Consider the following 144,179-nt stretch of genomic DNA (forward strand, 5'->3'; position numbering starts at 1 on the left):
AATGCCAAATCTAAGATGCAAATGTAATATATAGAAAAAGGGATGACTTATTTAATTGCACACTGTTATTCTACAATAATATGATAGCAAATCCCAACCACTAAAGCCAGGAAAACTATTTCAGAGTTCTCAGGCATCTTTTCTTTTAATCATCCCTTTCTGAATGTTCATAATATGATCCCTCTCATTCCCCCCATCAACCAAATTTTATAGCGTGCTTCGAATTTTCCTTCTTTTCATAATTCCTCTACTTCTCCCTGAAAATCCTCTTAGCCCAATATTTGTTATCAAATATTGTTTGCAGAAGCACTAAAATTTAATGAATAAAGGCTTAGCCTTGGGAACCTGATAGATTTCATTTGAATTCATAGATATAGGCCTTTGGGATTTTTGTTCAGGTGAGTGGGTGGAAAATGTGATACACTGGTTAGAAAGATGAGAAAAATGGTGTTTATCTTCCAGGGCTATTTTGGCTTAATTAGATAATTCACATTATACTAAGCTCCTGGCATATTCTAAGCTTTAAATAAATATTTTCTTATTTCTTTATTCCTTACCTATCTTTTGGAAAGTTTTTGCACTTTATTTACTTAAATATTTCTACCATGCTTTCCCTGCTTTCTCTGTATGTTTTTTTACTCATTTTCTAAAATTTCAAAAAATATAGCAGAGTGCTCATAGTATTAATGGGTACATTACCAGCTCTGCTGAGAAGAAATCCCAATACCCTATAGTTAAATGGAGTATGCAGAATAGAATTTGCAAATGTCAGGAACTCAGCATCAACACCAATGAGATGGTGGAATGTGGCATGGTGAAAATAACCCAGAAAAGGGAAATATGAGACTAGAGTTCTTGGTCAGACATTAACTAGCTTTGCTCTTATTCACCTTATTTTCCCTGTGTACTACCAGATTGAAATAGATGATACAAATTTCCTTTCTGCTTCAACATTCTATGACTATCGATTAGTTCTTAATCTTCATAAGATATAAAATATCTTAGAAAAATTTAGTCTCAGATTCACCCAAATTTGCATTCCACCTCCTAACAGGCTTTAGTTCCCAGAATATTTTAAAATTACTTAGCACATCAATACAAAAAAAATTTATTGCTAAGTGCACTGCATTAGAAAACAAATCCCAGACCTAGTCCCGGCTGCTCATATGTAATTAAGTCATGCCTTGTATCAGGACAGAGTTAGTAACACAAGTGTAGTTACATACATCTAGATGGGAGAACTAGCACTGTAGGTAGAGCAGAGGCAGGTATTGGAAGGAACTAACTCTTACTTAAACCCTATTCTCCTCCAGTCTCTTTTTGTATATGCATTACTTTATTGAACCCTCACAAGCGTACTTGAAAGGCATTATTATTCCTGCTTTATGAAGGTGAAAGTGAGGTTAAATAGAAATAGTATGTGGGATTCAATTTTAGACATCCTGGATTGTAAAGCCCATTTGCCTCTTATTGGACAACACGGCATGATCCCTTAGTAGGAGATTTGTTCTCAGAGAAGGAGAGGACTGAGTCCCTAGGATAGATGACAATGGAATATAAATAAAGACTAGCTCTATCAAGGTGGAAAGTAGAGCTAAAGGGGAGGAAAACATGTACGAAATACAAGCTTTCTATCAGTCAATGTCAAACACATGTCACGAAAGGGAAGATATGTTCTTTTCTTTCCCTCACATTTGGGATTAAGCAAGCACCAAAGAGAATATGGGAATTGGAGCTGGCAACAGCCTCACGCTGCAGACTGGCTGATTCGGAATATTCTAAGAGGGAAGGTGACCACAACTGTTTCCAAAGAATGTCATCAGCAAATAAAAACCCTGCAGGTAGCTAGATGAACATGGAGGTGGGATTCTATTAGTGACCAAATAACAAGAATTCCTGCAGAGAGCCTCCAACGAGAGACTCCCAACATTTACCTTTCGTCTCAGATTCCTTTTTTTCCTGAGCACTTCGGAAAAAAAATGTTTAAATTAAGTTTGTTGCAGCTGCTCTGTCAGGAACTTACCAAGCGCTACAGCCATTGGAGCAATTAAAAAAAATTGCACAGAAGGTAATTAAAAGCCTTACTGGTTCTTGCAATTAGACTGACATTTTAAATGCCTCTGGATGTTTTATTGTGCCAATAACCCATTTCCCTCGTCTCCAAGAGAAATACAACTGACATCAGTAATTTGCCCAAATACTCTACAGGTAACATGTGCCAAATACAAACCTGCACTAAATTAGGGCCAGAAATCTCCTCTGTGCAGTCGGTAGGATACAGCTTAATGGGAAAACTGCTATTTGCACATTTCTTCTGTATGTTTGTGTTTTCAGTGTTCACTGTCCTGTTGGCTTGGCTCTGCGGCCACAGCCTAACAATGACTGCTGGCTGGAGTACTCCCCATCCATGGACAGGGCAATCATTTCCAATTTACGTGGTTATACAAGGACAAAGCTCATGGCTTTGGAGGACAGGGCTTATTTTGTCATCATTATTGAATGATGATGATTTATTGGAGAATGCAGATCTTTTAATAGACTATTTATGCCAAAAAAATTCTGTCCCTCTTTATTCCTAACCCTTGATTTAAGATTAGAACACCCATTTATAATTTGGGAAATAATCTACTAAAAATCTTATCACGTGATAGAATTTAGGAAGCTGTCCTGTTTTAGGGACTGCTATTTAATGGCATGTCCTAATCCGCAGCTTGGTTTCTCTTCATTTTGTTGCTTGGGGACCAGCCCCCAGGGGAGCTTTGGGTTCCCTACTGTACCAGGACAAGCATGCAAGCAAGCCAATCTTTCCTCAGGAATTCAAAAACAAAAAACTAACAGCAGCAACAACAAAGAGAGGAAGAGAGAGACAGCGAGCATTGAAGGTGGGCTAAAATGTTTCTCCATAATGGAATATTTTGAGAAAATAAGAGTTAATGTTATTTTTGAACATCAAAATCAGGTGAAAAAAAAAAAACACCTGTAGTCTGTCCCAGCTTTTTCTCAGGAGTAATTGAAGACTAATGGTAAACTAATCTATAAGCACTTCTCTTTAAACTTTCTAAAGGAAACAACGTTTTAATTTGTTGTCTTAATTTCTCTCTGTGTAATTGATCTTTTCTGGTGTGCAGAGTGATCTACAACCACTGGAAGTGGTTCCCAGCATTCTTGCTCTCCTACTCGAGCAGTCCTTTATACAGGTAAGTGGCCATGCTACCCAGCTATTCCCAATTCTTTCCAAAGCCCTTGGTGTATCTGTGTGAATGAGACACACAGCATCTTACATCCTCAATCCTTTGGGGCTCACAGCGCGTGTGACAGCAAAACTGAAGATAGTTTAATATCAAATAAAGATTTGAACAAAGAGAAAGTAGATTTCTTAGCAGAGCCAGCTTGATTAAATAGCATCAGACTTAAACAAACAAGATGCTCAGATTTTATGACCACCATGAAGTGCGAAATAAAAGATGCTTGAAACCTATCAAGTAAGGAATTTAGATTATACAATGCAAGGATGTCACTACAGATAGAAAGATGCAAGGATATCACTACAGATAGAAAGATGCAATAAGCAACAGATACAAATTCCTTTAATGTTATCAGGTGGAATTACTACACAAAGAATGCAACAACGTGGTAGACACAGCAGCGTTTAGGGGTGAGCTAGTCTGGCCCCTGAGTCTTTACTGCAATGACAACAAAAGTTGGAGCGAGGAGTCTTTGGGTCCATGGAGTGGCTCCCTTTGCCACATATATGAGTTTTTGTTCAGATATTTTAATATATTTTCACAGCTATCATGCAGACTGGTCACTCACCTACCTGCCCCCCAGATGCAAATAAGCAGTGACACCTAAGGACATCCTTAAAGCTCTGGTGAGTCAAAGTGAATTCTTCTTGGCCCACTCAAGCTTCTGCAGACACAAACACTGGTCTATTCCTACGAACACAATGCAAGTGCTTTAAAAGTACAAGTTCTTTATGCAGAAATGAGTCATGAAGGCAGGTCATAAAATCAACTCCTTTAGACATTTTTCAGAAGAGACAATTTCAGTGGACCCCAAGATGATAAAGGAGAGATAAACACAAAATCTTTTCTCCCTAAATGTAGTGGAAAAAAATAGAAGTGGATTTAACTCAGTGAAATAACCTTTGAGATAAGTATGTGATTATTATTTTATGATAAAAATGATGGATTTAAATGAATTTTTATTTTTCACTTGTTAGTTTAGTGTTATAAAAACATGTAAGTCATTTAGCTAAATAGTAAGAAAAACAAAATGATTTCTCAAGATACTGAGATGACCCACTATTAACATAACACCTGGTTATGCAGGTCAACATGAGGAATCGTGGTATTTTCACCTTGTCATCTACGGTTTAAACGAGTTCATTAGATTCTCTTTGTGGGGTGTGAAAACATGTTTTCATGCAGAATATGTTTTAAGTGAAAAAAGTAAACTTCACAAATAACAATTTATGCCAAAATTTGTGAAAGATTTTTGGATTGTATTATGCACATGGGATATTTAAGTCATGATTTGTTAATAACAAATCCCTTCACATTCACTAAGATAAAAATCTCTCAATATTCTATTTTCAAGTGTTTAATTTGAGACATACAAATTCCCAACGTATGCAAACCTTTTAGGAAATCAACAATTGAATTCAAACAAAAATTATCATTTTAAAATAATGGTGATAAGTTTAATAATTAGTAACCATTATATGCAGAAAGTGTAAAAAGTGCTAGAAGTAGAAAGAGATATAATTAAACCACGCCCAGAAGGTATTTAAGTTTATGCTCTTCTGACACTAAAATATCTATACTCCTAAAGAAGATTTGAAACTTTCAAATGTATTAATCTATCCTAGAAAAGCAATTAGAAATTAAGAAAAAGAGTTATATGTACAAATATTTGGAATACTCCCTTCTGTTATGATCCAATCATAGAGTCATACTGAACTATTTGCCCAAAAAAGATGGGAATGGTAAAATACCCTACAGTTAATTATAAAATTAAATGTGATGTATTCATCAGACATTATGCATTTTGAAAATTTCTTAATAATATGAGAACTGTTTTCTTAATGTAATATTAAGTGAGAAATGCAAACTACAAATTTTTACTAATATGATTTCAAATGTTAATCATCAACATGTATGTTCAAATATTACTGATAGTTTATCTCCAGAAAGTGGAATTATGAGTGATTTTTTAAAATCTTCTGCTTTTTACATATATCAACTCCTCTACCAAAGCTATCCTTATTTCTCTAATAAAGAATGTTATTGGGATATTTTCAGGTATATGTACCTTAGGAGTTGTGTTCCTGTTAGTAGCCGCCAACTTGGCCATTTCTAAAATCCCTTTATATTATACCCTTGATTTATTGTGCACAGGCTTCCAGGGCCGATTTTGAATGCACACCGCTTCTTTGCCCTCCACACCCATAAGACAGCTAAATTCGTGGCTTAGCTACACCTTTGCCCCTGCCTTATTTCATGTTTTAATTGTTTTTTCCTTTATGGAAAAAAACCCCATCTTACCATGTTCAGATGCTTCCTCCACTCAGTGTTCTTAGTGATCTGTCTAGAACACACGACTACCTAAAAGCTCCATGCTTTCTCATCACTGGGTGGGACTCCTAAGCACGTCATAAAGCCCTTTGAACCCTGTCTCCGTCTGGCCAGCCTGAGCTCCTGCCCTTCCTCCTCCATATCCTTGCACTTCACAGTAAAGCCATTCTGTGCTGTTTGTAATTTCTTCTCACTGTAGCTTTATATTGCTCTATCCCTTTGCAAGTTCTGTTCCCTTTGCTTAATGCCCTTCTTATCTCCATTTTCCACATTTTCATTTGTCAGCCTCATCAGATTCTGTGCTTGTCATCAGCCTTGTGTGAAGCCTTTGTCGGTTATCCTTAAGAGAGAATTAAGTATGTTTTTTCCTGTAATAATTCTCAGTCTTTATATTAGCTTATCACTGCATATATCAAAATATATCTCATTCATTTACATGACTTTTATCTCTATCAAGATATAAGCTCCCAAGATGCAATGAACATGTCTATCCACCATTGTGTTCCTAGTTTATAAATTCACTGTAAGCTCTGATGTTCAGCATGGAGTTATTATGATTTTTTAGGTCTTAAAAATAATTTCAGCAAAATTGACATAGACGTATTCTGTGCCACTTGGTTAAAATGTGAACCCTGAAGTGTAACTATTTTTTCTATTTTCAAAAGGTTATTTTTTATAGATTTTTCCCACTGAGTCAGTTATTTGACTAGAGATGTTAATTTAAAATTTGCAGGTTCATTTAGTTAATTCCATGAAGAAAAAATCAGAGAACTGGTTGATTTCAATAAATGACTCAGTTCATTCCACATATTTATACTTACAGATTTCTATGGGCCAACCAAATCTACCTTGCAAGCCCAGTCATGGAGATCTCAGCTCTTTTACTTCTGCTTTCTTTATTTTCCTATGACTACGATGAAAACTTCCAGTCGTAATGCTACCCACACTCAAGAAGTAGCATACACCAAGTCCAAGTTTAAACAGTTTTATCCTAAAATCTCAGTTTACGTTCTACCACTCATTAGGACCACTCTTTGATCCTTAATCTCTGCCAGGACTGAGAGAACTTCCAGTCCTTCCTGTCTTACTTGACTTCCTGAACTCAATTTTTTGCCTGTTTTTTTCTTTTTCTTTATTGAGGTGGACACTCCTGGTTATCTGGGGTCTGGTCCTTGACCTGTTTGCTAACACCCTCTGTCTGCACCTGACTGCTTGTTAAACAGAGGGATACAGAATGGTGTGGGGCAGGAGTAGAAAACTGGTCTCACCTCTGATGTGTTCACTGATATATGGGTAGTGAATTTTCACAATATTCTTAGAATGATTCTGAAACCACATGTGGTGGCAAGGAGATCCATGAAGATTAGTAATGTCTGAAATGGACACAGGGAGAAAGAAGATTGGAAGTAGCCGTCAGTTACAATGATACCAGAGACAGACAGGTATGTGTCTGTGTTTAAAACTAGGACAAGTATGACCTAAGGCAAGTTACTTAACTCTGTGAGACATAGTTTCATCATCAATAAGATGAGAATAAAAACGCCAATTGACATGCTTGTATTAACATTACGTTAGATACAGTATCTAAAGTATTTTTCATAGAATACGTACTAAGTGTCTAATAAGTGGAGGGAAGATAAAGATGATGGCAGACTCTCTTCACAATTAGATGGTAATTTTGCTCTCTTCCTGGGATTGTCTGCTCAGTCACATTAAAGGAAAATATCTGTGGAGTTTCAAGTTTTTGACCAAAGAAAAGGTGATCATTTGCCTATCTAGGTAACAGCCCTCACTGGATATCTCTCCAGGCAGGCATGGCTGTTTTGGGTCTCACAAACATTTCCCAGAATGTCAGCACCAGTTTCTGTTTTGAACTTCTCATTCTTCCCAGTTCTCTTGCACTTGGATGTTTGCTCTGTTCTTACTGCTCTTTGCAAATGCCTCCTTGTATTGACACTGACTTGCTTTGAGGTGTGGATTTCTCTCCAGGAAGTTGCTTCTCAGATTACTGACTCTGTTTTCATGCACTGGTGCCAAGAAATTTTCCTTTCTATGATTGCTCTAAAATATTGTTCCCTATACTCCAGCCTAAGTTTCAGGAGGTGACTAGACAATGGTGACCCAGATCTTAAATTCAAAAGAGCAAAAAACCTAATTTCCCAGCTCAAAGTATCATCTCTCACTAGTCGTAGACATGTCCTCAGAAGATAAGATTTCAACTTGTTCATATGAAGTAGCGTTAGAGTCAAGATGATATACAGGTGAACCAGAGGTTACTTTGTAATAGAGAGAGGGACAAGATATTTCCTTGAGCTTGATTCATGGCTGAGATCTTTTTCCTAGTATCTGCCCCTTGTGTTAAGGGAGTATCACCTGGGTGTTTTTAGCTTCCTTCCCTTTCTCACCCTTGTCATTCAGAAATGAAAGCCCTGAGGGCCTGTCATGACAACAGACGTTTCATTCCTTTACATTTTAAAATTAACATAGCAGTTGAGTCATATAGCCTCTGAGCACCTTGGAAAAGAAACATGAGTTTGGTACACGTGAAAACAATATAAGTAAGTTTTTAAAATAAAAAGTAAACATATTTCTTTAGTACTGTAAGAACATAATGGTTACCACCCCAGACAGACTGCCTTAGAACAGAAGGAGATAGTGTTTGCGGGGTGGGGGAGGGGATGGTTGCTCTCTATAGTATTATATCAATAAAATCAAAGGGAATAGTAATAGTTTGGTAGAAAGAGCAATTGAACTGAGTGTCCAGACCTGGATTATAGGTATAATCTACTTAACTCTAAGATGTATTTTATTTAGCTATTATCATGTTTCCTAAAATATAGACTACTGATGTGGACCCTGGCTCATGGGGTCTGCCACATTGTGGATGAGGCACGAGAAATTCACATGGACTACTAAGTCCTGTGGAGGAAAATAAACAGCATGGCTTTTCTCTCAAAGGGAGAGAAAACCTAGGCCCTTGCCCTGACTGGCCTGTATTGTGTTTGTCCACACATTACAAAATGGTCCTCATTTACTATGCACAGGTTGGCTTTAAGTGGTTACCTTTTATAGAAAACAAAGGAGCTGATGCTGTTAATCACAGCACAGAAGGATATTTGCAAATGAAAACAGAAAAGTGGTTGGACCGGTTATACTCCGTAGTGGGGAGTTTTAGCATGAACTTTAGGAAGTTACAGTAAGCACTTGCTATCTCACTTTAGGGCGAGGGAGTTTTAGCAAAAGCAAGTCTCAAAGCAGCCTAGGTACAAAGCAGGCCTGATCCCCCACTGGAGAACCTATATGTGGGTGTGGGTCCTGCGCATCTCTGAGTGGGAGCTGGGCCCACACCACACAGAATGGTCTCCTACGTGTCAGGATGGGTGGGGTAGGACAAAATGTCAGCAGGACTACAGTCAAAATGGCAGATGGACTATAATCTGGAAAAGATGGCTGATGTTAAATCAGAGAGCCGAAAGGGCGGGCTTTGCCAAAACGGAGTAGCAACCTGAGTCCGAGGAAAAAACCACCAATGATGTATTGCTACTTTGTTCAGAGGGGACCAATCCCCAGCTCCCAAGGGGATCCAATGAAAATAAAACCCCCGCCCTTTTCCCTATTCTCGCAGGGACTTCCCTGACCCCACCCTACAGACCGGGGGACCTAGCCAGGGCGCACAAACCCCAATAAAGGTTTATAATACCTAACTTTGTGGCTGATTGGCATTTCTTCCTCAGCAGAGCCTAGAAAACCTTTCACTACAGACTAGCCTTTTTGAAATTTCCTAAGAGAAATAAAGGGCCCTGTAGATACTGGTGTTTGGGTAGTGATGTTACCGAACAAGAGGTCCGAGGGAGGGGCAATACAATATTTGGCCCACCTAGGGATGCCAAAAACTGCTATACAACAGGGGCCCCTCCCAAGGACAGAATACTAATATCTACTGGGCCCTTCTGTCCGCCGCCAATTGGAAAGACATCTCTCAATGCCAGAGATTTGTGAAAAGGAAACAAAATGTTTATTTAATGCTATTCAGGCCTAACGCTTCCACTAAAATATCAAAGTCCTTTAGGGTATACACCTACACCCACACAGCTCTCCCTTCTCCCACTGTCCCAACTCCGGGTACCGTAAATCAGGAAAAGAGCACACGTCTGTGTTGTAGGCCGCTGGCACCGTCAGCGGTGTCACCGTGCAGGCAGGATCTCGAGTTAATCCAAATTACTGTGGTACCCTCTCATGGTCCACTGTCAAGAGTTCTTTGTACCCAGTTCCAATCAAAGTCTCTCCTCCTTCCAGGCCACGCGGCCAAAGGGGGCACCCCAAAGCCGCGTGGGCCTCTTCTACCAAAGCTGCAGGGGTTCGCACTCCACCAAAAGCATGTGGCTTTCTTCTTCACCTGGCTGCAGGGATCTCCATTCTGGCAAAGCTGCGTGGTTTCCCCTTTCACCTGGGCAGTTATACTCTCATGTCCTGGAGCCCGTCTTTTCACACAGGCCTTCTTCCTCAGGGGCACAGGCCCTAGTTCCCTTTTGGGTTTCAGCCACTCCCTTCTCCCTGGCTCAAAACTTGGCCACAGCTATTTAACATATCTATTGAAACCAGTTAAAGGTTATAGATATGTTAAATAATCATTCCAGAGGTTAGCTGCAGAACTGTTGCTATGCAAAACAGTTCTCAATGGCCCTGCTCCATTCGTGCCTTGGGGGGGCAGGGTGAGGGCATCTTATATGTCTCTCCAATATTCCTATACACTTTGAATTCTGGACACCATTCCAAATTTTTTTGGGGGCCCCCCCACTGCACCCTGTATCAGTGAGACATACTATAGCTCCTAACTTGACGAGTCATGATTTCTAATTAACATATTAAATGTAGTGATATGGGAAACTTTGAAAAACCTCTGTTTAACCTTTATTTGCCCAGACCCCAGGCGCCCTAGAGAGAATGATGGGGCCGTCTGGGAGGGCGGGTGGCCGGATAGTGAGGACTGAAAATGAAGGGAGAGGTCCCAGGAGACCTTTGCTCACCCAAGACCCCAGGCGCCATAGGAGAACAATAAGGCCATCTAGGAAGAGCAGATAAAGCAGATAGCCGGATAGTCACTAGGACTAGGGCTAGCACCCCCCGCAGATAGAACCAATTTTCACATTTAGCCTTTGAACTCTGCTTCTGCCCCGAAGATAGAACTAATTACCGCATTCTGCTTCTGTATCCTGCTTTGCCACGTAGATAGGAAGACCCCCTAATCTATATATTCCCCAAGAATCTTTTGTTCGGGGCTCAGAATTTGGAGACTGACTCCTCTGGGCCCGTGCATGTAAAAGGAATAAACCTCGTACTCCAGAATCCCTCGGTGTCTGGTTGCTTCGTTTTCCCGTAACAGTACAGAGAAAACCTATAATAAAGAGATTTGACTGACTTATCCAATTCAGTTTTGTTTCTAAAACTTTTTTGCCAGTATGATACTTTACTTTAGTAGCTATTTATTGGTTGACTGCCAGGGCTTTATTATTTAAGGTCTATTTTCCAAACGTTTCTATCATTTTTAATTGTTCCCTATAATTATAAATATATTCAGCACTTTTAAAAGATTTTATTTATTTATTTTTAGACAGAGGGGAGGGAAGGGTGAATGAGAGAGAGAGAGACATCAGTGTGTGGTTGCCTCTCACACTTCCTCATCTGAGGACCTGGCCTGCAACCCAGGCATAAGCCTTGGCTGGGAATTGAACTGGTGACCTTTTGGTTTGTAGGCCAGCACTTGATCCACTGAGCCACACCAGCCAGGGATATTCATCACTTTTTGAAAAGCAATTTAAACTTAGATGAATTTCATTAGTTTACTATTTTATGAAGTATTACTATTTTCATGTCACCTAAATTTACCTCTTTGCAAGCTATTCTGTTTCTAGTCCAGGATTTCATAAACAGTTGTTTATTCTTAATACTTTTTTTGCTTAGATAACAAATTCTTCACCGAGTTTATGCTTGTAATTATCATTGACCTTCTCACAGCTACCATTTATTAATCACTCACTCTGTATGAGAGAATGTGCTAAGTGTTTTGTGTGCATTTTACACTTAATACAACCATTGTGGCAAAGTGAAAAACCTCAGGCACTAAAAGGTTCTGTAATTTGCTCAAAACCCAGTAGGTAGTAAGTGGCAGATCTGAGACTATACTCAAGTGTACCACTAGCTAGATTCAAGGCCTAGAATCCATTAACTATCCCATTGTCCACAAATTCAACTTAATGATCATAATGTGTCTTCACATGGACCCAAAGAAGCCAACAGTTCCCATGATAGAAAAGGTAAGGTACCTTTAGAAAAAACAAAGTAAAAAACTTTTTGCCAACAGTTCAAAAGACCTCCTCACCCCACAACACGCTGAAAGTGAATTTTTTTTGCACACCTGTATCTGGACCATTGAATCTCCTTTGGTTTCACTCCTAAGCCCTTGTCTAGCACACCCAGTCCATCCTGATTTGGCACTGAGATCTAATTTTGTGTTCTGGAATCTTCCTTTCCAGTCGCAGTTCTGGTGATTTGATGATCTGATTTATTTGGTCTGTCTTTGATGTTTGATTTCCTTTCTTCATATGTGGGTCCTCCAGTTTTATCACTGATTTATGAGCCTGTCTCCATGGTTTTCCTTTTGCGCTCAGGCCAAGCTTTCTCACCTGTCACAGCCACTCCCCCTCCTCAGCATGAGGGGACTGCCCAGCCCTGGCAGATCCTTGCTGCCACCCCCAGCCCACAGAGCTGGACAGGCCTAGCTCTGTGTGTTTCAACTGGATGAACCTTGGACATAAGAAGAGTATCCAAATCCCCTTGCTTATGTTATAGTCACTTCTTCCAATGTTCTTCAGCTGCATGATGGTTTTATTGAGTGGTGGAAACTCAAACTACATGCAACATTACACTAAAAACATGAATTTATTTTTCTTCTCACATGCTCCTTGATGACATCCCACAGCTTTGGTTACTACTTGGGTTTACTGTAACAAATCCAGCTAATTGTTTTTTTCAGTTTCATCTCTCTCTCTCTCACTTTTTAATCCTCACCCAAGTATATGTTCATTGACTTTTGAAAGAAAGAGAGAGAGAAGGAGAAACATTGATGTGAGAGAGAAATATCAACTGGTTGCCTCCTGTAGGCACCCTGTCTGGGGAACCGAATCCACAACCTTTGGTGTCTGGAACAATGCTCCAAACAACTAAGCCACCTGCTCAGGGCAAATTTAGCTAATTTCATCAGGGAAAACATTCTCTAATAAGTTTTCCAAATGTTTGTTTACCACAACATAAATCAAGATAAAAAATAACTATTCCTTCTTCTTTTGAGCAGTTGGACTAGTAATTAAACTACCTGGGCCCCAGTTTTTCCTCACCCAGCTGTATATTTAGAGGGAGGCCCCTCCAGTTGTTTCCATGGGGTGTTGAGTTTCATGATCTGCAGCAGTGTCTGGGGAGGCCAGCAGAGCAGAGGAGAGGTAAAGATGGTAAAGTAAACTCAGGCTAAAATGCTGCTTTAATCTGTTAGATTTCAGAATAGTGTTTTATTAAGATAGTAAAGAAAAGATTGAAAAAATATCTATAAGCAGACCAAACAAAGCTCTGTATCCCCTGCCTTTCTCCTCTTATGGAAAATTGCCCTCTCCTCTTCCTGGTCTTTAAGATGTACCTTAAATGTCACCTACTTGGAAAAGCCCTTCCTTGGTTCTCCCAGGCTCCATCCTCGGTGCTCCCAGAGCTCTTTATTATTGTTCCTGAAATAGCACCTGTTACATAAGCTCCCTGGCTCTGTCTCCCTGCAAAAGTCCAACAACCATGCTCTCCTTATGTTGGTATCCCCAGTGCCCAGGACTGTGCTGGATCCATAGCAGGTGCTCAGCAAGTATTTGCATGAAAAATGTATGACTCATCCAATAAAAAGTTGAGATTATTTTTCCTAAATCTAACACACTGCCTTACACTTTCTGAAAACAAAACTCAGTTACTATTTGTCAGCTTTCTTCCTGTCTTAGTCAGCTATAAGAAAATACCATATACTGGGTGGCTTCAACAAAAAAAACATTTATTTTTCACAGTTCTGGGAGCTGGGAGGTTCAAGATCAAGAATTTTGCTAAGTATTTCTCCATGGAGACTCTCTTTCTGGCTTGAAGATGGCTGCCTTCTTGCTGTGCTCCTGCACAGGAGAGGGATTAAGAGACTGAAGTTATTATTCTGGTGTATAGTATAAATTAGTAGTTTAGTTTCATTTTTTTTATTGCAGGCACCAGTCCAGTTCTCCCAACACCATTTATTGAAGAGGCTATTTTTATTTCATTGTATGCTCGTTCCCCCTTTGCTAAATATTAATTGACCATAGAGACATGGATTTATTTCTGGGCTCTCTATTCTTTTCCACTGATCTATGTGTGTGTTCTTATGCCAATACCAAACTGTTTTGATTACAGTGGCTTTGTAGTATTGTAGTTTGATATCAGGCATTGTGATCCCTCCTACTTTGTTCTTCTTTCTCAAGATTGCTGAGCCTATACAGGGTCTTTTTTGGTTCCATATAAATTTTGAGGTATTTGTTCTAGATCTGTGAAATATGCCATTAGTATTTTAGTAGGAATTGTGTTGAATCTCTAGATCACTTTGGGTAGTATAGACATTTTGATGATATTAATTCTTCTGACCCACGAACATGGTATGTACTTCCATTTATTGGTATCTTCCTTAATTTCTTTCTTCAGTGTTCTAAGTTGTCTGAGTACAGGTCTTTTACCTCCTTGGTTAAATTTATTTCTAGGTACTTTATTTTTCTTGTTGCTATAGAAAATGGGATTTTTATCTTAGTTTCTCTTTCTGATATTTCCTTTTTGGTGTACTAAAATGCCATCAATTTCTAAATATTGACTTTGTAACCTGCTATTTTGCCAAATTAATTTATTAGGCAGAGCAGTTTTTTGGTGGATACTGTAGGGTTTTTATGTACACTATTATTCATCTGCAAATAATGACAGTTTTACTTTCTCTTTTCCAGTTTTGATGACTTTTATCTCTCTGTCTTATGTGATCACTGTAGCTAGAACTTCCAGTACTATGGTGAATAAAAGTAGTGAAAGCAGACATCCTTGTCTTGTTCCTGATCTTAAGGGGAAAGATTTTAATTTTTGCCTGTTGAGTATAGTGTCGGCTGTAGGTTTCTCATATATGGCATTTAGTATGTTGAGGTATGCTCCCTCTATTCCCACTCTGCTGAGTATGTTTATCATAAATGGGTGCTAGATTGTATCAAGTGCTTTTTCAGAATCAATTGATATGATTTTGTGATTTTTGTCTTTCATTTTGTTAATGTGGTATATTACATTTATTGATTTGTGAATATTACAAGATCCTTCTATCCTTGGAATGAACCACACTTGATGATAGTGTATGATTTTTTAATGAATTATTAAATCTGGATTGCCAATATTTTTGAGGATTTTAACATCTATGTTCGTTATAGATACTGGCTGGTAGTTTTCTTTTTTTGTTGTTGTGTTTTTACCTAGTTTTGGAATCAGTATGATACTGGCCTTGTAAAAAGAGTTTGGGATTCTTTCCTCTTCTTAAAATGTTTGGAATAGTATGAGAAGGGTAGAAGTTAGTTCTTCTTTAAATGTGTGGTAAAATTCACCTGTGAAGCTTTCTGGTCCAGGTCTTTTGTGTGTCAGGAGTTTTTTGATTACTGCTTCAATTTCACTAGTTGTTATCAGTCTGTTCAGAATTTCTGCTTCTTCTTGATTCAGTTTTGGAAGATTGTATATTTCTAGAAATTTGTCCATTTCCCCTAGATTATCTAATTTCTTGGCATATAGTTGTTCATAGTAATTTCTCACAATCCTTTGTATTTCTGGGGTATCAGTCATAACTTCCCATATACCAGAATAAACTCAAAATGGATAAAATACCTAAATATAAGTCATGACACTATAAACTCCTAGAGGAAAATATGGACAATAAAATTTCAGTAATATACAAATGAAAAGATGTTGAACATCACTAGCCATCAGAGATGCAAATTAAAACCACAATGAGATATCACCTCACACCTCTCAGAATGGTCATCATTAATAAATCTACAAACAGGAAGTGCTGGTGAGGATGTAGAGAAGAGGGAACCCTAGTGCACTGTTGGTGGGAATGTAAACTGGGGCAGCCACTGTGGAAAACAGTATGGAATTTCATTTAAAAAATGTGTTATTGCCCTCTGACCCAGCAATTTCACTACTGGGGTATGCCCTAAGAATCCCAAATCACTAATTCAAAAGACCTATGCACCCCTATATTCATAGCAGTGCTATTTACAATAGCCAAGTGCTGGAAACAGCCTAAGTGCCCATCAGTAGATGAGTGGATCAAAAAACTGTAGTACATTTACACAATGGGTTACTCCACAGCAGAAAGAAAGAAGGAACTCCTACCTTTTGCAACAGCATGGATGGAACTGGAGAATATTATGCTAAGGAAACACAGCAACATAGCATAACGTTTGGCTATGTTTCCAAGCCTATGTTTGGCTTGGAAACATAGAACAGACTGAAAGTGACCAGAGGGGAGGGGGAAGGGAAATAATGGTGGAAAGAAGGCAAAAGGACTAGTTAGAGAGCATTCATGAATGACCTGTGGACATGGATAAAAGTGTGGGAGTTGACTGTGGGAGGTGGGGGGTTGGATGGGTGAAGGAGGGCAAAGGGGGAAAATTGAGACAACTGTAACAGTTTTAAAATTTTAAATAACAAGAGATTGAGAGAGAGAGAGAGAGGGAGAGAGAAACATGTTCTGGTCTCTGGTCTCTGTTCCTCTTCTTATAAGGGAGATATTCCCATCATAAAACCCCTCCCTCATTATGACCTCATTTAAATCTAATTACCTCCAAATAGCACTGTTTCCAAGTATCATCCATCACATTAGCAATCAGGTCTTCAACATATAAATTAAGGGAGTGGGGGGAGACACCAACATTCATTTCATAACATTACAATTATTTGCATGTGGTCTTCCAACAAATAAAGTTTAGATTATTTTCCCCAAATCTAACACAATTCCTTACATTTCTGAAACTGAAGCTCAATTACTATTTTTTGGCTTACTGGAACAGTCTCTCAAGATGTCCCTGCAATTTATTCATGTCACCCTGGCATTTCACTATCAGAAAGAGCTGGTGTCATCAGCAAATTTGGAGATGTCACTGTGCACTCCATCTTCCAGATCACAACTAAAAATGTTCTCTAAGACCAATCCTTAGAGGATTTCTAAGTTTACATTTCCTCTATCTGGATGCATTTATTCTTTTTTTTAAAATCTTATTTGTTTTTATTCATTGTTTCATGGGTAGAATCTCAGTTTGTAGAAATATATGATGCCTTTTTTTTCTTCAAATCTTATTTACTTTTGAAAAATAACTGATGGACCTACCTGGTCAAAAGCTTTTTGAAGGGCAAGTAATTTGGCATTTTTTGGTACAAAATGTGAAGCATAGTGAAGGAATTTAGAATTTTATTCTTTGTATTCACCTAGATGCCTTTGTATAAAGTCAAAAACAAGGGTTACTTTGGGAGGTAATGAAGTAATGAATAATCTGAAGTTTACATGCTCTTCCTGAAGGTGTTATCTGACTATATGATCACATGCCAAACTAGCTGTTCTTCATGGTGCATATGTGCTCAAAATGAAAATGTAAATTTTTTATAGCTCTGTGGATAGTTTCTAATAGCTACTTTAACCTCTCGGTTTACTTATAATTTTTACATTACAATCTTGGCAACCTAAGATATCAGCTTGAATTCTAAATTATATTTTTCATCTATCCCTCTACACATACTTAAAGCACATGACAGTCTGACCTTCAGCCATTATATTGGTTTCTATTAAGAACAGAAATTAACCCGTTTCACATCCATCCCCCCAGAATTTATACCTGTAACCTGATTGTTAAAGTAGCTGCACAGAGCCATTTTATTATTCAAGTGATCTACGCCTAGTGCATATTGACAAATGTCAAACTACAGAATGATTTTGACAACACCCCTCATCTGGAACTAGATGGACTGTAGTTTCTTGCTTAAGATTTTTTATTTTTTTAATTATCATTATACTCTGAGTAAAGGCTCCAAACTTTTTAAAAGATTATAATTCCCAAACTGCATTGATAGTCTCTGGAGTAGCTTTCTTTTTTTCATTTAGCTTTTATTTCAGGTATTTATTCTAGTGTTCATTATTGTTGATTTCCCTGGGTGAATCCAAATTTAATTCCCATAAACTCAATTTAAATTGACCTTTTCCCCTTTCTCTATAACAACTTCATTGTTTATTTGGGGGAGCATATATAATACTGCATGCTACCTATTTCTCTTCTCGTGTTTTCACAATTTCCATTAAGACAAGCTATATCTAAATTTTTAATGTGCTTTTCAAGGAGACAACTTGATAACTTCAAGAGGAAACACTTCAAATAATATTCAGGAATATCAATTCAAATTCTTTTTCCACTGTTGATTCAATTATTTCAATAGTGTCATGTTTTGAGAGTCTAAGTCTGTCTCTGCACAATTTCTACTTCCTTATTAATATTAGCACACTATATAGATCAAACTGGGTCTCTATTACAGAAATCTCTCTGGGAGAAATTTTTAGAGGTTTCTATCTCTAGTGCACTTATTCCATTAGTCAATATAAAATACTTGAGAAAAAACAAAATGTTATAAACACCTTAGAGTTTTTTAATAGAATTGGTTATGTATGTATATTTATTTCAGACTAATAATAATTCAAAAAATGTTTTATTTTATAATACAAAATTAGAGATAATGCATAACCACCTTTATAATAGTCACAAGCCCCAAGCATTTCCAAAATGAATCCATAAGGGTTATCTGGATTTCTTATTAGAGTTCCTCATATGTCAAAATGGGAAATGTGTAATTTATAAATTGCAAGATCCCCTAAATCAAATGTTTGAGCCTTACTAAAACATTATAGTCCTTAGTCTACCAATAACAATACAGAAACTTGGATAAGTCCTTCAAACTTTCTGCCCTCAATTTCTTTATCTAGAACAGTAATCTTTATGTATTGGGGTACCTAAAAACTTTCCAAGTCGTATGAATGTGTATGGTTTTAAGCAAAGCAATATCTGATCCTCAACTTCCAAACCAATGTCTCTTCCTAAGGTTGATGGGCCTGACAAGGTGTCTGTTGTCAAGGCATCACACAGACTGTCTCTCTTCTTATGTAGCCCTTTTCCAACTTGAAAGAAAAATCAGAGATTTCACCAATCCCCAATCTTGGTATTCTCGCTTTTCCCTGAAAGTAGAAAAGTTCTGAAGGCAGCAAAGCTTTCTCTACAGCAGCATAAATCCAGAGGAGTCTTTCCATTTCCTTCCCGTTTTAAATATTGCATTAGGAGACAATATAACATTAGAAAGATGCACTCATGTTGGTATATTTTGAATTCATATGTAGAGGAGTGCTCCGGCCCGCAGAGCAATCAACTGGGGCTCGACCACCTACCTAGAACAAATGAGATGGGGGGACAAGAGGCGAGAAGAATGGCAGCAAGACAAAAGATTCTGATCAAGCTGCAAACTTTATTTTTCCGAACTGAGTTTATATATAGGGGGGGAGGGAGAGGAAGGAGATTAGGTTGCTTGCTATTGGCTAGCTTGAGACAAAGAAGGGCCCGCTTATTGATTACTTGGGTGCAACCGGTACTCGTGGACACCTCATGTGCCTGTAGCTGATTGGCTTGGGGAGCCCGTGCACACCTCATGTGCCTGTAGCTGACTGGCTCGTGGAGCGCACAGGTTACTGTAATCAATGCAATGTTTTTAGCTAGAAGCCAGGTGTAAGGTTCCCAACAGAGGAGGAGAGGGAAATAATTTTAGTAATGGTGACACTTTTAACAACCTTGTCTATTCCTTTACCTAATACTGTCAAATACTACATCACACTTGAAAATGGATCTCAGAAACAAAGCCCAGGAAGCTCAGGTGAAAAGGTATGAGGGGCAGCAGCACCTTGCTTCATCCAAGCAAGACTCCATGACTCATCTATCTATCTATCTATCTATCTATCTATCTATCTATCTATCATCTATCTATTTTGTCTATCATCTTTCTATCTATCATCTATTATCAATCATCTATCTGTATCTATCTTTCTATCATCTATCTATCTGTCATCTACCTTCAGAATTAAAATATTAAAGATTTGCACATAGCAGAATAAAAACACCAGTTGCTGTGAGATAAAAAATAAGCCTTTACATTTTAAGCATTCTTAATTATGAGAACAGCACAGTGAATATTTCCCACATGCATCAGTCTGTGACTTCATTTGATATCATTTCAAAGAGAAGAGGCGAAAAGTTTGTTTGCCTATACTAGATTAACAATAAAAGGACCATATATCAAAGTAAATGATTGATATTTTTTAGGACAAAGACTTGGAAAAGAAATATTCCAGTTTTCCCCAAACAATAATTGGATATTACAAATCCATGTTTTTTATTTTAACTTGGAATGAGTGTTCCTGCTTTTTCTCACTCATCATTCATTTTTCTTGCTGATGTATTTATCCCAACCCTGCAACTGATTGGTTTATATTAAATTAGTGGGATCATATTGTGGATCCCATGCTAAATAATGCATTTAACAATTATTAATACATCATTTATAAGCTTGTACTTACTAGTGGCCAAATACTATTCTTTTGGTTTGTAATTTCCTCAAGGTAAATTATGCTTCTTAAAGCCGAATATTTTCTTCTGTATAGATGAAAAACAAATGTTCTCAAAACACAATTTGGAACATTATATTTTTAACTTTAAGTGTTTAATTTTATTAAACACTTTTAATTAAGATTGCTCAGTTGTGAGAAATTGTTTTAATTTTATCAAATACATAAATTATAAATTAACATTATTCAAGCATAAATACAATCTCATTTAATTTTAATATTTCTGTGGGTCCACCTTTCTGTCAATCTTTTATGCTTTTTTAAGGCACTAAACATATAAGTATGAAAACTAAAATTCAACACAAAACATAAGTCTTCACTGCCAATGGGAAAAAATCCTAAAATGAACAATATTCAATTTTCTATACCTATTTATATAAACAAGTTTGATAATAACCTAAAATAAAATGATTCATCACCTATAAAAAAAGTAAAAATAAAATTAATACTGAACTCTATTCATCTCTAGCAATAAGTAACATCTGTTGATAAATACATTAACTAATTGAAAGAATCCTACACATTACATACAAATGTCCTAAAAGAATTTATATTAAATAACTATTAATAAAATTATAATATAATTGTTATTTTTATCAGTGCTATATCTATTACAGTTGCTAGGTTGAGTCAAGCCAGAATTTTAAACATCGAAATCTAAAAGACCCAGGAATTTTTTCTAAATGGTAATGATTCTAAATTCTTTTAATTTCAGAGAATGATAACAGGCTAACCAATAAATAACTTTTAAGCATAAACTACACTGAATTATAATAAAATTATGTGAAGAAGTGGATTAAAAATACAAGTTCAAAGACAAAGGGAACAATGTAACATGTATGTTATAGAAAAATTTATCTGTTTCAATGGATGATTTAGGTAACAAGTCACTATCATATCTGAGCACATTTAAAATGACTCTTAAAGTAAATCTTTGTTTTTAAATTTCATCTTACTCAATAGACCAAAAATCACATTATTTAAACTCAAGAGGGAAAATTTTAAGTACCTCAAACACGGGCAAAAATTTTTAGGGGGTAGAAAATGTGCACACTATGCATAACAGTGTGACATGGTTTCTTCATATGGCTTCAGCTGTAGGAGGCCATTCTGCGTGGGTGTGGGCGTGGGCCCAGCTCCCACTCGAAGATGCACAGGACCCATACCCATGGATAGGTTCTCCAGTGGGAAATCAGGCCTGCAATGTGCCTAGGCTGCTTTCAGTCTTGCTTTTTGCTAAAAACTCCCTCACCTGGGTTTGTAGCAAACATTTACTGCAAAGTAACTTTCTAAAAACCATGCTAAACCTTCCAAGGACCAGTGTAACCAGTTCAACCACTCTTGCCTTTTCATTTGCAAATATTCCTCTTTGGTGATATAATTACCAGCATCCTCTCCTTTGTTTTCTGTAAAAGGTAACCACCTAAAGGGAACCTGTGCAAAGTAAATGAGGACCATTATGTAATGAGCTGAGAAATGCAATAAAGGCAGTCCCGGCAAGGGCCATGGCTTTTGCTCTCCTTGAGAGAAAAGCCATGCTGTCCCTTTTCCTCCACAGGACTCTGTAGTAAGTGTGAATGTCTCCTTGCATCCATAATGACACGAACACTGTGGGCCGGTGTCTGCATCATGTGGCATTAGCATAATGTATTAAGTATAGGATGTCATCTTAGATATGACTATGATATTGCATATTGTTTTAATTTTTAAAGTTTTACCTGGTTATGTCATACTTTATATAATACTAAGCGACGCCAGCTGCAGAGGTAATCAATTAAATAATTGTGAGTGGCAATGATCAAAACTTGACACAAATCTCACATGTGAGCAGGTTTTATGCTAGGTCTTACTAGAACCAAATAGCCTTCATTTCCAAAAACATTTCAATCACAATATTTTTTCTGAGGGATGTTTGGGATTAAAATTATTCCTCATTTCCCCCCACTAAATTAGCTATAAAGTATATGTACCTGGAACTTGGGTTCACGTATTAAAAATTAAGGTACTGGGCTGCATAAAAATTTGAAGTTCCTTCTAGACTTAATGTCCTATAATTAAAGAAACGTAAAATTTAATTTAAAATAAAATGAGAACAAGAGACAGATGAGAGAAAAGCTTTATTTTGAATTGAAATGCAGTTTCTCCAAGTTCTAGCAAATCCAATTCTATGAAAATGTATTTCTTGTGCATCAAAAAATATGCCATGTGACAGTTGGAAACATATCAGGCACCAAATAGTTCCTAGACATAAGTGGTATGTTATGAAACTTTTAAAAGCCATTAGATTTGTATTTGTATCCATTGTTTCATTTTACAAATTGAACTTTAATTTTTACTCTTTATCAATATAGTCAGCAATATGTTCATTCAATTCCATTTTATTGGATTATTATTGACTGACTATAATTCTACCATTAACAATCTTTCAAAAATTATAAGATCTCAATCACTGCCATGTTACACTGTCATCAGTTTTCATTTCAATGTTAAAATAGCAATAAAATCAACATGATAGCTCCTTTAAGATATGTGTGACTAGTATTGGGTTTCATTCTTGTTCTTCAACAAACTGTAAAACAAAATGGTACAGCTATATCCCTGCAAACATGTATTCTTCTTTAGTCATTCTGCAGTTCTCAATCTAGTCAATGTCAGAGTATTTAATATAACCCATTTTTCATAGAGAATAGTAGTCCCATTTACAGTACTGAGATTGATAGCATACCATGCTATCAATTCCAAAAGCTCTGATGTGGGCCATGGACCTCTACCAAAAGATTCCTTTCTGGGCTATCAATCTCACTGCTCCCCACGGTCTCTGAGCCCTAAATCAGACGGCTTGATATCTCTCCAGTTTTGTATTCCTGCATCAGCAGTCTGCCTAAGCACAACCATCACTCACTAGCACTGTTAACTGCACTTGCTACAAACCCTGAGCCACTTTCCTTGCCCTAAGGCCGAGAGCAAGATTCCTGCTGCATTACATCACTTACGAATTTTTTGACAACAAGAAATTATTTAGAATCCCGAGTTGTGAATAACTAAAAATTTAATGGGATTATCATTATTTTAAATTTATTTTGGTAATGGGACTCTTGAAAATAATGAGTAGCCAAATACCTGTTTTTGAAGCAAGCAAAAAACAAAGTTAAAAAAAGACTCATTGATAAATATGTATTTTTTTTTCTAGCTAGAAGTAGAGGTATTTCAGACTAGAACTTCTAAGTGTTTTATTCAAGAAAACTTGGAAGGACAACTTACTCATTCTTTTCACTTGTGTTTACTCGAAGTCAGTGAAGTCCCGCTGAGGGTCTGTTATAGGTGAAGCACCATCAAAGGCAGAGTGGCTGAACCAGTAAAAAGAGCTTTTCCTGCTGAGTTGCTTGAAAGTATATTTAATCCCATCTATTTTTCTTTCTTCACAAATCAGTTTTTGCCTCAGTTCAACTGATTGTCATTTTTGCTCATGTTTTATTGGCCAAAGCAAGACATGGCCATGCCTCACTGCAAAGTGTAATCCATCCATGTACACAGAAGAAGGGAACTGGAACACAAAGATAATCACACAGGTAATAGTAAAAACAATGTATAACAAATATAAAGTATATTTGGCATATACAAATTGTCCAATAAACAGAAACTTTTCATTACAGTTAGTTATTTTCAGTCAGTTGACTTTAGTATTTGAAATCAACCTAATTGTTAGTCTTTGAAAAAACTATATTTTTATAATAATTGGGCTCTATTATTAGAGATGCAGTGGGCATATCTATGACTGAAGGAAGGAAATAAATATTCCTGACACACTAATCAGTGCTTTTTATCAGTAAAAGTGATTATCAAAGTCTCTTCATTTCATGCCTGGACTGACTATATTTCAACAAGCTGAGAAGCATCAGACTCCTATTTTACTGGTCTAGTTGTTCAAGGTACTTAGTTATAACTCATATCATTGTCAGATGCACATACATGAAACTTATACCATATTACTTCGACCCTAAAAAAGTCAAGACTTTTGCATTTTATGGTAGAAGGTTAATCTGAAGAGCCATAGAACAAGCTAATTCCTGTGCCAAGGAATCATTCTTGTGTTTACCCCAATGACTAATACGTGTGTATTGGTTCTAGTTAGATTTCACATGTCCTTATTTTATGGACACTAATTATCCTCGGAAAAAAAGGGGGGGAAGAAAGCTGTGGTGGGGGGTCTTCAGCCCACTCGCAGGGGAAGAAAGTTAAAGAACCTCCAGCATTTGAAAACTACCCAAGTGGCCAAATTTTTAAAAGGAAAAAGTTATTCTCTACTCTATCTGCTCTCTTTCAAATAAAAGGATAACACTCTGTCTTTCTAATCTTTTTCTCTTTCCCATTCATTTGTTTGGGATTCTAGTCATTCATGATTTTTTTCTATATCTGAAAACTAGGTATTTAATCCATATCAACATACTAATTTTCTCTAGTTATTATACATTTGCCTTTACAGGGCTATTGTGGAAACTATTCCTTATTACAGGGCATGCTACGTGCTGTATGTACTCAATTGCAGTTAGGAAATCAAGTTTCTGCTTTAGCTGTGTCACCAAAATGGTTAAAACTTGACAGGTCATAACATCTGAGCCTCAATTTTCTATGCTAAAAAAAAAAATTAAGTGAGTAGGTCCCATGCTATTGTCATAACTGTACACATATTTTATTCTCTCTGTCAAATGCTCACTAACCACTCCCCAATCCCACATAGTCACTGCTAATTTATATTATTTTAAATCTCATACCATGTGTTACTTCCTATAAAAAGCACTGTACTCTCAACCCAGAAAATATATGCCATGTTCTGGGCCTCAAAGAAAAAATACCTATATGGTTCCATCATTGTAGTTAAAACACCATTAGTCCTTGTTCTATATGCATATATTTTATATCACTCTACCCCACTATAATATATATATTTCTGGAGAGACAAGTCAATGTCTCATTCATCTTTTCTTTTAATTACATTTTATTGATTATGCTATTATAGTTGTCCTGACTTTTCCCTTTTGCCCCGCTCCACCCAGCATGCCCTACTTCCTTAGGCAATCCCCATATCATTGTTCATGTCCACGGGTCATGCATATAAGTTCTTTGGCTACTGCATTTTCTGTACTGTATTTTGCATCCCCATGGCTATTCTGTAACTACATATTTGTACTTCTTAATTCCCTCACCTCTTCACCCATTCTCGAACACACCCCTCTCAATTGGCAAATATATAAATGCTCTCTGTATCCATAATTCTGTCTCTGTTTTTTTTTGCTTAGTTTACCTTTTAGATTCAGTTGTTGATAGATATGTATCTGTTGCCATTTTATTGTTCATAGTTTTAATCTTTTTTTTAAATTAAGTCTCTTTAACATTTCATATAAAAATGGTTTGGTGAGGATGAACTTCAGGGGTTTTTTATTGTTGTTCTTTTTGTTTTATTTTCATCTGGGAAGCTCTTTATCTGCTGTTCAATTATAAACGACAATTTCTGAGGTAGAGCAATCATGGCTGTATGTCCCTGCTTTTCATGACTTTGAATACTTCTTTCCAGCCCCTTCTAGCCTGCAAAGTTTCTTTTGAGAAATCAGCTGACTGTCTTATGGGAACTCCCCTGTATGTAACTAACTTCTTTTATCTTGTGATTTTAAGAGTCTCTCTTTATCTTTAGCATTTGACATTTTAATTATGATGTGTCTTGGAGTGGGCCTCTTTGCATTCATCTCATTTAGGACTCTGTGCTTCCTGGACTTGCCTACCTATTTCCTTCACCAAATTAAGAAAGTTTTCTTCCACTATTTTTTTTCAGATAGATTTCCAATTTCTTGCTCTTTCTCTTCTCCTTCTGGCACCTCTATGATAAGAATGTTGGACTTTTTGAAGTTGTCCCATAGGCTGCTTATACTATCCTAATATATTCTTTGGATTCTTGTTACTTGTTGCTGTACTAATTGCTTGTTTTTTTGTTCCTTGTGTTCCAAATCATTTATTTGATTCTTGGCTTCATCCACTGTACTGTTGTGCCACAGTAAATAGTTTTTTATTCCTATTAGTGTATCCTTCATTTGTGACTTGACCTTTTTTATGCTGCTGAGGTCCTCACTAAGTTCCTTGAGCATTTTTATAACCAGTGTTTTAAAGTCTGCATCTGATAGATTGGTTATCTCCCTTTTGTTTAGATCTTTTTCTGGAGTTTTGAGCTGTTCTTTCATTTGGGCCATGTTTCTTTGCCTCCTCATTTTGGCAGACTCCCTATATTTGTTTCTATGTATTAGGTAGAGCTGCTTTGACTTCCTGTCTTGGTAATATGGCCTAGCATAGTAAGTTCAATGGCACACCCTCCTACATCACCCAAGCTGGGTACTGAGGTGCACCCTTCAAGTAGGCTACACTAACTTCTTTTCATTGAGTACACCCCCTTTTTTTAATTGAGCCTTGATTAGTGTTGGCAGATCAGTGGGAGGGATTTACCCAGGACAGTCAGCTTCAAGGAATGGCTGTGACCAGAAACCACCAAACTCTGCCCTCTGTGACAGATCAGCTGTGCAGGCGGGCAGGATGGTAATGCTCTGATGTGGCCTGTAGCTGTCCATGGGGTGTACTGGACCTGTAGATTCCCAGGTGGTTCAGGCCAAGGTCAGCCCCCACCTCTGTTCTTCGTGGAGCAGCCCTGCCTGTGCTATAAAGTAGTCTGAGATGGCTGCTACTTGTGCTGGGCTTGGAAATTCTCAGCTGTGAATCTAGGCTGGCTGCTGCTAGTGCTGGGCCTGGGGTTCACTGAAGCCAGCTGTTGCTTGTTTGATAGGGTTTAGGAAGTTGTGAAACATGAGTCAAGACCAGCCATTCATATGGAAAAGCAGTTTCAGTAGGTCCATAAATTGGATTGGATGGGACAAGGTCTCTGAGAAACTCCAAAGTGAGTTGAACATTGTTAGCTAGGTAGATGGAGCCTCAGATATCACACCAGCTTGCCAGCCTGTTGGTGGGGGAGGGGTTCAAAAAGGAACAATGGCCCCTGTTCACCTTGATGCCAGACACTTCAGTTTCTCCCTCTACTCGACTGGTGCCTTTCAAACTTCTACCCTGGTGCTAGAGCTCAGAGGGAGTGACCGAGTAGGTGAGTCCATGTGTGGGTTATTTAAGAGGAACTGCTTGGGACTCTAGGAGTTTTTTCCACCAACCCAATCTCTATTGTTTTTTGTAGCCAGAAGTTGTGGAGACTTATCTTCCTGGCACTGGAACCTTACGCTGGGGGGCCTTGTGTAGAACTGGGATTCCTAGCTCCTGAGATAGCCCTCTAAAATTTTTATTCACCACACACAGTGCAACCAGCCTGTTTTGTATCTATGTTCTCCCTACCAGTCTGTATGAATGTGGTTACTTTAATTCCATAGTTGTCAGACTTGCATTCAACTCAATTTCATAGTTGTCAGATTTCCATTCAACTTGATTTTCTGATGGTTGTTCTATATTTTAGTTGTAATTTTAAGGTAGTTGTGCGAAGAGGTGAGCCATGTCTGACTATGCTGCCATTTTGACCGGAAGTCTTCATTCATCTTTGAAGTGCTATGAATTAATTAGTCACAAAATAAGTATACATGTGATGAATGGATAGGTGGATGAGTGGATGGATGGATGGATGGATGGATGGATGGATAAATGAATGAATAAGAAGTAAAGTAGATGATTTTCCCAAATTCCTTCTAACTAAAACTTTATATTACTCTAAATATATACATGGGGGATGGAGATATTTGGAGAATTGGCAGATTTTCAAATTACTACTGCTATGAAATTACTTTCACTTTTTCAGCCTCTGTGCCCTAAGTTCTCACAGTGGCCTTTCTCTTCACTTTCCTGGTTGTTGTAAGATTAATTGGAGTGTTTGTAGAATGTATGTCTTCTCTCTTATCCATGCTCCCCAGCATTTGAGCAAGCAAAGTCTGCTAATCTGACCACCAGAGAGGGAATTTCTGCTCATTAGCTAAGCAGGCTAATGATACACAACTAGTACTTATCTGTTGATAGGTAAGACTGTTGGTAGGTAGAATGAATGTTGAGAGGTGGAACTGATGGAGAGCATTGATCCACTGGACATGGGGAAATTTCATTAAGACTCTTAACTATTTTACTATTTTCTTATTGATAGACATGAAGGAAAAAAATGTAGGAGGCACATAGTGATGAACCCCTGCCCAAGAATGAATTTGTCCTTGTTCCCTCTTTAAAAAACTAATTTATTATTACCAAAATAAATGTACAGTTTGCCTTATCCCTCATGCTAGTTTATCTGCCTTTTAACTCATTTCAATGTTCTACCTTTCTTCATGGCAAAAATCTAGTATTCTCCCCATCCACCATAGACCACTCCTGTATCAAGACACCTCCCTTTTCTGAATGAAGCATTATATATTTTTCCATTTTATACTTAACCTTGAGCTGCTTTGTGATGACATGTAATTTTTCCATATTTAAATTTTTAATTCTTGTGTTTTTATTGAAGTTTGCATGTGTTTATGCCTAACCTCTTCAACTGTAGTGCTTTTGGAGAGAAGCAACTGTATCTAATACCTATTTGAATAACCCTAGCAAGACACTCACAAATAATGACCACAGATTAATTACTTCAGCCACTAGAGCAAGAAAATCCATCTTGTTTTCTCAATGATCTAAGTTTATAAAGTGTGTATATTATATTAGTAGCGTATATTACACTCTTTCAAAAAATCTCACATTTATAAGCTAATTTTATTCCCATAACCTTTCTTTGAGTTAATATACAGAGAGAAGCTCAATTTTAAATGAAGAATTTATATCTTAACAATTAAGATTCTAGTTGTAGAAGAGGATCAAGGTTAGACTAGTAGTTCTCCCAACCACAAGCATTCCATTGTTTTTTTCAGCAAAACACATGAAATTCAGGTTCTCAATATGTAGCTCCTTGTACACACTTCTGTCACATAAAAATACACAAGTACATAAAAGAGTTCTATACATTTAATTATAAAAGTCAGAAATTTTTCTCCAAAGAAAGAAATAAGTGCTAATTCTGAGAGCCATCTCCTATCTGTCCATCCAGGTTCTACAAAGACTATGAAACTGCATAGTGTACTCACTTTTTTTCTCAGAAGCACCAGGGACCAGAGTTTATAGCCTACTATTTGGCTCTGGAATATATAGAACAGATTAGAAAACACAAATTCCACGCTGGCTGGTGTAGGGTGTAGCTCAGTGGATTGAGCACAGGCCTGTGAACCAAAGGATCACAGTTCAATTCCCAGTCAGAGCACATGCCTGGGTTGCAGGCCAGTTCCCATCAGGGGACAAATGAGAAGCAACCATACATTGATATTTCTCTCCCTCTCTCCTTCCTTTCCCCTCTAAAGATAAATAAAATTAAAAAATAAAAATAACAAAGAAAAAACCTTGAGACTTTGATTTAAAAAAAAAGAAAACACCAATTTCTTGTCATTTCTGCCTATGAAAAATTAAGACAAAAAACCAATCCAAACCCCAAACACTGTTGTTTTTTTTTAATAGAGTACAGGCCTCTTAACTGCCTGACCCACATAGACCAGATTTATTTACTAAAAACATGTATTTGCCTATCAGAAATGCAGCCATTCTTTTATTCCAATAGAAATCATTACTCAGGCAAAGTACATTGATTCTATTTTAATTGTCCATTGGCTCTGACTATAAAGCAAACTATGTCAGCCTTACAATTGAATCTTTACCATGGGCAGAAATGGGGATAAGAACCTCTAAAATGCAGTTCATTTGGGTCATCACTTAAGACCTCATATTCTGTCCAATACTCAGAGCAAATTACATTATGGTTATGAAGCTATTAATCACATCATATCTTCTGCATATCCAAAGAAAAATATAATTTCTCTTTATCTCTATATTCCTTACTCAATGACGTTGCTCAATTTTCTTCATATTGAAGAAAAATTACAAGAAAAAGTTAATCGATGAACCCAAAATCTTAACATGTGCAATAATAATAAAAGTAGAGAGGAGTAAATGACATAAAATAAAGCCATATTTCAGTTTATGGGCTATTGAGGAAAATAAAGCCTGACTTAAAAAGCTGTTATTGTGTATAAAGTATTGAAAAAACCACAAAAATAAAGGGAATATTTTTTAAAATATCTTTATCACATCTATGATATTTATATAACATTTATTATGGCAAGGCATTTCTTAAAAATGTAGTATGAGTTGAAATTCTAAAATTTTGCCAAACGGCTTATGGAAAGTTAATGTAAAATTAGTAGAGTCAACGATCTGTTTTTAGAAGAATTTTCACTTAGATAGAGGTTTTGTTTACATTGATTGTTAAGATCCATATTTTTTATTTTTATATATTTATAATTTTTTCAATTTCCTGTCAAGTAAATGAATCAAAATTTAGCTTGGCCCTGGCTGGTGTAGCTCAGTGGATTGAGCACGGGCCTGCGGCCCATACAATTGTGGTTCGATTCCCAGTCAGGGCACATGCCTGGGTTGCAGGCCAGTTCCCAGCAAGGGACTCACAAGAAGCAACCATACATTGATATTTCTCTCCTTCCCTTCCTCTCTAAAGATAAATAAATAAAATCTTAAAAAAAATTTAGCTTGGAAAGATGAAATTTACAAAGTCTTTTTGTGTCTGTATATCTAGTGAGAAACAAAGTACTTCAAATATTCTTAAGTAATTCTTGTATATTAGCTATCATCTTTTATTAGATGTTTAACTTCATTAAAAAATTTAAGTTTACTTTAATCTTACTCTACACTCTCTTTTGCTCATGGCCTATGTGTGCATGGAGCTGCTGTATCCCAGTAAACAAACCCATATCACAGCCTGTTACTATGAATAAATACTGTATTTATGATGAAGAAAGCCTGGGTTTTGGTTTCTCTACCATGTAAAATCTTCTATTGGAGCAAATAGGTCAACTCTGATTCCACATTTGTGCAATAGAAACAATAATAGTTTCCCTTCTTATCCCAGGAATTGTGCTACTCAAGTGAAATTGTAAAACAGGCCATATAAATGTTAGAAATTATATTTTATGAAATGTAAAATCCATTAATCTACTTACCACTTAAAAATGCTTTTATAAAATCCTATAATAAACATATTAACAAAAATAGTCCTTATCTATGAAAGAAATAAGCGTCCCAAGAAATGTCGCCTTTGTCTGGACACAGACTATGCTACAGTGTCCTTCCCCAACCCAGACACCCTTCAGGTAAGTTCACTGTAATTTTTCTATGTATTTCCCTTTTCTGCAGGGATCATTTTAGTCTTCAGAGTTCAAGTGTAAGCTTCTGGGGTTGATGACTATAACTGGTTTCACCCACATTATCTGCTGGAGTTGACATACACTAGAAGCATATTCATCAATCTCAGGACAGTGATTTAAAAGGTTAAAGGAAACTTCTGGCCAAGATGGAGACATAGGTTGACACACTGTGCCTTCTTGCACAACCAAAATTTAGGACAACAAAGATTTAGGAAAAAAACACAACCAGAACAGACAGAAAATTGAACTGTATGGAAGTCTGAAAACCATTCAATCAGACCTGTAAGAGGGGTGGAGATGGTGGCCTGTAGAGAGGGGTCATGGCAGAAAAAGGCCATGACTGCCAGACCCAAGAGCGCAGATGGCACAGGGCTGACCTTGGTCACACATTCACATGCAGATAAACTAGGAAAAAATGGGCAGTGAGACAGACTGCACAACCCAGGGCTCCAGCGCTGGGGAAATAAAGCCTAAAATCACCAATTGAAAAGGTGCCAGGAGAGATTCCTAGCCTCACAGGAGAATTTGTTGGAGAGACCCAGAGGGTCCTAGAACATACACAAGATCACCCACCTGGGAACCAGCATCAGAAGGGCCCAATTTGCTTGTAGGAGGTGGCTGAGGGGACTGAAACCCAAGAGACAGAGGAACAAGCACCATTGTTCCCTCTCTGACCCTGCCTCCACATACAGTGTCACAACCCAGTGACATGGGTTGCCCCGCCCTGGTGAATGCCTAAAGCTCCGCCACTCACACATAACAGGTGAAACCTGACCAAAAAATTATGGCTCAAACAGAACAAATCAAAGCCCCAGAGCCGATAATTTTAAGTGACTGATAGCCAACCTATCAGATGCACAGTTCAAAAACACTGGTGATCAGTTTGCTCAGAGAACTGGTTGATTTTAGTTGCAAATTAGATGAACAAATAAAGGCTACACTAAGTGAAATGAAGGACAACGCACAGGGAACCAATAACGATGGAAAGGAAACTGGAACTCAAATCAATGAAGTGGGCCAGAAGGAGGAAAGAAACAACCAAACAGAAAAGAATAAAGAAATAAGAATTCAAAAAAATGAGGAGAGGCTTAGGAACCTTCTGGACAACTTTAAATGTTCCAACATCTAAATTATAGGGGTGCCAGAAGGAGAAGAGGAATAGCAACAAGTGGAAAAGTTATCTGAACAAATAATAAAGGAGAACCCCCCCCCCCAATCTGGCAAAGGAAATAGACTTCTAGAAAGTCCAGGAAGCTCAGAGAGTCCCAAAAAAGGTGGACTCAAAGAGGAACACACCAAGGCACATCATAATTATATTACCCAATATTAAAATGAAGGAGATAATTCTACAAGCAGCAAGAGATAAGGGGACAGTCACCTACAAAGGAGTTCCCATCAGACTTCCAGTTGATTTCTCAAAAGAGACCTTACAGGCAAGAAGGGGCTGGAAAGAAGTATTCCAAGTCATGAAAGGCAAGGACCTACATGCAAGATTGCTCTATCCAGGAAAGCTTTAATTTAGAATGGAAGGGCAGATAAAGTGCTTCTCAGATAAGGTCAAGTTCAAGGAGTTCATCATCACCAAGCCCTTTTATATGAAATGTTAAAGGGACTTATCTAAGAAAAAGAAGATAAAAAATATGAACAGTGAAAGGACAGCAAACTCACAGTCATTAACAACCACACCTGAAACAAAAGCAAACTAAGCAGACTCCTAAAACAGGAGTGGAGCCACAGAAATGGAGGTCACATGGAGGGTTAGCAGCAGGGGAGTGGGAGGAGGAGAGGAGGGGAGAAGGTACAGAGAATAAGTAGCATAGATGGTGGGGAGAAAATAGACAGGGGGAGGGCAAGAGTAGTGTGGGAAATATAGAGGCTAAAGAACTTATGACACAGGGACACAAACTAAAGGAGGAGAATGTGGGAGGGAGGGGTGTGCAGCATGGAGGGGAATGAAGCAGGGGAGAGGGGACAACTGTAATGGCATAATCAATAAAATACATTATTTTTAAAAAGGGTTAAAGGACGAGGATGGATAGAGGTGAATTATCAAGGGTAAAGATAAGATAGAGGTGAGCTACAATTTTGACATATGTTCACTGGAATTGAATGCCAAGATAAATGTTTAAGCTAATGGTTAGCTGCAGAAGGCAGAGAGGCAGGTGCAGAGTGGGGAAAGGAGGATACCACAGAAGCTAAATGAAAAATAGATAAGCACACAAAATAACAAAAGAAAAAAGTGAAAACAGAAAAAAGGAAGAAGGAAAGATCACTGAAAAACAAGAATAATAGTGAAAGAAGTTACTATCTGAGTAACTGAGTTTTCCTGGTGTTTTTAGACTATCCCTACTCATGTTCATTCCAAAGGTGATTTCTTTTATTAGACTTGACTGTTCTTTGTGTTTTAACAGCTATAGTGCAATTGATTACCTTTCCCTGCATCAAAAAGCAATTCCTATCACCACAAACACACACATGAAATTAATTATACTCCTTTGGCTGGCCATCTGCATGGCTTTTGGATGCCGCTCCACAGCTGGCAGGCCCGTTTCTCACTCTTAAAAAGGCTTTAGGGAAGTCATACAACTGGTGTGCCATGGGATTGTAGTATGGACACCTGTGGTGAGTTTCATTTTATCTCTGCTTCTCCAGCATTTTATGACTTCCAGTGTGATTATGAGTACTTCTTTCTGATCATATAATCACTAAAGGTTAATACGGACGAGGGAAAAAAGGTATATTTCCAATGTTCTGTGTCAATGTCATATTTTTTTAATATTAACACAAGTAAGATTTCCCTTCTCCCATAGTTGGCTAAAAGGAGAAAGAAAAAATTCAGCATAATTTTTTATGCAGGTTAAAAGAATTATGCCCAGGGTTTCTGAATTGGGCTTTAAGACTGAAAAAGAGAGCTTAGGGAATGAAGAACATTCAGAGGGAAGGAATGAACGAATTTGCAGATGAAGGAATTTCAGCTCTGGAATAAGAAATGTCAAAGGGAATGTGGAAAAAGAGCAGAGATAAGTGGGTGCTTTGGCCACACCCTTGAGAGAGGGTCTGCTCTTGAGGAAAAGAGTGAGTGATAGCTCATTAAAGGGACAATTCAAGAGCTATTGTTTCTGCCAATGGAAGCTTAGTCACTATGCACAGCAGTCTTGGTTTCATGCAGATGCACCAGCTATCTTTCCTGCTACAGTGTGGAGCAGAGCTTTCCTTGTTAACATCCAGAAAGCTACTTATACAAGTAGTGATCATCAGTTGTTACAATCAGCACCCAAGGCTCCTAAGGTTACATTGGACTTCTTATAGATTACCTTCCCCCAACACTCACAAATACATCTACATAAACTCTAGACAGTGTATTATCATAGATAATACACAGCGTATTATCAGAGCAATGAACACAAGAAAAGAAGAGAGGGGACTGAGGATCTTTAATTGGTTTTGGGGAGAAAAATGTCTTACATCTGAATTTGGGGACAGGTGATGAATAGAACCAAAGGACACTACAAACCGTGGATTAAGATTTTCTACCCCAACATATGTATTTAACACTTCCATTTCAGGTAAATGGAAGATAAAAGGAACGTGAAGAACATAGAAATTAATATTTTTTTCAATGTATATGATGATATTTGCACACTCATTCATACACTTCACCACTTGAGGCCACACACTTACACACACTCACATGTACACCCCCTGGCTCAGGCACTCATTCCTTGCATTCTGTGTAATTTTTAGATGCACTGACAGCCTAGCTCTCTATTCAACACCATAGGGTCAAACTAATGCCTGGAAGAAAGCAGACATGGATGCTCATTAACAAATAATTAATTAATTCAATTAGTATTTATTGAGTCCAAAATATTAAAGACCCTGTACTGTCTTTGGGAGGCTGACACATTGGGTTAGATGCAATTGTTATTTTTAAGAAACTTAAAATCCAGTAAAAGTGTAAAGTATAGCACTGTAACTGACATAGTGGTTAATTTACATACAGAAATGTGTAAATGAGACTTATAAATTTATGAACATGTAACAAGATGAATTAAAAACGTACAAAAACTGTGACAAGGAAAATTATTTTAAAAATAGTTTCCTGCAGCCATATGGGGAAAGAAGGTACCATTTATGTACTCCTTTATCTTGATCACTGAAGAAGAAATAAACAGCTTTTAAATTCAAGTCCATTTAAGGAGGCATAAGGATGAGGTAGAGCTATTAGCTTTGAGAAAGAGAATCAAAAGACATGAGGAGGACTTCTGGTCAAGATGGCAGCACAGGTAAATAAGGCTCATCTCTTTGCACAACCACATCAGAATCACAACTAAAACATAGAAAAATCACTACTCAGAAACATCAGAAATTGAGTTGAAGGGAAGTCTGACAACTATGGAATTAAAGAAACCACATCCATTCATACAGGCAGGAGTGGAGACATGAAACAGGCCGATCCCACACTCATGTGTGATGGGTAAAATTCAGGTGGGGTATCAGGAACAGTGAATCTCAGTCACATACAAGACCTCTCAGACCAGGATTCCAGTGCCAGGAAGATAAGTCCTCATAATTTCTGGCTGCAAAAACCAGCAGGAATCAAATCAGTGGAAGAAAGTTTTGGAGTCCCAAGCAGTTCCCCTTAAAGAACCCACTCATGGACTTACGCAGACTCACTCCCTCTGAGCTCCAGCACTGGGAGAGCAGTTGAAGGGTGCCAATGGCATGCAGGATGGAATTGAAGTGTCTGGCTTCAAGGTGGGAGCTGGGGGACAGTTTTCTCCTAGACAGAAAGGATGGTAGAGGGCACTGTTCCTTCTCTGAGCCCTCCCCCAGTATTGCCACATAGCCAAAATGTGAGTGCCATATCTGAGACTTCATCAACCTGGCTAACACCATTTGCCCTCCCCTGGAGACCCCCTGAAGTTCCAACCCACCCAGGTTACAGGGTTGCATGCAAACTGTTAATGCTGACTTTTCCATATGAACCACTGGTCTTTGCTTCACAACTTCCTAAATCCTCTCAAACAAGCAATAGGCAGCCTCAGTGAGCTCCCAATCCCTGTACCTTTCACTAAGTGGTCCCAACCCAGCACAAGTAGCAGTCATCTCAGGTTGCTTTATAGCTCAGGCAGGGTGGCCCCAGGCAGAACAAAGTTGAGGACTGAAATTGCCCTGAACCACTCAGGAAAACCCAGAGCCTTTATACCCAGTGGACAACTACAGACCACTTTGGAGCACCACGACCTTGCCCGTGCACAGCTGATCCTTCAATGAGGATAGAAGTTGGTGGTTAGTGGTCACAGCCTGTCCTTGAATCTGGCTGGCTTGGGTAAATCCCTCCCATTTATCTGCCAATAGCAACCAAGGCTCAATTAAAAGAGGGAGGTGTATTCAGCCCACACAAAGGACATACCTGGAGTATCCAGCTTAGGTGACAGGGGAGGCTATGCTACAGAACCCTACAGGACACCTACTACATTAAGCCACACTACCAAGATGGGAAGTCATAGAAGTTGTACCTAATACATAGAAACAAACACAGGGAGGCTTCCAAAATGAGGAGACAAAGAAACATGACCAAAATGAAAGAATAGATCAAAACTCCAGAAAAAGAACTGTTAAACAAAAGAAAGACAAGCAATCTATTAGTTGCAGACTTAAAACACTGGTTACAAGGATGCTTAAGGAATTTAGGGAGGACCTCAACAGCATAAAAAAGATTCAGACAAAAACAAAGAATGCACTAGTTGAAATAAAGAACAATTTGTAGGGATGCACCAGTAGAGTAGATGAAGCCAAGAATCAAATCAATGATTTGGAACACAAGGAAGCAAGAAACAGCCAGGCTGAACAAGAAGACAAAAGATCCAAAAAATGAGGATAGTATAAACACCCTCTGGGACAACTTCAAGAGGTCCAACATTCTTATCATAGAGGTGCCAGAAGGAGAAGAGAAAGAACAAGAAATTGGAAATCTATCTGAAAAAATAGTGACAGAAACTTTAATTTGGTGAAGGAAATAGACAGGCAAGTCCAGGAAGCACAGAGTCCTAAATGAAATGAATGCAAAGAGGCCCACTCCAAGACACATCATAATTAAAAAGTCAAATGCTAAAGATAAAAAGAGACTCTTAAAAATCACAAGATAAAAGAAGTTAGTTACATACAGGGGAGTTCCCATAAGACAGTCAGCTGATTTCTCAAAAGAAACTTTGCAGGCTAGAAGAGGCTGGAAAGAAGTATTCAAAGTCATGAAAAGCAGGGGCCAACAGCCAAGATTGCTCTACCAAGAAAAGATATAATTTAGAATGAAAGGGTAGATAAAGTGCTTCCCAGACAAGAAAAACTTAAGCAGTGCATCCTTACTAAACCATTATTATATGAAACACTAGAGGGACTTTTTAAGAAAAAATGATCAAAACTATGAATAATGTCTATTGACAATTGAATCTAAAAATATCTATTGACAATTGAATCTAAAAAAAATAAGCAAACAGGAAGAACATAGACAAAATTATGAATACAGAAAGTGTTTTGATGACTGCCAAGTGGGGGTGATGAGAGGAAGAAAGGGTGAAGAGATGAGAAGATTAAGAAGTACAAATACATAGTACAGAATAGTCATGAGGATATGAAGTACATTATAAGAATTGGAGTAGCCAAAGAACTTACATTTATGACCTGTGGACATGAAAAACAGTTTGGGGACTGCCTGAGGAAGTGGTGGGTGCTGGGTGGAGGGGATAAAAGAGAAAAGTTAAGACAATTGTAATAATACAGTCAACAAAATATAATTTAAAAATATAAATAAATAAAAAAAGCATGAAGGGGAGTGGTTATGTTACAGAACAACAGGTCTGTGGGGGCAACATTTGGCCCACCTAGGGATGCCAAAAACTGCTACGAAACAGGGGTCCCTCCCAAGGACAGAATACTAATATCTACTGGGCTCTTCTGTCTGCTGCCAATTGGAAAGACATCTCTCAATGCCAGAGATTTGTGCAAAGGAAACAAAATGTTTATTTAATGCTATTCAGGCCTAACGCCTGCACTAAAATATCAAAGTCCTTTAGGGTATACACCTACACCTGTTATAAGAAAACGAAGCAACCAGACACTGAGGGATTCTGGAGTACGAGATTTATTTAACGTGCACGGGCCCAGAGGAGTCATTTCCAAATTCTGAGCCCCGAACAAAAGATTCTTGGGGAATATATAGATTAGGGGTCTTCCTATCTACGTGGCAAAGCAGGATACAGAAGCAGAATGCGGTAATTAGTTCTATCTTCAGGGCAGAAGCAGAGTTCAAAGGCTAAATGTGAAAATTGGTTCTATCTGCGGGGGTGCTAGCCCTAGTCCTACTGACGATCCAGCTGCTTTACCTGCTCTTCCTAGACGGCCTTATTGTTCTCCTATGGCGCCTGGGGTCTTGGATGAGCAAAGGTCTCCTGGGACCTCTCCCTTCATCTCCAGTCCTCACTATCCGGCCACCCGCCCTCCCAGACAGCCCCATCATTCTCTCTAGGGCGCCTGGGGTCTGGGCAAATAAAGGTTAAACAGAGGTTTTTCAAAGTTTCCCATATCACACCCACACAGCGCTCCCTTCTCCCACTGTCCCAACTCCGGGTACCGTAAATCAGGAAAAGAGCACACGTCTGTGTTTCAGGCTGCTGGCACGGTCAGTTGTGTCAGGCAGGATCTCTAGTTAACCCAAAATACTGTGGTACCTCTCATGGTCCACTGGCAAGAGTTCTTTGTACCCAGTTCCAGTCAAAGTTTCTCCTGCTTTCCAGGCCATGCAGCCAAAGGGGGCACCCCAAAGCCGTGTGAGTTTCTTCTACCAAAGCTTCAGGGGTCAGCACTATGACCAAAAGTGTGTGGCTTTCTTCTTCACCTGGCTGCAGAGGTCTGCACTCTGGCAAAGTTATGTGGTTTTCCCCTTCACTCTGCTGAAACTGCGTGGTTTCCCCTTCTACCTGGCTGCAGGGGTCTGCGCTCTGGCCAAAACTGCATGGTTCTCCCTCCCCTTCACCTTGGCAAGAGGAGGTCTTAAGTCTGCTGAAACCGCATGCTTCTCTCTTTCACCTGGCCAAGAGGGGACCCTTACTTTGCTGAAACTGCGTGGCTCCCTCTTCACCCTGCTGAAACTAAGTAGCTGCATCTGGGTTTAAATCTCCATACCCATCCTCCTTTGTGGCCCCATTTCTGACTCCTCCTACAATCAGTTATACCTGCCAGGACTCTCGGCAGAGTACCTTCCCAGCTTTACTGGGCTGCCATCCTTAGTCTGGGAAGATATGGCCCCATGGCGTGGAGCCTATCAACTCCAAGCTCTCAGGAATGCGCTGTAACCTGGGGACCTGCCTCTAGTTACATCCTGGGTAGAAGCCATTCCCTTCTCCCTGGCTCAAAACTTGGCCAGTTATTTAACATATCTATGAAACCAGTTAAAGGTTATAGATATGTTAAATAATCATTCCAGAGGTTAGCTGCAAAACTGTTGCTATGCAAAACAGGTCTCAATGGCCCTCCTCCATTTATTCCTTCCCCCTGGGGGGGGGCGGTGAGTGAAGACATCTTAATATTTCCTGGACATCCTGAGCTCTGGACCCCATCCCAAATTCTTTTCTGGGGCCCCCCTCTTGGCTGCACCTTGTTACAGTTATGTACTAAAGGTTCCCTAAGACTAAAAAAAAGTCTGTTTTAGAATAGTTTCTGCACCTGAAGGAACCCCTAGGGTGATTTTTTTAACATGATGCTATCAGGGAGTAGAGGAGCTTTAATACAAGGGGCTAACATTTCTGCAAGTGAGTATGTGGTCAGAGGACTGGAACCTCCTCCAGGGCATGGCTGGATCTGCCCGAAGCAGCACACACAGTAGATGATGGAGGATCTTACATTAATGCCAGCAATGGGTAGATGAGAGAACAGTAGGAGGATGCCTCTATTGTGAATGAACAGCCTGGCCACTTCCTGACTTTGTAGTGCTACAAAATGCCTCAAATTCTCCATGTGTGGTGGCTTTCCTGACTTAAGGAGTACCTTGCTAATCCAGATGTGCTACAAAAGAGATTCCTCCTTTGGTCTCTAGGTAGACGGCATGAAATTCCCATCTATCCCATATTCACCTAAATTTGAACTTCCCACCAAAAATAGTTGGGGACTTAGAGGAGACTTATATTACGTAGAGAAAATTTTTAATATGATAGATTATATTATTACTATTAAATTTACAAGAGCTACCAAAAAATAAGTGATAAGGCATGTGTAGTAAAAGCCATAAAAATAATTCAAAATGTTAGGATGACTCAGAATTGACAACAAAACTACAAAGTAAAAAATACTTTACATTCTCCACACAGTAAATATTTAATAACGGTTAAACAAAGTCAATGACATGGGATAATTCTACAAAAACTAACAATTATTATTTGCTATCTTACCTAAATGTAGTTCAAGGTGTCTTCTGTGTGACAAGGAAAGTTCACAACAGCAGCAAAAGCACCTCCCAATAACAAGTCCCCAAGCTACAATTTAGCAACAGTTTAGCACCTCCATTAGCAAGCACATTCACCTCATTAAAATCAGAAAGCTAACTTGTCTATAAATTGTTTCATAATAATCAACTATTGGTAGAATAACTGGGTAGACAGTATTATACAATGTTTGAAATACTAGCAATTAATTGTAAACTAACCACTTTTTCTAAAATGTCATGAATTGTACTATATACTAATGCTCCTTAAATTGAACTGACAAGTTTCTTTTCTCTTTTTAACTTGTATGTTTTTTTCAAATGCATTGAAGAGTTAGCTATCTCTGCAAATGCAGACTGAAACCATATAGAAACCAAACTTTGTCAATTAAGCAGAGATCTCCAAGCAGATTTAGATTTATAGGAGGATAACCTTTTATGTATCGGCAGAGCCCTAAAGGGCCATTTCCTCCTATAATGTTAAACCAGGGAGGAGCCTTTATGCAAATAGCCCAGAAACTGATGTAAGAAATCTCTTCTATAGCATTTCTGATAGGGGAAGGAATTCCTTAACTCAGAAAATGACCTGCTTTATTGTTGAGCATGCATTATATGATGTTTAAAGCTCTTTTTAAATTAAATTAAAAACTAGGCCAGGTTTCTATAATTTTCACTCATTCATCCTAGCTTTGTCTTTCAAACAAAATTATGTCTCCTCTATCCTAGGGCATTATGAATATCTGAGGACTGCTCATACCTTTCATTAATCCTCCAACCTCCACCTCCTTTAGCCACTTGCTCTCAGCCACTCACTCCCAGAAAGCCATGGTCTGTAGGTTCCCTTCACCCTTGGAAAGTGATGCTTCCAAGTGATGCTTATGGGTAAAATTAATAATTTTATATGTTTTTATGTTCATTAAAGGAAAAACCAAGGTTATGAAATCATTTTGGCTATATCCAAATTAAGCTTCTGACTTATTTGACTGTACCAGTGAAAGTCTCCTCTTTTCAGGTGAAAGGAACATTTACTTACCCGGAAGACTATCTAGACCTTCATTAAATTCATTCAACAGGTATTAGTTGAGTGGTGGGTGTTGACTGTGACCTGGGCATTTTGCTGGCTTCTGTGACTATGAACAAGGACAGTTTCAATCCCAGACCTTAGAGGAAGGACGCATTGGTTGAGGGGTCATGCACAGTTCTACCAAGAGAGGTGTTTTGAAGAAAATCCACAAAACCCATGAGGACAAAGCAGGCACATCTAGTCCAACCTGGAGGCTCCAGGAAGGTATCTTATTCAGTTCAGGCTGCTATAACAAAATGACATAGATACTAGAAGGCCTAACAACAGATATCTATTTCTCAAGTTCGGAAGACTGAGAAATCCAAGATCAATGAGCCTACAGATTTGGCTCTTTGTGAGGCCCCTCTTCTTTGCTTGCAAACAATGGCTTTCTGGTTGTGTTCATACATGGCCAACATAGGAAGCTCATTTAGATGTGGAATTTAAAGACAACATCTCACGAGGTTATAAGAGGAGTAAATGGTAATGGGGAAAAGTACAGTAATTTTTTAAGAGCTGACACTAAATCTTTAAAGAAGGTAGGACTCTTTCTGGAGGAGGACTGAGATCATTGTGCAATATGGTGGTTACATATGTGAAAAATAATATGAAACATCTCAGTAATAAAAAAATTGCAAGATCAAAGCTCCAGAAAATATATAGCTAAGCAACGAGGAGATAGCCAACCTATCAGATGCAGAGTTCAAAACACTAGTAATCAGGATGCTCACAGAAATGGTTGAGTATGGTCGCGAAATAAAGGAAAAAGTGAAGGCTATGAAATGTGAAATAAAAGAAAACGTACAGATAATCAACAGTGATGGGAAGGAAACCAGGACTAAAATCAAAGGTTTTGACCAGAAGGAAGAAATAAACATTCAACCAGAACAGAATGAAGAAACAAGAACTCAAAAAAAAAAAAAATGGGGAGAGGCTGAGGTACCTCCAGGATAACTTTAAACATCCCAAAATCTGAATCATAGGGGTGCCAGAAGGAGAAAAGGAAGAGCAAGAAATTGAAAACTTATTTGAAAAAATAATGAAGGAGAATTTTTTTAATCTGGCAAAGGAAATAGACTTCCAGGAAGTCCAGGAAGCTCAGAGGGTTCCAAAGAAGTTGTACCCAAGGAGGAACACACCAAGGCACATCATAATCATATTTACCCAAGATTAAAGAAAAGGAGAGAATATTAAAAGCAGCAAGAGAAAAGGAGACAGTTACCTTCAGAGGAATTTCCATAAGACTATCAGCTGATTTTTCAAAAGAAACCTTGCAGGTAAGAAGGGGATAGAAAAAAGTATTCCAAGTCATGAAAGGCAAGGACCTACATCCAAGATTACTCTAGCCATCAAAGGTATCATTTAGAATGGAAGGGCAGATAAAATGGTTCCCAGATAATACCAAATTAAAGGAATTCATCATCACCACACTCTTATTATATGAAATGTTAAAGGGACTTATCTAAGAGAAAGAAGATAAAAACTATGAACAGTAAAATGACAATAAAGTCACAACTATCAAACAACAACAACCAAACCTAAAGAAAAACAAACAAGAACAAACTAAGCAAACATCTAGAACAGGAACAGAATCACTGAAATGGGGATCATATGAAGAGTTATCAGTGGGGAAGAGAATGGGGAGGGTGGGGGAAAAGGTACAGGGTGTAAGTAGCATAAATGGTAGATATAAAATAGACAGGGGTGGTTAAGAATAGTATAAGAAAATTGGAAGCCAAAAAACTTATATGTATGATTCATGGACATGAACTAAGGTGGGGGAATGATGGTAGGAAGATGGGTACAGGGCAGAGGGGAATAAAGTGGAAAAAAATTGTACAACTGTGATAGCATAATTGATAAAATATATTAATAATAAAAAATAAATTCTCAATAATAATGTTTATATTAATGTCATATTTAAATCATTTTTTAAATTTTATTTATTTATTTTTAGAGAGGGGGAAGGGAAGGAGAAAGAGAGGGAGAGAAACAACAATGTGTGGTTGCTTCTCATGTGCCTCCTACTGGGAACCTGGCCTGCAACCTAGGCTTGTGCCCTGACTGGGAATTGAACCAGCAACTCTTTGCTTCACAGTCCAGTGCTCAATCCACTGAGCTACACCAGCCAGGGTCTTAAATCATGTTTTTGATAAATTAGGTTAAATGAAATGAATTATTAAAATTTAAAAAAACCCTCATAGATACAGAGAACTGACTTGTAGTTACTGAAAGTGACAGAGGGGGTGGGAAAAATGGGTGAAGGTGATCAAAATGTGTGAACTTCCATTTATAAAATAAATAAGTCATGGGATGTAATGTACACCATGGTGACATTGTTAACAGTATGTATTGTATACTTCAAAGTTGCTAAGAAAGTAGATCTTAAAATTTCTCATCACACAAAAAATTTGTGACTATGTGTGGTGATGAATGTTAACCAGACTTATATGTGGTGATCATTTCACAATGTATACAAATATCCATGATTATGTTGTATACCTTAAACTAATATGATATTACATGTTAATTATATCTCGATTTTTTTAAAGAAAAAGTATGAAGAGGAGAAGGCATGTGGTTGATTCACATTTCAGCCTTCCAGGAAAGCCTCTTCTGTTAGAGACACTAATCCCAATAGAGCGACCTCATCAAAATATAATTAGCTCCCAAAGGCCCCACCTTTTACTACCACCACATTGAGAGGTAGGATTTCATCATATGAATTGGGGGAGCACATAAATAAATATTCAGTCCATTACTTAAGGTTTCCTCAAGGAAGTTACATTGAGGTTGTAACAAAAAATAAGTGGAAATGGACCAGGTGAAGATACGGGAGATAGAATTGTGGCCCAAAGGCAACCATGACTTGAGGCTCTGAAGCAAAAGGAAGCAAGGCATCAATAAGATGCTCCCTTGAGCCCACTGTGGCTGGGACACTACAATCGGGAGCTGGGGAGGATGGCGCAAGATGAATCTGAAAAGCTTGACCTAGACCAACCATGAAGGACCTTTTGGGTTTTGTTAGACATTTTCTTCCTTACCCTAAGAATAATAATAAGTCTTTAATGACTTTTATCACAGAAGTCTTAGTGTTAAAAAGCGTACTCTGGAAGCAGTAAGAGGAATAAACCAGGGTGGGGTGTCCAAAGGTCATAAGAGTAATGCAGGTGAACCCTGGTAACAGGTGTGTGAGAGTGGTGTCTGCAGGGCTGGAGGAAGTCAATAGACTTGAGAAACATTAAGGGGTATGACTGAAGGACCTTAATTAAGCAGTAGAATACAGGGGCTGAGGGTGAGCAACATGTCAAGGGTAATCTCCTAGCTTCTACCTTGTGCAACTGATAGGATGGGGGAGCACTTGAGTGTGACTGGAACACACAGGGAGAACCAAGAGCAAGAAGGAAGAAAAGGAGTTTCACTCTGGACATGCTAAGTTAAAATATCATCAAAAGGTGCTAGTGCACAGGCCTCAGCCCAAGAGTGTTGAACAACAGGCAGTAATCAGAACAAAAACTTTACTTCTACTATCCCTTATAGATGGTACCACCTAGGGATCGTACAGTGTGTGTGCTTGAGGCAAACAACCACCACCACCTCTCAGACAAATACACCATTACTAGTTAGGCTAGGAAATAGCTAAGCTACGATGATATTTGGAATATTTACATATCTCTTGGTCTCATGCAGAGCTACTCCCCACAATATTTTTCGTTGATAATGGAAGTCCCTTCAAATAGCCACAGTACACTGAAGGTAGTTCTCTGAACAACTAGTTTAAGATTACCTACCCTCAGCAAGATTTCCTTTTTGACATTTCACCTTCATTTGAAAATTTTCTTGGGGATTGCCTTCTAAAAGGTAAATCCAGTTCATTCCTTTGCTGTCTCAGATTAGAAACTAAAAACAATAGAGCTGAAATAGATTTTAAAGATCATCCTCTCTATAAATGAAGAAACTGAGGCTTGAAACAAAGACATATCTAGACACCTCTCTTATTTTAGGCATTTCTTTTCTTTTTTGAATGATTTTAAAGTGAGAACAAAACACATTGATAGCATATTATCTTCATTTCAGCCACTGGAAAGAACAATTTGGAGACTGAAGCAGCAAACATCGTGTTCTTGGCCTCTCGTTTTCTGACAGTTCTGTCTGGAAGTTAGTAATAAAATTTCATTCAAGACATTGTGTTCAATCGTCACTGGAAGTGTCAGGCTGGTTACATGATGGATTTCCCAAATTAGTGAGTGGGAGAAAGTTGCTAATCCTTTTATAGAATGTCTATTTATTTTCAAATTATAGAGAAATTCAAAAGGTGTCTGGCTCAACCCCCAACTCAATTGATTATCTTAGAACACAACTCTCAAGAAGCTTTTTATTCAGATTATGAGTATAAGGCTTAGTAAGGGCTTTGTTATCATTGCCATCCTAACCAGTGGTAAAGAATGAAATATTACTAATAAAAATGACCTAGCAGCTCGGTTTTTCTTATTTTTTAGGGGTTTAAATGAAAATCAATGTGACTTTTTAAAGTAAACCCTGGGTGGAGTTGAAAATGCTGAGTGTGCATGAATTATATTATACATAAGATCCACAGCCTCAGGTGCATAGTTAGTAAATCAAATACCACGAATAAAAATTCACTTCAGTAGCTTCTTTGAGGTGACTTGGGCTGTTGCTCCATGCAACACAATGTTAACATAGCAGGTAGGAAGAACACTGCTTTCATGGGTAGATTTTGGTATGTGTAGGTGTTGGAAGTGATCCGGTGATAATGCTATTTAGAAAAGCTAAAGTAATGATGATTAAGAGCACTTCTAAGCCATTTAACAATTTGGCTATATACTTTCGCTGAATGCCAACTATGTGCAAATTCCCACTTTTGGACTCACAAATGAAGAAGATTGGATTCTCTCTCCATCATGAATCATAATCATCCGGATGATTACCACACCTAATTACAATACCACAAAACAAACTAGGAGCAGTGGGAGAGGTCATAAGCTCAATTCAAATTGACCCGTTTTATTTTCTTTCTAATTCCCAGAGAAGATGTCTGTGACAGACATTTTTAGTGTCCCCCAAATTTATTTGTCTGAGAGCTTACATGGCAATTGTATAAAAAAAATAGTGGCTTAAAGTTATTTATCAAGAAATTTAAAAACCAAGAGGTTATCTAGTCCAAACTGGTCTTGTCAAAGATAGGAAAACCAGGGCTGAGAGAATTTAATATCATAGGATAATTAATTATGTTATGAATCTTATATATGTATACATATATTTGTGCATACTTATTATATATATATTATATGAATACATTGTGTAATGTATATAAAATATGTATAACATATGTCATATATTTATATATGATTTTATGTGAATATATAGATAAATAGATAAATGTTGATGTAGATACAGAGATATAATTGTTACAGCTTATTTTCAGAACCTTTGGTCAAGTGCGTTGCATTAGAACCGACTACATTTGGATCCAAGGCATCATTTACCAAAAAAGCTGCTTAATCTAGTTTTATATCTCTTCTTCCTTGGACACCATAAATAAAATGAATTCTATTAAGAAGTCTGGGAAGAATGAGCAACAGACAAAAGAACTTCTATGGTCCTCAAAAAGCAGCCTCACCTCGGAAGTAATATTGATTATCAAATCATCGCTTGCACTGGAACACACATCAAAATAATTAGCTGAAGGGAATCAGCTTTCAATAATGCAGGAACAGCTGATGGATTTCATCTTCCATCTCGCTTGAAATACACTCCAAAGAAATAGCGACAAAGGGAAATTTAATTTGTAACCGAAGAGGCAAGGGATTAGTTGGGCCTCAGCTCTGAGACTTGCTGAAACTTAAATATGAGTATTTTATAGCACAGATTTATTAAACTCCACCATCACTGTGGACTATCACTTTGCCAAAATCAAACCCCATTCTGATACTTCCCCAGGGGCTGCAGGAGTGATAAGAAAAAAAGCTTTGGCTCCGCCACTATAAAAACTGTAGGCATGTTTCCTGTTTTGTTTGTATAGTAAGCTGTCCCAGTGGAGACATGGTGCTGTGAGAAGAGGCAGAGAATGATCGAATCAATTTCTTAGACTGGGACATGGAGACCACTTTCAGAGGTTCCACAAGATGAGAACAAAACACTGACTTGTCCTCATGAAAAGCCACAAGTTGATGGGTCCCAGTGAGGCCTGTACAACTCAGGCCAGAGCAAGAAATGTAAAGAGAATAAATCATTCTTAGAAAGTTAAAAAAAATTACGCCTTAGATTCAATAGAATTTTTTCTTAGAGACTCAAAGCATTTTACTTCTCTCGTTTTACCATCACTGAATTTTTCTGAGGTAAAGACAGATGAGATATGCCTTTATTTTATTGGTCAGACAAGAAAAGCCAAAAGTAATGATTTATGATTGCTGAGAAATGAACACTATCAAGGTATTGAGAGTGGTCCATAAGAACTCTGAGCTCAGCCTCTCACTTCTCATCTCCCCACTCTCGCCTTTGCATAGACGGTGCCCTCTGTTCAGGAGGCAGCTGTTTGAGTTTTCTCCTGTCATCTTCTCTCCGCACGTGCCCCAAACATCTGAACCAAATTTCACTACATGTACTGGCCAATTGGCTTTAGTTAATCAAGTGATTATGCCTGTCATAATAATGCATGTGGTAGAATTTTCTGGTAAATAATACATGGCACATGTCAAAAGTCATTTTGTGCCAAATCTACCTCACTCATCCCCATCTTGATTCATTGCTCTTGAAGTTGCATAAATTGTGCTCTATGCATATCTATTAAAAGGATCACTTTAACCTTGCAAAGCTGTAATGCTTTAACGCTTCTTGCGCTTTTTGTTAACATTCTTTTCATTTAAGATTCTCCTCTTTTGAATTCAACGGAAGAAAACAAGTTGTTTACTTTGATGCTTGCGCTTATGTGTTGCACTATTTCTTCTACCATAGAATCTGAAAGATTTGGTTAAAGCCTCTTTTTACTGCTTTCGCTTTAGAATTTAGTTTTGAAAAGACTCAAATTAAGCAAAAGATATTATTAAATACTTTAATTACCCATGAGACAAAACTAAAATGGGTAAATTTATGTGTCATATATATTCGGATGTGTCTACCCACAAATTTTGATACAGCTGACAATAAAATAAATTTCCTTGGTGAATCTTTAAATATGTCTATCTATGGGAATTTGATTTCTTATTTATTTGAGGCAGTTCTTCATCTAACCACTTGCCTAGGCCTCTTTTTAAATTTTACACCTAATAGACTGTATGAAATAAGCTTCATTACCATCACTGTCTTTAAAATAAATAGCCTGTTTGTCTAGTTCTTTGGGTACCAAAATCTCCATCGTACTTCTCAGCTGGATGAGAAGTCCAGCTGAGGAGTCCATCCATTCCAGAAAATAATGGTTGTGGCAGTGGTGAACATTCTTTGAACATTTCCAATGTACCACTATTCTTAGGGTTTTACATATATAAATTTATTTAATTCTGATGGCAACTCTATAACAGACTGTTATCGGCCCCATTTTACATTAAATAAATGCTGGCACCCGAAAAGAAGGAAGGAAGGAAGGAAGGAAGGAAGGAAGGAAGGAAGGAAGGAAGGAAGGAAGGGAGGGAGGGAGGGAGGGAGGGAGGGAGGGAGGGAGGGAGGAGGAAGAAAAAAGAGAATAAAAGAAAAGAACAGAACAGAATGGGAAAGAAAAGAAAACAAAAGAAAGAAGCATAACTGACAGGTAAGCAGATCCTGACACTTAATTCTCAACTCTGTTGCATTAATTTATCACTTCTCTGACTGTAACAATATCAGATATGAGACACAAGTAACTTAGGTTTTCAGAAATAACACAGAAGAATCCATTGTAAACATATAACTCACTCTAAACTTATATACAGTTTGTCCCACAGGTATTCTAAGCATGAGTGTATACATAAAGGTACAAACACTGACAGTCATGATGTTCTGTTCTTTGAAGCAGTTCCCAGCCTTAGGTGCAGCCTGGGTCCACCTTATCCACTGTACCCTTTGATCACCTGGCCCTTCCATACATTCCACCTGTTTTCTTCCATAATTTTGCCATCTTGCCTGGCTGCCATTCTCATTCCATTTCCATATTTGCATGTCTTATATATGCTTCTGACTCTCCTCACTTTACTGACATTTTCAGCCCTAAGCCTCTGTACCTATCATCGCTTCTCAATTCTGCATGTCTATGGAGATCTGAACCGTCTCTGTAGCTCTGAGGAAGAGGCTCCAATAGCCTTACTCTGGCAGAATTGCTGGACTCTCGTGCCTGCTCCAAGTTTCCTGCTACAGAATGTGTCCTTGTACTAGGCTAAAGTAGGTAGCTTGTGTTCTGCTCATAACTTGTGCATACTTCTGTAATTTCTCTGGGAAAGTCATGTTTGCCTTTCACCAGATTGTAAAATAGCTCAATAGAGGAGCCATGTTTTCTTCTAGTCATCCTTGCTTACACAGAGCCTGCCACATTGCTGGTGAATAATGAAAGCCTTTCTGAACTGAAATAGAATTTACCACTTTGTTCTGCAAGGTGAGTGGAGGAGAAGATGGTTTGAGGAAGAGGAGGACCCAGAAATAAGACCCAGGAGTAAACCAAGCAAACAGGTTTAAATGCAAAACAGAAAGGTCGAAAAGATAGGAATGGAGGAAGTTTATGACTAGAGAAGATTAAAGAATAGTTAAAAATACTGTAATAACAAGTGCCGGACAAACTAAGTGTTAAGGAAGCTGTAAAACTGTATTCAAGGATGTTTTGATGTTGACAACAATGTGTAATTAATCAACCATCATTTCCTAAGTACTGAGTATGCTTATAGCATTGTATGCTATCCACAGAAAAATTATAGATGTGTTCAGAAAAAAATAATTTTCTGCTAGGAGATTAAAACCCTCTTTGGGAAATCAAGTGAATGTATAAAATATTAGAAAATTATAAAAAGCAATATTCCATGAATAATTAATTATGTAATGTGGATCGACTTCTTCATTCATTCATTCAATGACATCTAAAAAACCCTATGTGTATTTTCTTGTGTTAGGTATTCATTTAGAAAAAGAGATTTGCTGAACTTGGTGCTGGTAGAAAGCATTTATACTTTGTTAGTGTTAACATTGGTCGAGCCTGTTCATGAGGAGCCATAATACCTACAACTGCCAAGAGAGCCAGAAGTAAAGCCCAGATGGATTTTGTTGGGTACACACTACAGAATACACCTCAGTTATCATGAGCATCCTCAGAGTTAGAAATTGCAGAAAATTTTGTTCTTTACATCATATTCCTCAATAATGTTATTGATCATGAGTGTGTATAATCCTGCACACACTGACAGTTCAGCCTTAAAATATTATCTTAAGTCAGTCAACTGTCTTAGGAACCCCTGAATTCAAACTGCTGTATATAGGATGTTTGCTATCAGAATACTATGATATCTGGATCATCAATCTCAATTTGAGAGTTACCCAGTCCATTTCTGAACTGATTTTCCCTGATGTTTCGTTCGGGAAAACTATATATAAATTGTTGTGCTGTACTGAATCTAAATGTATGATATAATCCAACTCCAGGGCTGTGTTAAAATTACTGTGGAATGTCAATATGATGAAACACTGGTTGTAGGAAATAAATTTTTAAAGTTCTACATTTCTAAACCAGGAGGAGCCACTTTTACTGCTCTGTGTATTCCTCCAGATGACAATCTGTGGGATTCTACAAATGAAATGACAAACAACTCCACTTTGGAATTCTATATATTGAATCGTGATTTACAGGACGGTCCAACAGTCCATCTCTTTAAAGAGAAGGAAGTAAACCTAGCCTTGTGGTTTACTGCCAAACACTTCTCCACACACCCCCCCCACAGTAACATAATTGCTATTTGGAGGAAATCAAAGGAGTGAAGCAAAGGAGTGAATTAAATGGGGTCTAGACATTTAAGTTCCCACTGGCCCTTTCACCAAAAGTAGGTTAGCTTCTTTTGAAGTCCACTCTCACCTCCTCACCCTGTCCGCAAGTAGATTTCATGTGAATTTTTCCAATTCTCCTCTCTTAACCCATGACCAAGAAGTCAGACAAAAGAAATTTCTTGATCCTTTGAGCAGAACATTGTAAAGCCAATAATTTTTGCAGATTGTTTAACTATTCATTAAAGTTTGCTCAATAAAATAATTATAAAAATTGTCAAGATTCATAATTCATCCCACAACAATTTTTAAAATATCTCAATTTAATTCAACCTGGGAGCTTTGTTAAAATCCAAGGTCAGCTAACAAAATGTAAAAGAAAGAGTAAAGCATAATCAAGGTAAACAAAATAAAACGATTCACCAAAAATGTTTGAGCTTTGTAGACAACTCTAAAACTGCATACAAAGTTTCTGCTCTTTCACACATCTCTAAGCTCTGTATCAAATAGGAAAATGACAACAAAAGAAACTTGCATTGCAAATTTAGGCACAGAGAGAACTCAAATTTCCTTTATCCTATTATTTTTGTTTCTTTTTAAGGTATAACATATGCAATAAATACAGAGATCTAAAGTGTATAAATTATAAGTTTTCATTTTTATATTTTGACAATTTCTACAGGCACCTAACTACTACCCAAATCAAGACATAGAACATTTCCATTGCTCTGGAAAGTTCCATTATGCCCTTGCCATTTAACTTGCCCCAGCCATCGTGTGCATGTATATACACGGTATGTATGCTAAATATAAGCCTTTTGTCAGATGGATTGCAATTACTTTCTCCCAAATTGTGGTTTATCTATTTAATTTTTAATGGTGCTTTTCAAAAAATGGTTTAATTTTAATAATGTCCAAATTTTGGACAGGGTTTTTTGGTTTCATGTTCATTTCCTACATTCTCTTTCCATTGTTATATAGTATTTTTATACATACTTCAGTGATCCACAACTTAATTTTGTGTGTTGCTTGAGATAAAAGTTGAGATTTCTCTTTTTTCCATATAACTACCAAATTATTCAAGAGCCACTCCTTTTAATCCTCACCTGAGGATATGTTTGTTTGTTTCTTAATTGATTTGAGAAAGAGAGAGAAATACTGATGTGAGAGAGAAATATCCATCTGTTGCCTCCTGTAGGCAGCCTGACTGGGGACTGAACCTGAAACCTAGGTATCTGCCCTCATTGGAATCAAACCTGCAACTTTTTATTGTACAAGAGGCCACTCCAACCAACTGGCAAACCGTCTAGAGCAAAAACCATTTCTTGAAAAGACTTCCCTTTGCCCACTGAATATCTTGTGCATATGTCAAAAATCAATCGATAATACCTGTGTTGGTATATTGATATGGGAAGCTTTGGAAAACCTTTTGTTCACCCAAAACCCCAGGCACCCTGGGAGAGTGATAAGGCCGTCTGGGAAAAGCAAACAGCAGGACAGTCACAAGGACTATCCTGGGGTTGCAGGCCAGTTCCCAGCAGGGGACGCATGAAAGGCAACCATACATTGATGTTTCTCTTCCTCTCTCCTTCCCTTCCCCTCTAAAGATAAATAAATAAAATCTTTAAAAAAAAATGTGTTATGTAAATAACCATGCCATCTTTAAATAATGATGATTTAAATATTTTCTCTTCAATTTTTATTTCATTTTGTTTTTGTTTTATTTGTTTTTATTTTTGCCTTATGAAACTGGGTTGGATTTCAGCACAATAATAAAAGTAGCATTCCCTAAAGGTAATTTTAACTTTTCTCATTAAAGCCACGACTGTTTTGATAACTAAATCTCAAAGGACTGGGACTAGCACCCCCGCTGATAGAACTAATTTTCACATTTAGCCTTTGTACTCTGCTTCTGCCCAGTAGATAGAACTAATTACTGCATTCAGCTCTGTATCTCACTTTGCTACGTAGACAGGAAGACCCCTAGGCTATATAACCCCCAAGAATCCTTTGTTCGGGGCTCAGAATTTTGAGACTGACTCCTATGGGCCTGTGCACGTTAATAATAAACCTTGTACTCCAGAATCCCTCAGTGTCTGGTTGCTTCATTTTCCTATAATAATATCTCCAGCCTCTGGTCAGATCTGTTTTTTGTGGGCACTTATGACCATACCACATTATTTTAGGTTTGTAATAAGTTGTAAAATCAGAGGTTGTAAGGTCCGTTTTTCAAGTTTGTTTTGTGTATTCTAGGTCCTTTGTATTTCCATACAAATTTCAGAAACAGTTTGTGCATTTCTATGAATAGCCTCATGAGTTTTGACTAGGACCACACTGACTATATGGTTTAATTTGCAAGGAATGGACGCCTTAAAAATAGTGACTTTTCCGATCTGTATTAAGTGGGCATATTTATCTAGTTCTTTACATTGTCCTCAATAACATTTTGTAGTTTTCTGTGTAAAGACCTAGCATATCACTCATTAGATTTTTCCCTTGGCCTCCAATATATTATGATGCTAATAAAAATGTTTCTAAGTTTTATTTTCAATTCTAAATTGTTAGTTTATATTCTGTGTTTTCTTTATATCATGTGAACTTGCAAAATATACTTACTAGGTTTAGTATATTTTTGTAAATTTCTTAAGCTGTGTTATGTAGCCCTGGCTGGTGTAGCTCAGTGGATTGAGCGCGGGCCTGCGAACCAGACAATCGCAGTTCGATTCCCAGTCAGGGCACATACTGGGGTTGCAGGCCAGTTCCCAGCAGGGGACGCATGAAAGGCAACCACACATTGATGTTTCTCTTCCTCTCTCCTTCTTTTCCCCTCTAAAGATAAATAAATAAAATCTTTTAAAAAAATGTGTTATGTAAATAACCATGCCATCTTTAAATAATGATGATTTAAATATTTTCTCTTCAATTTTTATTTCATTTTGTTTTTGTTTTTATTTTTGCCTTATGAAACTGGGTTGGATTTCAGCACAATAATAAAAGTAGCATTCCCTAAAGGTAATTTTAACTTTTCTCATTAAAGCCACGACTGTTTTGATAACTAAATCTCAAACTTCTTGAGCAATTCATGATGCTATCAGCAATATACACTAGTGCCTGTTTCCTTAAATATCTTTAAAACTAGATGGTACCATTTCCTAAAACTTTTATCAGTCTGGTGAATGAGAAATGGTATCTATCATGCTTTAAAGTAACATGAATATGGGACAAAATAGGATTTCAAAACAATTTTATTAATATATTATTCACATGAAAAATTTAATACCTTTTCTCTTTATTACCACTACTCAGAAATAGAAAATGGAAAGCTCATAACAATTACTAGTCTTTTAAGTGCTTGGAAATACATTTAATGAGAGGACATAGAGCCTATATGAGAAAAATTATTAAATATAAACACATAATATGATAATATTATTAAATAAAATGCAATCCCACTGTGAATCTTAATACTTTTGGGGTTTGTGGGGGAGGGGAACAAGATTAAATCATTTCAAAATTTAGAAGATGGACTTCCACCAAGATGGAGGCGTAGGTGGAAGCACTGCACCTTCTCGCACAACTAAGTTTAAAAACAACAAAGTTTTAGCAATAAAAACGCAGCCAAACCACAGAAAATTGAACTGCATGGAAGTCTGACAACAATGAACCCTTCAGCCAAACTGGTAAGAGGGGCAGAGCCAGCAGCAGAGCGGGGTAGGGCGGGAAAGATCCACCGGACTGACCGGGGCGTGCGACCCAGGTGCGCCAGCAGCCGTGGGCAGATCCCAGGTGTGGAGAAGCAGGCAGACCCACTGAGGGCACAAGGCGGTGGACCCACTGAGGGCTGATCGCAGTCACACATTCTTGCGCAGATAAACCGGTGAAAGAGCGAGCAGTGAGACAGACCCTGCAGGCTCCAGCGGCAGGAAGCGGCAGAGGAAAGTGGCAGAGGGAACTGCCATTGTCCCTCTCTGACCCCGCCCCCACATACAGCATCACGAACCAGCAACCTGGGTGGTCCCGCTCTGGTGAACAACTAAGGCTCTGCTCCTCATATGTAACAGGCACGAACAGATCAAAACATGGCTCAAGAACAACTCAGAGCCCCAGAGCCAATAAATCTAAGCAATGAAGAAATAGCCAAACTTTCAGATGCACAGTTCAAAACACTGGTGATCAGGATGCTCACAGAACTGGTTGATTTTAGTCACAAATTAGAGGAACATATGAAGGCTAAACTAATTGAAATGAAGGGACATACACAAGAAACCAATAGTAATGGAAAGAAAACGGGGACTCAAATCAAAGGAGTGGACCAGAAGAAGGAAAAAAATGACCAAACAGAAAAGGATGAAGAAACAAAAATTCAAAAAACAAATGAGGAGAGGCCTAGGAACCTCCAGGACATCTTTAAACATTCCAAAATCCAAATTATAGGTGTACCAGAAGGGGAAGAGGAACAGCTACAAGTGGAAAGCTTATTTGAACAAATAATAAAGGAGAACTTCCCCAATCTGGCAAAGACAATAGAATTCCAGGAAATCCAGGAAGCTCAGAGAGTACCAAAGAAGTTGGACCCAAGAAGAAACATACCAAGGCACATCATCATTACATTGCCAAGATTAAAATGAAGGAGAGAATCCTAGAAGCAGCAAGAGATAAGGGGACAGTCAGCTACAGAGGAGTTCCCATCAGACTATCAGCGGATTTCTCAAAAGAGACCTTACAGGCAAGAAGGGGCTGGGAAGAAGTATTTCAAGTCATGAAATCCAAAGGCCTACATCCAAGATTGCTCTATCCAGCAAAGCTTTAATTTAGAATGGAAGGGCAGATAAAGTGCTTCTCAGATAAGATCAAATTCAAGGAGTTCATCATCACCAAGCCCTTATTATATGAAATGTTAAAGGAACTTACCTAAGAAAATGAAGATAAAAGTGATGAAAAGTGAAAGGACAGCAAACTCACAGTCATTAACAACCACACCTAAAATAAAAGCAAACTAAGAGGACAGCTAGATCAGGAGCAGAACCATAGAAATGAAGATCACATGGAGGGTTAACAACAGGGGAATGGGAGGAGGAGAAGGGGGGAGAAGGTACAGAAAATAAGTAGCATAGATGGTAGGTAGAAAATAGATGGGGGGAGGGCAAGAATAGTATGGGAAATATAGAATCTAAAGAACTTGAGACACATGGTCATAAACTAAAGGGGGGGAATGGTGGGGGAGGGGTGTGCAGGGTGGAGGGGAATGAAGGGGGAAATAGAACAACTGTAATGGCATAATTAATAAAATATATTTAAAAAATTTAGAAGATGGAATAAAGCAGAGAATAATCAAAACAATGAAAGAAGAATATTTAGGGGGAGTGTGCTTCTAGCTCTGAAAATTTACTGTGAAGCCTCAATTACAGCACTGGAACAGACACACAGGTTAGAAGAACGAATGTAAGCCAGAATTACATGGAATAATCAAAGTTAATATTTTAGGGTTATAAACGGGATTTTTAAAAAAGTAGTGCTGGAATACATGGTTATTTATCTGGAAGAACACAAAATTAGTTTACCTTCTACTTTACACAAAGATGATTTTGATGCAATTAGTAATATAAACATATATTACCAATAGTATGAGGCTACGTAAGTTGATGTTTATATGAGTTTCTACAGGAGAATTTTTTAATCAAAGTGAGAATTTCAGAAGCCATAAAAAATAAATACCTTATCTGTAATATATTTTCAATTTATAAATATTTAATGCTAAGGAATAAATTATATAAATTTTATTCTAAGTGTTAATACATTTATATATACAAACTATTAATAATAAAAGACAAGGAATAAAATTGAGAAGACACATGACTGAATGAGTTATTAGAGCAAACATAAAAAGATCTCATACAAAGATAATGGGAAAATCGTTGCTAGTGAAATGTGTAAAAGATTTAAGTAGGTAATTCACTGAAACAGAAATCCAAAGGGTGTGCGTATTTGCGTAATTCTTTTATTTAAGGAAAGTCACTATTCCAATTGTAAAAGTGATGATCATTTCGCAGAATGCAGACAAATAAGCAAACTTCTAAATAAGGAAAAGAAAAATTCCCAATTTCACTACCTTGAAATAACCCTTACATATCCTGCTTGAACAAAATTACACAAGTAGTAGAATTATTTGATAGACTGATAAAAGTACTTTTACATAAAATGACTCAAAATATATAAGCTTTTTTTAGTTGAAGTACTGAAATTCTCTTTGCTTGAATTTAATTGAAAAAAATACACTGAAATAAAGTTGAAACCATTGTTGTCTTTAGAAACCACTCTTGCACTAAAGAAAATATTTCCTTCAAGATTATAAGGTTGGGAAATTTTTTTGAAAAATAATAAAAGTCTGGAGTCATTTTTTAAAAAATAATGTTTCCATTATAAAGACTATTTTTACTTTCTGAAATAAGAAATGACTGGCAATCTCTTTTTTTATGTTTTCTCCCTTTCCCAAATTTAATTATTTTTATTCACACTGCCAAAATTCAAATTACTGAAATCCTATCCTATAACCATAATTGTCTAAATTTGTTCTATGTTGAAGTCAGTGCTCACCATCAATTCTTTAATCATGGCTCTTTATTTCTGATCTTTCTGTTTTTATCTTCTAGTTTTCAAATGATCTTTCTTTAGAAGAGTTTTCGGGTACAACATTTTATGTATTCTTCCATGTTTAAATATGTTTGCCTATTTTAAAATGCATATGGTATTTCTTTTTTCCTCCAGAACTTTGAGATATTGTTTTGAATTTTGATGTATTGTTCTATTATTTTCTAGCATTAAATCTGCTGAGCACAAGACTTGTGTTAGCCTGAATTTCTTACATTGCATCAAGGGTTTGTGTAGCTGCACAAGAACATTGTTTTCTTTATCACTTGATGCTAAATAACTGTCAGAACACAACTGGACATGAAGTATCTTTCACGTTTTCCTGAACTTAGTGTGCTCTCTCAATTTTTAAAAATCAGATCTTCCTTCGTTTAATGACAAATTTCTTTCTTTAAAATTTTGGGGGGTGGAGGGATAAAGCAAAAACAAGAAGACTCATGGACACAGACAACAGCGAGGTGATGCTGGGGAAGGGGGTACAAGAAGACTAAGTGGTAATGGAAAAATACAATGAAAAATAAAGTAAAAAAATAAAAAATAAAATTCGGAAACTAATTCTTTTTCTGTTTTATTTCTAAACTTTTCTTTTTCAGGGACACTGTTGGCTGAGTTTTTTCTGTCCATGGCTTTCCTCTATTGGTTTTGGAATATCTTTCTTTTCCTTCTCTCTTCATTTTTTTCTCTGTATTTGATCTGATTATTTCTAATTTTCTCATCATTATTTTCAGCGTTATCGCTATCTATTTTGTACCTTGCTATTTTTAATTTATTATTTCTGTATCAATGTTTGTTCTTTCTGATTGCAATCTCCCTAAAAAAATCTAATGTTTGTTCATTTAATATGGGTCCATAGCCATACTAAGGTGATCTATAGATTACAGTTCATGTTGGAAATCTTCTATTCCTTTGAACATTTTTTTCTAGTCTAGGTTTTTCTTTCTTTCATGCTGAGTCCATTCTTCCCTCTCATTTTTCTCCTGAAGCATTTTGCATATTTGATATACCTTTCCACCACCTGTCTTTGGAGTCGGGTTGTTTTCCTAGAGTAGTTAACTTTGATCACAGCAGGTTAAACAGACTTTCCTGACATTCTTTTGTTCAAATATGTTTGTTATAGGAGTCCCTGGAAAAAACTAATTTTATTATTCTCTTACTTTATACTAAAAAACTTCAGAAAATACAATTTATCTCAGCACACAGAATTGTTAATTCCCCATAGATAAAACCCAACTTGTTCATCAAAAACAAGCAAATCTATAGTTTGAGTAGTAGAGGAAAAATCATATGGGTTTTGAATCTGGGTCTAGGATTAAATTCTTTTGATGCCATGTGATCTAGGATATGTTAACTAACCTCTTTTAGACTCGGTCTTCTAAACCATGAAATGGGAGTATGAGAACCACTTCAAAATTTTTTTCACAGACTAAGTGCAACGAAGTGCCCTAGAACATAATAAACATGAACTCCCACTCCCTTCTCTTGGCAAACCACCATTAGTTCTTTGATTAAATCAACTGACATTTATTGAGGTTAGTGCTCTATACCAGGGACTGAAACTGGAAAAGACCATGGCATTCATGTTGACTGTCACATACCGAACCCAATAAACAGAGACAGGGATTGGATCTTTACAGGTCTTTATTCAGATGACTAGCAATTTGAAAAGATGGTGGGTTCATACCCTAAGGGACTGTCTTTCATTTTCTTTCAAGCCACCCTTTTTATAACAGGGAATATACAATATGAGGTGAGGCATTTTGAAACTCAGGGAAATTGGATAAAAGAAAACTGCAGCATTCTCACCCAAGCAGTTCCCAGTGGCAGGTGGCCATCTGTCCCTGCCTGGAACACAATGGCACAGATGCCTCCACTTGTTCCCCCCAGGTGGTAATCTCTAGCAGTGCCCCAGGAGGTAGGCTGTCTCTCCCAGGAGCCAGGATGGGCCTTATCTGAGGTTTCTGAAACAAAAGTTTTAACATATGTTAAAAGTTACTTACTAGACTTATAACTATTTACCTTAAACTAAAATTTCCCAACCCTTTGAGTCCCCTGTCAGAACTGCTTGACATTGAGGGTGTAGTAATGCACACAGAGGGATAGCCCTGCCTTGTTGGGGCTTGTAGTCTAGGAGGAAAGAATGACAGTTAATGAGTAATTAAGGAAGAAGATCGAGATAAAGAAAACATGAATATGTTATGAAATAAATACAGAAAACTTCAACTAGGATGCAAAGGTCTTCTTTAAAAAATATTTTATCCGAAGAGGAAGCATCACAAACCAAATAGGATCAACCATTTAATAAGTTTTATATTGTTTATCAAATTTATTTTGAATATCTTATTTTCCAACTGCCAAAACTATAAAAAAATATTGCCTTTGGTTTCCTCATACAACATATCAAAGCTGTCTCCACATTACCAAAATATAGGAACTGTTTACTCATTTTTCCTCCTCTATTCTTCTTTTTTTCTAGACATATACACTTTTTAAGAGCTACAATATACTAATACTCTATAAATGCTAAGTCATATGCCAGGCATTTTAAGTTGATTGTTTTGATCTTAACAGCAAGTCTATGTGATGAGAATTGCCTCTATTTTATGAGTATACTGAAGCTCAGAAAGTTCAATATCTTGCTATTAGTCAGCTGTCATAATGTCATCTCCCTGGTAAGGAGACCATCGTACAAGCTGGTCCCTATTTCTCAAACATAAAACTTTGCTTGCTGGTTGTGGGAATGTCCAGTAGTTGGTACCATAAAGACTGGTATAACCTTTTTAAAAAGATTTTATTTATTTATTTTTAGAGAGAAGGGAAGAGAGGGAGATGGAGAGGGAGAGAAACATCAATGTGTGATTGCCTCTCATGCGTCCCCTACTGGAGACTTGGCCCGCAACCCAGGCATGTGCCCTGCCTGGGAATTGAACCAGTGACCCTTTGGTTGTCAGGCCTGCACTCAATCCACTGAGCTACACCAGCTAGGGCAAGACTGGTGTAGTATTAAGCTTCAGACAGATTTTCCAATAGGGCAATTAATTAATCTCTGGAAGCCAACCTTTCTGTCTTTTCTTCCAAACCAAGTGGGAACATTTTTCTAGGTCAAGATTAGTGTTTAACAAGGTTTTATAACTTTATTTAATTATGAGTGCTATAAAGTTACAAATCCTCATGCACATTGGACAACTAATAAATATTTGCCAACTGACTGATAAAGAGACAAGAAATGTGTACTTACCACCACAGCACTAAATTTATATATGCCATTCTATCTATATGTTACAAAAACAGAATTTGCTTATTGTCTATGTGGTAGTTGAAATAACTAACATTGTTAGCTTTTTCTTTTTTTACATTAGAGTTTTTACAGGAACAATTATCCTTGAATGTATAAAAAGTTCTTTTTCAGCATTAAAGGTTTATTTGGTGTTTTAATTGGTATGACACTTGGATAGTTGGCTGCATTATATATATGCAGACTTTGTTGATGTTTTCTCTAAACAGGTTTTTGGATTTGGCCTTTAGAGTTGACCCTAATAAAAAATAGTTCAGTTGCAATCAATTAAGATGTGATGATTTCAGATAATTCATTCTCTTTCCTTATAGGATAACTGGTTATTTAAACAGGGGCTGGTGATAAAAATGTGTTCAAGAGAATAAATTAATAGCAATAGATTTTTCTTAATAAGTGGAAGTCAATATTAGTCATCCCTGATTTTCACTAAATCTCATCAACAAGAATAAGTGAAGTTTTATGGTAAAATCAGTTAACAGATACTTATTTTTTAATAACCCCCCCCAAAACTCACTGACATACCTTATTAAGTTGTCACATTGGCCCATAACCATTGCTATGTTTTTCTTCATCATACAAATGATTAATTAATACAAGGTCTCTAACACACACAGTGATGTCAGACTTGGCAACCCTTTCACAGCCTCTCATTGTTCGCAGAATCCTTTTCAGTTTTGTTTTGTTTTGTTTTTTTTAAATAGGACTTAACAGGGCTCTTTGTGCCTAGATGTAATTGAAAGTGCTCAAACTATAAAGCCCCATAGATACGGGTTTTTAAATTTCAATTCATCTTCATCAGTTGTGTGGTCTTAAGCAAATTCCATAGCAGAATAGATTCTGAACATTCCTGTTTTTATGATAGGAATACTAGCACCTATTTCATAGAACTATTTTTGAGGACTCAGGAAATTATAAAAAGAATACATAATAAATCTGAAAAAAAAGTTAGTTTTTTCTTCTTTTTTTCTTTCTTCCCCTCATCAATACAACATTAAATGAGAATATTAATATTTGTTTCTGCTTTCTAAATATTGTGACATGATTATGGCTAGGATTTGACCAAAACTATGTTTACATTCTGAAGAGGGCCAGGTACTATCAAATGCAATATTGACCTTTCAGAGAAAGTTTAAAGAAATGGGGGTCTTAGAGAGATGCAGCAAGACTGACAACTGATACAAATATCTTTTATTAATTTTTAAGCCTTTAAAGCACAAAGCTCATTTCTAATGCATTCTTTAAAATTATCCTCATATTACACTATTGTCCATTGGCATGCAAAAACATTCCTCCATCTCACCCTTAGTTTCTTGGATCATCTAAAAATAAAATTTTTGAAACATCAAAGAAAAAAAAGATAGTCAAAGACTCATTTTCTTCTTATTTCATGTAAAAGAGAATTATCAAGTATCATTCAATGCTACTCCCTGCTCAGGAGTGTAGGGATACATAAGAGACCTCATAGAGCTTACATTCTGGTTGGGGAAGACAAAGTAAATATGTAAATATTAGTATATGATAACTTAAGAAATGACAAGGGATACAAAAGAAGCAAAGCAAGATAAGGAAGACTGGAAGTGTAGGGGCAAGCAGGATGTATAATTTTAAATAGGGCTGTGAAGGTAGGTGTCAATGAGCAAAGACTTGAAGGGCTTGAGGAGAGAGTGATGGAGATTTTTGGAAGCCTGGCTGATTGCCCCCGAAGGAACAGCTGTTACAGGACTAAGAGCTGCCCATACTTTGGGGGGCCTATAAAAATACTTTAGTTTTTGAGAGTCAAAAGAAAAAAATAAACTCAAAACAGAAGAAAATTTTTAAATAATTAATGAAGACTAGATTATATTTGTCTTTATATCAAAACAATGATAAAATATGCATTTAATCTACATTAAACATATTAATTTTATATGTGTATAACACATATGTATGTTTTATATATATATATATATTCATACATACATACTTGTTTTTCATGGAGTGAAGAGCCAACAGGGCAAAGTGTCTAAAGCCCAAGAAAGGCATAATTCAAGCCCTGTTTGGGAAGAAGGCTTTGAGTCAGCTGCTCCATCATCAGAATGGAATGCATTAACGATTTACAATAGGCTGTATCCACTAGAAAACAATGTGGGGAAAAACTTGTAGGGCTTTTGGAGATTTACCAAACCAAAAGTGCTTGGTCATTTAAATCCTGATACTGCACCTTAAATCCTGAGATACCTAATTAGACCACAATAGATGAGCTGTAGGAGTTAAAAATAGAAATACCCCATTTTCCTCATAGTCTGTCCATTTATTATTTCTTATAAATTTTCCCAATATCTCTGATTACAGTATGCTAATGAAAAACCCTCTATGTACTTTATACAGTTAGGAGAGGCAGAATTTAAAAAAACACACAAATACTCAACATAACAATAAAAGTATTGATGTTAATTTTCATTGGGCAAATCAAAGAATGGCAATGAAAAGTTAAATTTAACTTTGTCATCTTAAGAAATGTCCAAACCTGTAAGAATTTTGTGAGTTCATTTGAGCCAAACTGACAACAATTTCCAAGAAGCAAAACTTCAGCGGATGGAGAAAATGCTCTGGAAAATGGCAGTTTTGCACCATATTTTATACATCACAATGAAAAGAGAGGCTGCAAAGGTTTACATGAAATCCATTGGTGACAGATTAGAGAGGTGGAAGGAAGCAAAGGGCAGGGGCTCTGGGATTAGATAAAAAGTAAAATGATAGACAGACACATCCTCTTTTTTACGTAAGTGGGTATGGGATAATTAACAGTCAATAATTAACATGATAAAAATAACAATGAGGGAATTTGTGGTCTCCCCTCTGGTGCAGTGATTGTGCTTTGAGGGGTCTGGAAAAAAGGAAATCACTTTGCTATTTCAAAGGCATGTTATCAGGTATATTATCCTAGATGCAAAAAGACAGACAGGTAAAGATTGATCTTTGTTAGGAAAAAATATTGCCCTAACATGTGACTACCCACCAGGAACTGCTTTTAGTTACTAAGTTTTAATTTCAGACCATTCTGAGTGGTTACTTTAGGTCTCTGCGTGGGCAAGGCTGCCACACAGGCCTCCCCTGAGCTTGTCAGGTTTAATCGTGGCCCCTTTTCATCCATAACTTATTCAGAACACCTCCAAGGAACAAGTAAAAGTGTATTGAAGTCTCATGGAGAAAAGGTAAAACCTAAGACTAGAAATTAAAACACTTACATGGCAAACGTAATCTGATGAAAGATAAGGAACCAGGTCAACACAAAATATTACCAACTAAATTCAAAAACTGATGGGAGTTTTTAAAAGTTGGAACTATGTGCTATTTTATGTAAATTTGGGGGAGATTTTAAAATTCCATTCTGGTTCAATCATTTTTATTTTCATTTTCACATCAGAAAGTTCCCATATTTGTAGAGTATCGCTTAATAATTGCATTGAACTTTTTACATTATGTAAACAGCTTTACATAATGTACTTAATAAATCTATGGGTGAGGCTTGAGGTGTTGCTGAAAGTGGTGATTCTGGAGGTGCTGGTGTGTGTGAGAGAGACAGAAAGAAAGAGAGAGAAAGGCTGACTGATTGATTCGGAGGATGGGAAAGAAGAGGGCAACAGGTGGGTCCTGAAATTACAACCATAAAGAACAGAAATGAGCATGTTTCTTTGCATGTAATTTCTGATATGGGTTTTTATTTTTTGCTCGTTTATCTCCTTATTACTCTGTCATCCACTAATCGCCCCCTTGGTTCCCAGATTCTATTCTATCATAAATTTGCATGTATATAGGTATTATAGTGCCATAACAGAAAGGTTATAACTCTTTGATCACTTAACTCAGGCAACAATAGAAATGGGATAAGTGAGGGTGTAGAGAAAATGCAGGAGTTGTGAAAAATAACACACATTCTATAGAACTGTTTTTGAAGATTCCTGAAATTACACATCTATAAGTACATAATTATATATCTAACTGGAGATGGATTAAGTTAATGATTGCTCGACATGTTTTTCTTCTTTCACCCTCATTCCAAAGTAAGAAAAACTTTCAATTAAAGGAATAAGTCAAATACACAGATTTAGTCGTGGCTAAGCATAGCTAAATGGAACATGAAGAAACTATGCAAAGTTATTTCTTTTCGGTATCACCACCTGTTTCTCCTGTACGTGGTCCAAACCTCTCTTAGGCTTTTATCATATCATAGCAATTGTGATATCATCTCCATTGTGATTATGAGTACTTTCACTTCCCCTTTTAACTGTATGTCTATTTTATTTACCTTTGTAGGTTGTTTGCTTCTAAACTACACCTGGAAAAGTAAATATTTGACTAATTTAATTAAATTTCAAGGAAATAATTTATACCATCTATATGCTATCATTCAGAGCATAAGAAATTCCATGGTTATAAGGTGCAGCACGCATAATTTTAAGTGATGACTTAGAGATACGAAGCATTTAATAAATTTCTCAAACAATTTACAATTTACCAGTTCTTGAGAGATACTGTATTGTTAATAGATTTTTCACACTCAGAAGATCAGAAGAGAAAGGTAGGTGAAGAGACTGGAAGGAGAAAAAAGAAGTACAGGACTAAAATCCTGAATATTATTGGCATATGGATTCACACCTCTTCACTGAACTCAAAGGACACTCCATTCTCCTGGAGAGTTATTTGTAACTCTGAGTGGTCAGATAATTGCCTGTTAAATAGTGAATGAAAATTGTCAGGGGGTGACTGAAAATGCAAGTCACTTACATTTCTCAGGAGAGCTGGCAATCTAGTTCCACAGCTCAAAGTAGTTTAAAAGAAAGTGGGTTGAAGGGTCATTGTAGAGAGATGCAACTGATGAAGGTTGATTGGAATTTCTTGTCATATTAGCCAGTTAATGATGTATTTAAATTATCCTGCAGGCTCTTTCATTATACCTTAGTGTTCAGAATTTAACTCTTTTTAGCTTGAAAGTCCTAGAGGGATGTTTCCAATTCAAAGATGAGTATTTCAAATATAGAAGGGAGGGTGCTACTTAGGCCTAAATACAAGATGAAAACAATGATATATTGACAATAAACTGAGGAATTCAGCGAGGAAGCTCTTTCTTACAGAAAACTGCTTTACATCCTTGGAGAAAAGCATAGGATTTGGATGGAGGGGGTAAGAGGGTCTTTTTTTTTAAGAGGGTCTTTTTTTATGCTGTATTTTGAAGGGACTTTAGAGAAAATATGAATTATCTTATAATGAACATGTTAAATCCCTGGCCAGGTAGCTCAGTTGAGTAGAGCTTCATGCAGATGTTACAGAACAGACGCACAGGGGCCCGGACTCCGGAGGATGGTATACCAATACCATTCAGGCCAGCTACTGGGCTTGGTTGTCCACCACCAACTGGAAAGACATCTCTCAATACCAGAGATTTGTGAAAAGGAAAAGAAATGTTTATTTAATGCTGTACAGACTTAAAGTAGTAACGTAATGTCTTCATTAAAATATCAAAGTCCTTTAGGATATCCACCTACACACACGGTGCTCCCTTCTCCCCCTGCCCTAATTCAGGGTACCATATCTCAGGAAAAGAGCACACATCCATGTTTCCAGTTGCTGGCACCATCAGCTATGTTGCCATCCAGGCAGGATCTCCAATTAATCCAAAGTCCTGTGGCACCTTCTCACAGTCCACTGGCAAGAGTTCTTTGTACCCATTTTTCCAGGCAAAGTCTCTACTGCTTCCCAGGCTATGTGGCCAAAGAGAGCACCTCAAAGCCAAAGGGGCCTCTTCTACCAAAGCTGCAGGGGTCCCCACTCTGGCAAAGCCGCGTGGTTTTTCACTCTGTGGCTGCCGTGTCTGGGTTTAAATCTCCGCGCCAATCTTCCTCTGTATCCCCATTTCCAACTCCTCCCACAATCAGTTACACCTGCCAGCATTCCTGTATTATTATTCCAAGTTTACTGGGCCGCCATTGTGAGTCTGGCCAGGTACGGCCCCATGTCCTGAAGCCAATCTTCTCCAAGATCCCATGCAGGTGCTGTAACTTGGGGTACCTGCCTCCAGTTACACCTTGGGGGGAAGTTACTTCCATCCCCCTGGCTCCAAGCCTGGCCACAGCTATTTAACATATCCAAGTAACCCACCAAAGGCTATAGATATGTTAAATGACCATGCCATGGATTAGCTGCAAGGCTGTGGCTGTACAAAACAGCCCTGCATGTTCCTGCTCCATGTGTCCCTTCCCCCAACTCACACCTGTTGGGGAAGGGATGAGGACATATTATATGTCTGTCCAATATTTCCTAGACACCTTGAGTTCTGGACTCCATTCCAAATTCCTTTTTGGCCCCCTCCTTGGCTGCACCCTGTATCACAGATACATCAACATTGCAGGCTTGATACCTGGTCAGGGCACATACGTGAATGAATTAATGAATGCATAAATAAGTGAAAAAACAAATTTATGTTCCTCTCTCTTCCTAAAATCAATAAATAAAACAATACTGTATTTTTAAAGGGTTTGTTGATATTTGTTGTTGCTTAGTAATTTTGGGCTTAGACTGTATCCCGTAAAATGTATGGGATACATTCTCCAAAAATTAATTTAGAGATTGTCTTCAGTATTAGCAATAATATTCAGATAAATATTTTTTAAAATTTATTTATCTTTAGAAGGGAAGGGAAGGGAAAGAGAGAAGGAGAGAAACATCAATGTATGGTTGCTTCTGGTGCATCCCTTGCTGGGAACTGGCCCCTGCTGGGAACTGGCCTGCAACCCAGGCATGTGCCCTGATGGGGAATCAGATAAATATTTTCGTTTAACACTTCACAGATCTTCCACCATTTCACATTTTTATTAATATAAGCAGTTATTTAATATTAGAGAACATGTTAAAAATTCATTTAGAAATCATGTTTTAGAGCAACTGTTAAATAACCTCTGCTACTGCCCTCAACCAGTTTTTAACTATTTATTTGTTATAGCAACTTATTGTAACCTCAGGACAAGCATAAACCAGTCCTCTCCTGTTTCTAACAAGTCCTGGAAACAAAGTTTGTGAGTTACACTTATGAACTTGCCATTGCTCCCTTGTCCCACCAAACCAAAGGACCAGGACATGACCAGAACCTGAGGGCAGGAACTCTTTCAGAAAGGAAGGTTGTTCAGGAGATCTGTTGTTGAAACCCCTTAAATTTTGCCGCCCAGGATTGGGAGATAGATTTGAGCCGTGTCTCCTTGCTCAGTTGATCTCACAGTAAAAGCTTTTTTCTTTCCTCAAAAGCCAGTGCTATAGTATTGGCACCTATGTGTGTCAGTCAGTGAGCTCTGGCTTGGTAACAATATTTGTAATTTAAAAACCACATCCTGGCAGACTGTGTCCTAATTCAGGACCAGCTACTCGGCTAGAAATGAGCCCCAATAAGTAATAGAGCTAAGAAATTGTGTTTGTAACTGTCAGCTTTTCCAAGGTGCTGATTACACGGTTCTTCGCAGGTTTTATATTCTTTTACTTAGAGATATCCCTTCATTCCTTCAGATAAATTTGAAGAGGTAGGAGCATCTGTGCATGTGGAAGTGGCAGCAGCATTAGCATCACCTGGGAACTAGTTCGAAATGTTCCAGACCTGCTGAACCAAGAGCCTCGGGGGTGGGCCACAACCACCTGCTATTGACAAGCTGTTCAGGTGATTCTGATGTTCACTCGATTTTGACAACGAATGATTATTTCCATAAGTATGGCATTTCTTTACTCATCTTCTTTTTCTTCCTCTTTTACTAAGTATTTCAAAACCTGCAGCTCTGCATAAAACTATTCTCAAATTGACTGGTTTTTTTTTCAGCTTTGACCCCTAAGTGCTCTGTTTTACAACCTGGAGGGACATTTTCTCAAATCACCTATACCCCTAACTGGGGAGCAGAACATTTTTGCAAAATATAGGTATAGCTATACAGGTTTTATTGCCCTTCACTTTATTGTGCTTCACAGATGTGTTTCTTACAAAAATTTGAAGGCAAGACACTCCACCAGCAAAAAAAAATATGTGACTCTCTCTATTGTGGTGGTGTGGAACAGAACCTGTAGTATCTCTCAGGTATGCATGTATAGAAATAAAAGATTTCAAATATGTTTAATTAACAATACATATCTCATTTTCTATATTGGAAAATTAAAGTGGAAAGGCATCAAAAAAGAAGATACTAAATATAGGAACCAAAATATTTACTCTAGATTTAAAAAATTAAAATGATTTGATTGATCTCTCTAAATCTACAGATAGTAAATAAACTCAACTTAAATATAAATTTCAAAAGCATATTCAAGTAAGGTTTTTTATAAATAAGTTTTTACTACTACTTCTTATAAAGTCAGTTTGTAATCATTACAAATTTGTAAGGATTGGCTTGAGGGAATTACTATATTTAATTTTCTAGTAGCACACGACAAGCAAACACTCCTAAAAATATCTCTTGGGAGGAAGGAATGTTTCCTCTTTAAGAGTACGTTGGAAAGTTAGCACCTGCTGAGTGGAAAAATAAATTACTGAACTTTTTGTTTTTCTCTGAGTAGAAAGAGCCTAAAGTAGCTTTCACCTTCTTCTTCCTTCAACTTATTGCTTGGAAAGGAAAACAGAAACACCCAAAAAAGTGCAAAATTTGGAGAATTATTTCAGCAATGGATTCTGAAAGAACAGGTAGAGATAAGATTTCTCACCTGAGTTCTCAGGCTTTCGTGCAAATCAGAATCCAACATTGTGTAACATCAAAATTTTGACTCCAGGTCCCACCTCCGATCAGAGTTTTGAATTCAGACCTGACACATGGCCCAGTAATTTGCATTTTTAATAAGTATGCTGAGATGATTCTGATAAGTTGGTAAAAATCTACACTTTGAAAAAAAGTGGCCATTATCTGATGTCTTCACAGCTCACAGGATGAAGAAGCTGTGAGTAAAATTACTAGATGATGGATTTAAAATGCTTAAGCCAGGATTTTCAAAAAAATATTTTCTTTGGAACACTAATTCTGGAATGTCCTGGGATTGGTGCTTTAAAAACAAAGAATTCCATGGTCAAATATATTAAGAAAATAGTGCATTCTGAAACTTCTCTTTGGAAATTTGATTCACAAAATCCATTAGCACATTGAAGGCCCCCAAAAAGTTCCTCTTTTAAAAACAAGGTTTAGATTATATTTCATAGTTAAACTTATTTGCAAGGGAGTTTATTTTCTTTATAAATTTAGTAACATTTTCCCAGAAGTGTTTTGCAATAACACTTATTTGGAACAGCCTGGGTCAAATTCTATTCTGGGTCAAATTCTATTCTGGTGCAAATAGAAAAGAAAAAAAAAAATATATATATATATATATATATATATATATATAATATGGTGTTGAGAAGTATCAAAGATAATCAAAACCAGTTAAAGTGGTAAGAACAGGTTTTAATCAGTAATACACTTTTGCAATGCAGAAAAAGAGTCCAGCATGAACTAAACTCAACTTTGTACAGAAGTGACTGGGCATTTTAAAGGAAGGATGATGGAATAGTGGGACGGGGGTGTGGGGATGAGTGGGCCTCAGTAGTGCCAGGGAACTGAAAAATTACAAAAACAGGAAGGAAGTTGGTTATGTGAAACCCACCTGGGGTTTGCTGACTGGTGTTAGGTTCCTACCAAGAGCCGGTGAAGGGCAAGGCCCTATCTTCAAGCACTGACTGGAACAGACAGTAAATCACTTAGTTGCCTTGAGTTTTCTGAGTAAGCATTTGAAAGGGAGCTAGGTTCATTCTGGGAAAGCAGCCATGCATTGTTAGAAACCGTTAGTGTTTGTTTGAGTCTTTATAGGCCAAGGTTGAAGCCTAGTGGGAAAGAGGGCAAAGGGGACCCGCTGGAGTTTGACCAAGGAAGAAATCTTTGTCAGAAGTGGGACAAAACAGAAAAATTTGGGGCTCAAACCCAAATTAGGAAGTTTCTCTAATCTCCCCATCGAAAAGGAAGGAGTGCAGTTTCTCCCAGGCACTTCTGTCATCTTGGAGCACCACAAAATGCAAAACTCCTCTCCTGAGGAGAAAGCAAAGCTACAGAGTCAAGAAACCATAACAGAAGCTATTTATAGATTAGAACAGTAACAGTTATAACTAGTACTTTGAGCAAACACAATTTATAGAGTATAGTCAAATAGAGTCAACCTTTATTGTTGATTCTCATGTTCCCTTGACAATTTGTGCAGTTGGTAAGATTTATCCCCAGCAACTAGAAAACGTCTGTGCATTTCCTGATCACTCCTTAATAGTAGAAGTATTTGGATGTGTCTCAGTTGGGTAATCTAAAACGCCCTGCCCAATTCATTAATGAGTATAATGATAAATGTATCTTTATATTACTATATATTTTATAATGCCATGTTACATATAAAATATAAATTTGTAATAATTAATACTTTAATCTCTATTCCAAAGGAAGGCTTCATAAGACTTTCACCTCCCCATCTGTGTCCCCTTGTCAATGGGAATGGTTGCATGAACACTTCTTTCTTTCTCAGTGACTTCACTCCTCAGCTGCTGCTGCAGACCCTTTCAAGGCTGAAGCACATGAAGGGAGGGAGGGAGAGAGAACTATATGTTACATTCACTCTTGTTGATCCAGGTAGATGCTTAAAAATGCCTCTTTGTCTGTGGATGTTTTCCTTAATTTCTTGGAGGCAACTGTGTGACCCCTTCCTGTCTGGGGCTTGCAGGCACTTGGCAATACTTTCTCTCACTTTCATATTTTTCTCACTATGACATTCACAAAAGTTAAAATATTCACTAAAGATCCTCTGATTGCAATTTATATTTTAAATTGTTCTTTGTAGCATATAGAAACACATTTAATTTTTCTATGTAGACCTCATATCTGTGACATTACATAACTTATTCATAATTTATGATTTCTAATCGTTTTTGTAGATTCATTAGAATTGATATGATAATGTTATATGGAAATAAAGATAGTTTTACCTCTTTCTTTCCAGTCTGGATGCCTTTTTTTTTTCCTTCCTGTGTTGCCCTATCTAAAGTCTCCAGTACAGTGTTGAATAGAAGTGGCAAGGGTAGACATCTTGCCTTATTTCTGATATTAGGGGAAAGTCTTCAGTATTTCACCATAGCATTTCTTGTTAGCTGTAGATGTTTATGAAGTTAATAGCTGCCATCTGGAGATCCCCATAATTCTAAAGTCCAAGACTGAATTCTAAGGTTTCTTTTGGCTCCAGTAGTAGGTGATTCTTCCCACCTGAGAGTAGCCATCATGATAATGAATATCCAGTCAGAAAGCTGTTATTTACACTAACTCGAATCTGGCACTGGGGTTTGCACTGTGAGAATAAAATATTAGACTGATTCCTTTCAGAGAGCGAGAGAGTCAGAGGCAGAAATCATTTTGGATTGTAATTATGTTCTGTTTCCAATGGCACAAGAGGCAGAAGCTCAACTGTTTGTAAAATTACACTACAACTTCTCTCCATTTCTTGAAATCATAGGTAGCAAAGGCCTTTGACTGTAATAACTTCAAATCGCAGAATACTTAACCTAGCTGAATATGTAATTGCTTTTGAATGTATCTGAGATTTGCATGCTTAATTATTCTTTTGGCAACAAGGCTATAAAAATGCTTGAGCATGTAATACTACAGAATGATTGCTGTTGGAAAGTGTATTTCACCAAAGTTAGTTATGCTTCATATCACCCCTGGGAGGCAGCTCCAAATTAAACTTTATTGGGGGTGAAGGAGAGGTGAGGAGAACATACACATGCATACACACATATACCAGTGATCTAAAACCAAGGATCTAAATACTAGGCAACTATGAGATGACTTCTACTGGGCCAACAAATACTGAACTCAGAGCCAGACAGCTGTAAAGAATCAGGTCTTAGAAGACCTCTGAAAAAGTCCGTACATGTGTGAGTGCTAGAGCACACACAGAGATGTTTATAGCAGGACTCATCTCAGAGAGAAAATAGGAAGGGGACAGGGTAACAAACATTAAAGTTCAGACAGAAACTATTGACCCCTAAATTTCCAAATGTATCCACGTAGTCAAAGCCCTTAACTAAGGTAAAAATATATTAAAGTGGAAATGTTAAGCAAGACAAAGGGTATATGTCTTTCAACACCTGGCCTATTTCACTCAGCATAATGCTTTCCAGTTTCATCCATGTTGTTGCAAAGAGTAGTAGCTCCTTCTTTCTCTCCGCTGCATAGAATTCCATTGTGTATATGCACCACAATTTTTTGATTCATTCATTTACTGATGGGCACCTAGGTTGCTTCCAACTCTTGGCTATTGTAAATTGTGCTGCTATGAACATTGTGGTGCATAGGTTCTTTGATATTGATGTTTTAGGATTCTTAGGATATAATCCTAGCAGTGGAATTGCTGGGTCAAAAGGTAGGTCGATTTTTATTTTTCTGAGAAAATTCCATACTGTTTTCCATAATGGTTGTACCAGTCTGCAATCCCACCAACAGTGAACTAAGGACCCCTTTTCCCCACAACCTCTCCAACATTTGTTGTTTGTTGCTTTGTTTATGATAGCCATCCTGACCGGTGTAAAGTGGTATCTAGGGGACAGTGACCAGAGGGGAGAAGGAAGGGAAGTTAAGGGGAAAAAAGGGAGGGATTTGGAGGAACAAATAGGAAGAACACAGGGACGAGAACTAAGGGGGGTGGAAATGGGAGGGAGGTGGGGAGCAAGGAGCGGGGGAGGCTGGGATGGGAGAAATAGACAAAAAAATTGTGCTTGAAAAATAACTAAATAAATTTTTTTAAAAAGACAAAGGATAAAATCATAAAGCAACTTAATTTGTTCTTTTCATTGTCCATTTAAATCCCTTTTTGTATTTGAATGAATATATACCACACAGATGAGGGAGGAGGAGAAGGGAGAAAAGAAGCAGAGGAAAACAAGAAAAAGAAGAGGGAGGAAGGGGTATTTATTTAAGGAACTGATTGCGGGTACTGGCAAGCCCAAAATCCATAGGACAAGCCAGCAGGCTGAAATTCAGAGAAGACTGTTGAGTGTGAGATCCTCAGAATAGGCCAAGCCTGGTCAAAATTCATGCAAGGTTTCTATGTTGCAATCTTGAGGACAAATGTCTTTCTCTCCAGGAACCTGTCTTCTACTGTTAAGGATTTCAACGGATTGAATGAGTTTAGGTTTAAGACCATGAAGACTGGACCTCATCTTGCAATTCTACAAGAAGCCTGGTCTACTTCAGTCTGATCTTCACTTTGAGCATGTTGCTCTTTGGAATCACTGCTTATTGTAGGTAACCTTTCCTCTAACCCCCCCACCCCCACCCTTCCACAACTACTGCCAGATCTTGGCTTTGATTTTCTTCCTACTTGTCCCCAAACAAACTAAATTTAGGAGAAATGTAAATGCAGGTCAAAAGCAGTTTTGGTTTACCTTTATGTCTCTTCTATGCACATAAAAACATTTTATTTAGGGTTTTAAATTACTTTTCCATGGAGGAATTTTATTCAAAGAATTTAGCCTAACATCCTTTCTCAAAGCTAAATTAGAAATATTCTGATTTTCTAAAAAAACACACAAACTTCAAACAAAACTATTTACTAAACTATAATTAAAATATTAACAACTGATGAAAATAATCAAGTATTCTAATTAAAAATCCCTCAAAAATTGTTTTATAGAGTGACAGTTTATGTATGGTGAAAGAAAAAAAGAGGAGAGTTATTTGTGGTCAAATAAATTTTGAAAGTGTTGTAATAAATATTTTGGTGGTAGAATCTCTCTAAACTTTGTCTACTATGCATACTCATGTAAAGGAGATATATATAGATATATCTGTATGTATCTATATATATTGCTGTGGTTTTTGAACAAGGACTGGCATTCTGAAGTATGCACTTTAGAAAAGTTCCTAAAAATTAATAGCTACATATGTGGCTATATATATTTATGATACTTTATTTTTCTAATTTTTATGCATCTAATTTTGCCAAATTTTAGCTGTTAAATTATATTTTCTCCTTTTATAAGACGATTTGGCATCTTTCTATAAATTGCTTGTTAAAGATCAAAAGGCCATTAATAACTCCATTTTTATTGGCTCTAAACTGAGTTTTCTCTGTTTCCAGGTTGACATTTAAGGACTCCAAGAAATCCCAAGTAGATAAGATTTCAAAGTAAATATTGGCATACAGGATCTAGTAATGATTTTCTAATGAGTCCCTATGGATTTTATTGCTATCCCTATTTTCAAATTCAGTTCTCTCAGAGGTGGTGGTAACTAACATATGAGTATTAGCTCTAGGTGCAAAAATTGCAAGGAAATTCTGATTTTAGAGAAAATAAATGTAAAGGGTTAAAAAAACAACGAAAGTTTTTGTAAATTGAATTCTAAGTAAACTTCTTGAATCATTTGGGTTGAAATGTGACCCCACTTCACTCTGTAGCTGCCAGAATTAGCCCCAAGACATCTCTCCAGCACTACTTGACACTTTATTATTCGTTAAAAACTCCTGCTGTCATAGACAAGAGTTTTAATTTTAATTAGGTTGCACTTGTGTAGCATTTCTTACAGAATTAATGCCATTGTGGTTGGAATAATGGATGGCCTTCTCCAGCAAATATGATGATTACTAAAAGAAGACCATCAAGGCTCCCATAATCTTCTTCCATCCTCCTAATTCAGAACATCAAATAAGTGTAACTTCCCCATCTCATTTGCAATTATTTTCTTAAATTGCATTATATTAAAAGAAAAAACACAAGTTATTCATATTTCTCATACCTAACCCTGGATTACCTTTCAAAATGATTATAATCAGCAAGCTGTAGAAAATGGTATGATATTTATAGCAACATGGTAACAAAATTAATTAAGTAATATCAAAATGGATTGAAATCTCTCTGTTCTTTTTCTTGATTCAGACAATTTTCCTCATGATATGAAAACCTAGATAGAATTATATGGCTTGATTACTTTTTAAAGTGATTATTGAGTTCTCCAGATACTTACTGGTTCCTAAGGGTCAGTTATCCACATTTATAAAGCTCTATATCTAATTGGCAAATCTATTTCACTTACACTTTTTAAATTGCCCCACTGTTGATCCAATTGTGTTTGACAGTACCAGACTCCATTATACAAAGTAATTTAGTTATAAATATGATTTCAGGTTTCCTAAAGCTGTTTTTCTGATTTTACATGACAACTTGAACAACCTATAGCTATTGCAGAGACTGGAGCTCCACAGTCATTTTCCATGTTATGAAATCAGTCTATGTTCTTTATAAATACAGATCCCAGCAACAAGTTAAAATGTGATTTGCTGCCTCAAAGTTTACAGTGTAGGCAAGCTCAAATGAGTAGCTAAACAATAATTCCAAAGGTCAATAGATAAAGAGAACCTATAAAATCCCCTTTATTTGACTGTAGAATCTAAGAGTTAAGAGATAGCAGTGATCATCTAGCATAATGTATAACTAAGGCAGAAATCTCCTGTGTCATGTACCTGATAGAGTCTAGTCATTTTTCATTTAAACAAGTTCCATAATATAAAAAAGCACTTGCTAATAGGGAATCCCATTAAATTTCAAAGCATCAGAGATAAATCACATTCTCATAGTTAAGCCTCTAGTCTATAGAACCAGACTATGCAGGTTCAAATCCCTTTTCTGCTATCTCATGGTTTGGAAGCTAAGTTCATTTCATAATATCTCTGTACTTCCATTTCATAATTTTAAAGTAGATTTTTATAAAGATTAAATGAATTAATATATACAAAGACAATTAATAATGCATAAACACACTTAGAGTAGCTATTGGCATGAACTCAATTTTTTACATGGTAATTCTGTGTTTGGTTTTAAGTATATTTTATGGATGATGCTATTATAGTTGTCATAATTTTCCCCCTTTGCCCCCAACTTGTACCCCCTTTTCTCCAGCAATCCTCCCTCCTTAGTTAGTGTCCATAGGTCATGAAAATAAGTTCTTTAGCTTCTCCAATTCCTAAACTATTCTTAACATCTGTCTATTTTATACCTACCCTTTATGCTTCTTAACTCCTGCACCTTTTCCCTCATCCCCCCTCTCCCTCTCCCAGCTGATAACCCTCCATGTAATCTCCATACTTATGATTATATTCTTTTTTTTTAGATTTAGTTGTCAACAGTTTTGAATTTGTTGCCTTTTTAGTGTTCATAGTTTTGATTTTTTTCTTAAATAAGTCCCTTTAATATTTCATGTAATAATGCCTTGGTGATGACAAACTTTAACTTTACCTTGTCTGGGAAGCACTTTATCTGCCCTTCCATTCTAAATCATAGGTTTGCTGGATAGAGTGATCTAGGTTGTAGGTCCTTGATTTTCATCACTTTGAATACTTCCTGCCAGTCCCTTCTAGCCTGCACAGTTGCTTTTGAGAAATCAGCTGACAGTCTTATGGGAACTCATTTGTAGGTAACTATTTGCTTTTCTCTTGCTGTTTTTAAGATTCTTTCTTTATCTTTAACCTTTGGCATTTTAATTATGATGAATTTTTGTGTGGTACTCTTTGGGTCCAACTTTTTTTGGATTCTCTGTGCTTCCTAGATTTGTATGTCTATTTCCTTCACCAGATTGGGGAAGTTTTTCTTAATTATTTTTTCAAATAAGTTTTAAATTTCTTCTTCTTCTTCTTCTCCGTCTGAAATCCTTAGATTTCATTGTTAGCACATTTGGAGATTTCCCAGAGGCATCTTATACTATCCTCATTTTTTTGGAATTCTTGTTTTTTTCTTTCTATTCTGGTTGAATGCTTATTTCTTCCTTATGTTCCAAATTATCGATTTGAATAATCAATAATTCAAAAATAATTCACAGCTTCCTTCCCTTCACTGTTGTTTCCCTGTAAAATGTTCTTTATTTCACTTAGTGTATACGTCAATTATTTCTTTATGTTGTTGCTGTACTCATTGAGTTCTTCGAGCATCCTGATCACCAGTTCTTTGAACTCTGCATCTGATAGGTTGGTTATCTCCAATTTGGTTAGTTCTTTTTCTGGGGTTTTGTTCTGTTCCTTCATTTGGGCCATATTTCTTTGTCTCCTCAATTTGGCAGCCATCCTGTGATTTATTTCTGTGTATTAGGTAGAGCTGCTATGACTTCCTATCTTGGTAGTATGGCCTAATGTAGTAGGTGTCCTGTAGGGTTCTATAGCACAACCTCCCCATACCCAAGCTGGGTGCTTGAGGTGTGCACTTCACGTGGGCTAAGTATACCTTCCTCTTGTAGTTAAGCCTTGATTGCTTTTGGCAGGTCAGTGGAAGGTATTTACCCAGGCCAGTCGGATTCAAGGACTGGCTGTGACCACTAACCACAACTTCCACTCTCCTTGAAGGATCAGCTGTGCACAGGCAAGGTGGTGGTGCTCCAAAATGGTCTGTAGTTGTCCACTGGGTATACTGGCTCTGGGGTTTCCTGTGTGATGCAGGGCAATGTCAGTCCTCACTTGTGTTGCATGTGGGACCACCCTGCCTGATCTACAAAGCAACCTGAAATGGCTGCTACTTATGCTGGGCTTGGAAATTTCCATGCTAAGCCGAGCTATGAATCTAGGCTGGTTTCTGCTACTGTTGGGCTAGCACCACTTAGCAAAAATATAGGGACCAGGAGCTCATTGAGGCTGCCTGTTGCTTGTTTGAGAGGATTTAGGAAGCTGTGAAGGAAAGACCAATGGTTCATATGGAAAAGTCAGCATTAACAGGGCCTGTAACTTGGGTGGGCCAAGTATATTTCACTTAGAATAATGCCCTCAAGGTCCATCCATATGCTCACAAATGGCAAAATTTCTTTCAGGCAGAAGTCAACTTTTGAATCTTCCTAAAAATCCATCTGGTTCAGTCTCCTCACTTCCACTCCACCCTCTTCCATGCCCACAGAGGTAACCCAGAGGACCTACAAGGTATTCACCTCTAGCCCCCAGGCCTTCAGCAGCTGCTGGTACTCAACTGTGCCTGGCATCCACATCAGCTCCTTGACCTCTTCCCAGATAAGTGGGAAAGGTCAAGGTTGGTCTACATGCCAACATGAATCTGGCAGAGGGTTATGGCTGGGCTGGTAGTATGGGAAGCATCACAGCTGTGCAAATAAACCAGATCTGCTGAGGCCAATGAAGCTGAGGGGGACCCCAACATCCAGGCCTTGTGCAACCCAGAGAAGGAGCAAATAGAGAGTCTTTACAATAAGTTTGCTTCCTTCATCGATAAGGTGCAAAGAATAAAACAGCTTAATGAGCTTATGTAGACTAAGTGGACTCTTCTGCAGCAGCAAAAACCCCACACACAAAAAAAACAAAAAACCTTGCAGTAATGTGGAAAACGTGTTTGAGAGCTACAACAACAAACTTCAGCAGCAGCTGGATACATTGACCCAGGAGAAACTGAGGCTGGAGGCAGAATTTAGCAATGTGCCAGGGCTGGTGGAGGATTTGAAGAATAAAGACAAGGAATAAATCAACAAGCACACAGAAATGGAATGAATCTGTCCTCATCAAGAAGAATGTGGAGGAGGCTTATGTGAACAAGGCAGAGCTGAAGTCCCGACTGGAAGGGCTGATTAATGAGGTCAACTTTTACAGATACCTGTACTAGGAGGAGATTCATGAGCTGCACTCTCAGGTTTTCATCATGTCCATGGTGCTGTTCATAGAAAACAATTCTCTCTACCTGGATGGCATCATCGCGGAGGTCAAGGTCCACTAGAAGGAGATCGCCAACTGCAGCAAAGCAGAGGCTGAGGCCATGTACCGGATCAAGTATGAGAGGCTGCAGATGTTGGCTGGGAAGCATGGTGATGACCTGCATTGCAAAATGACTGAGATTTCTAAGATGAACTAGAACATTGGCCAACTCCAGGCTGAGATGAGGGGCTCAATAGCCAGCGGACTTCTGTGGAAGGTACCATCACTGATATCAAGCATCGTGGGGAGATGACCATTAAGGTTGCTCAGGTCCAGGTGGCTGAGCTGGAAGCTACTCTGAAAACTGCCTAGCATGCCATAGCCTGGCAGCTGCGTGAGTACCATGAGCTCATGAAGGTCAAGCTGGTCCAGGAAGTAGAGACTGGCGCATATTGCAAGCTGCTGTAGGGTAAGGAGAACCAGCTAGAGTCTTGGATGCAGAGCATGGGTATCTATACCAAGACCACCAGAAGCTACTGGGGTCAACTGAGCCCAGCTTATGAGAACCTCAACTACAACCTGGGCTTCTAGACCAACGTGGGCTCTGGTGGGAGCTCTGGCTCCTCCAGCCATACCAGCACCAGCTCCTTCAAAATGGTGGTTGTGAAGCTTGAGACCTGTGATGGGAAGCTGGTGACTGAGTCACACTGATGTTATGTGCAAGTGAATGACTACTGTGGTCCCTCCTGTCCTCCAAGCCTGTGGGAAAGGAGCTGTATAGGGAAGTGGAGGGCACAAGAATTCCACCTGAGGCTCAGCCTGACCTCAGCTTACCCTTTGAGTGAGGGAGTTTACTGCCTGGGGAACTGCCTTTTACCCACACTCTGAACTAAAAGCCAAATCAACAGTCAGCCTGCTCTCTATCTGTAGCTCTGTCTCTATTTTGCTTGTTAGTTCAGTTTGTTCATTAGATTCTACATATGAGTGAAATCATATGATATTTGTCTTTCTCTGACTGGATTGTTTCACTTAGTGTAATGCTCTCCAGGACACTCTGTGGGGAGGGGGTTTCTTAGGGGTTGGAGGGAAGGAGCAAAAAAGAGAAAGGACTCATGGACATAGGTAACAGTGTGGTGAATGCAGAGAATAGGAGAGCGGAACAGGATACAAGGGAGATAAATAGTAATAGAAAAATATAATATAAATAAAATAAATAATGAAAGCCAAATGAACTATTTTTCAAAAATAAAGTCTTAATTTTTTTCTTTTTAAAATTTTATTTTATTTTATTTTCTCATTTTTTATCATTGTTTGAATACAGTTGTCTCCATTTTCCCAGCCACCACTTTCCCCCCACCCACATCCACCTCCCACCCTCCATCCTTCCCCACTTTGGCTTTGTCTATGGGTCCTTTATGCATGTTCCTTTTACTTTCTGATGACTGAGTAATATTCCATTCTGTCCGATGTGTGTATGTATATCATATTTTCTTTATCCATTCATTTATCCCTGGACACTTAGGTTGCTTTTATGTCTTGGCTACTACTATAAAGAATACTGTAATGAATATGAGGGCATAATAATTTTTTAAAGATCATCAGCATATGTTATATTCTTCACAAGATTCACATCTTTATTTTAGCAAATGTTTCACTACTAAAACTAGCATGAGGAAGTATGCCATATGCCAAACATACACACACGCACACATATACACATGTGTGATCATTATTGCCTGTGGATGCCTCGCTAGAGAGCCAGTACACATTTCTGGATCACCATTTTCCCTAGCAGGGTTTTCTAAGGCTTAGTCATGGCAACTGAATAAATAATAATAGTAAATACTTAGTCATCATTTCACTTTCAGAAATCAGAGTCCTTCACATTTCCCCATGCCTTTGACCTAAGAGGTCAAACATATTTCTCAAGAAGAAAAGTATACACAGAGAAAACTAACATAGATTAGTCCTAAAGAATTAGGCCATAAAGCATTGAGTATAAAGGATGGAATGCATTCTCTGTATCTATAGAGCCCCTTCAGTCTACAGAAACAACTTGACATCTTATAGACTTTGCTATTTACTTATGCAAGTGCATTTTGTATCATTGCAATTTGTGGAAGGGCTTTGTTATTGCTATTCTATTAATGGCAAGACCCTAAATGTGAAGCCGTTTAGCTTCTTGCTGCTACTTCTGACAAATGGTATTTAAAAATAAGCCTTCTTTCCTTGGAGATTTTGGTTACCCTGAGACAAAAAAACAAGCAAAAAACAACCCTCCCAAAATAACAACTTTGAAACATTAAACTCACTCTAAAAGCATAGAGTAAAAAAAATTATCTAGATTGTTGCAGTTGGGACTCCTGAGAAGATTCTAGATCTCTTATTATTTTTTTATTATTCAGAATATCTGGTCTACCTAGTAGTTTTTTCCAGAGCATTCAAACATGAGATCTGGGTAAACAATCTGTGCTAGGTTTTTTAGATTTATCTCTACCTGTTACATTCGTATTTTCTTTTCTCAAGTTTGGATTGAGTTCTTGGAGGGGCAAGAAGCAAGCCTTCTCATCAGGAAACTTCCACAAAAGCAGGTATTTAACTGTAATAAATGCATGTATGGCCCAAAGAATAAACAGAAACTAGTAACTTACTTATTCGCCTTACATTTTTATTACTGCTTCAAAACCTAGCCTGGGAAAATCTGCCTTAACACATTAATGTAAACACATCTCATGAACTTTTTAAAATTAAAAAACACTAATGTTGAATCAAAACATTATTTTTAGGATGTACAGGAATGCTAATATTGAGTAGTCCCTATGGTACTTTGACAATAACAAAAATATTATTAACTGTGATGGTGCATTTGCTTTTGGTGTCCTCTTGTGGCACCTGGTAAGCCTCCAGGATGTTCAGCTGAAAAGGGAAAGTGGATGGCCCTAGAGGACAAGCTCTGTTGCTTCTGCTGTTTCAGGGAACCTTGATGAAAGCCTGACAGTCAACCAACCTGCTGCTGCCATGCTGATTTTGTTACCACAAAGTAGTGGTTCAAGAAAACAAAACCCCAAAACTTTCATAGGAAGTATCCTGAGACACCCTAGAGTCTATAGGAGGAAACACTCCTGAGTCAGTGTTATTTTTCAGATTGTTGGCAACCATTTTGCTTAACAGACTGAATGAAAATTTCCAATGTCCCATAAGTATTTTTGCTATGAGTGAAAGAAGCCTTAGCCAGCACTTTTTATTCCAAATATATATGTTCATGTTCTATACGCGCTAGGCACTGGTGGTGGAATGGAGCTACATAGGCACAAATCCTTCTCCCATGAAACCCATGAAATAAGAACGTAGTTCTTAAAGGATGGGGGGTGCTGAACCAAATTAGGAACATCCCCTGAGAATTTTTTAGAAATTTCTAGGTCTCCACCCAGACCTACTGAACCACAAACTATGGGGGATGGGCACACCAATCTGATTTTAAAACACTCCAGTTGATCTGACTCAGGTGCCACTGAAACAGAAAATATTCATTGAACTAAAATTTCAGTATTGGGAATATCACAAGCAAGAAGGAAATTAGAAAAAGTAGAGTTAACTGGCAGATAACTCCTTACTGGTACTGGTTTTAAAGGCACGAGATCATTGGTACTCGTGGTGGAACTAATATGTTACATAGCAGTAAACCCTTCTTGTAATGATGTGTATTTTCTACCCTGTAAATAAAATCTGTGAATAGTTTGTATATGGTCTTTTAATGCTGTATGACATTTCTTTCTACTCCAAGTTCAAAGCACAGCTCCAGAATTGTTGATGGTGTAATGCTGTTTTTACAAGGCAGAGATGAGGTTTTGAATATGTCCCAGGGCCTGGTGAGAAGTTTTCATGACAGCTCTCCTCCTGATTATGTGGCCCATGTGCAGAGGACTCCCCTGCCCTTGTCACCAGTGAGAGCCCTGCCACACGTCCTGTCATGTTCTGAAGTGTGAGTCCCAGGCTGTCTATGTTAAAAGCCTGAGCCTTACCAACATATTTTAAGTAGTTTTTAAATAAATTATCAGACACTAAGTGATGGGAGCCCTTACCCTTACATCTAAACCACTGGCTCTACAAATAAAGATCACTCAGGCAGGTACTTTTTTTAAAGTACCTAAGCCAGTATAGCTCAAACCCAAGAGATTCAGCTGGTCTGAGAAGGAGCTATCCATCATTATTTTTAAAGAAGTTTCTGGGCAAATCTCATGTGCATCCAGGTTTGAAAAGCACTGAGCCTTGCACTGCAACTGTGGTTCATGGGCCAGACACATGATGTCATCAGGAAGCTTGTTAGAACGGCATAGCCTCAACACAGCCCTGCAGAACCAGACTCAGCATTTTAGTAAGACCTTCCCTTCCTCCCAGGTGGTTAATGCATTAGTGCATTAAGGCATGAAGCACTGGTCTAAAGGGTTTCTGAGGGATCTGTGTGCCTAATTTGAAAGCATAGCACACACATGTAGCACAATCTGAGTGTGGGTTGGGATGCCTTGGATATCTAGCTCTAGGTTGTTCCTAAACTTAACACTTTTTGTGGTTCGTTAATGCCTGAGAAGATTTCTCCAGGTATATGAAAATAACTACATCAGAAACTGTTTGTTTGGTTTAGGGACCTTATAGTAATCTGGTCCCAAGGCCAACTGAGGGTGATTCTAATAGCAAACTGGAAAGTTTCTTTATAAACAGCACACGAAATTTATAATTCAAGGAACACTTTACCCAATAATGTGTTCTATTGTATGAGAATCAATGTACTGTCTAAGGCTAAGTTATTGATTTCACTTATTCTTACAGTCATGCTTATCTTTATAATAACTATTCAAATAAAGCCTTAGTATGCCCATTTTTGCATAAATAAGGAAACTGAGTTCCAGAAGGGTTAGTTAAAATGCCTGAAATCACACAACTAATAAAATGGCTAAGTGATATTTAGAACTAAGCCACTGAGACATCAAAAACCAAGCTCTTTTGATTAGTTCAATTTGATTACTTTAATCCTGAAAGAGTAGAGTAAGTAAAATATCTTCTTTATACATCTTCTAGAAGGTATAAATCATTCACTTTTCTTCATATAAATAAATCATAATTGACCATAACCTTTCAAAACTATCCATCATCTGCCACAATGCCAAATATTCTGTGCTCAGCCCTAACTTGTATTTCATATAATCAAATTGCTTATTTTTGGAATAGTCACTTTTGAGTGACTATAGGCAAATTTTATGGGATTTGGCATGTTTTAGAATCCCTTGTCAGGCTATAGAACATTGAAATTTTTAGGTGCCTGCATCTTTTTAGAAATTAAAAGTGTACTTTAGAGTATTCTTATTACTCTGGACTTCATGTATACATGAAGAATGTGACAAAATTAAAGTACTAAAGCCTGTCTTAAAAGGCACTTAGTTACTGTATTCTCTTTAGTGGAAAATGACCTTGGCTGCATCTTTCACGCACCCTTGCATTTGGCTTAGGATGCATAATTCATACAGCCATCAATTAGCAGACTGGAGAACCTGCAACAAGAGGGAATATTTCATATAAATCATTGCTGGATAAATTGCTGGGATAATTAATAAAGTATAAAATCTGTGGACATCAATTTGTAGGCAACACAGGTTCATCAAAAGCAAATCAGTTTCCTCCATCTCTTGGAAAGAAATTGCACACAAAGAAAACACCAGATATCACTTAATCACCATTTCCAAGGAAGGACTTGATCAAGATAATATTATTTGTTGTTTTTATAAATGTGAACATAAGTGGCTCATTTACTTGGCTTAGGGTACTCAATCAACAATGCCATTCTGTGAATTAAAATATATTAATCAAATAAGTGTTCCTGCTTGTGAAGCATCTATAATTTGGCAGGAAGGCTTCAGAGTAAGTTTCTGATAGTTCATGTAGGTCCACAAGGTAGCCTGTAGACTTTTCAAAATGCAAATATCTCAGCATGCATTAGTGGAGCTTTAAATGTTATTTTCATTAATTATTCCCACGTGTGTCACATGTAATCTAGAGAACTTCGATGTGCTTTGTCCCTTAGAGGTAAAGCATGTGTGCCAGACAAAGCCATCCTTTTTCATGTTTAAAAGATATAGAGTTCAAAAATAATTGGAAACTACATTAAGAGCACGGAACACCATTTTTAACGACTGCCAGAGAAGAGTCGCATATGTGTTATTTTATTAACTGGGAGAAGACGTAAAATGTGTTCACCTTCAGATATGGGCAAACATTTTAATGAGGCTGCAAATTAGAATCACCTGAAAAACTTTTAAAACCCAGCTATACCTCAGTCCTATCTCCTAGACATATCAACTCAACTAGTCTAGTCTAAGGCTTAGCAATAGCATTTTTTTAACTCCAGAATTGAGTTGAATATGCAGGTGATTTGGGGAACACATTTATTGGTAGTGTTGTATGGGATAGTGGGCCTCAGGCTGGATGCATGCAAATCACCTTGTGACTGGGGTGCTACAGATCTGAGAAGATCACAGATACAACCAATGCTGGTCCTTGGACCACCATTTGAGTAGCAAGGGTATAGGCCAATGGTTCTCACACTTTGCTACCCACTGGGATCAACTGGGGATTGTTAAAATTCTGCTGCCTGAGACCCACCCCAAGGATTCTAAATTAATTTCTGTGAAATGTAGTCTGTGCATTTGTTTTTTGTTTGTTTGCTTGTTTTGAACTCCCCTGATGACTCTAATGTCTGTAAAGGTTGAGAATTACTGGTACCACAGAGCAGTGATACTCAAACTTGTTAAGACATTAGAATTTGCAGAAGAGTGTTAATAATATACCAACATTTCTGTCCCAGACAATGCTGATCAAATCAGAATTTGTAGGTGGTGGGGCTAGATATGAAGCTATTTAAAAAGTACCCTTTATGATCTTTCTGAGCAGTTTACTTTTAGAACCTTATAGACAAGCCTAAGAAGTATGTTACAAAAAGCCCAGGATTTGAAGATATTATAAGGGAAGTGCTTATTTCCCCTTGTGCCACTTTCTAGCATGTTTGCAATAGCAATAAAAGTATAAAATATACATAAAAAACACACAAAGAGAGTCTTATACAACCAAACAAGACATGAAAGGTGGTTATAACAAATAAGAAAAACTCACAATACTTTCGTGTTATAAATCTCCATGGTTGACCAACAAATCTATAATTCCAAAGTCAAAAAAGGATCGACTTTTAAAATATAATGGAAATACATACCTATGCAACTATTAGAAATGAGCAAGATCAGCCCTGGCTGGTGTAGCTCAGTGGATTGAGCACGGGCCTGCGAACCAGAATATCGCGGTTGAGTCCCAGTCAGGGCACATGCCTGGGTTGCAGGCCAGTTCCCGGCAGGGGACACATGAGAGGCAACCAAACATTGATGTTTCTCTCCCACTCTTCCTCCTTCCCTTCCCCTCTCTCGAAAAGTAAATAAAATATTTTAAAAAAAAAGAAATGAGCAAGATCAGATAAAATTTTTTGAAAAAAACATGGAGAACAATTTTTAAAATATAAAAAAATACTATAGGCCATAATAATTAAAAAAAAGAATCTGTTGGGAAGAAGAATAAAATATTAAACAACCTGTAAATCCAAAAATGGATCTATAAACCCTATTAAGATTTCTAAAATGCTCTAAAATTAAAGATAAAATGTCATTATAAATCAGTTGGGAAATAATTACTTCATGAACAGTGTCGAGATAGTCTTAAAATAATAAAATTGGATCCCTACCTCATTTCATAGACCAAAATAAATATTAGAAGAAGTACAGACTTAAGAAAAAAATAGAATTGTTTAACCTTGGAATAAGAAGGGAGTTCTCAAAAAATCAGAAATATAGTGAAAAAATTGACCAATTTTGCTATATATATACAAACATGCATACACGCATGCATGCATACTCATGCTTTTGTTTCCTGAAAGATAACAAAAATAAGAATTTTTAAGACAAGTAAGTTTCTAAATAAAGACATGGAAAGCGATATGGAGGCTCATCAAACAATTAAAAACTAGAACTACCACATGATCCAGCAATTCGACTTTAGGGTACATATCCAAAAATTTTTAAACAAGATCCTGAAGAGATATTTGTGTAACTAAGACACAGACCACGTAAAAGGTAAATGAGACTAATCTGCAGGGTCTTTCTTATTAATGAAATAGTTAAAAATAAAAATTAAAAAATGCAAATTGATATTTCCCAGATTGCTTTTACAAATTTAAATATTCTAAATAAATAGGTAGACAAGAAAGAAATAAATTAAGATAAAGCAGGAGACTCCCATAGTTTGCCACTTCTATGAAATCAGTACGGATGTCTTCACTATTTCTACCAGCCTTCTCTTTGCTTTGCTCTCTTAATACCCTCCCTGCCTCAGGAGCAGTGCATCTTGGCAGCAGTTAGAGGATGAAAGAAGTGAGGTGGCTGAAGAACCATCACTGTTCCTGCAGCCTCACTCCACAAAATACCTGGATTCAGAACATTCCAATGCAAGCCCAGATACCTCATTTCTAATATCCCACTTTCCCTTAACAGGAAATGTGTATCAAAAGAGAAAAGATGGCTCTGACTGATGTGACTCAGTTGGTTGGAGTGTTGCCCTGTATATATACATCAAAAGGTTGAGGGTTTGATCCCTAGTTGGGGTGCATATGTGAGGAAGTCGATCAAGTCTCTCCCTCATATCAATGTCTCACTCTCTATTCCTCTCTCTCTCTCTCTCTTCTTCCTTTCTCTGAAAAAAAATCAATACAAATTCTTGGGTGAGGATTAAATTCTTTTTTTAAAAAAAAGAGAAGATATATTTGCTTAAATAAAAAAGACTTCAGAGATGGTCATGGCTTGAGTTGCCCCTTTTTTGGTTCCCTAGATATTCTGATACACTATGAAGTGCTCCATAATAAGAATCAGAATAGATTTTCATGAAGATGGCCCTGAAAGTGAAGAAGGAAGCCTCCACCCCTTCCAAACCTGAAGCCAAAGCAAAGGCTTTGAAGGCAAAGAAAGCAGTGTCGAAAGGCACTCACAGCCACAAAACAAAGAAAAGATCTGTGTGTTACTCACTCTCCAAGGGCCAAAGACACTGCAGCTCCAAAGGCAGCTGAAGTATCCTCAGAAGAGCACCCCCAGGAGATACAAGCTTGACCGATATGCCGTCAAGATCCCCCTGACTACTGAGTCAGCATAAAGAAGATAGAAAACAATACACTTGTTTTCATTGTGGATGTCAAAGCCAACAAGCACCAAATCAAACAGCCTGTGAAGAAGCTCTCTGACATTGACATGACCATGGTCAACACCCCCATCAGGCCTGACGGAGAGAAGATTAATGTTCAACTGACTCCCAACTATGTTGCTTTGGATGTTGCCAATAAAACTGGAACCATCTAAACTGAGTCCAGCTGGCTACTTCTAATATAAAAATGTTATATGAAAAATCAGAATTAATGAAAGGTCTGCCTTCTTTGTAAAGCAAAAGAAGAGTGATGGTGAAGGTGGAAAAGGAGGGGAGAAGCTGCAGGATGCTTCTTCTGTAGACATTCTTGAGGCAGGTCATTTACAGGGAAAATCTATATAGACATTGTGAATCTGGAAATTGTTTTCTAAAAATTTTATTATATTTTTTCATTACCATTTAATCCACTTCTGTCTTCTCCTCCCCGTTGTCTGTGAGTCCTTCTTCCTTCTTCTCGATATCTCCACCCTCTAACTTCCACCCGATAGCTGTCATCCTGCTCTCTCTGAGTCTCTCTCTGTTTTGCTTATTAGTTCAGTTTGTTCCTTAGATTCCACATATACATGAAACCATATGGTATTTGACTCAAAATAATCCGTGTGCTACATGGCACACCTTCATGCATATCCAGGAACACTTCTATTTCAGTTTCAAGTATTCGTGGTATGGAGAAAGTTTCTAATTATTTTTTTAAAGTTTTTAGAACCATGAAGGGACTCTTGATCACAGAAGGCCAGGGGAGAACAGGAGGAAACATAGCTGAAATGTCAAAGCAGCTCTGAGCTCATGGCCCTACTAAGAATTTTGTTCTTTATTCTAAGATGAATGGAATTCCCTTGAAAAAAAGGTAGAATGAGGTCTGATTTACATTTTGAAATTTTATGGAAAACAGATTTGCTTTAGAAATGTAGGTGAAGGAAGAATAACTAAGAGATATTTCCACCAATCCAGGAGAGAGTCCAGGCAAAAGTAGTAGAAGTGGTCATGGAAAGAAGCAAACAGATTTAACAGCTTTTTAGAAGATAAAATAGAAATTGATAGTTTATTGGATGTGGAGAAGATGGAGTGGAAAGTGTCCAAGAATGACTTCTAAGTTCCAGTTTTTTATCAAAAATTTTTTTATTATTTTTCTGAAAGAAAATGGGAAATAATGGGAAATAAAAAAAATAAGCCTCTTAAAAATGGACATAAATCTTCAAAAATAAACAATTTGGTTTTTTTTACTGTAGAGTATCTGACATCTAAAATTATGTTTGCAATGTAATCATAGATGAGGTAGTAAAAGAATTTTTTAAAGACTAATATTTGATAATGTAAAAAATGTATTTTAAAAAATGAGATGTTGACTCCAAGTATCTTGCCTATAGAATATTACTTGGCCATTTCTCCAAATTCCCAATGCCAGCACCCTTCCTTTGTAATCCTCAAAGCAAAACCAATTCTCCTGTGAGCAGTAAGTCTCCTATCCTAAAAATGTTTACTGTGAATACCACAGAGGAGGTAATTGAATTGCACATCAGTTTTCCTTTTTTGACCTGTGCATCTTCCTCTATATGAAAACTGAAAATAATACTGTATCATCAAATTCTCCATCATCTCACATAGTTCATCTGGTGGAAGAAAATAAAGTACCATGTTGCTGAAACATTATCAATTCTCCTGTGGTTACTTTACAAATAAATTTCTTTTTCTCTACTTTTATATAGCACATAAAATTTTCATATAGTTGAAATGAACTGTGCAGAGAAAAAGGTAAATGCCAGCAGGCATCTAAATATTGTAGCATCTGTTATATTTTATACTCTGTAATCAAAAATCTTATAAAAGCTTCATTGGATTTGAGGCTGGATTCAATACAAATTATTGAAGATTGATAGCTGTAGTGATTATTATTATACTTTGATTTTTATTATATTGAATATACAAACTTTCTTCTACCCTTTTTCTTTGTTATGTCTTTTGCTTTTCTAGAACACAACTATTTTCCAATGCCTACTTTATATTTTCTTGTTAAAACCTAAAATTTATATAATGGAAATTAACATTTTTCAATTAAATATCCAAAATATGTATTGTAGGCTGTATGTATGTGTATGTGCATGCACATGTGTGTGCAGCATCACTTATTGTTAAAAAGTATTTTCTAGATCTTTTAGAAAAAAATGGCTTGGAAGAGAAATATTAAAGTGTATTTCTTTGAAAGAATTTAAAAACTAAAATAAAAACACCACCCACTCTCTGATTTAGTTTTCCTGTTTGTCATGAAACATAGGCAGGACTAGTCTTAAATATTTAATGTTTTCAGACTCCTAATAACATGCATCTATCCCTGATGTGCTGCCTATATCCTCTTAAGGCTGCTCCAGTGTGTGGAGCAAGCCTCGGGTGCTACACAAATGCTGATGTCACTTTTCCAGATCAATTTCATTTTTTCTTACCTTTTAAGATTTAGTCCCTAAGTAAACATCATTTGTCACCCTCTTCTTATCAACCTGCTGTATTTCATCTCATTTACCTATTTTCAAGGCTAACAGTTATCAAGCACTATACAATCAGTACTACATTAAATGCTATTATGTGAATAAACCCTTGTAAAACCATATCTTCACAAAATCCACAGAAGTACCTTATCTGGTAGGTAGATTCTTTTGTGATAAGAATCTTGTTAATTACAAAATAATCATATAAGTAAAATCTCCACTTTAAAAATAAATAAAGGGTCAAAGAGCCAAGAATTTGACTTGACACTGCATAATCAGGTCTCCATCATTAGTTGACCTCAGGGCCACTACGTACGGTCCCACAGGTGGAGCACCGCACAACTCCAGGAATGCTATTTGTGAAGCCTATTAAATGAATGGCACCCTTGGAAGCCATCCAGTGCCACAGCTCTGTATTTATCTCAAAAGTCTAATCTCTTTTTACTGCACTGTATTGCCATTTCACAAACTCGTTCGTATTAAATAACAAGGGTAGACAGAATTAGGAAAAGAAAATAATGAGCTGAATTTTTCATTGCTCTTCCTGGCAGTACCACCAATGTTTCCGTATAATTATTTAAATAATTTAATCCAAAAAGCAACAGCACTTTCATATTTTCATTCTTACAGAAAAAGTAATTTATGATCATTTCTAAATAATCTCAGTAAAAGTTAACTATCATTATAGGCTGCCTTCATAAACTGTATACTGTGCAATTTTTTTTTATTATCACTGCATGAACTAACTAGGAAGCCTGAAAATATCTTTTGACACTCAGGAATAATAGGGTGATATACAGCTGACACTCATTTGAGGGGGAAGTATGTCTCTTTAGCATTTTAATCTATAAACTTCCTTTATTCAAAATAGTACGTCTTTAATTAATTACACAAGTTGCATGCCTTCGAAATAAAAGACATTAAATAGTGAACATCTGAAGAGACATGGTTAAATGAGCAAAAACAATTCAAAGGCATTTTCTGTCCTAATTCCTACCAAGTTGACAGACCATGCTCCAAAACTCTCTATTAGATCCGGGATGAACTAATAAGCTAATCAGAGCATAACAAGTCTTTGCTGAGTGATTTTATAAGAGAACTGTAAGTACATTTAAGCAGCACTCACGGGTATTTCTTGCTAAACATGCAAACTCATTCTGAGAAATATTAGTAAATATTAGTAAATCCACAGTGTATACTATTTTTATTAGCAACTAGGGCACTGAGGTACAGAGTAAAATGAAGAGATAGATTAATTTCTTTCCCCTTTAAACAGAAAACTCCCAGACAATACGGTCCTCACTAACAATCTTCCCAGAATTTCTTGCCTTTTTAAGCTACATCAGTGAAGTTCCCATTTCCCTAGTTATTGATGTCACCTCTCCAGGAGCTTATGACCATGCACAATTTGCTTGTGGTTCTGTTCTGTTATTTTGAGTTCTCTTCTCAGGAACATCTTTTCTTTCAATTCAAGACCTGGTAGACTACCAAGTTTCTGAGGCAAATCTAGAAAACTGTAGAAATACCACAGCTTATTAAATCATAGACCACAGTTTGTAAGTCGTAAAGCTGTCAGAATTAATGACAATTGGTAAACATAAAATTATTCTCATGAATAAATATCATTAATTAAGAAAAATAAGTATTTTTCAAAATATACCACCTGTAACTGTATGAACATTTATAAATTTACTTCAATTTCATTTAATATAAAAGTACCTTTTTAAAATATATATATATTATTTTATTGATTATGGTATTACAGCTGTCCCATTTCCCCCTCTTTATTCCCCTCTGCCCTATATCCCACTCCCACCATCATTCCTCCACCTTAATTCATGTCCATGGATTATACATATAAGTTTTTTGGCTTCTCCATTTCTTACCCTATCCTTGAACTCCCCTTGTCTATTTTGTACCTGCAGTTTATGCTTTTTATTCCCTGTAGTTTTTCCTTCATTCTCCCTCCTTCCTCTCTCCACTGATAACCCTCCATGTGACCTCCATTTCTCTGAATCTGTTCCTGTTCTAGCTGTTTGCTTAGTTCATTTTAGTTTTTATTTTGGGATTTGTTTTTAGGTTCAGTTGTTGACAGTTGTGAGTTTGTTGTAATTTTACTATCCCTATTTTTCATCTTCTTTTTTTCCTTAGATCTGTCCCTTTAACATTTCATATATAAGGACTTGGTGATGATGAACTCCTTCAACTTGACCTTAATCGGGGAAGTACTTTTTCTGCCCTTCTATTCTAAATGAAGGCTTTTCTGGATAATCTTGGATGTAGGTTCTTGCTTTTCATGACATGAAATACCTTTTTCCTGCCCCTTCTTGCCTGTAAGGTTTCTTTTGAGAAATTAGCTGACAGTCTTATAGGAACTCCTTTGTAGGTAACTGTCTCTTTTTCTCTTGCTGCTTTTAAAATTTTCTCCTTATCTTTAATCTTGGGTAATGTAATTATAATGTGCCTTGGTGTGTACTTTCTTGGGTCCAACTACTTTGGGACTCTCTGAGCTTTCTGGACTTCCTGGAATTCTATTTCCTTTGCCAGATTAGGGAAGTTCTCACTCATTATTTTTTTCAAGTAAGTTTTAAATTTCTTGCTCTTTCTCTTCTCCTTCTGGCACCCCTATAATTCAGATGTTGGAACATTTAAAGTTGTCCAGAAGGTTCCTAAGCCTCTCCTCATTTTTTTGAATTCTTGTTTTGTTTTTTTATTCTGCTCTAGTTGAATGTTTATTTCTTCCTTCTCGTCCAAACCAATGATCTGAGTCCCAGTTTCCTTCCGATCACTGTTAGTTCCTTGTACATTTTCTTTTATTTCACTTTGCATAGCCTTCACTTTTTCCTCTGTTTTTTCAACCATACTCAACCAATTCTGTGAGCATCCTGATTACCCTGTTTTGAACTGTGCATCTGATAGGTTAGCTATCCCTTCATTGCTTAGTTGTATTTTTTTCTGGAGCTTTAATCTGTTCTTTCATTTGAGCCATATTTTTTTGTCTTGGTGCACCTGTTATGTAGTAAGGGGTAGAGCATTAGATATTTGCTGGGGTGGGTCAACCCACATTGCTATTGTGGTACTGTATGTGGGGGAGGTATCCTGAAAGGGACCAATGCTGCTTGCTCGGCTCTCAGCAGGCTCTCAGTAACTTCCTCTGCTACCCACAGGAAATTGGGCTCCTCTGGTGCTGATTCCCAGTTGGGTGGTTTGTATACATTCTAAGACCCTGTGGGTCTCTCCAACAAACTCTCCTGTGAGGTTGGGAGTTTCTTCTGCTGCTTCAGCCCCCACAGGTTTTTTCAATCAAAGGTTTTGAGGCTTTATTTCCCAGTGCTAGAACCCTGGGTTGTGTAGTCTGTCTTGCTCCTCAGTTGTTCCTCCCAGTTAACCTGCATGCAAATGTGGTACCGCCTGCTTCACCAGCCACAACCTCACTTGCCCTGGCCCTCCAGCTGCAGCCTTGTCAAGAGTCCTCTCCACTCCAGCTGCCTGTCTCTGTCCCCCTAAAGGTCTGGATGAATGTTTCTTCTTTAATTCTTAGGTTGTTGAACTTCCATACAGTTTGATTTTCTGGCAGTTCTGGTTATTTTTTGTCATTAAATTTGTTGTTGTCCTTCTTTTTGTTGTACAAGGAAGCAAAGTGTAGCTACTACCTATGCCTCCATCTTGGCCAGAAGTCCGGGAAGGGGATTATAAGGCAAATGTACCTTTTCTTATAGGAAGTATTAGTTTGTCAATACAATGTCCAAACATGATAAAAGCTTCCAGATTAAATTAACATTAACTGATGTGATCCATCTCTGTATAGGCAAAACAAGAATCACAATAGAACAATATTAAATAAATTATGCCTATGTTCTTTAAACTTACAAAACAAAGAAATTTGCAAAAAAATTTAAAAATCTATCAAAATATATAGAAGACCATTCTGTGTGGCATGGGCCCAGCTCCCACTCAGAAAGGCCAGTGTAAAGTGAGGTCCCATACACAGGACCCACACCCATGAATAGGTTCTCCCATGGAGAATCAGGCCTGCATTGTACCTAGGTGCAAATTGAGATTTGCTTTTTGCTAAAACTCCCTCACCCTGAATTGAGGCAGCAAATGTTTACTGCATATCTTTAAAATAACTTCCTAAAATCTATGGTAAACCTTCCAAGGATGAGTTTAATCAGTTCAACAACTTTTTCCTTTACATTTGCAAATATCCTTCTTTTTTGATGTAATTAGCAACATTCTCTCCTCTATTTTCTGTAAAAGGTAACTACATAAAGCGAACCTGTGCATAGTAAATGAGGACCATCCGCAATGTAATAGGCCCAGAAAAGCAATAAAAGTTTGTTAAGGCAGGGGTCAGTATGCTTTCCTGTTGAGTAAGTGGCCATGCCATCCCTTTATTTCCACAGGACTCAGTAGTCCATGTGAATTTGTCTTGTCTCATCCACAATGCCGTGTACACTGCTGGCCAGTGACCACATCAAAAATACTCCTCTTCCTTCTTCTAGAAAAATCAACAATATATTCAAGGAGTCGTAATCAGCTGTGTCAATTTTCACCAAGTTATTTTAAATTTTCTGAAATGACTGTAGTTTCATTATGTCTCAATGTTTTATCTTTGCCACAGAGTATTTTCATTTAAATTTTTTGAGTACAAATATTTAGAGAGTAAATTCATTTCAAACCTATGGAATCAATTTTCACACTGAAAATCATCCAAAGCATGTCTGAGTTAATTAATTTTCCCATTCCCATCATGAGGTGGGACAAAGGCATATTGCCTAACTGTGCAGAAACCAGGCTAATGGCCAGCTTGCAGAGTGCATGCTGCAAACAACTTACACTGATTTCATGCTTTCCCTCTTTCCAAGGGACAGAAGAATCTAATAATTCATCCTAGGGACAAGATTCATTTCACAGGAGAAAGACATACCTCACTAATGTTAAAAATCAAGTCAAAAACCTGATAAAACCACCTTATATTCTCCACGGGCTGAAGGTTGTTTTGCTACCTATATTTAATGGGCATGATAATCCTTCTCTTTGTTATTTACTCTTCTCCTCTCTTTCCCTTATCTGAAAAGACACCTAGGGAAGGTTTTGTAATCTACACACATGTACATATATAAATGAACATGTATACATAGTTATCAGGGAGAAGTGAGCAATTTGTATGTACATGGAACATAGACATCAAATCCAGCATGTGCAAAAGTAACATACTAAAACAACTCATCACATTCCCATCACCAAATCAATCTCCCATTCCAGAGAACCATTCTCTGGTATTAGTATTATGTCAACCAGATGTGCACTCCATGGAAAACAGGTAGCATGCTCATTGTATTCATCACTGTAATCTCAGCACTTAGCGCAGTGCTTATTGACTAACATGTATGTGATCTTCAATAAAAATAATCAGTGGCAGGCCAATTTTCTCAGTCATGCAGACTTAAAACATAGAAACATGTGACTTATGGTTTGATGGCCAGACTATTTCCTTAGTACCAGAAGGCTTGGTTTCTATTTCTAAGTTTGTCTCTTTGTAGGTGTGTGACCTTGGGCCAACCACTTACTCTCAATGGGCTTACAAACTGGGAGATAAGTGTAGGGGGAGCAGGCAACTAGATAAGATATTAAGAAAAATAAACCTTTAAAGTTAGTGACTCTAAGACTTACTCTCTTTCTAACTTTCTACATCTAGGCAATAAGTTTATGTAGTTTAGCTTCAAAATGTTCTTTGTGTCCATCTTTCCTACCTTGTTCCCACTGCCGCTCCCTTTAGAGCTGGCTTTACCACCTCAGGTTTGAATTAATAAAACGTAGTAGCTGCTCCTAGCTTTAGTTTCTTGGCCATCTTCGCCTTACTCCATAGCACAGTGGAACAATCTTCCTTAACTTTAGCACCATGGGTTTCCAGCTTTAGTGTGTACAAACACAGGGACCTGGTTGCCAAAATGTATTTGCCAGGCACACCTCCTCATATCTTGTGCACCAGGCAACCTACAGACCACACATCAAGAAATATCTTTATGGCAAGGATTTCTAAACTCTTGATTTTACAGCGTAGTAAACTGTGTTCAAGCAGGCATGAGCATAATTCTTAAAAATGTGAATATTTTAATAATTCTCAAAATATGAATATTTTTATAATCCTCAAAAAGATGATGAGAATTGAACAACTATGTACATGTACATATGTATTTTTATTATTTTATTATTGAATTCTAATTGATCCTTTTATGTTTTCTTTGACTCAGTACCTTCAATATGAGTCACAGGATCCAGGTTCTGTGACTCATATAAAAGTTCAGTTTTAAACTTACTTTTATCCTGGCTGGTGTGGCTCAGTGGATTGAGTACTAGCCTGCATGAACTGAAAGGCTGCTGGCTTGATTCCCATTCAGGACACTTGCCTGGGTTGCAGGCCATGTCCCCATTTGGGGATGTGCGAGAGGCAAACCGATCCATGTATCTCTCGCACACTGATGTTTCTCTTCCTCTCTTTCTCCCTCCCTCTATCTAAAAGTGAATATATAAAATATTAAAAACAAAAACTTACCTCCAATTTGCAATGGAGAGGAAGTCCCTAAATTGATTATGTGCATGGAGCGTTTCACTACTGATTCACTCTGGCCCCATGGAACATTGTTCATACCTTTATGGATGTATGATCAGGTAATGTTTGTAAATAGTAATCTTTCTCATCTATTTTAAAATAAATTTTATTTTTTAATTATAGTTGATGTGTAATATTGTATTAGACTCAGGTGTAGAACTCTGTGATTAGACATTTCTATAACTTATGAAGTGATCATCCTCACAAATCTGTACCCATCTGACACTGTACTAGCTCTTACAGTACTTACAGTATTATTGACTATATTCCCTATGCTGCAACTTACACCCTCATAACTATTCTGTAACTCCAATCTGTATTTTTTAACCCTTTCACCATTTATCCATCCCCCCAGCCACCTCCCGTCTGGCAACTATCAAGTCAAAATGTTCTCTGTATTTATGAGTTTGTTTCTGTTCTGCTTGTTTATTTATTTATTTTTTTAGATTCCACATATAAGTAAAATCAAAAGATTATTTTCCTTCCCTCTCTGACTTATTTACCCAGCAAAATACCCTCTAGGTTCATCCATGCTGATGCAGGTGGCAAGATTTCATTTTTTATATACTTCTTTATCTACTCATCTATTAATAAACACTTTTGTTGCTTCCATATCTTGGCTGTTGTACATAATGCTGCAATGAACATATAAATGTATATGTCTTTTAAATTTAATGTTGTGGGATTCTTTGAATAAATATCCAGAAGTGGAATTGCCATTTGCCTCTTGTTACAGCCTTTGTTTTAAAGTCTATTTTGTCTGGTATTGCTACCTGAGCTTTTTGTATTGTTTTTGCTTTAATTTTCACAAAATATGTTTTTCTGCCCTTTACTTCCAATGTGTGTGTGTCCTTTGATCTGATCTGAAGTGAGTCTCTTATAGACAGCATATGTAAAGGTCTTGTTTTATTATATATTTAGTATTGTATATCTTTTGATTGGAGCATTTAATCCATTTGCATTTAAAGTAATTATTGATACAGGTACATTTATTGCTATTTTATTATTGTTACTTCTGATCTTTTTTCTTCCTTAGAGAAGACCCTTTAACATTTCTTGTAATACTAGTTTTGTGGTGATGAACTCCTTTAGCTTTTTTTTTTTTATCCTGAAAGCTATTTATCTGTCATTTGATTCTAAATGATAGCTTTGCCAGGTACAGTATTCTTGACTGTAGGTCCTTGCTTTATATCACTTTAAACATTTTGTGCCAATGCCTTCTGGTCTCCAAAGTTTCTTTTGAGAAATCAATGAGAAGTCTTATGGAAGCTCCCATAAGACTTATAGATAACTAACTGATTTTTCATGCTGCCTTTAAGTATCTCTTTTTGTCTTTAACCTTCTGCATTTTAATACTGATATGTCTTGTTGTAGGCCTCTTTTAGTTTATCTTGTTTGGGACTTTCTGACATTCTTGGACTTGTGTATTTTTTTTTTTTGCCAGAAATTTCTTTTGGGGAAGTATTGTGTCATTATTTTTTATTTTTATTTTTATTTTCTTTTTTTTTTTTTTTTTTTTTAATTTTATTTAGTTATTTTTCAAGTACAGTTTTTTGTCTATTTTTCCCATCCCAGCCTCCCCTGCCCCTTGCTCCCCACCTCCCTCCCATTTCCTCCCCCCCCCCCCTTAGTTCTCGTCCCTGTGTCCTTCCTATTTGTTCCTCCAAATCCCTCCCCCTTTTTCCCCTTAACTTCCCTTCCTTCTCCCCCTCTGGTCACTATCCCCTTGTTCTCTATTTCAGTGTCTTTGTTTTTTGGTTTTTTTTTTCTGCTTACTTGTTTGTTTTGTTGTTTAGCTTCCTGTTAAAGGTGAAATCATATGGTATTTGTCTTTCAGCACCTGGCCTATTTCACTCAGCATAATGCTTTCCAGTTCCATCCATGTTGTTGCAAAGGGTAGTAGCTCCTTCTTTCTCTCTGCAGCATAGAACAACAACAAAGACAGCCCAGAGCAAGCAGAAGGAAGGAAATAACCAAGATTAGAGCAGAATTAAATGACATAGAAACTAAAAGCACAATTTTAAGGATCAATGAATCCAGGAGTTGGTTCTTTGAGAAGATAAACAAAATAGACAAGCCTTTAAGTAGGCTCATCAAGAAAAGAAGAGAGTGTCATTATTTTTTAAAATAGGTTTACAGTTTCTTGCTCTCTTTCTTCTCCTTCCCATAACCTAATGATGCAAATGTTGGTGTTTGAAGTTGTCCCAGAGTCTATTTATAGTATCTTCATTTTTTAAATTCTTTTCTGTTATTGCTGTTCTAATTGGTTGTTTTCTGCTTCCTTATCTTCCAAATTGTTAATTTGATCCCTTTTTTCATATTGATTCCCTGTAATGTATTCTTTATTTCAATTATTACATTCTTCATTTTTGACTGATTCTTTTTATTTTTTTATCTCCACTTTTGTTTCCTATGTCTTCGATGAAGTTCACTAAGTTCATCCATTCCTCCCCTAAGGTCACTGAGCATCCTTATAACCAGTATTTTGAACTCTGCATCTGGTAAATTACTTGTCTCCATTTTATTTATTTATTTGTTTGTTTATTTATTTATTTATTTTTGCTGGAGTTTTGTTTTGTTCTTTAATTGGGGACTTGTTACTTTGTCACTTCATTATGGCTGCCTCCCTGTTTGTTGCTATGTATTAGGTAGAGCTGCTACATCTTCTAGTCTTTGTAGAGTGCCCTTATGCAGTTAGTGTCCTGTAGGGCCCAGGGAGATCTAGAGATAACTGCTACCTGTCCTGGACTTGGAGGTGCCCAGAAGAGGTCAAGATGATAACTAAGGCTGCATGCTGCTAGTGCTGGGCCTCCGACCATTTAGCAAGAGATGGGGTCATGCCGAGGCCAGGTGTTGCTTGCTTACTTGGGATTTGTGAAACTGAGAGATTTTAGGAAAATCCACTGCATTAGCCAAAATGAGCCATTTCTATGGAAAAGCCACTGGGAATGGTGTGGGTGGGTTTGTAAGTTGACTGGTGCTGAGTCTCAGTAAATCACCAAGTCTCAGGGAATCAACATTTTGGCTAGGTTGATGGAAATTCAGATATAATGCCCACCTGGGCTCAGAAAAAGAAAAATAGCCATTGCCAACAATTCTGTCTGGGAGAAAGCTGCCCCTCCAGTTTTCACACCAATGGCAAAAAATTCAGTTTCTCCCCATAAATCCCTGGCATTTTTTTATCTGCTGCCCCAGCATTGGAGCTCAGAGCAAGTGAGTTTTACCAAGTTCCTGTGGTGGCCCTTTAAGAAGAATGTCTGAGAGTGTAGATGCCTTCCACCTCACACAGCCACAATCTCCACTGGTTTTCACAGCCATCAGTTATTGGAACTTCTCTTTCCAGTACTGGAACCCTGGGCTGGGAGGCCTGGAATGGGGCTGGAATGACTTGCTCCTCAGGGGGCATCTCGGCAGCCAATTTCTATCCTCCAGACATGGGTGTGGGACCCACCCATTTCAATCTCGGCTCCTTCTACCAGTCTCCACATGGATTCTTCTTTATATCATTAGTTACATAACTTTAGTTCAGCTAGATTTCAGGTACTTGTCAATAATGGTTTTTCTGTAATTTAGTTGTAATTTGTAAGTGGTTGTGCAGGATAGGAATACCACATCCACCTATGCCACCATCTGGACTGAAAGACCCCAGTTGGCATGTTTTTTAAAAACAAGTTTGTATTTCTGTTTATTTTCCCTGTCTCTTTTCTTATTATCCAAAGATATGTCTGGCTCTGTGTCCACAGCCTCAGCAGAGGATTTTAATGGGCAAAAATAGAAATAGTCTCATGGACTTTTCTTTTACAAGCCCCAGGGGAGAGGTCATATAGTGCACAATAAATTGTCTAGGGAGTAGGGGCAGAATAAGATTTAGTTCCAATCCCAAACACTCCTGGAACCCAGGACAGGGTAAAAATGGAAGCTCCATACCATTTGCAGAAACAACTAAGGGTATCAAACTGTTAAACAAAATGTTTTATTCCCCTACTTAGAAAATTCAAAGTTATAGTTTGTAAGTGACTCAATATTTGCAAAATATCCTAAATAACTATATAAATTCTTGTGTATATTTGATATTCTATTCTTATGCTAATATTTAGATTAATAAAATATGGATACACATAAGTTTTGAACTGTTATATAAATTTTTAAATTATGCTTTTAGAGTTGTCCCAATTATTCTTTCTTGCCCCCTGCATCCAGCACCAGCCTTCAGGCAATCCACACACCATTGTTCACGAGTTATGCATGTAAGTTCTTTGGCTAGTCCATTTCCTATACTGCATTTTACATCCCCATGGCTATTCTGAAACTACGTATTTGTACTTCTTAACCCCCTCACTTCTTTACCCATCCCCCCCTTATGCACCTCACATCTGGTAACCATCACAATGTTCTCCATATCCATGATTCTGTCTCTATTTTTCTTGTTTGCTTAGTTTACTTTTTAGATAGATGTGTATTTATTGCCATTTTATTGTTCATAGTTTTTATATTCTTCTTTTTCTTACATGAGTCCCTTTAAAATTTCATATAATAATGTTTGGTGATGACGAAGACCTTCAACTCCTTCAGATTTTTCTTGTCTGGGAAGCTCTTTATCTTCCCTTTGATTTTAAATGCTAGCTTTGCTGAGTAGAGCAATATTGGCTGTAAGTCCCTGCTTTTCATGGCCTTGGATATCTCTTGCCAACCCCTTCTAGCCTGCAAAGTTTCTTTTGAGACATCAGGTGACAGTCTTATGAAAATTCCCTTGTAGGTAACTGTCTGCTTTTCTCTTTGTGCTTTTCTGATTTGCTCTTTATCGTTGGCACTTAATTATGATGTGTCTTGGAGTGGGCCTCCTGGATCCATCTTGTTTGGGACTTTCTGTGTTTTCTGGACTTGCATATTTTTTTCTTTCACAAAATTAGGAAAGTTCTATTTTATTATTTTTTCAAATAGATTTTCAATTTCTTGCTCTTTATCTTCTCTTTCTGGAACCCCTATGATGTGTATGTTGGAACACCTGAAGTTGTCCCAGAGTCTGCTTACACTATCCTTAGGTCTTTGGATTCTTTTTTCTGTCTGTTGTCCTGCTTGGTTGCTTTAGGCTTCCTTATGTGGCAAATTATTGATTTAAATCTTGGCTTTATTCACTCTACTCTTGTTTTCCTATAAATTGTTTTTTATTTCAATTAGTGTATCCTTCTTTTATGACTGGGATTTTTTATACAGCTGAGGTCTTCACTAAGTTCCTTGAGCGTTTCAACTCTGTATCTGATATATTGCTTATCTCCCTTTTTTTTAGCTCTTTCTCCAGAATTTGATCTGTTCTTTTATTTGGGGATTGTTTCTGTTTCTTCATTTTGGCAGCCCTTCTATGTTTGTTGCTATATTAGTTAAAGTTGCTGTGACTCCCATCTGGAAGGTGTGGCTTAAAGTAATCATTGTCCTATAAGGTCTGATGACACAAGCTCCCTATCACTCAAGCTGGGTACTCAAGGTGTGCCCTTCATGTGGGCTGAGTACAACCTACTCTTGTAGTTGAGCCTTGATTGCTTTTGGAAGATCAAAGGGAGAGATTTACCCAGGCCGATATGCTGCAAGGGCTGACTGTGACCACTGACCACCAACCTCCACCCTCCATGGAGCTCAGCTATACAGAGGCATGGTGGTAGTACTTCAACATGGTCTGTAGCTGTCCACTGGGTGCACAGGCTCGGGGGTTTCTTGGATGGTGCAGATCAAAATCAAGCCCCACCTGTGTTCTTTCCAAGGCTACCCTTCCAGGGGTATAAAGCCACCTGAGATGGTTGCTACTTGTGTTTGGCTTGGAGATTCCCAAGTGAAGTCAGTTGATCTATAAATCCAGGCTGGCTATTGCTAGTTCTGGACTGGAGGCACTTAGCAAGAGGTATGGGGGCTAGAAGCTCACTTAGGCTGGCTGTTGCTTATTTGAAAGGGTTTAGGAAGTTGTAAAACATGAGTCATGGTAAACGGTTTGGGTAGCCCATAGGTTGGATAGGACAGAGCTTCAGGGGATCTCCAGGGCAGGGAAGTGTTAACCAGGCTGGCGGAATCTTAGGTATGGCACAGGCCCACCAGCTCTGTGGCTCTGCAGGAGCAGAGCTCAAGAAATGGACAATGGCCTCTGCCCACCTTTCTACCTGGGAGAAAGCTGTCCCCAAGCTCCCATTTTGATGCCAGACACTTCAGTTCCTCCCTGTGTGCCACTGGTGACTTTCAAGCTGCTACCCTGGTGCTGGAGCTCTGAGGTAGTGAGTCTGAGTAATACCCTGTGTGGGTTCTTTAAGAACTGCTTGGGACTCTAGTATTTTCTTCCACCAACCTGATACCCACTGGCTTTGCAGCCAGAAGTTGTGGGGACTTATATTTCTGGCACTGGAACCCTGGGCTGGAGGACCTGGTATGGAACTGGGATTCTTTGCTCCCAAGATATCCCTTCTGAATTTTTTAAAAATACTTATTTATTTATTTATTTATTTATTTATTTATTTATTTATTTATAGATGGTAGGGGAGGGAGATAGAGAGGGAGAGAAACATTAATGTGTGGTTGCCTCTCACACACTTCTCACTGGGGGCCTGGACTACAATTCAGGCATGTGCCTTGACTGGGAATCGAATCACCAGCCGTTTGGTTCACAGGCTGGTGCTCAATCCACTGAGCCACATCAGCCTCCCTCCTGAATTTTTATCCACAATATGTGGGTTGGAACCAGTCCATTCCACATCTCTACCCCTGCTATCACTCTGGATGGATGTGGTTTCTTAAATCTGTAGTTGTCTGACTGCCATTACAAGAGATTTCTGGTGGTTCTGAGTGATGGTTGTTATATATATTCATTGAAATTTTGATGTGGTTGTGTGAAGAGGCAAGCTGTGTTTACCTATGCCACCACCTTGACCAGAAGTTTGTTACATATTTCCTAAATTTAAAAAAAAATTTGCCTTTTGTTTAATACAACCACTAATTAAATTATTTAACCAAGATTAATCACACAAATCTCTGTTCTGTTAACAGTAATTTAAAAGCAAAATATACATGTATTCAGTTTATAAATTTTGAATGTTTTCACTATAAATGTAAATTTAAGTAACTATAATAAAATTTAAAATAATTATTTTCATTTTTAAAAAATGGACAAAATACACAAACAGAAGCCTCACCAAGAAAATACAGAAACGAAAAATAAACATGTGAAATGATGTCCAATAGCATACGTCATCAGGAAAATGCAAATGAAATGAACAATGAGATACCATAGCTATTAGATTATACAACATTCAAAACACTGACAATACTAAATGCTGGTGAAGATGTGGATCAGTAGAAACTCCTATTCACTGATGGTTGGAATGAACAATAATATGGTCACCTTGAAGACAGTTTGTTAGTTTCTTACAAAACTAAACATGCTGTTACCATACTATACAGAAATTGTGCTCCTTGGTGTTTACCTACCCAGGTGAACTGAAAGTTTATGTCCACACAAAAATCTGCATATAGTTATTCATAGCATATTTATTTAAAATTGCCAAAACCTCAAAGTAACCAAGATGTCCTTTAGTATGTAAATAGATAAATGAACTGTGCTATAGCTAAACAATGAAAAATTATTAACCTGTAAGAGAAATGAGTGATTAATCTATTAAAAGACAGGGAAGAACCTTAAGTGCATGTTAGAAAGTGAAAGAAGCCATTCTAAGAAGTCTACATACTCTACCTGTCCAAGAATATGACGTTCTAGGAAAGACAAAACTATGAAGGAAATAAAAATGTCAGTGGCTGCCAGAGGATACAGAGGAGGGAGGGGTAAACAGACCACAGAGGATTTTTCAGGCAGTAACACTATTCTGTATAATACTATAGTGGTACATGTATGTTATTACACATTTGTCAAAACTCATAAAATGTGCAGCACCAAGCAAGAGTGAACTCTAATGTAAACTGTGGACTTCAGATGACAATGATCTGTCAGGGTAGGTTCATGGATTGTAACGAATGTACCACCATGGGGCAGGACACCAATAGTTGAGAAAACTCTGCCTGTGTGCGGTCGGGGAGTAAATGGACTGTATTTTCTGCTCACCTTTACTGTGAACATAAATGTTCTGAAAAATAAATTTAATAAAATCATAAAATAAATAAATAAAGCAATCTGAAAAAAGTTATTTTTTCCTAAAATATTTGAAATTATTTATAGCAATATAATCAATTGCTATGGTCTAAATGTTTGTGTTTTCCCAAAAGTAACTGTAGTAGGTAGGCCCTCTGGGAGATGGTGAGATCGTGAGGAAAGGAGCCTTCATGAATGGGACCAGTGCTCTGTAAAGGAGGTCCCACAGAGCCCCCTAGCCCTTTTCTGCCATGTGAGGATTCAACCAGCAGGATGCTTCTCCGAAGGAGGCTAACCTGACAAGGTTGGCACCGTGACATCAGAGTTCAAACCTCCAGAACTGTGAGCAATGCATTTCTGTCATTTATAAGCTACCCAATCTGTAGTATTTTATTATAGCAGCTTGAACATACTAACACACTAATAAATATTACATTTTAAATAAAAATATTTTAATCTAATAAATACTTTAATTTTTTGAAAATTCAATTAAAATTAATTAAACATTTTTATGAAGTTCAACCATATACAAATGTAGCATTCAATTCATATCCACTGCTACTGCACAAAGTTATGTGTCACACTTTTTAATCTATAAAAGTATGCTTTATGCCTTTGTAGATCTACATATTCAATGAATTCAAGAGCAATATAAAATGTTTAATACTGCAGAATGTTTCTCAAGTACCATGTACACATTCTGTAAACATCAAACTATTTCCTGAGACTCTATCCTGGGCCACACATTGTACAAACAGAGAAGTGAGACAATGGTCATTCAAAACTGCTAGGAAGCAGTATTTGCTGCTTCGTTGAATAGGAATTCACCTCAATCTATCTGTGTAAGAACAAGAATCAAATGTCCACTTTTTCTCTTGCCCACGCCCTTCCACTGATCAAAATTTGCCTGTGCATCCAAGTAGTGTCTCTCTCTGACTTCAGCTCTGGCATCATCCACAAGCATTACTGTCCCCCATCCAAGTACTAACCAGGCCCGACCCTGCTTAGCTTCCTAGATCAGACGAGATCGGGCGCGTTCAGGGTGGTATGGCCGTAGACAGCATTACTGCCATTTAGATGCAGTTGCCTTTTCTTTCTGGGACAGAGAGCCAGAAATGTCAAGAAGCATTTCCTGAAGCCTCAAGGATAATAGTAAAAAGAGTGGTTAATTAGAGAACAGATTACCCTTGACTGGCACAGACTAGCAGGTCCCAAGTAACAGAGGCACCCACATGGTGATAGGGGGCCCACTGAATTGTAGGGTCCAGGACAATGGCCTCTTTGCCTGCATGTCTGGGCAGTAGTCGTGATATGTTCCTTTTCTACAAAATAGAAAGATTACCCCAGGTGGAGGAGGGGATAAAGGGAACATGCTAGCTGGTCCCTAAAAGCACTGAGGCCACAGAGAGAAGTGGCTTGAGGCACCCAAGCCAGTGGTTCTCAATGGAACAGCATGTTAGAGTCACCCCAGGGGAATTTAAAAAAACAGCCCAGAAAGTGACTCCCAGAACCAACTGAGTCAGTATCTGTGGGGATGGGACCTAGGCACTGGTTTTCATTCAGAATGGAGAATCTTTAGACTCAACAAACATTCTCAATGTTCGTAATGATTTCTGTGTCTCATGGCTCAGAAGCAGCAGAGAGTGGCCAGGCCTGAAGGAATATATTAGCCATGGATCATGAAAATAACCTTTAGAGCCTCTTTCAAGGCCTTGGCCCTGCATAATTCCCCCCAAAACATGATACAACCACAGGGTTTGGGAATCCCCCCAAACTGAAGTTAAACTATCCAGCTGTGGTGAAATGGAAGCTTGCAGTAAAAATGAGGTTACCAAAAGGTAAGGAATTTACTTTTTTGCACACCTGGAAGAACTTGTGGATTATGTTTGTGTCTTGTTCCACAGCTGCTAATTATACTTACCATATTACAATGAAAGTATTCATTCACTTGCTCTCTCACCCACTAAGTATCCACACTCCTAGGACAGAGGTTATGATGTCAACATGACATGAGCCTCTGTCTTCAGCTTCTCAAACAGCACTAGCAATTATTCAAAATAGTTCATCACACTGCACTGGATTTTTTTAACTCAAGGAAAATTAGAAAGTTACTCAGGCTTCAACTAAAATTACAAAACTTAAAAGACACCTACTTTATAGATATTAGTTATTTGAATAATCGAGAACTCTTCATTGGCCCTGTGAAAAATACTGAAGGCAAGTAATTCAAAAGTCCTTAAGATCCCTTGGAACTCTACAGCCACTGTATCCAGCTCTTTGCAGGAGAATACTGGTGCATGCCCCACCTAAGGGGTAAAAGATTGACACCTGATCCCTTTTGGGATAAAACTCTTCATCTGAGCACTTGATGGCAGCTAGAGAATTTGCTGAAATACATTTACATATGGTAAATTATTACTGGAGTCCTTAAGAGAAAGCCAAGAAACTTTTCTGATTACTGAAATACAACTAAATTGAGAATGAAACACTTTCTATACTAAAAGCAGAATCAATTTGTATGGTCTTAACCATTCACTAAATTCACCTACCAGATAAGTTCTACTCAAATATTCAGTATCTATCTCTGATGAAAGTTTCTATAGCAAGCCTTCTTTTCTCTTCCAATTAACTGATAAACCTGAACCCTGTGGTATAATTCAGTAAATATGAAAGAAGGAGGGCAACTGGAAGGGCTGAGGCTAGGAAACAAATGTAAATCAAGATCGGCCCTCTAATAATGTGTGTGTTTGGAAAGGGCACATAAACCAGCAATATTCGTGGGCTGCAATGGACTCAGGAGAAACCCTAGTCAGCACTGATAAGAGAGTGAGTGCTGGGGGGTGCAATTCAGTGGGTTCTCTAGGTATAACACTTCACAATAGTGATACAACAGATGAAACAAAGACCAAGGGTCGTAACCCTGGGAAGAGAGGGGTATCACATGCAAAACATATTTTCAAGCCTAAGCAAATAAATTTAGAACTTGGTGGTAAACAAAAGCAGTAAGCTTTTGTAAGCAGTAAGCCCACTTACATTAATTGATCAAAAGGTGTGAGACAATGATATAACGTGGATACCAGGTCTACTCCTAGACACATTATATACTGAGTCTGCAAGACCCAGATGAATTCTCCTCCCCAAGCCCAGAAGAAAAAGAGAATTTTACTTTCTGCAGTAAGGCATTTTCTTTCTTTCTTTCTTTCTTTCTTTCTTTCTTTCTTTCTTTCTTTCTTTCTTTCTTTCTTTCTTTCTTTCTTTCTTTCTTTCTTTCTTTCTTTCTTTCTTTTTCTTCTTCTTCTTCTGATTATTTAACACTAACATTAACACTTTTGTACATTTCTTTGCTGGAACTTCACCACTTCTGTGTCTCTAATGACTACCAGATACTTGGAAGTTAGGATAAAATTGGAAGAAGCTGGGATCCATATTGCTTGCTAAGGGAACCATTTATGTCATTCTTATTTTTTATGTGTCTTTAAGGACTAAAACAAAGACAAAGGAAAAGTATTGGTGATGTTAGTTTTAATAATACTTGCTTGACAGCAGCAGAAACCAAATCACATTTTGAGTTCACTTTATTAACTAATTCCAAGGGTCTTGTAAGCCTAAGAGCCTTATTCCCCACACTGGGAAGACTCAATATCCTGCATAGGTCATAGCTCTAGGTGCTGGCTAGTTGGAAACCCCACAAGCCACACTAAGTGGAGGACCAGTTCAGAGTGGAGAGAAGATGATGTCCCCAGCTATTGGTCTATAAACAGTTCTTTAATCAATGGCTTGGACTTCTTTTTGTTTTCTCAAATAAACTCTTCACAAGCTAAATCCAGAGTTTCCTTCCTCAACTGGGAATTTTCTCATATGATTGCCCTTAATGGTGGCTCTCCCCTCTGTGATCCAACTGTCAGTATGATTCTAAATACCTTCTGTCTTCCAAAAATTTATCAAAACCCTTGGTATGCTGTTATTACTCCCTTCTTTAAGCACTTTTATGTGTGGATTTCTCGTTATCTCTCTCTGCCATCTTAGACGAATTCTACTGAAAATTCTCACTAATGTTATTTTATTTAATTTAAAGACAAATTCGGTTTTCAGATTTTATTACCCATTAAAGTGCCCAAATACATCATCATTCCCTCCCAAAGCCTTACTCTTATTTCTAAACTTATCTAAAAAATCTGCATAGAAATTATAGATCAAGGTATCAAAAAGGAAGCAAGTCTCAAGGCATGATAAGACTGGATAATTGGCTAACGCTGGGGAGTGGGTTGACTCTCTACTTATTACTTGCTTAAACACACAGTGTGTTTGCCTGGGGAAGCAACAAATATGTTAGACAACTTTTTCACAGAAAAAAAAGGGTACATCAAAAATTTAAGCCCAATGGTATAAAATTTTTATATTAGCATTATCCCTACAAAAACATATTAATAATAATTTTTTCTACTCATTAGAAATAATAAAGCTGAACTGGAGAAGCTAAATAACTTGCCCAAGTTCACACAGTTAATAACTGGCTTAGGAAGGGTTTGACTCTGTGCACATATGATTGCTTAATTTTTCCCCTTCATTACATTGCCCCTACTCTACTATTTGCATGACCACCACTAAACCCATAGAGAAAGAAGAGAAATAAAACAACCAGAACATGATGGGAAAATGGAAGTCAGCGTGTGGTGCAAGGAGAGGGGATGAAGGGTTCTGTGAGAGAAATAGCCCACAAAGAAACATTTTTCTCACGTTCCAAAAAATATCTGAAACTCTTGTGAGAAAATCTATTAGGGACTAGGGGTATCACCACAACAAAGCAGCAGAGGTGCTACAAAACACCTAGCATGAGAAATACCCTCTAATCAGCAAAGTACAAAACAAACTCTCAACAACATGCAGGGTGGTGAGATACTTATTTTATGAGGATGATAGCAGGTACAGGATTTCTGTTGTAACTGCTAATGATGCATCTAGGAAAGCCATATCCTGTAGAACCCAAGCTTTTTGGTTCTATTAGTCAAATTAGGCTAAACATTATTGAGTGCCTAATGTTTGCAATATGATGGGGTTAGGCACCTTGGGGAAAGAAGAACCAGAGAATCTACTTTGCGGGTGTTTACTAGCTAAACAAGGATTTAGAAAAATTAGAATTTAAATGATATAAGAGCACACTTTAATGATGAGCAGTATACAGAGATCCATGCACTGTGTAGGGATCTATGAATGTGCTGGGTTGATGAGGGTCACTCTTGGTCACTAACTCATCCTCTCCTTTTCCCATGGGAACCACGGAGCACTGATCAATTGTGGTCTCTTTGATTAATATTTAAAATGTAGTAGCACATATAAGGTTAATCATACTTTTTAATTCATCATATTTTTATCACCATTATGTTAAAAATTCTTTTCTTGTTTAATTTTATCCCTATTTCATTATATATATTTTTTTATAACTCCTTCCTCCTTTCCACCCATCAAGCTTTTCATCTAAGTGGTTATTTATGTATTATGTCCTTGGAAATTGAGGAATATTTTTAATGTGTGCTTATAATTTGCATAAAAATATTGCTATGTGTTATGTTTCTTGCTAACTTCATTCACCCTTATTTTTGAGATCATCCCGTGCTGTCCGATATAAATCTAGCTTATTGTTGCAGATTGCATTCAGCATACCCATAAACTTCATTTTCCATGGCCATTCCCTCGGGTTGCCCAATACTATTGTCTGGCACAATAGTGTTACTGTGAGAATCCCCCATCATGCCCTCTGATTTCCATAAGCTAGGCTGAAGGGTCCAGATATACTTATTTATTTGGTACTGACAGGTTTTCTCCAGCATCCTTGTAGCATTTTACCTCCCACCTGTACATGTGGATGCATCTACCACCAGTCCTGCCCACATCTGCACCTACTTCTCACTTCTGCTAATTTGGTCATTATAAAGTAGTATTATTTAATCTTCAGGCTGTATTTAGTAGTGGGTTTGAGAATCGATTTACATATTTATTACCTACTTAGGTGAATTGTCCTTTCAAACACTATACACATTATTTTACACAGTAATGGTTTTTATTTTTTCCAATAATCATTTTCTTTTCTTAAATTTTTTTATTGTTGTTCAATTGCAGTTGTCCCATTTTCTCCCCATTGCTCTCTTTTGCCCTGCCCACCTCCCCTCCCACATTCAATCCTCCCTCACCTTTGTTCTTATCCATGGGTCCTTTACACATGTTCCTTGCCTTGACTCTTCCCCTTCTTTTTCCTGTTGGCTCCGTCCCTCCTCCCCTCAGGTCACTGTCAGTTTGTTCTTTATTTCCACATCTCTGGTTCTACTTTGCTCTCTTTGTTTTGTTGATTAGGTTCCACTTACAGGTGAAATCATATGCTGTTTGTCTTTCATTACCTGGCTAATTTCATGTAGTATAATGTTAATACTCTCTGGTAACATCCATGCTGTCACAAAGGGTAGGAGTTTTTCTTTCTCTCTGCTGCATAGTATTCCATTGTGTAAACGTGCCACAGTTTTTTGATTCATTCATTTACCGATGGACACTTAGGTTGCCTCCAGAACTTGGTAATTGTAAATGTGCTGCTATGAACATCGAGGTGCATATGTTCTTCTGAATTGATTTTTCCTGATTCTTAGGGTATAATCCCAGCAGTGGAATTACTGGGTCAAAAGGCAGTTTCACTTTTAGTTTTTGGAGAAAACTCCATACTGTTCTTCACAGTGGTTCCACCAGTCTGCATTCCCACTGACAGTGCACTAGGGTTCCTTTTTCTCCACAACCTCTCCAACACTTGTTGTTTGTTGATTTGTTTATGATGGCCATTCTGAGTGGTATGAAGTGGTATCTCATTGTGCTTTTAACTTGCATCTTTCTGATGGCTAGTGATGCTGAGCATCCTTTCTTGTGTCTCTGGGCCCTGTGTATGTCCTTACTGGGGAAGTGTCTGTTTAGGTCCCTTGCCCATTTTTAATTGGATTGTTCAAATGCTGCACACATTTTATAGTTGTCACTTTTTTTTGCTAAATAACATGTGTTTTTATATTTTAAATATTAAACAGTTATCATTGTAAAATTTATGTTAAAATTTCTTATTCTGTCTTATTGAACATAAAACTTTTATTTTGATTTTAGTCAAATTTTCTAGTTTCTGTTCGTTTTTTGTTATTTTGTTTCTTTGCTGCTATTGTTCTTATTTTTATGCCTGTGTTTTTATAAAATCTTTAAATAGATGCCTTTCCCTGGCTCAAAATAGAATATGACATTCTCTTACATTCCCTTTCTCTTCTTATTTTTAAAAACACCCAGACTGCATAAAAATACCTATACTTGTCAAATGTCTATTTTACCAAATAAGACCATTAAAAATTCAACTTCATTGCTAACTGTCACCATTGCACAAAAAAATGGATATTTTAACATCAAATTATAAGGAGGTAATTTTACAATAATGAATAATCACTTACAATTGAATAAATTTGGCACTTTGAAAAACTTGCCAGCTGTCTGATTTTTCTTCTCACTTCACAGCACACTAGTTCGAGGAGTAGTCAGGACCCACCAAATTAAGACATTCCCCACCTGAAAGCAGAGATGTGTATGAAGGGAGAAACTACCTGAGAATAATTGGAAACCTAACAGCTTTGCTTAAGCACATCTCTTCAGGGATTGGCCCAGAGTAGTCCCAGCAAGCCACTGATGTGATTTTTGACACTACATATTATATTCGTCTCTTCTAGAGTTTCACATGAATGTATGCATGTAAATAGAATAATAGTTTATATACTCTGTAATGTCTGACTTCTGCACAGAATATTTTTAGGAGTCATCTAGGTTGTTGTGTGTATCAGGTAGTGTGTTATTTTATTGCGGAGTAGTATACCATTAAAAGAATGCACCACAATGATTATCAAGTTGCCTGTTGATGAACATTTAAAATCCTTTCACTTCTCAGACTATTATCAATAAAGAACTGCCATGTGCATTATTTTTAACTATTGGTTAATGATTTTGACTTTGTAAAGTGATCTTATACCCAACATCTTGCCAAACTATCTTAATAGTTATAATGATTTGTCCATGACTTTGATTTTGTGTTATGTTAAAGAATTGCAAATAGAGTATTAATATCTAGTGGTAATGGCATAATTCAGGGAAGAATCTTACAAGTAGAAAAATAGCAGAACACACAGTTCTGTGAACTCTAAGTTATTTTTCTATTGGTTAGGCTGTGCAAAGTTGGACCACCTATGTCAGGTCAATGTTCTGAAAGAAAGAGACCTTGCTCCAATAATACTCTACACATTTCTAGGACAGGGCACAGGAAAGAGTTATGTCACCATACTTAAAGGGAAGTTCTGATAGAAATAGTATTGTTTTTTTGGAAAGGAGGAATCTCCTTTCCAAAGGAGATTGGAATATGGCGACTAGATCAGCCTATTTTTCCATTGAGCTAACCCAGATCTGCTCGGCTATCATATCTATCTCCAAAAAAGGAGAGAAAGTAAGTATCAAGAGATAGCGAGATTTTTACCTCCTTAGTTTGCTATGCAGGTAGTCTGGAAATAATAATATTCTTTTTCTTCCTATTATTTCATACCTCTTGTTGATTTTTCTTGTCTTATTTTTTCCAGTTCCAAAAGTATTATATGGAACATAGTGGTGCCAACTTTGATACCTAATTCTATTAATAAACATGAAGACAATGCACTTAAACACGGCATGGTAAATCTGCTTTTCTGGTAGATGATCTTTATCAGGTTATGGAAGTCTCCTATTCCTACCTCACTAGGAATGTTTTCAAATGTATTTACGGAAATAATTGTGGAACTCTATTTTTCAAAAGACCATAAATGTAGTAAATTATTTCATATTGTGTCAAAACATCCTTTAGTTTCTAGTGCAAACCCTACTTGACCATGATATAATTTAAATACATACGTACTTAAAAGCAAGTAGTCTGAGGTTTTTGTAAAGGTTTTTGTATCTTTGTTCATGTGTTAAATCAGCCTGTAATATTGTATACTTTTATTTTTTCTAGTTTAAAAATTGGGGATTTGAAAGATTAAATAAGCAAGAGTACAGTCTCATAGAATTTAAAAACAAGTAGACATATGCAAAAATAATCTCTTATAAAACATATCTGAGAAAAATAGCCCAGAAAGAAAAGGACAGTGAAAAACAAACAAGCTGGCTTAATACCAACACTTACAACAATGCTTATCATAAGAAGAAGAGAATATCTAGCTCTTATGTAGGCTCAATTTAACTGATAATGATAACAATAATAACAAAAGACTTCTACACTTTGGGGGAAAAAAACAACTGATATAAAGCATCACAAAGAAAGAACTGCACAGGCACAAAGAAGAGAGCCAAGGCATCCAAGCCTATTACTATGTTATGCTGACCTGATAAGAGAAAGACTGAAAATTCTTTACCTACTATGTGCCCAAGGTGGGTTGCACACCATAGGATAGGTTCTTAGTAGAGTAAAAAAGGAAGTGATGAAAACAGGGCTTTAAAAAATTTGTATAAAATGTAAATACTAACCTATGTGTTTTAGAAAATGTTTAGTACTGTACTATATGATTGTTGATCCTTTCACTGACTCCAATTAAAGTCAGTGAAGAAAATAAACCATGTAGTTGTATACTTTGCCTTAGCTGTTTGATCAATTTTATACACACACACTCACATATATCCCACAAAACAAAGCCTGAGAAGAAATGTGATGGAAAAGACAAGACAACCTGAAGCTTAAGATGCTCTCTCTGCTTTTGGTATTACCTAGGAGGATTGGCCCTGGATAATGTCCTCAAGGACAGAGTCAGAACTTAAGCCAGTTTTATATCATGAGTTGTCCAGCTTTCTTTTTTTGTGTTTTAGATCAATTTATGATAGAGCATTTCTGTGCCTTGAAAACTTGGCAGTATTCACTTTTAAACCACTAATTCTCTGCCTTTTTAAGGCAGGAGCAGATAAGGAAGCAGGTTGTTAACTAACCTTTTTATTTTCTTTAGTAGTTATTGGAATATTCAAGTGTCATAATTCTTTTCATGCAAAATTTATGTTTCTATACTTTATTTAATCAAGATTTTCAATTTCTTTGGGGTAAAATCAGTTATTATTAACTCATGATGTTTATTCTTTGTTATGCCTACAGTAATTCCCTTTTTTATACCACATATAGTATTTATATCTTCTGTCTAGTGTGTTGTTCAAATTTACTGGAAGTTTACATGTCTAATACTCAAAGTATTGAGTTTCTGTTTTAATAAGCATTTCTATTGGGATTCCATTTTTCTCTACTATTTTATTTGTGCCTCTGTAATTATTATAGCCATTCTTATATGTTTAATATTATGCTGATAATTTTTTTCTAGTTTCCTGATTTGAACATTAACTTCATTTGTTTTCTCTTCTGTTTTAACTCATATGTATGTTAGGTCTAAGAATTCTATAATTCCTCTTATGATTTCTTTAAAAAATCATTTATTAAAATACTATTTAATATTCAAGCATGTGGGATTGTTTGAGCTTGTCTTTAATATTTATTTATAAATTTATGGCATTATAATCTGAGTCTACATGGTATTAATGTATTAGGTTGCACTGAGATTTTTCTCTGTGGCCGGAATCTGGTTCTTTTTTGGTAAGTTTTCTTTGTATATCTTCTATTTGAGTCTACAAAACCCCATGTATTTATCTATTTGTTTAAGCTCAAAAGCCTTTTCATATATTTTTGTTCTGCCTGCTTTATCACTTTCTGAGATTTGTGAGTTAAAACATACAGGTATAATTATTGACTTATTTATTTCCATAGAGCTACTAGTGATTATTTCAAATATATAGTTTTAGACTTGTAAATGTTTATGATTATTATGACTATTATTCCTATTACCAGTGTCCTCACCATCTTTTATATTTTGGGGGGCCCTTAAATTCTATTTATCTGATATTAAAACTGTTAATGTGACTATTTTGAGAAGGAAGTGGCATTTACCTACTACATATTAAGACATTATTTTCTCATTTTCTCCTGTATATTCCTGTACTTTAAACATCTTTTTAGACAGATATTGCTATTTCTGATCATATCAAGAAAAAGTTTAATTCTCAATTTACAGTATTTTGCCATGTATAATAGTAATTTCTTTGCCCAATTTTTTGAGAGAAAATAAGGATGCACATTATACACGAGTAGTACTAATTCCATATCTATATAAATGTTTTTAATTTTTTTATTTATGCTTATGCATTAAAAGCATAACTCTAGAAAGCAATAACAATATCTGTACATTAAAAATAAGTCCTAAAATTCTTTTATAATACAAAAAATAACTATCTAAATATAAATAAACAAAATAATTTAATTAAAAAATTAAAATAAAAGTTTTTTTTCTGAAAGTTTGGGCCAAAAATATGGGTGTGCATTATACATTGCAAAATATGGTAATCTTAAGTTAATAAACACATTACAAATATTGCTATGTAAAGACTTATTCTGCATTTTATTTTTTATTTACTGCTTATCCTACTTCTTTTCTCCTTTCATCTGCTTTCCGATCTTTTTCTTTCCCCTCCCATCATTTATCTCTGTCAAGTTAGTGTTATTTTGAAATTTTGTTTATAGATTGTTCTTTGCTTATTTGTATTGTAGCTATTGATTACTTAGACCAAAACCTTCCCAAATTATATGTTCCTACCTTCTGTGTTTATTTCTTTTCTGCTTTGATTACTATATCATTTTGAAATCTTCTGGGCTGTAAAATCAGGAAAACAATTAATCATGACTTAATTAAGTTTATTTTTTCTCATGTAAGAAGATAGCCTGAAGCAAGTGGCTGCTAGCCATAGTTCACTGGTTCAACACTCTCAGCACAGACATCTGCAATTTCCTTTTTTTCTACCTCTTAGTTGCAAGGCGACTCCCTCAGCTCTTGGCATCACTTCCATGTTCCAGGCCAAAAGAAATGGCGGTGCGGGGTGGGGAAGATGCTGGTGTTTGTGACTGCTAGAGACTGAATATTTGTGTGCCCCCACCCAAATTCATATATTGAAACCTAATGCCCAAGGGGATGGTATTAGGATCTGGCGCCTTTGGGAGCAGCTTTAAGTTATGAGGGTACAGCTCTCATGAATGGGATTAGTGTTCATAAAGAAAGAGATCCCACAGAGTTCTCTAGACCTTTTTGCCATATGAAAATATAATGAAAAGATAGTTATTAAAGATTTATTAACCAGGAGTTTCTCATGAGACACACATCTGCCAGTGCCATGATCCTGGACTTCGCAGCCTCCAAGAACATGAGTAAATATTGTTTATAAGTCACCCAGGCCATAATATTTTGAAATAACAGCTCAAATGGTCTGAGACAGTGACTTCTGTGCCTTTTTTAAAAAAAATAAAACTTTCCCGGACACCCCATAGCAGGCTTCTACTTATGTCTCATTGATCAGAACTCCCTTATATGGCCACCTTTAGCTGCAACAGGAATTGGTAAAGTGGTTACTTCACTTTCTCAAATTCTATGATTATACACACACACACACACACATATATATATCTATATATCCTCTCTCTCTCTCTCTCTCTCTCTCTCTCTATATATATATATATATACACACACACACACACACACACACATAGAGAGAGAGAGGGCCACTTTCCTCACAAGTCCCCTCAACTGCCACGGATGAGAGTAATCATGACTGAGACATGATGTGATCTGCTTGGGGAGGAGAGGTGGCCATTTTCCCAGAGGAAAAAGGCCATGACCAGTGGCCAGTTTCTCAGGAGAAAAAGGCATTGAGCTCCCTCCTCCAAGGGCTTTTATTGGGTTCCAGTACACAGGAATACAGGGCGGCAAGGATCAAACAGTAGATAACATTTCAAAGAAATCTGAGGGCTTACTATGAGTCAGAGTCTGCCAGGAACAGAGTTTTAGGGTTTCTTGCTTGAACCCTTAACATATGAATGAAAGCACTCTTAGAGCAGATTTCACAGGTTTATCAGGAACTCTTTGTGATGCCAGATTTCTCCCCTGGACAGGGCTATAGCAAGCCAAGGAGCTGCACCTCTCCCCAGCAGGTATTCAGGCTTAAGGGGATTACAGCCAGGAAGCACTTCTCCCAGAGGACATGGGGACCGGGCTTTGACAAAGCCAGGGGGTGAGAGTCCATTGCTCTCTGTTGCAGCCCCCCTGAGCCCTTCCATGAAAACCTTCCAAGTGATCGAGTCTGGCATAGGTTGCCCCCCACTGTGAGGGGTCTTACCTGTCCTTGACTTCCGACCAAGCTTTGGGGGCAGGGAGAGGAAACTGAGGCAGCGTTTGCTACTAGAGACAAGCTTTGTCTCCTGTGGCTGGCATTCCAAATATCGTCCCTTGCCCTTAGCCACAAGGGGTCAAGATACAATTCCTAGAACCAGGCAGAGCAGTCTACAACATATAGACTACAATATATATATATAATGTATATTCTCTTGTAAAGAAAGAGAAAAGGGGTAGATTTAGCCAACAGAAATGTATATCCTCAGTACTTTCTCCAAATGTCTCATTGTAATGTACCTAGATTTAGGTTTTCTTGGTGTTTATTAATTTCCCCTTCCATAAATTCTTACTATCTTTCTATGATTTAAGGAAATAAGGGATTATATTTTTCTTTCATTTACATTTTTTTCATTCTGAGGCTTTTATGAAAAGATATTGACACATTAATTTTTTCTTCTCTATCGCTTAACTTTTCAATTTTTTTCCAAATCTTCTCTTCCCCATGTCTTTGATACATTCATTATCTTTCAGCTGTATCATTAATACTTGCAGGATTCAATTCATCTTCTGATTTCATTATTTTAGTAATTATTGGTTTTACATCTATCATCTCCTCATGGTTATTCTGCACAAATTCTTGTTACTGTTTCTTTTTGTACCATAATCCTCAGTTATCTCTCTGAAAATATTCTTGTTTGGTTTAGTTTACTAGTTCTGTGCTCTCATGGGTCAATTAATACCTTATTTTTCTCCTTCTCATAGTTTGTATGCTCTTCATTATTCTACCCAAGAGTTTACAGACATTGGGATTAAAGGCTAGCTTTGTTTCCTGTGATAAAGAAGGGCGAAGTCGGCTAATGATGCTTCAGGTGAATTAATGGCACCAGGCGTGATGCTGTCTGTCAGAGAGCCTGTTCTGTTACAATCTTGGATGATTCCTCATTTACCCACCTACTTCAGATGACATTGGCCCTGAAGGCACTGCCTAATACCTCTGCCCTGGAATCCCTCATTTCCTAGAATTTCTGTCTATGTCACATACATTGGTCCAAAGAAGTGAGGGGATGATGAAGAGGAAGCCCCAAGGCTCATACCTCCCTCCTGTACTTGCTGTAATGGGATCTCCACTTCCCTAGGCTCCAGGATTCCTCTGCAGCACCACAACACCTCTGAGTGCTAGAGCCACTTCCCTTTTTATGTCCACACAGAGTGGCAGGGCTGAGGACACTGTCCCTGGGAGAAAATAGGGGGCAAATTTACTCCTAGAAAAACAGAAAGCGAGAAGAGATATTGAAGAGCAACTATCATTGTCAGCCACAGATTGAAAGTTTGACAACACTCAATTTTGGTGAGAAATTTTCCCTCTCCAGGAGAGTTAATTTGCAAAAGGAATGTAAATATATATACCAAATAGGTAGGATCTTTCCATATACTAAGGCTTCCCCTGGTCTTCTTAAAGAGGTGCACAGGGCAAAGCAAAGGCATTAGGTTGAGACTGTTCTGCCTTCAATCCTGATTTCTTTATTCTCAACTGGTGATATTGGTCTTTATTCTTACCTCAGTTTATTTCCCTATAAAAATGGGGATTAAATCAAACTGTATAACCACTTGAAAAAATCTTTTAGGCTTCTCTTATTTTAGTAACATCTATAATTACTGACCAAATCAGAAGCCTCACAGAACTGTAACCCAAATATTGACTCAGCCTACCACACTGTGTATAATTCAATGTTAAATTACATTCCCTCTTCTCTAACGTCTGCTGCTTCTCTTCATTCATTTTGCTCCACAACTAGGGTATAAATTCACTAGGTTATTTATTCATTTGTTTTTCTACTCACTAATTTATCCATTAATTAGTAATTGATCATATATATAAATCAGGCACTTTTCTAGATTTTGGGTAAAAAGAGGAAAAACAAATAAAAGAGCTATCAAGTTTTATACATAACCAATTATAGCACTATTATATGGTGAGTGTATAATTAATAAATACTTGTTTAATTGATTGACCTTTAGAAATAGTTGTATTTAGCAATGATTAAGTAATAATTTATAATTTGAATTTTAAAGTAGAAAAATAATCTGTGCTTTCCTCCAATGTCTAGTTGTTTGTCCCTAGATAAAGCAACATTTCCCCTCCTCTCCCTTTAGGATAAGTTTTTTTCCCCAGGAGACATATCAAGATTTAAGCAAATAATCATGATTAGTACTTCTCCACCTTTTTTGCAAGATCTCTGATGAATAAGAAAAATTGAGAAAGCACTTAAATAGACAAGAATATAAAAATAGATTCCATACTTCATATCACATAAGAAATGTGCTGAAAGTGATCAATGTTGCTTACCAAAATTTATTATAAGCAAAATATTTTAGGCAAACTGACTTTTAAATGCATCTGTTTTAGACAAATTAATTTTGGTTAAGTAAAATCTCTGGTGAATTGCACTGGTAGAGGCAGTAGGAAGCTTCTTTCTTATAAAGATTCCCACTGAATTCCTGGTGTTTGAACATTTGAAGCAGCAGGAAAATTTAGTATTTGTGTCCTGCATAAGTGGACACAAATGTGCCCAGTGCCAGGTAAGGAAACTGTACTTTCTAAGATCAAAGTAATCTGACTCTCATTGCCCCCTTTCCCATGCACTTGACAGCAGAACAATCTGTTGACTTCTGAGCATCCTAAAGCCAACTTTTATTTTTTGGAGGGAAGAAAATGGAGACACAATATTTCAGAAAGATCCAAAGACTGAAAACATGGGCATAGGCACATATCCATTGTGTAGTAGCTCCAGAGACTGTCAGATTTCTGGTTCTACCACCTGAGACTTAATGTCTTCACTGCTGAAATGTGGTCTATGACTCATCATACAAGCTTAATAACAAGAGCTACTGCTGCTATCACCACTACCACCACCACCATCATCATCACCCACCACCAACAAAGAAGATGGAAGAGTATAAAGTAGAGCTGTGGGAATAGTGGTTACATGGCAAGTTATCTTGTACAGATAAAGAGGAATGTATCACTGGATGGATGTGTCCCACTTACCTTAGGATGACTTGATGTGGACATCTGGCTAATGTTCAGCTGGATTGTACTATCCCACCAAATTCTGTTCTTTGCCTTATTTAATTTAGCTGTTGACAGCCAAAGGACCTGACAAAACTTCAATGACCTTAATATTTCTTTTCCTTTCTATCATCTTCTCCCAAATTTCCCTCCCCTTACTTCCTCTTTCTACCTTTATTTCTTTCCTTAGGTTTCTTTCTTTCTTTCCTATAGCATTAAACTCAGGCTGGAAATGTTGGCTTACACATGGTCAAGACAGTTAAATTAGATCTCCTTCTCTGGCATGATAATTATGACAATAATTGTGATTTTAAGAGAAATTCACATTTTTGAGCACTTAGTATATGCTAGTCACTTTAAAAAAAATCTTTTTCCTAGTCAATTTTAATCATGTTTCAACATAATTGCATTTATTCCTCATGACAACTCTATGAGATACCTACTGACAGTTTCCCATTTTACAGATGGGGAAAATAAATGGGGTTCAACAATTAAGTGAATTAATCAGGATTATTATTTTTTAAAGTTATCAGTCACTGAAACCAAAATTCTCTAGGTCCAGAGCTCATACACTGAGGAAATTTTGAGCTTCTTTTCCTGGAGCACATAGTAGAGGCGTTTGGGAAAGTCTTGGCAAGCCTCTGACCATACAGCATCCCACAGTGTCAGGCTGCAGTCCCAGGCATTTCCCTGCTTATAAGCAAAAGCTTAATTCAATACCGCAACAGCTGAACTTGCCATTGCTCACAGGGAAGACTGGAACTAAGATAGCTTGCAATGTTTATTTTGTGTTCATATTATTTACAAAGAGGAGCCACGCTCCATTGTCCCAAAATAAGATGGTGATGACAAGTTCTTAGACTCAGCATTTAATGAATAAATCCATAGTCTATGTGAATCCCATTATCTTGAAAGTGAGGGAAATAAAATCACCAAGGGCCTCATTGACTTCAGAATTATGGGAAGTCCCTGACTATATTACAGGCTATTTATCCAAATAAATTCCTGATCATTCCACAATATGTCAATTCTAAGTGCCTGTGCACACACTTCAGTAGCTCCTTGGGGGCCATTTTTTCTATACAGAACGTGCTCCTAGAAAATACAGTACGTGACAAAAGAACCTTGCCAAGCTGAGCACTTTGGGGCTTGTGGGTTGGCAGTTATTCTCCAGGCATTCAGAAAATTGTGAACATGGAGACTGAGCCACTTACAAATGAGAGTTATGTAAACAGGCATGGCTGGTGGTGAAGGCCTGGTTCCCACAACAGTCCTGAGAAAATGGGGATTCAGATCTGAGCATCTTCATTTAAACACTATTAGACTCACCTCAGATGAAGTGGGTTAAACAATGATTATTGCTTCACTAGTAAATGATATTAATTGAGCAGCTGTGCATTCATTATTAAAATATTTTATTATCAAATTTACATAGGTAAGACTTCCGCCAAGATGGAGGCATAGGTGGAAACATTGTGCCTTCTCGCACAACCAAGTTTAAAAACAACAAAGATTTAGCAACAAAAACACAGCTAAACCACAGAAAATTGAACTATATGGAAGTCTGACAACAAACCCTTCAGCCAAACTGGTAAGAGGGGCAGAGCCAACAGCAGAGTGGGGTCGGGCGGGAAAGATCCACCTGACCGACCCAGGCCTGCGACTCAGGTGCACAGGCAGTTGTGGGAAGATCCCAGGTATAGAGTAGTAGCGGGAGGACCCACTGAGGTCTGACCGTCATCACACATTCGTGCGCAGATAAACTGGAGAAGGAGCAAGCAGTGAGATGGACACGCAGTCCCCAGTGGCAGGAAGCAGCAGAGGGGACCCCTATTGCTCCCTCTCTGACCCTGCCCCCACATACAGCATCACAACCCAGTGACTTGGGTGGCCCCGCCCTGGTGAACACTTAAGGCTACACTCCTCATAAGTAACAGGCGTGAACAGACCAAAACATTATGGCTCAAGAAGAACTCAAAGCCCCAGAGCCAATAACTCTAAGCAACCAAGAAATAGCAAAACTTTCAGAAGCACAGTTCAAAACACTGGTGATCAGGATGCTCACAGAACTGGTTGATTTTAGTCACAAATTGGAGGAACATATGAAGGCTAAACTAATTGAAATGAATGGAAATGCACAGGAAACCAATAGTAATAGAAAGGAAACTGGGACTCAAATCAAAGAAGTGGACCAGAAGGAGGAAAAAAATGACCAAACTGAAAAGGATGAAGAAACGAGAATTCAAAAAAATGAGGAGAGGGTTAGGAACCTCCAGGACATCTTTAAACACTCCAACATCCAAATTATAGGGCTACCAGAAGGGGAAGAGGAACAGCCACCAGTGGAAAACTTATTTGAACAAATAATAAAGGAGAACTTCCCCAATATGGCAAAGGAAATAGACTTTCAGGAAATCCAGGAAGCTCATAGAAAGTCCCAAAGAAGTTGGACTTGAGAAGGAACACACCAAGGCACATCATCATTACATTAGCCAAGATTAAAATGAAAGAGAGAATTCTAGAAGCAGCAAGAGATAAGGGGACAGTCATCTACAAAGGAGTTCCCATTAGACTGCCAGCTGATTTCTCAAAAGAGACCTTACAGGCAAGAAGGAGCTGGAAGGGAGTATTCCAAGTCATGAAATCCAAAGACCTACAACCAAGATTGATCTATCCAGCAAAGCTTTAATTTAGAATGGAAGGACAGATAAAGTGCTTCTCAGGTAAGATCAAATTCAAGGAGTTCATCATCACCAAGCCCTTATTATATGAAATGTTAAAGGGACTTACCTAAGAAAAAGAAGATAAAAAAGATGAACAGTGAAAGGACAGCAAACTCACAGTTATTAAGAACCACACCTAACACCAAAGCAAACTAAGAGGACAGCTAGACCAGGAGCAGAACCATAGAAATGAGGATCTCATGGAGGGTTAGCAACAGGGGAGTGGGAGAAGGAGAAGGGGGAAGAAGGTACAGAAAATAAGTAGGATAGATGGTAGGTAGAAAATAGGTAGGGGGGAGGGCAAGAATAGTGTGGGAAATATAGAATCTAAAGAACTTGAGACACATGGTCATAAACTAAAGGGGGGGATGGTGGGGGAGGGGGTGTGCAGAGTGGGGGGGAATGAAGGGGGGTAATAGAACAACAGTAATGGCATAATCAATAAGATACATTAAAAAAACAAATTTAAAGTAGCTAAAATGGCATCATATAAACATTAAAACTCCTAGTTGCTCTTTATTACTAAATACCCCTTTAAGAGATAAATAAAAATAATGAATTTGTTAAGTTAAAATATATGAAATAATAAAATTAATGAAATTACTATAAAAATTTACATAGGTTTATTATATAAAAGAAATATAAACTAAAAGAAATATATGAACTTCAGTACTACTAATCAAAGTGTTATTAATTTTCTGTATGTATTTTCAGATATTTACGCTTATCATTAATATTATTTAAATATTTTCTATAAGCTAAGTACAGCTTTCAGAATTAGGAATACAGGGGAGATGAGATTTTAATTAATAGGTGATATATATATATGTATATATATATGTATATATATACATATATATATATATATATTCTTACCAAAAATTAGAGTCATAGGTACATACATTTAAACCTTACTTTTCTTCAATCAATATTGTATTACTAACCTCAATCTTATGTATATAATTTCAATGGCTATGTATGATGACATTAGCATATAATAGTTTATTTAACCAAATATGTCTGGTTTTTTTTAAGCTGTTTTCTAATTTATCCTAATGCTCATCTTTGTAATACTATTTGTCCATATTCCATTGGATAGAACATCAAATGCAAGTTTTATGCATCAAGAGAATAGGTTAAAAACTTGTCAGGCAGAGTTCTAAGGTTTCAGACAGTTTCCAAAGTTCCATACAAAAAGTTTCTTTGAACTGCATAACTCCTAGGAGAAATGTGAAAGTCTTCATTTCTAGTAACTAAATAAAAATGTCTTTTCACAAGTTTTATGAAAAGAGCCTATTTCATTTTGTTGTATTTTGCCTTTTTAATACTATTTGGATAAAATAGCTTTCCAGCTATTTTATGTATATTGTATATTTGTTATTTTCTACCTTTCAATAATTTTAAAACTTTCTAATGTAAATTGTTGTGTTTAGGAACTCTTTAGGTGTTTCTGTCAGAATGTTTATGATAAACAGTTGAAGCTTATTTCTTTTGATAACATACTTGTTTGGGGAAAATAATCACTTCAGAGTTTAAGAAACAAACAAGCAAACAAAGCAGACTCGGACTTAATTAAGTTAATGGTATGTAAGTTGATGTAGAGCTGAAGTGCACAGCGTGCTGAGACAGTTCCTGGACATGGCTTCCCAAGGTTGCAGGTGGGAGGGCCTGAATCTCTGACAGAGTGGAACATGGTGGGACTAGTGGTCAGCCAGCTTGGCTCCTTCCTGTGCCAGGCTTGTTAGGATTAAGCAAGCCAATAAAGGTGTCTGGGGCTCTGTGCTCTCACTTGTAATATAAACATAGACAAGATGAGGCCTTTCCACACTAAAATTTTATATGTATTTCGAAGAGTTGACAAAGACATGAAAGAAAGAGGCACAGCATCAGATTTGGAGAGATTGTAAGCCCATGGCCTCTACACATGTAAGTGTCTTTGGCATAGAATAATGTTTCCTAATGCGTGTTGCATGGGACAAGCTTTCCACAAAAATGTTAAAGAATGTTATGGAAAAAAAGAGTCCTGTGATCATCTGGGAAATTAGAGTTGAGCAAAGTTAAATGCATTTTTGCATGACATGATTTTTCTGATTCTTCAAGATGCTTATGTGCCTGTGTAGACTATAAGGGGGAGGTAGAGTGTGCAGCATTTGTCAAGTTTGTATGACCACAGAATCCTTTACTGAAGCATCTTTCAGGACTATGATCCCACAGAACGAACTTAGGGAAACAAAGATAAGCAAAAGCGGAGTGAACAGGGTAAGCAAATAGCCTTTGACTTTTCTAAACTTTTCCTTTGGTCAAGCAACAGCTAGCCCTCCTCATATGGCCATCTCCCTCCCTGGGCTAAGATGCAGTGTCAATGAGCGCATCTCCTAAGTATCTTAAATGGAAATCATCTATGCTAGGTTAGCTAAGAAGCATTATTTTCCTCTGAGATGTTGAAAACACCTATAGTTGGGCCACATTTTCCACCCTCAGAATCCTCTCAAAATTATGTGAAATCTAAAACATCCTGCTTCTATTGACAAGACCAAAGTTGTCACATAGAATCATAATTTTTGGTGGCTGAATTTGGAGGATCAGAAAACATTCCAATAAAACTAATCTATTCAAATACATTTTATTGAGCACCACTTATCTGTTAGTGTGCTTTGCCTTGAAATAAGACATAAACAGAGTTTTTGATTTCAGTTCTCATGAGGTAGATTGCAGTTTATTTGTGAATAGGAGGAAAAAAGCAAAGAATAAATGGAAAGTTGAGCACAAATTATAAAAACTATCACTGAGGTATGCAAAGGTTGTCATGGGAAATCAAAATAGGAAACTTCCAGTCTAGATCAGAGGTGCTCATAAAGGACTCATGGAGAAGGTAACATGATGAGTAGGAGATTACCAAGCAGATGACATAATGAGAAACATTCCATACAATGCGTCAACCATATAGAAGGGCTCCCAAGTCAGAGGCTGCTTATTGCAAGTTTAATTAAGAAATGATTAGACCTAAGCAATTCAGTCACATGAACTTCAAACCTTGCTCAAGACTAAAATTTTCCTCCAAATTGAATAAACTTTCCAAAATGATGATATTAATAATAATAATGATGATGACTATAATGAGGTGTCCTGGACAGGTGGCTCAGTTGGTTGGAGCATTGTCGCACACACCAAAAAGTCGTGTGTTCTATCTCCTGCCAGGGCGCATACCTAGCTTGCAGTTAATCCTTAAAGGGGCAATTGGTTGGTCTCTCTCACATCAGTGTTTCTCTTTCTTTCTTCCTCCCTCCCTCCTTCCATCCCTCTCTCCCTAAGATCAATAAACAAATTTTCTAGTGAGGACATAAAAATAAATAAATAAATAAATAAATAAATAATAAATAAAGTAAAACCTCAGTAGACATACTAGTTCTTATAATGTTCATTGATCAAAATTAACAAAGTGTGATACCTTATTCCATGTTAGTTATATGTTCAACCAATTTTATTTAAGATAATCATAACTGAGATTATCAGGAGAGTATTTTTAACAGCCGTATTTTGGGGACATTTGCACAGTGCATAAGGTACCGAAGGATGAAGATGACTCTAATAGGGTGGGTCTGGGCTTCCCTCTAACCCAGGGTCCAGAACCAACTGAAATCTTGAGGGAACCAAGACCCAGGCTCACCTCTCACTGGCAAAGATGATCCTTAAGAGGTCTTGGTGCATGAAAACTTTTTTCCCCTACACACTGGGGCAGATCCACAGTCTTCTGGGTCCAGAGGGTCAAATATCTGGACAAACAGTTGGCTTTGAACCTATTTCCAAAAAAAAATGTTCCACAGAGAGTCATTGCTAGTGCTGGTTTAGAGTTGACTCAAACCTTCCCTGAGTTCTCCCCCTTCATATCTGCCTGCCTGACCAAGCTTTGTTTAGAATATGCCTATAGAGAAGTAACTTCGATCTTAGCTTCTCAATACAAAAAAAGAGTCCCAAACAATCCCAGTAATGATAAGCAATTTATATAATTTAACTTCTTTAGGTCTCACTACAATTTATGAAGTAAGTACCATGATTATCTTTTACAGATAAGAAAACTGAGTCCAAAGAAGTTACTTAAATTCCATCTAATAAATAGCAAAACCTGGTGCAAACCCAGGAAATCTGGCTCTAGAGCCCATGTGCTTAAACACGGTGCCTTCTCCACCCACAAAGCTGTCGGCCCATTGCTGCTGCCATGCAGAAGCATTGGTCTATTTCAAATAGTCACTGTAACTATCACTTCAAAATATTAGTTCACCTGATAATTCAAAAGCAGGAATCTGTCAAGATGAATTGTAAAATATGATTTCAAGAGTGGTGACTTTCAATTTCTAAGAATATTCATGGCCTAGAGAGTCTCAGATGCTCAACATATTATAGAGAGACCTTGTCTAAGAAGTCAGAGCAAGCACTGACTTTCTAAGGGGCACTGACCTTCAAGAAAGAGAACAATGCTCATCTTGGTAAGGAAATCTTGAATTCAGATATACATTAGATTTTATTCTAAATATAATAATGTCCTGACACATCAAATAATGTCATTGATTTAAGCTTTAAGACAACAGTTATTCATTTAGAATCCATCAGATGAAAGTCTTTGCATTTACATTTTTTTTCCAGGATGTTGCAGCAATAAAGCCAGGACTCAGAAATGAGTTGTAAGAAGGATCTTTACCATCAGGGGAAGGAAGAAAGGGTTAAGTACACACACATGCACTCCTCAGGATTTTGGGGTGAGGCACAGGGGTCTGTCACATATTACACCTAAGATGTGGGTACACACACTTCTACCGGTAACAACCCATCTGCCCCTGTAACCCGTGAGAGCATTTGAATGCTTCTACTCTAGTTTATTATGGTGGACTAGATCTAAAGGATAATGCCAATCATAAAATTTTGCCTAACATGTTGGTTCAGGGATTAATTAATGTTTATTTGAGGATTTAAATAAAACTCAGAATCTGTGAAAAATAAGAGTACTGTGGTTATAAGAATCATGGTATATGGGATATAAAAGAAGAAAAACGATTCTTTTGATGAACCATTTCTAGCATATATACACCTTACATTGAGAGGAACGACTCACTCTGAAAGTGGTAATTTCCATTTTAAATGCATCTGAGATTTCAACTATTTTTAGTGGTACAAAATTTTTACAACCTTTGACTCAGTACCTCCTACTAAACGCATCCTTTCAAAAGCATGTAATGTTGAAGGTCTGTCTGTATCATTCAAACCAGCAATTAGAACCAGATGTTACTGCACTTTATATTTAGACACTACATTTCAATATCTGAAAAAGAAAGAATGCTTATGAAGGACAGAGAGAATAATTTATAAATGCAATTAAAGCATATTGTTTAGATTCCTTCTCACTAATTTACCTGATTGCAAAGTAAAATTAAGTGAATTCATATTTAAATGCAAAATTGGGCCAATGAGTAATGAAATTTTTTAAACTGTGTGTATAAGGAAAAAAAGATACCAGGTATACTATTGTAGCATCAGATATATTTCTTTATTAGTTTTATAACTTTACTATAAAGTCTTCCATTTTTTTTTACAAGGCAGTCAAATTCTAGGTAGTAAGATGTCTAAATTTATATCAACTTAAAGAAAATATATGAACTGGTTATAAGAGAGTAACTTTAATTGTATTCTCTATACAGTAGCAAAGCTTTTAATAGAAATCTATAAATATAACCGACATCTTTTGCTTTTCCTGACGTTTGGCATGTTCTTCACTTGGGGATGTAATAGAATGGAAATCATATGTCCCTTTCTATGGGTGGTCCTGGTTTTACTCCTCTATGGGGGAAGCTCCCACAACTATGGGGTCTCTTCAGCCACCTCCCGGGAGAGCAGTACTGGCCCCTTTCACATCCCTGCCCTTTCTATAGGTCTTGAGGTGGCTTTAGCCCATCCTTAGGTAAGTATCTCCTCCTCAGTAGTGTTCATAATTTATTTGATTGGATGTTCTCCTCTTTATTTTATATTCAGCTTGGTTCTGGGAGGCCTTGCAGAACAAATTCTCTTACTCTGCAGCTTTCTTGCCGTTCCTGCCAGGTCTACTGCTCTTAATATATAACAGGCCCAGACAGTTGGCTGGTGGCTGAATCCCAGCACAGCTCAGAGAGGACAGCCAAGGGGTGAAGGGCATGTGCACGGGGAGTGTGAGCCAACAGCCTGGCATTTCGCCACTGCCTTCCTCACCAGGGGCTGAGCTGGGTGTGGGGAAATTGGACAGAGGCGAATACTGAGGAGCCACTGTGATGCTAGATTTCATTCAACTAAATAGGAATATGTTCTGTTCCAGGTATAATTCCACATAAGCAGGCCAGACCAAACTAATATGTGAATACCTGATCACCAAGGCCAATATTTTCTGCATCTTGTTCCACTTTCTCATAGAACTTTTACAGCATACTCCAAAATGGCTCTCTTAGCACCAATCATTCCAGTTAGCTAGCAGTTAAAAAAATTAGGTGGTTAATTTATTTTTTCTTTTAAGGACTCTTTCCAGAAGCTTCACAAGCAACTTTGCAAATACCCCCACTGGCCAGAATTCACTCACATGGAATCATAACAGAATCAGAAATGTGTAATTTTGATTCTAGGTGACTCATGCCTCGCTGTTATTTGAGACTGCAAATAGTGAGGGGAAAAAAAAGAGCAGCATTCTTTATCAAAATAGTTAAAAACCAGCCCTGAACAGTTGTTCCTTTCAAATGCTCATGCTGTTACCCCAGTGTTTCTTTGTTTCTAAGTCAGATTCTTTGAATCCAGAGGCCTTTGGGTGGTGGATAGACCTTGATTCTGCTAGTTCTCCCTCATGTGATATCAGATAAGCACACAGCACCTGTCTCTAAGCGATGCTGGCAAACTGAAAACTAGCAACACTCTTTAAAGCTTCAGATCATCGCTGTTTCCTTCATCTTTTGGGTAAAAGCTAATTAAATAAATTTTCATTAGAATAAAGTACTAGTGTCAATGTGGGGAAAACGGTTTGTTTGTTGACTATTCTTACACATGCATTCATTTTTATATCTAAGATATTACATAAACCAGAATAAAAAAATAAAGCCACTAAATAAAAATTCAGAAATAATATCCCCATCAAGTTTGTGGTAAAAATATTCACAGCACCACACCACACATAAAGAAAATGCTGTTGGTTTGAAATGCTATGGTGATTAAAACCCTTCCCCTTCCAAAAGCATGTCCTCCTCAGTGGTCTGGAGTACCACCTCATTCCTGATTACACCAGAGAGACATTCAGCAGTGAACATAATTCAACCTTTTTCCTATTTTCTGGAAGTCTCTCATAATATTCTCCTAGAAGATGAAAGGCTGTAAGAGTTTTTGATATTACAAAACAGGAGGTCAAAGTCCAAAGTTCCAAGTCACTGGGAATAGTTTGAAGTAATAGTAGGAAGCAATGGTACATCTTCTTTTCAAAGGCATTAAAAAAAGTTATCTTCAAAGGATTCTAGAAATATGAGAATTAACTTGGAAATATCCAATTCTGCCTTAAAAATAATACTAACCTTGGGCATGTGTATGAAATGGACCAGTCTGTTTTTTGGTAGTCTTCACTTTGACTTTCTGAACCCTTCCATGCACCTGCTGTCTTCTGCCTCCTTATTCTCTCTTCTGCTTTTTTAAGTGTTCTCTCTCCTCCCAGAAGGAAAGCATCAGAAGCCACCAATACCTTCCATCCTAGGGTCACGGCCAAGACCCTTGTAAGGGCAGTTTTTAAAGGTAAGAATCCAAAATAAGTGTCTCTACTTAAGAAAATTTTTAGAGTTCTAGAACTCACAAATAGAAGGTATTTTGAGTGTCTGTCTACTTCTAATATCATCCTCAAGTTTCTTCATGAGCCAGATACTTTCTTTTTTATGTATATATTGTACTGATTATGCCATTACAGTTGTCCCATTCCCCCCCTTCATTCCCCTCCACCCTGCACACCCCTCCCCCGCCATTCCCCCCTTTAGTTTATGACCACGTGTCTCAAGTTCTTTAGATTCTATATTTCCCATACTATTCTTGCCCTCCCCTGTCTATTTTCTACCTACCATCTATGCTACTTATTTTCTGTACCTTCTCCCCCCTTCTCCTTCTCCCACTCTCCTGTTGCTAACCCTTCATGTGATCTCCATTTCTATGGTTCTGCTCCTGATCTAGCTGTCCTCTTAATTTGCTTTCTTTTGGGGGGTGTGGTTGTTAATAACTGTGAGTTTGCTTTCCTTTCACTGCTTTCTATAACCAAGCCAGAAACTTGGCCTAAACGTATTCCAGTCTATACTTACCATCAATTCTCATCTTTTTAAAGAATTTTTCAGCTTTTAATAACATAATCCATCTTGATGATTCCATGATAAAGCCAGATTTGGAAACCACTGACAAACTAGCACATATCCTGTGGAAGGCAAATAAGACTGCCCTTGCTTATAGAATGAATAGAGTTGATAGAATATTTGCATGCTCTTGAAAATCTACCAGAGAACACAGTACTCCATTTTGTCATATGCAACACCACGTGTTGTCTGTTATTAATTATCTAAAGAATAAGGAGACTAAAATAAGTAGAATTCATTTGTTCAATACTCTATAGTGATCATTGAAGTTCATAATAATAACCTTAAGTACTACAAGATCTTCAAGTACCTCTAGCATCATCAAAGGAAAATTAAACTCACCCTGATGGGTATGGCTCAGTTGGCTGGACACTGTTTCACAAGCAAAAGGTCACTGGTTGAACTCCTGGTCTGGACACATAATCTGGGCTGTGAGTTCTGCCCCTGGTCAGTTTATATGTACTAATGCACCTTTATTAATTAGAATAATAATCTAATAACCTAACACCCAATTATACTGACATGAGAGGTTCCTAGCTAATGCCGAGTGGTTGATATAAGGCATAAAAAGGTTGTGCAATGTGAGAATTTAAAAGGCCATAGAGAACAATAGGACAAAATACAGGCTTCAAATTCAACAGATGTGGATGCAAACCCATGTTCACAACTCATCATCTGTGTGAATTTGAGCAAGCTACTTAACCTCTGAGTCTGATTCTTATCTTTAAAATGTGAATATACCCTCTTCTCAGGTTTCTGAAATTTCAAAGAGGTAATGTTTGCAAAGTTGTTGATGCATAGTCAACATTCGATACATGGTAAATATTACTATTTCAAGGAGACTCAAATTAAGAAACCAAAAGCTGTGGGGCACTGAACCTAGAATTGACGTCACTACTCGGCCTTTTGAAAAAATATCTCCAGGGGACTTCTGGCCAAGATGGAGGCATAGGTAGACACACCGAACCTCCTCACACAACCAAAATTAAGGACAACAAAAATTTAGAAACAAAAAAAAACAACCAAAACTGACAGAAAATTGAACTGTACAGAAGTCTAACAGCCATTCATCTAGACTGGTAAGAGGGGTGGAGTTGCTGGCTGGCAGAAAAGGGTTGTGACAGGAAAAGCAATGGCTGGTGACCCAGGCACAAAGGTGGCAATTGGCAGACTCTGGGCGCAGGGTGGCAACGAGCAGACCCAGTGAGGCGCACAAGGTGGCTGGCTGATTCACGTGTAGATAAACCAGGCAAAAACAAGCAGTGAGACAGACCACGCAACCCAGGGCCCCAGCGCTGGGAAGTAAAGCCTGAAAGCACCAATTGAAAACACTTATGGGGGTTGAAGTGCTGGAAGAGACTCCCAATCTCACAAGAGAGTTCGTTGGAGAGATCCGCAGGGTCCTACAACGTACTCAAGCCCACCCACCTGAGAACCAGCACCAGAAGGGCCCAATTTGCTTGTGGGAAGTGGCAGAAGGGACTGAAATCCAAGAGAGAGTGGAGCAAGTGCTATTGTTCCCTCTCTGACCCAGCCCCCACATACAGAGTCACAACCCAGCAACTGGGTTGCTCCGCCCTGGTGAACGCCTAAGGCTCCACCCCTCAGTACATAACAGGTGTGACCAGACCCCATCAAAAAATTGGCTCAAATGGAAGAACAGATCAAAGCCCTAGAGCCAATACATCTAAGCAACCAAGAGATAGGCAACCTATCAGATGCACAGTTCAAAGCACTGGTGATATCAGAATACTCACAGAATTGGTTGATTTTGGTTTCAAATTAGATGAACAAATGAAGGCTACACTAAGTGAAATGAAGGAAAATGCACAGGGAACCAATAGCGATGGGAAGAAAACTGGGACTCAAATCAATGGAGTGGACTGGAAGGAAGAAAGAAACAATCAAGAACTTATGACATATAGACATGAACTAAAGCTGGGAAATGTGGGTGGGAGCAGGTGTGCAGGGTGAAGGGAAATGAAGGGGGGGAAATGGGACAACTGTAATAGCATAATCAATAAAATATATTTTTAAAAAGTACCTCTAGCCCTAGCACTAGGATTCTAAAGCAGGAGATCTGGGATGGAACCAAAAAAGCTAAATATTTAATAAACATTTCAGGTGTTTTTTTAAAAAAATAAGTAGTTTTTTTTCAAGTATAGTTGATGTTCAATATTATATTAGTTTCTACTGTGAAACCCAGTGATTGGATATGAACTTACAAAATGATCATTCCGATAAATCTAGTACCACCTGGCACCATGCATATTAATTAGAATATTGTGGGGGCCACTTTCCTCACAAGTCCCCCTGTGTACCACAGATGAAAGTAAACATGACTGAGACATGATGTGCTTGGGGAGGAGAGGTGGCCAGTTTCCCAGAGGAAAAAAGCCTTGAGCAGTGGCCAGTTTCTCAGGGGAAAAAAGGCATTGAGCCCCTTCCTCCAAGGACTTTTATTGGGTTGTAATACACAGGAATACAGGGCAGCAAGGATCAAACAGTAGATAATATTTCAAAAAAATCTAAGGGCTTACTACGAGTCAGAGTCTGTCAGGAACAGAGTTTTAGGGTTTCCTGCCCGAACCCTTAACATATGAATGAAAGCACTCTTAGCAGAGCAGATTTCACAGATTTATCAGGAAGTCTTTGTGATGCCAGATTTATCCCCCCCTCCCACACACACACACACAAGCTCTAGCAAGGCAAGGAGCTACACCTCTCCCCATCAGGTATTCAGGCTTAAGGGGATTAGAGCCAGGAAGTGCTTCTTCCAGAGGACATGGAGACTTGGGCTTTCTTACATAGCCAGAGGCATGAGTCCATTGCTTGCTCTTTGTTTCAGCCCCTGAGTCCTTCCATGAAGGCCTCCCAAGTAGTCATGTCTGGCCTAGGCTGCCCCTCCTCTGAGGGGTCTTACTCGACAAGGACTTCCGACCATGCTTTGGGGGCAGGGAGGAAACTGAGGCAGCATTTGTTACAAGAGACAAGCTTTGTCTCCTGCAGCTCACATTCCAGAGGTCACTGACTCCTCCTTAGCCACAGGGGGTAGAGTTACAATTCCTAGAACCAGGCAGAGTGGTCCACAACAGAATATTACTGACTATTCCCAATGATGTACTTTATATCACTGTGACTATTCTGTAACAACCAACTTGTACTTCTTAATTCCTTCACCTTTTTCACCCAAACCAACAAACCCTCTCCTCTGCCAACTGTCAAAATGTTCTCTGTACCTATGAGCCTTTTTCTCATTTTATGTATTTTTGATGGACATTGTTAACAAACCTCACTTTGAGATTCTCAGCATTTAAGGATTGCAAGCCTGATGGCTAAAAGGCTGCTTTATACAAGTTCCCATGACCCTGCTCCCTTTAAATACCCCGCATATCTTCCCCTGCCCTCACCCTTCAGCAGTTGACCACTACCTCGTGCCCTATGCTTAGAACACCATGGGCAGTGAGCTTGAAGCAGGGCAGTTTGTTCCTTCCCATTTGAACCACTGAGAAATAGCACAAGCAGACCTGTTTTATCTCAAAACACAATATTTTTTGTAAGCATCTTAAATGGTTCTGAGGGACCAAATAATGAAATATCTTCATAGGATCCTTGATTTCTCTATTTTCTTCCAGTAACAATGAAAGTTCCTAGCACATCAATCAGCATGCCCTGCTGACTCTAAGTGAGACTAAGAAGGGAAGATGGAATAAAAAAAATTAAGGAGCCGTGAAATTTGGAAATCTAGTTACAAGGTTTGAAATATAGTGGTAAATATCTCCTCTAAAGTCCCAGGTCACATTTTTTACTCTATGAAGGAGGCAATCAAGACTATGCATGAAGAGAAAAGCTCTCCATCTTGCAAATCAAGAAAATAAGTCTAGCTAATATAAAAGGACCAGGGAAAAGTTCAGTTCTCCATGGAAGAGGCACCTTGATGAGCATGAAGCTGCCTGCAGTTCTTCAGCAAGTCTTTCTTTTAGCACTTTATGTGCAGGGCTGGCCTCTCATATACACAGCAATGTGAAGGGCAATGTGGAGATAATTATGTAGCTTCTAAATGTCTATAAAGTTTCTATTCAGAACTCTTTTTAAATTTTTTTTATTTAATTATTTTTCAAGTACAGTATTCTATCTTTTACTCCCATCCCAGCCCACCCCCCCATTCAGAACTCTTGATTTATATCCCCAAACTTTCTCCCCACTTCAGCCTTCCCAAACTCAGCAACCAATAACACCACCTTTCAGCCATTTAGTCCCAAAGCCTCAGTCATTCTCATCTCCTATATTTTCTCACATCTCACATCCAGTACATCAGCAGACCCCGTGGGCTCTAGCTTGGGAACAAAACCAGGATCAGATCACTTTACACGCACTCAACTGCTGCCACCCTGCCCAAGCCACAAGCCTTTCTCAACTGGATTATTGCAACCCACATTTTTGGCTCAGACTTTCGGGGAAAAAATCTTTCATTTTAATTTTTCAATTCAATTGTTTATTTATTTATATTTAGATACCTTTTTTGTATTATAAAGAAACTTTGGCATTTATTTTTTAACATACATGGTACAAGAAATTTTACGTAACAAATAATTATAAAACACAAGAACAGATACAAATTATTTTAGTTATTACCCATGTATAATGTGCACCCTTACTTTCTCTCAAAAATTTGGGCAAAAAAATACACATTAAATGTGGTAAAATACCATACTTCCTAACTCATTGTATAAGACCAACATTGTCTAAATATTATACCAAAACCTGACAAAGACATTACAGGAAAGGAAACTCTAGGTCAATATTACTCACAAACATAAATATAAAATTTCTCAACAAAAAATAAAATTAAGCATGTATAAAAATAATTACATAATGATCAAATAAAATTTATTTCAGGTGTGCAATGCTGGCTTAACATTAAAAATCAATTATTATAATTCATTACATCTGCAGGATAAAGAAGAAAAATTACATGATCATACTAAAAGATAACAAAATCTAATACCTATTCATAATAAACCCTCTCAGGGAACTAAGAATAGAGGGGAATTTCCTGATAAAGAGTGGCTACAAAAAACTAATACTTAACATCATATTTAGTGATAAGGAATTGGATGCTTTCCCAAGGTCAGAAACAAAGAAGAGATGTCCCCACACAGCTCCTATTCAACACTGCACTGAAAGTTTTAGCTAAACTAGTAAGACAAAAAAAGCAAATAAAAGGTATATAGATTAGGAAGAAAAAAATAAAATTGTGCTAATTTTCAAATGACATGACTGTTTATGTAGAAAATAAAAGAATACTAACAGAAGAAAACCTCCAAAAACTAATAGCAATAATAGCAAGGGGCTAGGATAAAAGGGTAGCATGCAAAAGTTAATTGCTCTCCTATATAACAGCAATTAACAACTGAAATTACAATGCCATTGCCCTCACTCATGGCTCAGTTGGAAAATCATTCCACACCCCAAAAGGTCACGGGTTCAATTCCCAGTCAGGGTATGTGTGGGGAGCAACCAATCGATATTTCTCTAACATCAGTGTTTCTCTCTCTCTTTCCTTACCTCACTCTAAAACATATCTTCAGAATTCAAATAAATAAATAAATAAATAAATAAATAAATAAATAATAAAATTACAATTCTATTTACACAATTATCAAAAAAAGAAAAAAGAGAAGTATAAATATATACATATATGCATATGCATGGTCTATATAAGGAAAAGTATAAAACTAATGAAATAAATTAAATAACTAAAAAATGGAGAAGTATTCCAATTCATAAAAAGCAAGTTTTAATATTTTTAAGATATTAGTTCTTTCCAAATTGATACATAGGTTCATTGCAACCTAATTAAAAATTCTAGACTTCCACCAAGATGGAGGTGTAGGTGGAAGCACTGCACCTTCTCGCACAACCAAGTTTAAAAATAATGAAGTTTTAGCAACAAAAATGCAGGCAAACCACAGAAAATTGAACCACACGGAAGTCTGACAACAACGAACCCTTCAGCCAAACTGGTAAGAGGGGCAGAGCCAGCAGCAGAGTGGGGTCGGGCAGGAAAGATCCACTGGACTGACTGGGGCGTGCGACCCAGGTGCACCAGCAGCCGTGGGCAGATCCCAGGTGAGGAGAAGCAGGCAGACCCACTGAGGGCACAAGGCGGTGGTCTCACTGAGGGCTGACCACGGTCACACATTTGCATACAGATAAACCAGTGAAGTAGCAAGCAGTGAGACAGACCATGCAGGCCCCAGTGGTGGGAAGCAGCAGAGGGGACAACCATAGTCCCTCTCTGACCCGCCCCCATATACAGCCTCACAAACCAGCGACCTGGGTGGCTCTGCCCTGGTGGGGCAGGCCTAAGGCTCCGCTCCTCATACCTAACAGGCACAAACAGATCAAAACAGGGCTCAAGAACAACTCAGAGCCCCAGAGCCAATAAATCTAAGCAATGAAGAAATAGCTAAACTTTCAGATGCACAGTTCAAAACACTGGTGATCAGGATGCTCACAGAACTGGTTGATTTTAGTCACAAATTAGAGGGACATATGAAGGCTAAACTAATTGAAATGAGTGGAAATGCACAGGAAACCAATAGTAATAGGAAGGAAACTGGGACTCAAATCAAAGAAGTGGACCAGAAAGAAGAAAAAATTGACCAAACAGAAAAGAATGAAGAAACAAGAATTCAAAAAAAAAAAAATGAAGAGAGGCTTAGAAACCTTCAGGACATCTTTAAATGTTTCAACATCTGAATTATAGGGGTACCAGAAGGGGAAGAGGAACAGCCATGAGTGGAAAGCTTATTTGAACAAATAATAAAGGAGAACTTCCCCAATCTGGCAAAGGAAATAGACTTTCAGGAAATCCAGGAAGCTCAGAGAGTCCCAAAGAAGTTGGACCTGAGAAGGAACACACCAAGGCACATCATCATTACATTAGCCAAGATTAAAATGAAAGAGAGAATCCTAGAAGCAGCAAGAGCTAAGGGGACAGTCACCTACAAAGGAGATACCATCAGACTGTCAGCTGATTTCTCCAAAGAGACCTTACAGGCAAGAAGGGGCTGGGAAGAAGTATTCCAAGTCATGAAATCCAAAGACCTACATTCAAGATTAATCTATCCAGCAAAGCTTTCATTTAGAATGGAAGGGCAGATAAAGTGCTTCTCAGATAAGGTCAAATTCAAGGAGTTCATCATCACCAAGCCCTTATTATATGAAATGTTAAAGGGACTTACCTAAGAAAAAGAAGATAAAAAAGATGAACAGTGAAAGGACAGCAAACTCACAGTTACTAAGAACCACACCTAAAACAAAAGCAAACTAAGAGGACAGCTAGATCAGGAGCAGAACCTCAGAAATGAAGATCACATGGAGGGTTAGCAACAGGGGAGTGGGAGAAGGAGAAGAGGGGAGAAGGTACAGAAAATAAGTAGCATAGATGGTAGGTAGAAAATAGGGGGGAGGGCAAGAATGGTATGGGAAATATAGAATCTAAAGAACTTGAGACACGTGGTCATAAACTAAAGGGGGGGAATGGTGGGGGAGGGGGTGTGCAGAGTGGGGGGGAATGAAGGGGGGAATAGAACAACCGTAATGGCATAATCAATAAAATATATTAAAAATAAATAAATAAATAAATAAATAATAAAAATAAAATTCTAGTAAGTTATTTTGTGAATATCAACAAATGAATTCCAAAACATATATTGAGACAAAAGGCCTGGAAGAGCAAACAAGCACTTTTTTTAAGTTTTGAAGTAGTCTTGATGAAGTTGATCCTACTCATCAGGCAATGTGCTGCCTATCATTGTTGCTTCCCAAACTCGAAGTCGGTCGATTTTAATGGGAAATAAAATGTGATTCTTAAGTGATCATTATGATCCCATTTTCTAAAATTTGACATGTACCAGCTGTAAAGAGTGTGACTTCTAGTTTGGGAGGAATCATATGAACCCCAGAAACAGAGATTATGAAAGGAACAAAACTCCATTTTGAAAATGTCTTGTCTGCTCCTACAAATCAAAGGAAAAAAAAACAGATGCTCCAGTTGCAAAATCTGTTTATTATTAAACAAATACTACAAAGGCCCTTGTTCTTACCAGGGATTCTTCAAACTATTTAAGAAATGGATTATATTTAATTAGTCTTCCAGGTTTCTGATTTTGTAAATTTATTAAACCAATGAAGTAGCTAGTGGGGAAAAAAAGGCCAGGAAGAGCCACAAAACATTGAAAGAACAAAGTTGAAGCAATGATACCATTCAGCTTCTAAATATACTATTACTCTACAGTACTCAAAGACAGTGAGGTACTGTCAAAAGAATGGACAAACAGAACAATGAAACAGAATAGAGAGCCCCAAAACAGACCCACTCAAATACAGCTAACTGACTTGACGAAAGAGCAAAGGCAATTCAGTGGGGAAAGGAGCCTCTCCAACAAATATTCCTGGAGCCCTGGCCAGTGTGGCTCAGTTGGAGCATCGTCCTGTAACCAAAAGTTTGCAGGTTCAGTTCCCAGTCAGGGCACATACCTAGGTTGCAGCTTCAATCCCCAGTTCAGGCACATGTAATCCATGGTCCAGACGTTTTAACGATTCCTAGTCAGAGAGCATATGGGAGGCAACAAATTGATGCTTCTCTCTTGCTTCAGTGTGTCTCTCTCTCCTTTCTTTTCTCCCTTCCTCTCTCTCTAAAACCAATGAAAAAAATATCCTCAGGTGAAGATAAAAAACTATAAAAATGTATATTGCTAAAACTAATAGACATCCATATTCCCACCTCAAAAATGAAATAGACACAGACCTTACATCCTTCACCCTTGACAAAAAATTGACTCAAAATGAATCACAGCCTTAAACGTAAAACCATAAAACTTCCAGAAGACAACATAAAAGAAATTCCAGATGATCTTAGACTTGGCAAAGACTCTTTGGATACAATACAAAGGTTCAATTCAAGAAAGAAAAAATTGTTAAGTTGGATTTCCTCAAAATTACAAACTTCCAGTCCGAGAAAACCTGTTAAGAAAATGACAAGACACAGACTGTGGAAAGATATTTTCAAAAGAAATATTTGATACAGGACTATCATCCAAAGTAGACAATAAACTCATCAATAAGAAAATGAACAACTTGATTTAAAAAATGGGTAAAAACTCTGAACAGAAACCTCAACAAAGATGAGGTACAGATGACAATAAACATATGGAAAACATTCAAATAGCTACAGTCCAAAACACAGGCAACACCAAGTGCTAGCAAGGATATGGAGTATCAGGAACTCTCACTCATTGTTGGTGTGAATGCAAAATGGTACAGGCACTTTGGAAGAGAGTCTGTCATTTACTTATCAAACCAAACCTATTCTACTACACAGTCCCACAGTCATGGTCCTTGGTACAGCAGTCACCCCTCATTCACAGATTACATTCCAGGACCTCCCAGTGTT

The sequence above is a fragment of the Artibeus jamaicensis genome, unplaced genomic scaffold, assembly GCF_021234435.1.
Source record: "Artibeus jamaicensis isolate MK-2021 breed Jamaican fruit bat unplaced genomic scaffold, CSHL_Jam_final contig_1284, whole genome shotgun sequence".
Lineage (NCBI taxonomy): Eukaryota > Metazoa > Chordata > Mammalia > Chiroptera > Phyllostomidae > Artibeus > Artibeus jamaicensis.